This window comes from Eubalaena glacialis, chromosome 5, assembly GCF_028564815.1.
Source record: "Eubalaena glacialis isolate mEubGla1 chromosome 5, mEubGla1.1.hap2.+ XY, whole genome shotgun sequence".
In the NCBI taxonomy this organism is placed as follows: Eukaryota; Metazoa; Chordata; class Mammalia; order Artiodactyla; family Balaenidae; genus Eubalaena; species Eubalaena glacialis.
The window spans coordinates 74,267,438-74,405,276 of NC_083720.1; the positions used below are offsets into that span (position 1 = coordinate 74,267,438).

A 137,839-nucleotide genomic window follows, 5' to 3' on the forward strand; every position below is an offset into this window, starting at 1 on the left:
CAATTTCTAAGTAGTCCATGAGTCAAAGAAGAGATCAACATAAAAATTAGAAAATATTTTGAACTAAATATTAATGAAAATATGACATCAAGAGAAATAGAACCAATAGGAGATATGTATCTATATATAGATATATATGCACACACATATATGGATATATATACATCTATATATCTATAGGCTGTATATATAGAACCAATAGGGGATGGATATATATGTACATATATATCTCTATATCCATATATATCCACATGTGTATATATATATATATATATATCCATCTCCTATTGGTTCTGTTTCTCTGTAGAGACAGGCTTGATATGATATCAAAACTGAAAAGAATGTTAAATGGAAAATCATAGGCCAATCTTGATCATGTACATAGATATAAAATTCCTAAGCAAAATATTGGTAAATCAAATCCAGCATTGTATAGAAAGATAATATATTATGACAAGTTAGGTTTATTCCAGGAATTCAAGGTTAGTTTAACACTTGAAAATAAACCAATGTAATTCAGAATGTAAAACCAGAAGTACCACAACAATGTATAAATGTAAAGATATATACAAAAAAGCATTTGATAAACTTAAATACCCATTTATTATTAAAAAAAAAGTCTTAGCAAACTAGAAATAGAAGAAAAGTTTCTTGATCCAATGAAGTGTATGTACAAAATCTTACAGTGACCAGAACAACAGTGAATTATTGAATGCTGTCTTCTTGAGATGGGGCATGAGGCATGAATGCCTGCTATGATCACTGTTTTTGATACCAGAGGTCCTAGCCAGTGCAATAAGGCTAGAAAGACAAATAAAGGGTATAAGAATTTAAAAAGAAAAATAAAATTGTCATTATTTCAGACTACATGATTGTTTTTGTGAGAAAAACCCATCAGAATCTACAGGTAAACTTTTAGAATTACTGGAAGCATAAATCAAGTGGAAAACACACACATTAGGATGAACTGGAAAAAACTAGCATTGAAAAGAACTGCAAGCCTGCTTCAAATCATCTAAGTCCTGTTCCTTAAAGTGTGGCCCATGGGCCATTGGCACTGGATTAGTCCGGCTTCTCCAGAGAAACAGAACCAGTAGGATATATGTATATAGGAAGAGATGTATTATATGAAATTGACTCATGCAATTATGGAGGCTGAGAAGTCTTGCAATCTGCTGTCTGTAAGCTGGAGACCCAGCAAAGTTGGTGGTGTAATTCAGTCCAAGTCCCAAGGCCTGAACCAGGGAAGCCAATGGTATAGATTACAGACTGGGTCTGAAGGCCCGAGAACCAGGAGTGCTGAGGGCAGGAAAAGGTCAATGTCCCAGCTCAAGCAATCAGGCAGGAAAAAAAACGGTGAATTCCTCCTTCCTTCACCTTTTGTTCTATTTAGACCCTCAACAGATTGTATGATGACCACCCACACTGGGGAGGGCCGTCTACTTTACTGAGTCCACGGATTCAAATGCTAATCTCATCCAGAAAACCCTCACAGGCACGTCCAGAAATTATGTAATCTGGGTACCCTGTGGCCAGTCAACACTTAAAATTAACCATCACGCTGACATCACCTGGGTTTTCTTTTTAAATTGTGGAGTCTCAAGGCTTGCCCCAATTCTACTAAATCAGAATTTTCACTTTAATGAGATCCACAGGTGGTATGTGTGGACATTAAAGTTTGAGAAGCCCTGATTTTAGCTGTCCCCAAAATCTCAAGCCCTGAACTGAAATGAAGGTGATTCTGGATGGCTCGTGCCCCTAGACCCATGGCAAAATAAGTAAATAACATAAAATAAAATACAATTAGCAATCCTCTTATGAGGAAGGTAATAGATCTCAAATCATTTTTGTAAATAATTATTTCATATACAATGTCCAGTCCACAATCAAAGATGACAGAGCACACAAGGAGATAAGACACCCATAAACCACAATCAGCAGAAATAACAGACAAGGGAAACAGACTTACTGAGGCTTTAGGTATGGGATTTATCAGATATAGACTATAAAACAACTATGCTTGCTGTGTTCAAGGGCCTAAAAGCCAAACTTGAACATTCCAGCAGGAAAATTACACTTTTGTAAAACTATACAAAGTGACACAGCAGATTTGAAAAAAAAAGAAAAATTCTAGAACTCTCAAAAATACTATAATTGAAATTAAGAATTCAGTGAACTGCTTTAACATCAGAATAGACAAATAGCTGAAGAACTGGAGGATAGGTCAGAAGACACTCAGGTCCACAGGTGGAACAGGGCTAGGGAATAGGTCCCAAGGAATATGGGTAAGGGGAAAATTCAAAGGCATCTGTTTAATATTTGCAAAGACACTATCCTTGTTCTCCATATAAATAAACACATATTTAATAATCCCTTTATACCTTCATACAGTAGTGTGCTTTGTTCAAGTCAAAGTATACACCTTTCACTAGTTTTAACAGAAAGTTCACAGAGCCCTGGTATTATGTAATCCCCTTTAACCTGATGATGATTATTCCAATGCAAGTCCAGGAACTCAGAGTACCTCTAACCAGCCCAGCCTTGCAGATGCTTGCTGTTGCCGAATCCTGGGGTAAAATAAAGGCCCTGATGTTTTGGGTGGGGTGAGGGTGTGGCTGACCACAGTTTCTCTGATTGCTGGGCCCTTCTGAGAAGACTCGCCTTGGAGTAGGAGGCTGATATCAGCCTGCTGTAAATTGCTAGGAGGGAAGGTTGCCATCCTGGGAATCAAGGAGACTGCTTTGGAGACTTTGATAATGTGGCTGCACTTGAAGTGATTGGTAAACTGGTATAATCTGTCAACCCAGCAAAATACAGTATGTTCTTAGCTCTCCTTTTAAGGTTTCTGAGGAAATCTATAGACCTAATTCCTCTTCAATTCCAGCTTACTTTGTAGAGAAGTTAGGTATGCAGATTCCTTATGTTTGCACTGCTGCCTAGCAGAGTAAAACACTATATAAAAGTTTCTTTTTTTTTTTATTTGTTTTTTTGCAATAACAGAAACTCTCAAAGAGTATCTTTATAAACATTTTCTAACATTTCTGGCAGTTTTCCACTTAGATTTTTTTTTTTCTTTTAAAAACTGAGCTAGCAAGCAAGATATCAAATATGCTTTTTTTCCCCCCCCAGATTCCTTTTAAATTTAAGACGAGAATACACTTGTTTCTTGAATACACCCTTAGTGGGACAGGTATTATGGATTGAATGTTTTTGTCTCCCCCAAATTCATATGTTGAAACCCTAACCCCCGATGTAATGGTCTTAGGAGGTAGAGTCTTTCTTTTTTTTTTTTTAATAAATTTATGTATTTATTTATATTTCATTTTTGGCTGTGTTGGGTCTTTGTTTCTGTGCGAGGGCTTTCTCCAGTTGCGGCAAGTGGGGGTCACTCTTCATCGCGGTGCGCGGGCCTCTCACCGTCGCAGCCTCTCCCATTGCGGAGCACAGGCTCCAGACGTGCAGGCTCAGTAGTTGTGGCTCACGGGCTTAGTCGCTCAGCGGCATGTGGGATCTTCCCAGACCAGGGCTCGAACCCGTGTCCCCTGCATTGGCAGGCAGATTCTTAACCACTGTGCCACCAGGGAAGCCCAGGAGGTAGAGTCTTTAAGAGGTAATTAGGTCATGCAGGTGGAGCCCTCATGAATGGGATTAGTGCCCTTATAAGAAGAGACAAAAGAGCTTTCTCTCTCTCTGCCCTCCACCATGTGAGGATACAAGGAGAAAAAGGCCATCTGCAAATCAGGAAGAGGGCTCTCGCCAGACACTGGATCTGCTGGCACCTTCATCTTGTACTTCCCAGTCTCCAGAACTCTGATAAACGTTTGTTGTTTAAGCCACTCAGTCCATGGTAATTTGTTATAGCATGATGAACTGACCAAGAGAACAGATCTGATAATCCAGTGAGTCTCAATCTGGGGTGGGGGTGGTCTGTAGATTGAAGAAGGCAGAGTCCCATGGGGGAAATGGAAACATCCAAATCTCTCCCCCTACTTTATAGTGGACATATTCTTAACAGCCAATGTCTCCTCCATTCTGGAGACCAGGCTCTCCTTTCTTCCCTGCTTGCTCTCCAACCAATTTTCTACTTAGTGGAATCTGGCAATTCAGAGATGTGTCCTCTTGATGTCCATTCATTTCTCATTTGTTTTTTTGAATACTAGTACACTTTAAAAGTGATCAGATGGATTCTGGGGACAATGGAAAAGACAAGAAAAAAGGAGAGTGCTGATCTGCTGTATTGTGGAGTGGTGAATTTATCTTATTTTATACAGTTGGGTCAGTAGTTATTTTGATTTCAGTGTATTTGGGAAGCATCTGATTATTTTAGCCATAGCCTCTTATGAGCTAATAATACAATCTCTCTCCCTCTTTCTCTCTTAGTTAGATCACTTTAATCCGTACCAAGAAGCTCTGAGTTAATGCTGTGAGCTGCCTTCGTTATGTGAGCAGCTAATAGGAGCAGAAACATAGTCAAGTATTTTCAGAGTAAAGACATTAAAGAAGACTCTAGAATGGGAACCACCTAGTCAAGCATTGATTGATAATTGCAAATAACCAGACACCCTTAATAAACTATAGCTTTTCTCTGCACTCAATATGTAGGCATAAGAGGCAATTCCTCGGAGAATATGCCCTTTTCAGAATCCTGAAATTCATAATCACAGGGCTGGAAGGGAACCTAGAGATCATGTAAATTAGCTCTCTTGTTTTGCAGACGACAAAATGAATTCAGAAGCTAGGTGCCTACACAAGGACGTAGCTGAATAACAGAAAAGCTGAAACAAGAACACAGTTTTCTTGACTCCCTGGTCCAGAATTCTACATTCCCTACAGTATTGCCTCATAAAATTTGGCGGGGTGGGTGGGTGGGAAACATTTCCAGGGTATATCATGAGGATCTGATACAGTCATGCTTCTACACCATAAAAACTGATGCTCCAAATTGAGTTATGTCTGTCTGTCTTACACACGTCTCTAATCACAGATGGTGCCCCAGCCCTGGACTCACTCACCACCCTATAGGGACAGACGCTGACCCTCTACTTCTGCTTCTCCTTCCTTTCCCCCTTCCCCAGGGCACCAGTATAGGGCCCGTATCTCCGGTGGAGGAGATTGCTTTCCGAACCACCTTTTGGACCTCATTTCTTCCCTTCACTTTGTTCACCCTGCTGTCAGCAGCTCCGTGGAAACTCTGCTTCCTCCCATTTTGTGAGATGCTCGGACCAAAGGGACCCCAAGCCCACTTGCTGGCTAACTTTGTCACTGATGCTTTGCCTGGCTGGCTGGTTGGCTGTTAGAGTTCTTCCCTTCCTCTCTTCCTCTCCCTCCCTCTTCTACTCCTCCAAGGTCATTCCCTTCATAAGGAGGCAGGCCCTTGTCTTTGCTGGAGGCTGGAGGATAGAGACTCAAGATCTTTCTTGTCACCAAGGACATTCAGCTTCCTCTGCTCACAGCTGGGCTCCTTCTTTGAGGCAAATGTCCACCTCTGCCCCGCTTCAGATCCAGTGACTTATTTGAAGAATTAGGTCAATGCTCTCCAAATGTTTTGATGTACGCAGCCCTAACAGTAAAAAAAAAAAAAATGAGCATGCACTGTCAATATATTTACTTATAACTGACATACATGTACTACTATTAATCCATATGTTAAATATAAGTAAAGCTTAATTTATGTCCAATATTTTGGGGGTAAGAAGAAATATAAATTGTCACAAATTCTCTTTGTACATCCTCCTCCCCCCGTGCACACCCCAGAACTGCTGAATTGGGCAGTAGATGCTCTGGAATGCACATGGAATAAGATGCACATGGAATAAGATGCACATGGAATAAGATGCACATGGAATAAGTCTGGGTTCAGTAACAGTAATAACGATTGCTGCCACGTTTTGAGCCCTAACTGTGCGTCAGGCATGATACCATGTCTTTACATAAAATGTTCCACTGAATTTTTGCAGGAGCTCCATGTGGTAGGCACTCTTGATTCTCATTTTATTGTTGAAGAACTGAGGCTCAGAGATGCTGAGCTTTGCCCACCGTTGCCACTAGCAAGAAGCAGGGCAGAATCAAAGCCAGGTCTCTTCTGACTTGAAGCACGTCTTAGTCACTGTGTTGTGCTGCTTCGGGGATGACAGCAAGCAATTGAGGACTAAGAACTGTGCTGAGCCCTGGACACACACAGAGAACAGGGACGCAGCCTCTGCCCTTGTAAGACTGCCATCCTACTGGGCTCTGATGTCCTGGGGGGCTCCCTAGATCTGTCTGAAAAGGGTTTGATCAGGTTGAGTATATCTTCTGAGGCTTAAAAAAAAAAAGTTCACAGCATGGAATTGTTGTAGGAATTTTTTTAAACCTTAAAATGTATAATTATGCAGTATTGTAGCACATTTGGAATTCTGTTGGCTCTGAGTCTTGGAATCTTATCATTTATAGCATTCTAAGTTTCAAACACTCAACTTATAAACTAAATTTTTAATAAATTAACTTTTCACAATTTTTTCAAGAGTTTGGATTTCCCAAACAACATACTTAAACAAAGTTATTATAGCATTTTAGAAAGATCAACAAGAAGCACTGATGAAATTTTCAGGTAATTAGAGTACCATGTTCTTTGAATATTCTGGTTAACTGAGATTACTGCTTCAAAATACTCTCAGGTGAATAGAGTCATAGGAAAAGAAATCATTTCCCCAAATTCCTTAATGAAATAAATAACTTAAAGCCTGATGACATATTCTTTCCCAGCTGGAGATAACATTAATATCCCTTACTCACAAAGCCCTGGAGCCCATCACAGTAAAGAACTAGAAGTTGAATGTATTTCTGTTCATTTCTACCACAGATTCCCGATGGCACGTGACTTTGCATCCCTAAACAGTAATGGCAAATGTCACAAAAATTAATCATTGTAAACACCTGTGTTCAGAGACTATCTGTGCTTTAATATTGACAAAACATGTTGCTTTGTAGTCTGCAAGTCCTTTTGCATTTACAATTTCTTTTTGATCATCATGGTCATCTTTTTTAGCTGATGTCCTAATTATCTATTATTGTATAGTAAACATGTCTCATGATTTTGTGGTGTTGACCTAAAACAAATAGACTGCCAGATATTTCTCCAGCAAAGATGGGTTTATTCTGGATTAGCAGAGGATTGCAATTTGGTGTCTGTGACCATGACAAGCCATGTGCAAGTCCCAATAAGGCACGGGAAGGAGACCAGTTGTATAGAAGAGAAAAGGAACTTGGGAGGGCTACAGTAAACAAAGAGTCCAAGGCTGAGTCCTTGCCAGGAAAGAAGAGGAGTCTTTCTTCTTCCTGTGGGGCTCTGCTATCATCACGGGGTATGACAGGTCTCCCTTCTGGTCTCCTGACTTTATTTAATTGAGGTTTGTTTATTAATTTTTTACAGTGGGTTAGAAATTTGGGCAGCACTCGGCGGGGCAATCCTTCTGTTCCATGTGGCATTGCCTGAGTCACTTGCTGGCATGTGGATGGTGGCTGGGCTGGACCAGAGGGTCCTAGCTGGCTTTACCCATGTGACTGTGTCTTGATGAGGAAGGCTGGAGAGGAGGACTCATCTGAGTCCCTTAGCTGTCTTCTCTATGCTGTTGGGTAGTTAGACTTTATATATGGTGGCTCAGGGCTCCCAAGTGAGTATTCCAGGAGTTAGAATATGGAAGCTTCCAGAAGACTAAGATGTAGGCTCAGATGGAACAGTCACTTCTGCCATATCCTATCCATCAAAGTAATTGCTCAATTCAAGGACGGGACCAGGTCCCCACCTCTCAATAGGACAGGTATCGAAACGTATGTGACCATCTTTAATCTGCCACAGCTAGATTTCAGGAGGTGTTCTTTGCATTTTCTAGATGAGGAAACTAATACTCAGGCTAATTGAGTTGACTTGCCCAGAAGGGCATATCTAGTAGGTGGGGAAGGTAGGACACTGCCCAGGACTGCTGATTCCAAGGCCAGTATACTTATATTGCTGGAGACCTTGCTGGGCTCAAATAAATATTTTCTGAAGAACATAATATGCAACGGTGCTTCTTCTCCTCCTCCTCCTCCCCCCTTCCCCTTCCCCCTCCCCCACTCCTTCTTCTGGCTTCTTAGCTTTTAAAATTTATTGGGGGAATTCAGGGCATTTGAGGGCTCAGACAAGCCCTTAAGTGTCTGTGTTTCTGATGGTACATGTGCCCAGTGGCTCTTTTTTCCCATTTGACCTGTTTTCTTCCTGAGGCAGGAATGAGGTAAGGGCAAGAGGGAAAAGGTGGAAGTTTTTCTGTAAGAAATGGGAGTCGGGATAATTCTATTTAGTAGCTCCAGATGCTGCCCTTAGCATTGGCTGCTGGTTCCATTACCTTGAGTTCTCAGCAAGCAAGGGGCTTCACCCATGCAAGAAGCACCATTTATTTGAGATTAATGTGGGTGGGAAATTAGTCAGGAAACAAATAGCTGGGGGACAAGGAAATAAGTATGAGCTATTTCATTGACCATTAAGAATCAGTCCTCTGGAATCTGGCTTTAGATCGAGACATTGCTCAACAAAAGCCAGAGCATGCTTCACAGCAGTTTTCCTGTACAGTATAAATGGCTTTTTTGAAAAGCACCGCCCAGTACATGACATTTGCTCTATTGCTCAGATTTGGTCACAGGAAATCCTGGGGTTCTCTCTGGTAGAAGGCACTTTGTCTTTACTAATAAGCTATGCTTTCACTTTTCTTTATCTTAAAATGTCAAAAGATGCTTCTTTTCCTCTCTCAGTGAAGCAACGGCTATACTAACCCTCTCCTTTTTTTCTTATTATAGCAGAGCCTATTGTTATATTATCCAATATTATTTTATATTATTAATTATGTAATATTTTATTTATAATTATAATTATAATAATAGCCTATTGCTATGGCTACTATAGCCTACTGCTATAGTATCCTTTAGGTTTTTTTAAAAAATTTATTTATTCATTTTATTTAACTTTTTTTTTTTTTTTTTTTGGCTGCATTGTGTCTTTGCTTGCACCCAGGTTTTCTCTAGTTGCTGAGAGCAGGGGCTACTCTTTGTTGCAGTGCTCTGGCTTCTCACTGCGGTGGCTTCTCTTGTTGCAGAGCACAGGCTCTAGGCGCGCGGGCTTCAATAGTTGTGGCACACAGGCTTCCGTAGTTGGGGCTCGCAGGGTCTAGAGCTCAGGCTCAGTAGTTGTGGCGCACGGGCTTAGTTGCTCCGCGGCATGTGGGATCTTCCCGGACCAGGGCTCGAACCCGTGTCCCCTGCATTGGCAGGCGGACTCTTAACCACTGCGCCGCCAGGGAAGCCCTATCCTTTAGATTTAAATTTGTGCACCAAATCTTTGCAAATACCTCGTCTCTCCTCTTCCAAAGTGCTGGAATTTGTTTTATTTACTGAAAAGAAACCTGCCCTATTTTTTACCAGACAGCAAAAGCACTAAAGAAATCTACAAAAGCACTTTGGAAATCTACATCAGATCTAAGCAGGGAAAAATTCCCTTCCAAGTACTCCTGAATGTAACCATGCCAAACAGCATATTGCATACCCGTAGCCCAGGACTTCAAAGTAACAGCAAAATTAAAGTTCAATCAAAGCATCGTTCACTCGGAACATTTTTGCTTTGTGGATATCAAGTACCACATGTACTTGCAGTGGCTAGAATTTCCATAAAAGGAACAACAGGAGAGCTAGATTGCATTACCTAAAAGCACTGGTGGCTCTTATCACAAAGGGAAAAAATTAAAGCAGAGGAAAGATGATAGGAATAGAGTTAGCTGAAAATGAAAGGCAGAGTGCTTGAGCACTACCTGGGAATATTAGTGGGACCATGAGCTGTGCCCATCTGATGTGTGCCTTTATTATATCCTTTATCCACAATGTCTGAGGCTTGGGAAATTTCTGTGATTTATGAAGTGCCACCAAGCTTGCCTCTCTGGCAAGGAAAGCCACTGTGGCTCAGTTTAGCGCAGTGGTTTCCAAAATGGGATCTTTTGCTCCTGGGGTGCAGGAAAAATATTAATTAGAATTACTATTTTATTCCATAGTATTTTAGTGTTTTAAATCTTGATCTGGGGGTTATGTTTATAGCAATGCTATTGAAAGTGAGGTCCATCACAGGCAGCATCGCTATCACCTGGAAGCCTGTCAGAAATACAAATCCTTGGGTCCCATCTCAAACCTACTGAATCTCTGCTGCTCTGGGGTTGGGACCCCATGGGCTGTGCTTGAACAAGCGCTCTAGGTGGTTCTGATAACCACGAGACTTTGAAGAGCAAACTGGTTTTTAGTGTATATGTTTATAAATAAATACACATGGGAGATGCACTCAGACGTTTTTACTGATGGGATGCTCAAACAAAAATGCAGGAAGATGATGCAGTGATGGAAACCTGCTGACTCAAGGACATACTCTTCCCTTTTTTTCTATTTTGCTAATTAACCCTGGGATCGGGGCAGGGGGGGCGGGGAGGAGGTATCATTTAGCCTCTTATTGTACTTTCTAGGTGAATTTAAACAAGTTACTTAATCACTCTGGAAAATGAGAATGAAGTGAGATGTTTTATCTCACAGGACTGTTGAGGAGAGTTAAGTAAGCTCGTGTATACCAGAAGCATGTAGTGAACCTTGAGCACAAAACAGATGCTTGGTTCCTCTTTTCCCATATAGCTGTGGATGCCACAGCATCAGCAGTGGAAGTCCTTCTGCCTGCTCTGGTAGATCTATTAGTCCCCAAACACATCAGTATATGTATGGAAGCTAAAAAAAAATCTCTTACGGTCTACAGACTATAACCTTGTATATTACACTTTGTGACACCATGCCAGTACAGACAGATGGAGAGGGCAGCAAATGAGTTTATTCAACATAGTTACCCTTTCCAAGAGTTGTATGTAATTTTCCATTGACATTCCAAGCTGCAAAGAATAGCAGTGTCAGTGATGCTACAGACCGTAGCAGTTCAACATCATGCTGTTGTGAGGAACAGCTAGTAAAACCCATTACTGATTATCCTCTAGAGCAAGTAGCCTCTGACTCAAGCTGTGCATGCTTCAGCCTGGCAGCCAGACACAGCTGAGTTAGCTTGTGGGAGATGATGAAAAGTATTAGCCAAAGGTTTTCTCTACAAGACCCGGCAAATGTGCCGAACCTTTTGTGTTCATAAGAATCACCTGGAGAGCTTGTGCAATTGGCACATTTCTGGGCCTCATCCCCAGAGATTTTTATTCTATCGGTATGAGGCGGGCCTAAGAATCTGTATTGTTAACAAGCTTCCCACGTGATTCTATTGCAAGTGGTCCACGCACAGGAGAATTTATATGCCCTGAATCGCAGAGGTTTTAGAGCTGATAAGCACTTTAGAGCTCATTTGGTGTGATATTTCTTAACCTTTTTCCCTACATGAAAGCCAAGACGATTGCCATTAAGATAAATGCATGACACTTTCTCATTAATATATTCACATCTGACAAAACCACAAAGGTTGGGAAAGACTAAAACATGCCACAACTGTTAGCAGCAGTAATTCACAGCAGACCGAGGCACTGATAAGACTGTGTTTTACTCAGTTCCCTACTGTGGAATTTAACAGTACCTCTCAAGAAAACTTATCAAAATATGAGGGAGAGAGAAAAAGTGTTAATACAGAGATGACCTTGAATCTACTCCTGTTTTAGAAATAAGTCATTAGTAATCTTGAGTACTTTATCAGTAACAGATTTCCTGGTGATACAGATCACAATTGAGACACGCCCTTGTGGCAGGGTCTGCTAGTTGTCTCCTGATATTTCTTTTCCTCTGTGCTCTGTAAGAACCTCCAAATTTTAGCTGGGCACAAGGACACTGAGGAAAAAATGGCTACATTTCCCAACCTCTCTTGCAGCTACGAATAATCATGGGCCTAAGTTTCTGACAATAGGATATAAGAGGAATTAGTGAGACTTCCAGGCAGTGTCCTTAAAGGGAGGGCATGCCTCTTCTCCTTTCTGTGGCTGGAATGGGAGGTGAAAGTTAAAGCAGACGTCTTGGACTATGATGAGGAAAGTATGCGTTGAAGGTGGCAGAGGAAAGAACCAACTAGAGGGGAAGAAATAATCAAAGAAATAATAGAAAGAAAAATGTTCAAGGCTGAGAAAAGGTGGAATCTTCTGACTGTACATATCCTCCAAATCCTGAACAGGATGAAGGAGATGAAATCAATATCAAGAGACACACGGACACCATTTCAGAAATCACAGCCCTTGTTGCCACAGGATCCAGAGAGGTTTCAAATGGCTTAAGACTGTGGGATTGTGATTTGTTGCTTCAGCACCTTGAATCTTGAAATAACTGCCCCTATACTGTTTCCAAGGTATAGAGCAAGCAGTCGATGATTGTGTCTTAGTCGATGAGCCTCAAGAGGAAAGTGCTCAGATCAAGATGATGGAGTAGGAAGAGCCTGGGCTCACCTCCTCCCGCAGACACACCGAAACTCTCTCTTTCTGAGAATGACCTAAAGACTAGCAGGACAACTCTTCTACAATTAGGGATGTAAAGGAAAAACCACGTTGAAACAGGTAGGAGGGGCAGTGATCTAGCCAGAACCCACAGGCGACCCAAAAGCAGAAGAGGATATCCCAAACTCAGGGGTCCTTCCTGAGGAGTGAGGGGTTCAAGCCCCACACTGGGTACCCCAGCCCTAGGGACCAGGACGATGAACCCCCTTAAAGGTTTTGAAAGCTAATGGTGCTCTATGACTGGGGAGCCAGGGGCTGTAGGAATCTGCGACTCCACTCTGAAATGGTGCTCACACAAACTTACTTTCTCTGAGTCCCAGCCCAGAGGCAGCAGATTGAAAAATGCCTGGCATTCTATCTGGCCTGCCAAGACCACCCCAGCACACGCCCAGCCTGCACCAGATTCCCACTCTAGGCCCCCAGCCCTCTGCCAAGGCGGCAGCCCTCAGTGGGCCCCAGGAGAAGTCCCTGTCAGCATCAGGCTATGGCTACAGCCCCACCCACCAAGGTGGTGGCCCCCAACATGCCCCAGGAGAAGCCTTGTCCTGTGCCCACTTCAGGTCCAGCCCTCCCATCAAAGCCACTGGCACATGCAATCTGCATAGGGACGTTCCTACACAAGGACATGCCTTTAAGACTGGGAGAGGTAACTGTTTTGCCTAATTCATAGAGACAAACACAGAAAGTCAAACAAAATGAGAAGACAGAGGAATACGTTCCAAATGAAAGAACAAGATAAAACCACAGGAAAAAACCCTAATGAAATGGAAAATGAGTAATTTACCTGATAAAGAGTTCAAAGCAACAGTCATAAAAATGCCCAACAAACTCCAGAGACGAATGGAGGAACACAGTGATAACTTCAACAAAGAATTACAAAATATAAAAAAGAATCAGAGCTGAAGAATACAATAACTGAAATGAAAAATGCACTAGAGGGAATCAACAACAGACTAAGTGATACAGAAGAATGCATAACACAGAATAGTGGAAATCACCCAATCAGAAGAGAAAAAAGAATTTAAAAAAACAAGGATAGTTTAAGGGACCTCTAGGACAACATCAAGCATACTAACCTTCACATTATAGGGGTCCCAGAAGGAGAAGAAAGAAAGAGGGTGGCAGAAAATGTATTTGATTAAATAATGGCTAAAAAATTCCCAAACCTGTGGAAAGAAACAGATGTCCAGGTCCAGAAAGCACAGAGAGTCCCAAACAAATTGAGGCCAAAGAGGTCCACATCAGGACATATCATAATTAAAATGGCAAAAGTTAAAGAGAAAATTTTAAGGCAGCAAGAGAAAAGCAAAGAGTCACATACAAGGGAACTCCCATAAGGTTTTTTCAGCAGAAACTTTTGTAGGCCAGAAGGGAGTAGCATGATATATTTAAAGTGCTGAAAGGAAAAAATCTACAACCAAGGATACTCTACCCAACAAGGTTATCATTCAGAACTGAAGGAGAGATAAAGAGTTTCCCAGGCCAGCAAATAAGAAGAGAGTCCATCACCACTAAACTGACCTTATAAGAAATGTTAAAGGGCCATCTTTAAGTGAAAAAGGCCATAACAAGAAATAAGAAAATATATGAAGGAAGAAAAAATCTCACTGGTAAAGGCAAATTTATAGTAAAGGCAGTGGATCAACAACTTAAAAAGCTACTATCAAGGTTAAAAGTTGTAAAATCAACTATAGCTATGATAGTTAAGAGAGACACAAAAAGATGTAAAATATGACATCAAAAATGTAAAATGGGGTGGAGGGAGATGAAAAATATAGAGCTTTTAGAATGTCTTAAACAACTATCATCTTAAAACAAATTGACCTATCTACCTACCTATCTACCTATCTCTCTCTCTCTCTCTCTATCTATCTATCCATCTATCTATCTCATGGTAACAAAAAACCAAAAACCTACAATAGATACACAAAAAGCAAAAGAGGAGCCTAAACATAACACTAAAGAAAATCATCAAACTACAAGGGAAGAGACCAAAAGAAGAAAAGAACAGAAAAGAACCACAAAAACAAACAGAAAACAAGTAACAAAATGGCATTAAGTATGTACCTATCAATAATCACTTTAAATGTAAATGTACTGAATGCCCCAATCAAAAGACAGAGTGGCTGAATGCATTAAAAAAAACAAGACTCATCTATACATGGCCTACAAGAGACTCACTTCAGAGTGAAAGACACAGAGAGATTGAAAGTGAAGGGATGGAAAGATATTCCATGCAAACAGAAACTAAAAGAAAGCTGAGGTAGCAATACTCACATCAGACAAAATTGATTTTAAAACAAAGTCTATAACAAAAGACAAAGAAAGGCACTGCAATAACGATAAAGGGGTCAATCCAAGAAGAGGGTGTAACACTCATAAACATATACACACCTAACACAGAAGCACCTAAATATATAAAGCAAATATTAACAGGCATGAAGGGAGAAACTGACAGTAATACAATAATAGTAGGGGACTTTAATACCCCACTTACATCAATGGATAGATCATCCAGACAAAAAATCAATAAAGAAACACTGGCCTTAAATGACACATTAGATCAGATGGACTTAATACCTACAGAACTTTCCATCCCCAAAGAGTAGAATACACATTCTTTCCAAATGCACATGGAATATTCTCCAGGATAGATCACATGCTAGGCCACAAAACAAACCTCGATAAATTTTTAAAAAAGAAAAAGAGGAAAATGTCAGAAACATTATACACTTAGATTCTAGGAATAGTATCACATACAGCAGAATGCAAAATAACAGTAAGGTAGATAAACAATCATTCATAGAGCAAAATAACTTTTATATCTGTACCTGCTGTTGAAGTCCCACAGAAAGTGCACCAGGGAAACTTACTGCTTATACAAGCTGAGTCTACTGCAATTGCAGAGCAAGGAAAACATAACCTTTTCTGGAGTCTTGGTAGGGTCTCCAAAGGGGGAAGTTAGGGAAAGGTACTTATAGAGTTTGGAGGGCTGAAATTAGTCATAGGGTGGTTTAGGTCAGGGATTGACAAAATTTATAAATCTGGCAAGTTGCTAGAACTGTCCGTGGTCTTTGGAACACATAAATCCATGTGGAGTTATTGTTACTGTGGTCTTATATTGGGATATATGGGTCTGAATGAGCAGGTGTTAAAATAATTTGAATTTAGATAGTTTATGTTACACACTATATTCTGGCATAGTTAATCTATTTTGCAAACCACAATACAGGTTGTTTTTTGTTTTTTTGCAAACTGTGGTTTCCATTTCTTTTCTCACTGTAGTATCTCGCATAGTGCCCTCGTGGGCACTCAATAAATGTTTGGTTGAATGAATTAGTAAATTAATTATTAAAGGTAAATCGAGAACAAAACTAATGGTCCAAGTATCTACACACAAAAGCATCTGGCAGTGGTGCTTAATAAAAATGCAGATTCCTGGGGTCACCCCCCAGATAGTGTGATTAAGTAGGTCTGGATTTGGGGCTAGGTGATTCTGATGCACGTGGTCTACAGATTTCACTTTTTTTTTTTTAAATTGAAACTAGATTTTTTTTTTTTAAGAATATATCTTTTATTTATTTATTTATTTAAAAAAAAATTTTTGGCTGTGTTGGGTCTTCGTTTCTGAGCGAGGGCTTTCTCTAGTTGTGGCAAGTGGGGGCCACTCTTCATCGCGGTGCGCGGGCCTCTCACTATCGCGGCCTCTCTTGTTGTGGAGCACAGGCTCCAACACGCAGGCTCAGTAGTTGTGGCTCACGGGCCTAGTTGCTCTGCGGCATGTGGGATCTTCCCAGACCAGGACTCAAACCCGTGTCCCCTGCATTAGCAGGCAGATTCTCAACCACTGCGCCACCAGGGAAGCCCCCAGATTTCACTTTTGAGAAACACTAGCATAGTGGCATGGTGATAAATAAAGTGGGCTTGAGATGTTAACATGTGGAAGGAAATAACACCTTATAGGTATCTTTGGGACTTGGTTAAATAGGATTGATAATTGAACTAAAGAAATCAAGAGTTATGTCCCCTTCAAAATAAGCCAGCTGATAGAAAAGGAAGCACAATGAACTGTATGAGTACATACCTACCTAAAAATCTATGCATTTTTTAATGAATAACAATCCTTTGATTTATTTACTACACATTTTTGTTACCCAGAGCTAACCTCTTTCAACTCCTTTTTATTTTTTCTATTTTCTTTTTTTTTTTTTAACATCTTTATTGGAGTATAATTGCTTTACAAAGGTGTGTTAGTTTCTGCTTTATAACAAAGTGAATCAGCTATACATACATGTATATCCCCATATCTCTTCCCTCTTGCGTCTCCCTCCCTCCCACCAAAATCTATAGATTTTTATGTGATACACAGTGGTGAGCACTTAGTTGAGAAGTAAAGAAAAGAGAAATAGAAGCGATATTGTCATGGTAGAGCGTGTCAGATTCCAGTGTCTTGACAGCTGTGTTACTAGGTTATTTCTTATTAATAATAAAATGCCTAAATTAGAATGCTTTTATTATGCTTTTCATTGAGGTGAAATTAACATTAAATTAAACATTTTAGAGTGAACGATTCAGTGGCATTCAGTTCATTCACAGTGTTGTGCAACCACCACCTCTCTCTAGTTCTGAAACATTTTCATCACCCAACAGTAAAACCATGTACCCATTAAGCAGTCATTCCCCAATCCCTCCGCCCGCCCCCGCCCCACCCCTCCCCAGCTCCTGGGAAATGCAGATCTACTCTGTCTCTATAGATTTACCTATTCTGGATGTTTTGCATAAATGGAATCATGCAATATGTGGCCTTTTTGTGTCTGGCTTCTTTCACTTAGCATAATGTTTCCAAGATTCATCCATGTGGTAGCAGGCATCAGTACTTCATTCCTTTCAATGGCTAAGAATATTCCACTGTATGCATATACCCCAATTTGTTTATTCATTCATCTGTCCATGGACATCTGGGTTGTTGTTTCCACCTTTCTGCTACTGTGAATAGTGCTGCTGTTTGTGTACAAGTATACCTGCTTATTTTAGGTATATACCTAGGAATGGAATTGTTGGTTCATGTGATAATTCTATGTTTAGACTTTTGAGGAACTGCCAAACTATTTCCTGCAATGGCTGAACCATTTTACACCTCCACCAGAAAAAGATGAGGGTTCCAGTTTCCCCACATCATCACCCACAGTTTTTATTTATTTATTTTTTGCTACAGCCATCCTAGTGGATATAAAGTGATATATCATGGTGGCTTTGACTTGCATTTCCCTAATGACTAATGATGTGGAGCAGCTCTTCATTTGCTTGTTGGTCATTTGTATATCTTATTTGGAAAAAGTCTATTCAAATTCTTTGCCCATTTTACAATTTGGTTGATTGCCTTTTTGTTGTTGAGTTATAAGAGTTTTTAAAAATATATTCTGGATACCAAGCTCTTATCAGATGTGTGATTCAAAAATCTCTCTCCCATTCTGTAGGGTGTATTGTTTTTTAAAAAGATTAGTTGAATTGACTAACAGTTATCTTTATACTAACATTAGTTTCACTTCCTTGTGTTCTGATGTGCTTTCTTGAGTGGAAGACCTAGTTAGGGCCATGTGAATACATATAAATGTCTGGTATATATTGCCTCGCTCCTAATCTTAATAAGTTTGTGGGAACAAGTTGCTCATGGGAACATATTTTTCAGGAGGATCATGGCAAAAAAAAAAAAAAAGATTGAAAATTGCTTTTCTAGACCAAAGGTCCAGATTCAAGAATAGGATGATGTATTCCTGATTCCTGCATACCAAAAACTGGTTCAGAGGTGTGAAACAAAAGCAGGAGGGACACCAACTAACGTGACATATATGGAGTCTCCTCAGCCACACCGACCTTGCCATTCCTCAACCCTTGGATCTTGAGACAGAGTGACGAAAAGCAAGATAATTCCGTGATTCTTATTCCCAACGTTGGCTCATTCAGCAACCTCCAAAGAACAGAGTGCAGCTCAAGCCATTAGAATCTGGCTTATTAAAAGGGGACATGAGTCTCACAAAGCCTCAAATACCAGCTTTTTATTTTTTTTTTTAAAACAAAACTAATAGCGGCAGCAGCAGCATGAGATGTAGCATGAAGCTGAAATTGTTCAGATCCTGGAGTTGGAAGGATATGCACCAAAGAGTGATTGCCCTTAATTTAGGAATAATACAAAGACCAGTGGGAAAGCAGACTGTTCCTGGCTGATAAAACCTTGGAGGATTTCAAGTTTCCCGACACCTCTAGACAGGGCCCTAGCAAACGTTAAGCACAGAGTGAAAACCATCTTTAACGTTCGGCTATAGACTTTCAGATCTGGACTGTGCTTCGTCTTAAATGTGGCCCACTGGCATGTAGCACGCAGAGACGGAATAAAAGCCACTGATTCTTCCTTATGAAATCAATCCCGCTGGCTACCTACAGCCAAATTCTAGACAAATCAGAGCCATCTATTAACATAAGTATAAACTGGAGACTGTGTATGCTCAGGGTCAGCAGAAACCATGGATGAACTTGGCGGGTGTTGAGAAAAGTACAGAAATCTACTCTGCCCTCTAACACTTCGCCACTTCATCTAGTCCCAGTGGACACAACGATCACCAGCAGAGAGTTAATCAACTCTTGATGGATGAAATGTCTACTGAGTTTTTGTTACATGCTGGAGACAGCGCTAGATCATCAAAGACAAAGCTCCTGTTCTGAAGGTAAGGCGGCCATACAGAGTAGAGGTTTCTCACACAGGAGGATGGGGCCTGGCAGAGTGGGGAGGCCCACTGGACTTGGGAGGGAGGAGAGCTGGATCAGCTTTGCTCTGAGCCAGGACTCTGCTGGTTGCAAGTGATAGAAACCTAATTTGAATTACAAAGAGGGAATGTATTGTCATGAAACCAATCCCCTGGAAGGGAGGGGATCTGCCAGGCTTCAGAAGCAATTGGAACCAGGGACTAGATAGCCATCAAGACAAGGTCACTGCACGGGCTATGTCTGGAGAGCTCGTCCCTCCCACTTAGTTTATCGGCTACTCATTATTCATGTGTCCAGTCACTTCCTCAGGAAAGCCTCCCTTCCCCTGACTCAGCTCCCTGACTGAATCTCACCCAGAGACCTGGCTGGTCTATTCAAGCCTTTGGGGCAAATTAGAAAAAGGTGACCCTTTTGCATGGACAGCGCCAGGGTGTGAAGAATAGGGTCCCCCTTCCTCTGGGCACATACAGCTTCACACCAGGCCTCATGGCTTGGTGAGAAGACTCTAGATGGGATTTCAGCCCACTTGTCCCCTTGGCTGTGCTGCTTTGCGCAGTGTACACACTGGCTTATCAGCTGTGGACCCTGCAGTTTTCAGCTAGCCTGACTGGCTCTTGGAGACCCTAGTCTTTCTGTTGAGCCTCTCCTCAGAGCCTGTGCCCATCTTCAGTGAGGGACCACACAGTAGCAGGCGAGAGACTGAATTTGCATTGTCGAAGAGAAGTTGGAAAACCACAGAAATAAAGTGATGCGGTGCTCACCAAAAAACCCTGTAGTCTATTGTATATTCTCAGAAGACTACCTTTTCTCACTACTTGTCAAAATAGGAGTTTTACTTTGCTTGCCTGATTATTTAAGGAATGTCTCCCCTGCAAACTTGTAAGCCCCACAAGGACAGCAGTTGGGCCTGTTTTTGCCCAACATGTTATTCCTAGGGCCCAGCAGTGTCTGACACATGGAAAGCCCTTAATAAATACTGTTTGTTTCATGAATAAATGAATGAGCAAACAAATGAGTGTGTGTTTATTTCTCTGAGACTGGCTTTTTTAATGAGGGGGGAGCCATGGTTGAGGGCAGCTTATAAGCCCACAGACAGAGAAGGCTGCTTCTTCTTAATTCTGATTTTTAAAATTCCAGGGAAGGATGCTAACTGGCCCATTTGAGATCATATGTCCACTGGGAGTGGGAGGCACCCTGACTGGCAATTCCTATCAAAGCTCTTTTTTGGCGAATGGTAGGGTGAGCAGTACCCCAAAAGAAGAGGAGACTCTTCCTGGCAAAAGAGGAGAAGGCTGGGCAGAAACAGCTCTGATGGCCCCCATACTGCCATTGACTTGCCGTGGGCTGGTCACTTCTGTCTTTGTTTCCTTACCTGTGAAATGAGGGAATGAGCTGAGCTCATCTCGGAGATCATCCACCCCAATGTTCTGTTCGTTTTGTTCTGCTTCTGGTTTTGGTTCTGTTTCCTCCTGCCAAATTCTGTTCTAGTGCTGCACGTGTTAAGTGGAAAAAAACATGACTGTGGGCAGCCTCAGTCAAGGAAGGCTTAATGGAGGTGAGCTTTACGCTGAGTGGGAAGGGCAGGGGAGTTGTACATGGAGGGAGAAGGAGGAGGGGAGGCTTTTCAGGGTGAGAGGCTGGCTGGGAGAAATCTGTTAGGGATCGGTGTTGAGCCATTTGTTTGCTAGAAGTCTTTTTTTTTTTAAGAGTAAATATCTTTGTAAGGGGTACCGTGTTAACTCAGCTATATTTTCTCCTGAATTAGCTTATCCAAGAACAGCAAGCCAGTCATCCACAAGGATCTGAGGGAATGAGACATTGGACAGGTAAGTTTTGATCATCAAAATAGGTCCTGAGTACAAGCATTTCTCACGTGTATGAATTAGGCTGATCACCGTGGGGTCGATGTATACAGTTGACCCTTGAAGAACATGGTTTGAACTACACGGGTCCATTTTTATGTGGTTTTCAATAGATATACAAAAATATACATGTAGAATATTGTGTGCAAGACTTGTATTGAAGTGGACAGCCTATCCTTACATAGGCACGAGGTGAGTGATAGTATAAAATTCATAATGTGTTAGTTTCCTTACTGTTTTATAACTCTGCTCTCAAAGAATTACATTACTGTACAGTATGCTTCTCTCTCTCATAATTGGAGACACTACGTATCAGCCTATTATCACAGGTAAGTGGTTTTTAAAAAACATGTAACAATGTTTCCAGCACTGTGCTATGAATATGACACTATATGCCATAAAAATTTTATAATGATTCATTCATTAGTGTATAGGCTAGGCTACTGGGAAGCCATCGTATCAATTACACTATGCTCCCATAAAGCAATCATAACGCTGCTTCTTCATTATCAGTGCATGAATCATTATACCTGTGAATATATACAAACTTCTTTTTCACATTATCTCTTCATTTTTGATGCCTCGTGTTAGTAATACACATAACACCTACAGTGTTTTGTGTTATATGACAATATTGATGTAGGTGCTGACAGACTTGTAAACAGATGGTGTAAACTTATAGTATAGATAAATACAGTACTGTAAATGTATTTTCTCGTCCTTACGATTTTCTAAATAACATTTTCTTTTCTCTAGCTTACTTTATTGTAAGAATACAGTATATATTACATATAATGTGCAATATATGTTAGCCAACTGTTTTATCAGTAGGGCTTCCAGTCAACAGTAGGCTATTAGCAATTAAGTTTTGGGGGAGTCAAAAGTTATATGCAAATTTTTGGTGCCCCCAACCGACCCCACCCCCAGTAGTTCAAAGGATAACTGTACTTTGTATGTGTGCTGGTTGGGGGTGGAAGATAGCTTTGCTCCAATAGTGGGGGAGGGGACTCAGGGGGGCAGGAAGGAAAGAAGTGTCTCCCTTTCATGAAGCTGAAAATGCATGAGGCTCTTACATACACAACTAGCCCTAAACCCTTCCCATGATCATTAAGTACAATAACCTCTCCGTGCCTGTCTGTTCCCCTTCTAGTTTTTCAAGCAACCCCTCTGGTTTTCCTTAAGGATGCTGTTTAAGCTCACTTCAATCTTTGTCAATCTTGTTCCTACTGGGGAACAGTGAGGTTTGCCTTCACTCCCTAAGGATGGGCCTTGTTCTGAAAGTGGGAGCAGTCTGTCCAAGAGGGCCATCCACCAGGCACCACAATGGAAGCTCTGGGAACCTGGGAGCGGGGCTGCAAGAGGGAGAGAAGGCTTCCAAGGGGATATGGCAAGAGGGGGACAAGTGGCACAGTTTGGAGCTGGGTTCAGTGGCAATCCTGTAACAACACTCTGCTACTTTGGGCCCTGCTCTCACACACCCCAGCACATAGTCCTGTTGCTGCGCCCTTGGATCTGTTTCACAAGTAAGAGAATAAAATTCCATACCCTGGAACTGGGGAAACTGTGTTTCATGTTACCACTAATGATGGACAGAGAGAACACAGGACATTGCCTGGACCCCTAGAACTATGCAAGGTGTGACTGCCTACTGGTACTAGAAAAATCGGTCCAGCTTCCACATCAGAGGCCCTGGAGTGTGTGTTGGGGGAGGAGAATGGGTGGGTAGGCAGCCCTCTGTAAAATGCTCTACAAAGATGCAATATAGCAGCGACTGAAAATACAGATCCGAAGCTAGTCTGCGTGGGTTTAATTCTCCTGGTTCTGCCACTCACTAGCCGTAAGACGTTGGGCAAGTTACTTTACCTACCTGTGCCTCTGTCCCCTCATCTGTAAAATGAGTTTAACACAAGTTTCTACCTTGTGGCATTGTTGGGAGGGTTAAATGAGTTCATACAGGTGCTAGAACAGTACCTGGTGCCAAGTGAGTGGTACTTGAGTGTTTGCCAATATTTATAGTCCCCCAAAATTGTCTGTGGGTTTGAGATGTTTCCCAAAGCTGAAGTTATAAACTTTGAATGGAGGTTTAGAACAGGCTAAGGTTGTGGTGATGGAGCTTGGAAGCCAGAAAAAGTGATTGTGAGGATGGAGGGATGGAGAATAAAACGGAAGCCGTTGTAAGGGCTCGAGGCTGGACTTTCAGGGTAAACCAACCGGACCGTGCGGGGCGGGGTGGGGGGGGGGGGAGGGGGCAGGGTGTCTGGGAGGCCTAGAGCTCAGCAGGAGCTGATGAGGGCCTGGGGTCCGGGAGGAGGGGAAGAAACAATTAAAGGAGAGACAAGGCACTGGGCGATTGTGGGCAGGTAGGGCCCAGGGTCTGGGTGTGGCTGGCTGCAGAAAGAGCAGTTTTGACTGCAACCAGTTTGGAACTGGAGGTGAGCAAAATCTGGAAAGAAAGGAAGTTTATTTTTGGCATCTCCTCTCCAGAGAACACCGCTCCTCTTTTGCTCTATGTCTGATACCTCCACACTGCCTTGAAAGTGCTGCCCTCCAGAGCCAAGCCTCCCCCGTCCCCACCTGAAACTGCTCACCTCCCCCTCCACTCCCCTCACAAACCTCCCATTATTTGAGCGCAGGCGCCCAAGTCAGCCTGCCTCGAGGAAAGCTAACAGAGCTGAGCCCGTCTCTCACTAACAAAATTACTGATAGCCACGGACTAGTCCCTAAGGTGCCTTGATTTAAAAAAGTTCAAACTCGTAAACTAAAACGAATTTCTAATCTAGGAATTCTTAATTTAGGGGGTGATAGGGTGGGCGTTGGTAGGTTTCTGGCCTTTGACAGACAGTCATCGTTTTCAATGATTCTTAAAGGGAGTCTGTGATTCCCCAAATGTTAAGGGCATTTGCTTTGACCTATTTTGGCTGAGGCAGCACAACAAAGTAAAACGTAAGCATTCAGCTTAGTTGGAAGAAAACAGTTTTCAATTGTGTAATGTCTCCAAATTCTTTTCTGTTTCTGTTTTGGAACCATAGATGTTTTCCTTAAATGCTTGGATTCACTGCTTTCCTCCCACCAACGTGTCTCCTGTGGTAGCTTCAACTGGGGTTCAGGTGCGACTGCTGGGAGGTATGGGGTAGCTGAGGCAGATGTAACTAGGTTGTAGGGGCCTGGAATCGACTTAGTCACGGGTTTTCGACATCCTACATCATCTTCCCTTCTAAAACAGGAAGTTCATACTTCCACAGCATGCTGTCATCACCAAGGAAGTGGGCATATATTTCCACAGCGCGCGTGCTCCTCTTCCCTCCCCCATTTCCTATTGCTGTCTGTCACTCCACCCACTCTCCCAGAATGCTTCCCTTTGCCATAATGAGATGCTCGGCAGCCACGACGTCCGGAGATGGATGGGGCCTCCTGTACTGCCCTGAGACGGATGTTAAAGATACTGTATTCATGGAAGCAGGCTAGAAAAGGCGAGGAAAAATGAAGAGCCTCGTTTCAACAACACACAGGAGCCGATGCTAGAGTAAAATGGTTTTTCCTCTGTCTATGCCCTGCTAGCTGGGGTAACTGAAGCAATGCTGTACTTATGAAAGTCACTCTAAAGGTCATGGATTGTTTAGATTCTATTGGAAAATTATACCTTCTGAGATTGAATTTAATGCGACATCATTAGGACTTGATTAGCTCAATGCGGTTGAGGTGGAAACACCCAATTCAGAGAAGAACATGTGGTAATGAATGAATACATTTTAATTCAAATATTCTGTTAAATCCCTAGACAGGTGTGATTTCCATAAAATAAAAGGCCCTGGATAAAAAAGAAAGGTGTCGGTTTAGGCATCTTATAGTTGTGCTGGAGAAAAGATTAGTTAAAAAAGAAAAGGCTTATTAATGCTACCCTAATAGTCATGTGTCAAGAAATCTTGAAGGTTAGAAATAGTTTCAAAAATAAATGAAATTTTCTCTACATCTAGGAGAGGCAAAAAAAAAAAAAAAAAATTCATTGCTAAATGCAATTGAAATTGAAACACTGATGTCAAATCTCAGTGTAATTGAAAAATTCTTAGCTTTTCTGAGAGATCCCTAAGATGGCTGCCTCATAAAGGAAGAAACTAGGATCTTCTAGATATTTAAACATACAGACTCATTTTTACCCGAAATAGTCCCAAGCATAAAAATTAGCCTACTGCATCTCACAAGATTGCATTAGGTTCACACAGAAATATGTGATGCCATCACATAATTGGTGCTCAAGCAGTCATTCCTTCTCCCCTCCTACTTTTATAAATGCTTTTATATATTTTATCTTATTTATCCCTTGAAGGTATTACTCCCATTTTTTTATAGATGAAGGAACTGAGGCCCAGACAAGTTTAATGCCGGTTCAAGGGTTTAAGTGTAGGTAGGGCTTGAGTCTTAATTCAGGCTGGCCCAAGGGTAATACTTAAAGACATTTTGCCTTTGTCTCTAGTATAGCAGATTTAAAATCTTTTATACCAGTAACTGTGGCTTTCAGGGAAATGTAGTATTACATCAAAGTACAAGGAAGAGAAATTATTCATTATGGGAACACAGTATGTGTCTCTATTCAGGTAGAATCCCCTGTCATTTATTACGATCTGTTTACTCGTTTGGGGTACCATCTTTCTATAGTCGCAGGAATTTCCTATATCCATTTGAACTTCCAGTATCAATCAATTTTCATTAAGCAAGTTTTTAAAGAGTTTGAATGGCGGGCATTGATATTGGGTACTCATTTTTTTTCTTTACTGTATAAGGTCTCACATGTCGGTTCCAAACTAGACTAATTTCGCACTGGTGGCATGTCCTAGTGAAGGACGCTCTTGTATGCTAATTCAATGTTCACCGTAAACTCTAGAAGGGAGGAAAGAAGCCCAACTAATAGAACATAGTGACGGCGGAGTCAGGGACTAGCTCAGAGGAAAAGACAGATTTGGGATGACAAGCTGGCTGTGAGGGGGAAGAGTATATTCCAGAATGTGCTGAGTCCCGGAGAGTGTCACACCGACCACAGCAGCTATCATTTATTGAGCATTACTATGTGCCAGGTACTTTTAAGAGCTTTACTTGTATTTACTCATTCATTTAATCCTCACAACATTCCTATGAAGTAGGTCCTACTATTTTCACTATTTTGTTGATGAGGAACCAATACGATTTTAATCCAGGCCATCTGGCTCCAGAAAGCCTAAATTCTGCTTCAGAAAAAAATGGCATAAGTGCTCGAAGGCTAAAAAATGTCCAGTGTAGAGGTGGTTCCAGAAGGTTCCATCTGTTAAGGTTTTTTTAAAGGTTTTTTTAATACTGGGACACACGTTATAGCCCCAGTGGAGGCAGACGAAAAAAATGGAAGTCTCTTGAATGTGCATTATAAGCCCACATGACAGAAGCATATCAATTTTATGAAGTAACCAGTAGTGACTGTTACTTGTTTGTGTTTAATAGTCAGTGTTCTGACCTCTAGTGTAAGAGCAGAGATTGTCCTTTTTGGTAACAATGAGGAAAATGTCTACTTCTATGCTTTTTCCTTTAACCTGATAATTGGGACCTGACTATATGCAAGTGTTGAGAAATGAAACCAACATTTTTATTACCCTAGTAGCATCTGGCAAGTGGCTATTTGCAAAACTGTTCTATGTATATATGTGAAAAGCAACATATGTTATAGTGACATACGTAATTAAATTAAGAGCTGAAACTGGTTCCCAATAACACAGGCCTTAATGGTTAAAAGGTTAATTCCAGTAGGCTGAAGAGGCTGCCCCCTCTCACTGATATATATTTATTACATTTAGTAGGACCTCATTAGATACTCTGGATAAATAACCTCAATAATAATATACCATGAAGTAGACAGCTGCTTCTGAAATAAGATCAAAAGGATAAAATGGATAAGAAAGGTGTAGTAACCTGGAAATAATCTTTCTGACTCATATTTTTCATAATATATATCTACAAAGGCAGCTTGAGTGGCTAGATACTCAACTCCAGAAAAAGGCCAGGTTTCACACACTATCTTTTAAAAGCACATTCATATCCATATTATTATATCCTTATAAATAAATCTCTCACGTATGTAGGGCATATATTAACCTGATTACGAAGAGTGAGAACTGAAGCCCAGCATGAGAACACTATAACACAGGGAGTTTGGCTACTTAGGGGCACTATTACTTACTAGCTGAGTGGCAAGTTATTGAAGTTCTCTAAGCCTCAGTTAACTTATCTGTAATTTGAGGATAATATTAGTACTCCATTGGGGGTGTTGTGAAGTTAGGTGGAATAATTAACAAGCAAAGCACTGTAAGAGTAGAGCTTATCACACTGGAAACACTAAAAAAAGCCATCATCCTTTGGGTCAGCAAATTGTCAGTTGGTTATGAGTGTGGAAAAATAAACCATCCTGATCTCTATGGATATATTTACTCCTCCCCCCCACCCCCCATATCCTGGAAACCCACTTAGCTGGACTTTTTGTAACTAGTGGAGTTCTACACACTCTCTCACTGTAATCTGAGGCTGAATTAATTCCTTCCTGCAGTTTGTTTTCTCATTCTCTTCAAATCTCCACGGGGCACATTCATCTATTTGTCTGAGCAGGCCCAACTTTATTTCAGTCTTAAGGACTATGCCATTCTCCATTCTGTAACCCCAACCCTAATACATGCAGGAAAAGCAAGCTATAATGGAATTTGTGGAATTTGGGGAAAAGTTCTAAAATTTTATTAAAGAGCACTGCTATTCTTTCTCACTAGACTCTTCCATATCAAATTTCAATCTAGGCTTAAGGTATTTAAAAATATATGATTAAAATTAATGTTGGGCAACAAATAATATGGAAAGATTCCAATTAAATTAGGTATCAGTTGACACAGAGTAACTTGCTTTAATATTACCTTAAAGCAGCAACTGGGTGAAGCAAAATGGCATAGAGACTGCATTCCCAAATATCTCTACCCACCACAGTCCCAAGACAATTATTAACTTTTTTCTCCAAGGATATGAATATAAATGCACAGAAGCGTAACATTATTATCTCAGTAGACATCCCCACAGGGATCGAGTGATTTGGGAATGCTACCAATGAGAAAAAATAGAAATGTATTATATATTAAAAAAATTCCGTACTGAACTTCGTAAAAAAGAAGGCAATATTCCAGCTCTGAAGTACAGAATTTGAAGTAGATTGATATAATAACTTTCAAATGGAAAGGGAGAGTTGTTTACCCACCTCTGGAATTTGAAGCCTTGCTAATTGGACAGTGCGGTGCAGGGGAAAGACCTGGTCTAGGAGTTGGGATACTTGAGTTTAATTAATGCTTTGCTATTAACTAGCTGAGTGACTTCGACTACATGTTTAGCTCTTTTGGACCTCAAGTTTCATATTCCTAAAATGAGGAAGTTGGATTTGATAATCTCCAAAGTTCCTTCGAGATCTAAAATTACGCCTTAGAGTCAACATTCAGTTCACTTTGAGGAAGAGTTAACTAGTGCCTACTATTTGAAAGCACTGTACTAGGTGCTAGGGACATAAAGATAAATACAACAAGCTTCCTACCCTCAAAGGTTTATAATCTTATAGATTATTAAAATGACAGGGTAATATTTGCAGAATATTATGCAGTCATTTAATTATACCTGTTTTATTACTCATAACACATGTGGGGCAGGGAGGCTTAGCAGACTATGAGCTTTGCGTCTCAATCCTCAGGCTATAGCCGACTCACTAGAAAGATCTGAGTAAATTACTTTCTACATAGGTTTTTTTCTTTGAAAATAATCATACTGACCCTGAAAGTGATGCTGGAAAATAACAAAGGTTGTATATTCTATAAATTTTTATGGACCGCATGTGCCAGAGGAGTGTTGGGTGCTGGGGCAAAACAGCTGGCAGGTACCTCATGTAGATTAACCATTATATACATTATTATACAGTTTGCTGCAAATAAATCAATATAGCAAATGACTACCTAAAATTAATTGTGGCCTTATTTTAATTTAGAGGTCTCAAGAACCAAGTCCATTTCTGTGCAAAATAATGTGTCTCAGCCCTTGAAGTACCATGATAAGCAGTAAAATGCCATACAAATATTACATATACAAAATATTATAAACTTGTATAAACTATAAATGTTTCCTAGATGTAGAATAGGTTGAAAACACAAATGGGGTGAAGAATGCAGGAGTAGTTTTTCTGCTCAGACTAAGGACAGACATGCTGACAATTAGATCTGCCCCAAAAGATCTAATTTTTTTTTCAAAAGAAAGGGGTGGTGGGGGGAATCAATGGGCCTCTCTTTTATTTGGCGACAAGCAAGTGCAAGAAAGTTCATCTGTAATTTGTTCAGTTATCTATCTTTTGCACATCTGCGTTCTGGCCGGAAGGGACTTTGAGGTTTTTCTGCAGCACATGAGCATCAGCGGGCTCTATCCTCTTATAGTAGTTCTTCTTTGTCTCAATAATCTCAAAGCCAAACTTTCTGTAGAAGTCAATTGCAGACTCATTGCTGATCTGGACATGCAGATAGATGTTGTCAAAAGTGCCATCTTTTTCACAGATGTTTAAGACATGATTTAACATTTTAGTTCCTATTCCTAGCCTTAGGTATGGTGCCAGACATCCTAGTGTCATGATGTAAAGTCTCTTCTGATTCTGTGAATGATCCACCCTACAGCATACTGCACCTACTGCAGTATCATTGAAATAGGCAAGTATTTCAGAGTCCAGAGGTACCTACCCACCTCTGCAGGGCCCAGCTGATGCTCTGTCAGGTTAAAGGTCACCAATGATGAAATGAGATTTTTGTCTTGTCTGAACTGAACCTGAAGTGGATAAATCAGGTTCAATTCTGAGACTCTATGATTAGATGAAGTGATCCATAAGTGTTTGAATGACAGAAACATGATAGATATAAAATTATAAGGATGTAACTTATTAATGAGACATTAGGGATTAAGAGGGATGGAGTATATTACAAGGGGAGTGGTGTGGGACAGAGGAACTGGTTTCATCTTGTTCCTTCAAATATGTTGCTTTTAGCCGTAATATTTATGCCCTGATTTGAAACTTAAATTTCAGAACCCTGAAACTCAAAAGCCTTGGCTGTGTAAGTCTAAAACAAAAACGACTGTTTTGTTACCGGTCGTTCTTAGTGTCATCCATCCTCTGAGGCAGGAGGGTGGATTGGCTCCGCTGCAGGATGGCGCAGGGCTTCTGCATATAGAGAAGCAGTGTTTGTGTGTTGTGGCTGGGATAGGATGGGGGCAGTCCTCCGTTAATATCTCAAAATATCATTCCGCTACAATAATATAGTTGAGTGTGATGAGTTGGTTTGAAAGCCTTAAGAAAAACTGGTCGGAACTCATGAAAATGGTGCGAATTCTTGACTTAGGAAACTCAAATGGTCAGAAGTCACCTAAATTAACGCCTTCCTCTGCCAAATAACAGCCAGTTTTGTTTTCTGGACAGTTTCTTGGCGTTACTGACTTATGCGCTTACGCTAATTGTCCTTTGAGGGCTGGTAACTTGGCCCCTGGACTCGCCGACGTGCCAGACTGAGCCCGAAGCTCAGAGGGTGGCCCTGGGTTTCCTGCACGCGGTCTGGGGGGCGCACATTGTGTATCACCGACAATGCAGCATTCGAAGCCTTTAGAACAGCCCATTTGTCACGAAGGAGGAAGAAATGTGCTGTCTCTGGAAAAGAAGTGCATTTCGAAAACGAGGAGAAGACGGATTGTTGTACAAGAAAGAATTTGTTCCTCACCAGAGGGTTTGCTGGAAATGAAGACGCGGCGATGCTTTATCCAGTTTCTAGCTGTACGAAACGGCTAGCAAGATAAGTCCCAGTCCAAGTTCGGCGCGGACTGGGCTCCTGCAGAGAGCCACTCGGAGGCGTGGAGACAAGCAGGAGACTCCGACGCGTCGCGCCAGGCGCGAGGGAAGAGCTGATTCCCCTACTCTGTCCAGCAGGATGCAAGCCGCCCCAATTGCTCTTCCCCTTCTCGGTTCTTCGGGAAACACTTCGCGTGCTTTGTTTCAGACGCCGACCCGTCTTTCTCGGTTGGTCTACAGCTCCACCAATCCCGCCCGCCACAGGGCGGGGCTTCAGGGTCAAGGTGGACCAATTCCCCAGCCTCGCCCCTACACGCGCTTTCGGACCCCCGGGGCTGAGTGACAGTGCTCGGGGCCAACCTGCTCTCCCAGAACGTGGCCTCCGCCAGGGGCGTTAGGGAATGAGGCGTCGGGACCAATCGCATTAGACCTCGGGGGGCGGGGCCTCTTTGCCAGCTCCAGACCGGCGCTCTCCGCACTCCTTTTGTCAAATGAGAGATGAGGAGGGGCGGTCGCTCAGTCAAGGTTCAGCCAGTGGAGGAGGAGAGGTGGGCGGGCCGGGAGTGCCTGGCGGCGGGTCCTCAGCTCCCAGCCGAGGTGCGGCGAGCCGGTGGGGGGACCGCGAGGCGAGCGCGGGAGCCTGGGCGGCGATCGCGGTGTGAGCTACCCGAAAATGCACTCGGATGCCGCCGCTGTCAGTGAGTAACACAGAGCTAGCCGGCCGGGTCCGGGCGGCTGCCAACACTCTCCGCTCATCTCCCACAGTCCCCGCTCTGCGCCTCCTGTCCCAAAACGCACCGGGAGCCCCTGCCCGGGAGCCACTCCTTCCCCTCCCGGGGCCGGGGCGGGCGGTGACGCTGCGGGCGGCGCGGGGCGGGGGCGGGCGTGGGGGGAAGGGGCCGGCCTGTCGGGGGAGGGCGGAGGTGAGGGGGGTGGGGACTGGCTCCATTTCAGTGTTGGGGGAAGGGGGGGCGGGACGTGCGATGAAGGGCCGGGACCAGAGTGTCCCGGGTGAATGGAGGTGGAGGCGGCGGCGGGCGCTAGCGAGCAGGGCTGGGGGTTGGCACCGGCGGCGGGGGAGAGAGAGGGAGCGAGCGAGCGGGGCGCAGGGGTGAGGATTTCCTAGGGGCCGAGCGGTGCGGGCGGCTCCGTGAGAAAGGCGGGTGAGTGCTAGGGGAGCGCGGGGGCGGGGACAATGGGAAGAAGGGCTGGATGGCGGGGGTGGGGGGGGAAACAATGGGGTGGGGGATTGGGGGCAGCGGCCGTGCGGGGCAGGAGGGCGGGCGAGGAGATGAGGGCTGATGTAATGGGAAAGCGAATGGTGGGAGGGATTGAGGTGTGATGGGATAGTTGGGGAGTCCGGCGGGCGGGAGGGCCTTAGGAAGCGTGGAGGGGTAACTGGGAGTGGTGAGAGGAGGCAGATGTCGGGGTAATAGGATGGAGCAGGTGTTGGGAAGATAGGGTAATTGGAAGTGGAGAGGAAGAAGGTGGGGAGGGTTTGGGGTGACGGGATGGAGGTAGGGGTAGAGGAGGTGCAGTGGGGGTGAAGAGCTGGTTGGGAGGGAAGGGAGGTTGGGAGGGGCCTGGGCAGGGGTAAAACTGTCTTATCCAGATTCGGTCCGCGTGGGGCTGGGGGGGGAAGGTGTCAGACTACGCGTTTGGGGGACGTGTATCCTCCCCCGGATTAGGGCCGGGTTTCTTGAGGGGGAGCTCTGAGGTTTGGGGTGCTTGGAGAGGAGGGGGCGGGGCTGAGGTGGAGGGGGCGGGGGAGGTGCCCAGAGGTTGGCGCTGGCCGCGGTTTCCCCCGAGCGGCGGGAAGCGAGGTCAGCGCTGGCGCGGGCTCTGGCTGCGGGAGTGGGAGGCGGGGCAGGGGAGCGGGCTGCGGGTTTTCCGTGGCGGGAGCCGGAGGGGTCGGGCCCTGGAGGCCAGGAGCGTGGGGCGGAGGGTGGTCCCTGGCGGTCCGTGGATTTGGCAGTCTGTGACGCAGTTGTCTAATTTCTGGTCGTCAGGTGTGGAGGCTGGTGCCTCGGGACCCGCTTCCCTGCCGGGAGGGCCGGACCACAGGCCCCGCGCAGCGCCCGCGGGGTGCGACCTCGCCCAGCCTTGCGGAGAAGGCGCTTTAGGGGTTTCCTTTGGGGTCTGGCTCCAGTCGCCGGGTGTGAGGGGAAAGGCAGTCCCGCGGAAAGGGGAAAAGCAGTCCTGCGGAATTCTGGGACTTGTAGTCCGGGCCGCGGTTGGGTTGGATGCACGTGGGTAACTGTGGAAACGAGTCCCAGAATGCAGCGCGCCCCTCGGAGCTTCCCAGCTCTGCGAACTTGTGCTTTATTCCCCGCGGACTCGAGCGCAGTCTAGGGCGGTGCTCCTGTCCCCTGAGACCTTCTCCCTGTGTCAGCGGCTGGGGGAGAACCAAGCCAGACGCCGTCCTTTCGTACTTAGGTTCTTGATCCCCGAGTTGACTATTTCCCTCTGCGTTTGGTGGCCTTACTTGTAGAATAAATGCTTGGTTTTGAACCATCTAGTACATAGGTTGTGGAAAAACATTCAAGATGCAACACAATCTAAAGCAGCGTTTAGGATGGTGTATATTTGTGGCATCCAGTGTATATAAACACTAGGTTAAAATGTTCCATCTTAGACAAATCTGGGAATGCAGTAGAGACACATGTAAACCTTGTGAAGATAGTATAAATTATGTGTTTGTAGTTCTTGGGCTGTTTGGATTGCCAAAGGATAAGGGAACTTTTGGAAAAAAGATGGTCTTGAAATGAATTGACGGTTGGAGGCGGCTTAATGGAATTGAGGGTGGACATTGTCCCATTCATTTAAGCCAGCGTGAAAATGTGAAGATGAGCGAAGGGAATATTTGATGTCTTCAGTTTTCAAAGAAGCATGGGAAGCAAATGAGACTAGAGGAAGGTAAACTCAGTGCAGGACCTTAAGAGGTTTCCATGTTTTTTCGTTTCTGTTCTTTAATATCAGAAACCATCCATTTAGACTGGAGACTCTCCAAACATCACATCCTTTGCCAGTTTTCTTTACCATTTATATGCGATGACTCCAAAACCTGTAATGATTAACTCAGAGATGACAGAGTATTTTTATGTGTTGTATAGGGTATTTTGGAACTGTTGGTAGCATGGTCGCTAGAAGAGTATTATGATGACCCTAATGATAAAAATTTTACCAAGAAGTCCGAAGATTTGGAAACTGTCTGGTATGGTTACAAATAAACTGAACTTGAGTACTTGTGTGATTTTATCAGGAAAAGATTTATATCTATTTTATATTTTACTTAAGCTTATGGTGAAATACCCAGGAAATCCTTTGTAATATGTAACATGGTCATGTTTGTTTGTTTTAATGTGCATGTATCACTGGAATTTGCTCTTGTAAAGGGTGAAGTGTATGAGGTTGAAAACAAGAGCTGTACAAGATGGTGTTTTTAAAGAAAATATTAGGCTAGTCATTTTTTTCCCTTTTCTTTTTTTTCAATTTCATCCCAAAGGGCAGGTGCCCTATACACACACATGACACTCCCTCTCCCCCAGCTCCCAAACCCTGGGTTCCTGTACATAATCACCTTATACTTTCTGCTCTGGTTTTTAGGTTCCTCTTTGATTTTTGGCCTTTGGGTAGGTTCTGTGTTTTCTTACGAACAAAATTTTTTGACTGTTTTAAACAGATGGTTCCAACTTAACGATGGTTCGACTTTACAATGGTGCTAAAGCAATATGCATTTGATAAAAGCTGTACCTCGAATTTTGGATTTTGATCTTTTCCCAGACTGGTGATGTATGATACTCTCTTGATGCTGGGCAGCAAGCGGCATCCAGTCAGACACAGCAGCTCCCAGTCAGACACAATACGCTTATTACCATTTTGTACCCAGACAGCCCTCCTGTTTTTCACTTTCAATACAGTTTTCAATAAATTATCTGAGATATTCAACATTTTATTATAAAATAGGCTTTGAGTGAGATGATTTTACCCAAGTATATGCTAAGGTAATAAGAGTTCTGATCATGTTTAAGATAGGGTAGGCTAAGCGGATATCTGTAGGTTAGGCATATTAAATGCATTTTCGACCTAGGATATTTTCAGTTTGCAGTGGTCTTACTCAGGGTAAGTGGAGGAGGATCTGTACTGGTAAGGATTTTCAGGTTATCTTGTCAATAACGTTGCCAGGAAAGAAAGCCCCTCATTTTCTCCCCTTAAGAGGATTTCTGTACTTTTACTCTTTTCTTCCTCAGTTCTTGCCTCCAAGAATTACCCCTATTAACACTTGATCACATTTTTTTCAAATGTTATTTATCATTATATCCTTTTCTCTTTTCATCTTTAACTGCTCCCAGAAGCTCTTATTAGCTTATTGCTTGCTTCCTGACAATAATATATGCTTGCATTTTTCTCATCGCGATAATAACAGTCTTGCTTAGTCAGCAGTGTAAAAATCATGGTTTCAGAAACTGACCTCATGATGACTTTTGTTGTATCAGTTAGGATGCCTCTGGCAAATAACAATACTCAATCAAAAATGGCTTAAGTAGTAGAACTTATTATTGTTAGCAAGAAGTTTAGCGATAGATGGTTCTAAGGCTGGTGCAGTCCTAATGATGTCTTAAGAATCTAGGCTCTTTGTATACTTTTTTCCTTTCTTCTTAGTATTTGGTTTATCAAGAGCCTCAGGCTCATTGCCTCATGTTTGCAATATGGTTGCTGCAGCACCAGACATCATGCCTATGTAAGAAAAGGAGGGAAGGAACATACTTCCTTACAGTTCCCTCTTAACAGAGTGGAGTCTTTTTCTCACCTTGGCGACTTCCCCTTTAGTCTCACTGGGTAGAATTGACCTCCTGCCACTGCTAGTTGTGAGGGAGGTGGAGAAAGTGAAAGTCTGGCATTTTCAGCTTCTCTTGTGGGATGTGGACTTTGCTAGGGTGGAAGAAGGGTGAGGAGAGTGCTCTGGGTTGGTAGCCTGCAGTTATTTCCCTGAATCAGCTACTTTGTCCAATTGTCTCTGGCTTGGACTCAGTTTTTTTTATCTGTTGATTTATTTTCTGTTTCATTCTAAAATAGAGGTGACTTACTAAATATAGATTAAATTCTGTCGAGAGAAAGAAAATATAGATTTACAGGCTACACATAAATGCTTGCCATATGTTAGAAATGGGCCATATATTTGGCTCTGAGCTTCCTAGTAGCCAAAATAAAGAGGAAAACAAGACCAATTAATTTTATTCATTTGGTTAATGAAACTGCAGTTCATTTAATAACCCAAGCTGGAAGCTTAGACATTTCTCATCCTCCCTTTCCCTGGTCAGTAGCAAGAGAGAGGCTGTATCTCTTCCCATGCCTGTCCTTTCTTTTCCATACCTATTGCCATTGCCCTAGGTCTGATCCATTCTTTCTTATATTGTAATAACCAGTAATCCTTTTGCCAGGCTCAGCCTCCTTTTTATCCTCTCCATCACCAGTTGAATATCTTTGTCCTTATGATCCCCCTACCCCAAAACCTCAGAGGCTCCTAGTTGCTTACTGAAATAGACTCCTCGGAAGCTGGGGTTGAACCTGTTCTGTAGTTTAAGCTCAGTTTTGAATTCCCCCAGCACTGCTCCCTCCCCACTGCCTTCAGTGCTACTTCTGTGGAAGTTCTGTGTTCCTTGTTCCTCCTCTCGAAGGCTCTCTCCTTCCATTGAATCTCCAAAGACTGTTTACTTCTATTCTCAGTTTTATCTTATTTAACAGTAGCTGCTTGTTTACTTATTTGTCCCCCCCCCCAATTAGATGATAAGCCCCCTGAGATCTGGGACTGTGTCTTACTTAGTAACCACTTTATGGTCCAGCAGAATGCCTCGCTTAGGACCTCAAATATGTAATGAATTGAACTTAAATGGTCAACTCTTGAGCAGTTAGTGAATTATCTGGAAAATTTTAATGTTTCCTCCTGCTATCCTGCATGCTTCCGAGGTGTCTTTCATTGTCTTTAGATTTTTCTTCCAGGCATACGAACTTTCGCTTATTCATTCTATGCCCTCTTTTGACAAAGTTGTCCTATGCAAACCAATTTAAGTAATATATATGTTTAAATACATGCAGATACCAGTTTTGAAGAATGTCTGTGGCATGGAGCAGTTCTTGGAGGGAGCGGAGTGCTGGTGATATGCTGAGGGGCTGAGAGCGAGCGTGCGTGTGACAGTACACGCGTCTGCTTCTGACCTGGTGTGTAACAGGCTGCCCAGGTGGGGAAGGCTTGGGCAGGGCTTGGACGGCCTGGATGTGTCTGTTTTTCCCCTCTTCTTGTTTCATGACCAGATTCTGGTCCAAAGGGCTTATTTCTTAATGTTAACAATACATTGAGCTCACTAAAGGCTTGCTTTCTTTAGAAAGTGAACTATGTTAGTTGGAGGTGAAGTTTCTGAGCTTCTGACATTAATGCTAACATCTCTTCATAGGTGGTCAGCTTAAATTAGAGTTAATAGCTTTTCACAGCTTATTCTTTTTTCTTATTCTGAGATTCAAGTTAGGAGAAGTACCTCTTGAGAGTTATTCTTTTAAGCAGAATGTACATTTAAAAATATTTGTGGCTATAAAAGAGGCTATAATTTGTGGCTTATGTTTTAAATAGAAAAAGTATTGAAATACATTTTAAATAGAATCATATATTTTAGCAATCGTTGCATGACTGTTTCAGATCTAAGGATCTTTTTTCTATCATGTTCAGTATTCTAGCAGACAAAGTATCTGCTACTTTAGATTTTAATTGTTTTTCTTTTAATCAGGAGATACCGTTAATGAGTTATTTTCAATCTAGGAAGGTAGGCTTGTAGTTTTTGAAACTACTAATTAATATATTGAGTAAAACACTAAGTGATGCAGAAAAAGATCCCCACCCACCCCAAATAACATTACCTCTGGGTATGATTTTTTTTAGTTCCATCTTTGAGGATTTTTTCCTTGTGAATATTTTTTGAAAACCTTTCATTACTTGCTGGCTGTATCAGTAGTACTTGCAGAGATGGTGTGTCATCCGTCTGTGTCCGTGATGGCCTTTGCCAGTCTTCGGGGCCCAGGCTCTTCCTCTGATTGGGGAATTCTTACCGTCAAAGGCAGAGCTGCCCAGATACAGCCACACCAGGGTGTGAATCTGAAGCTGAAGGCAAGACATGGGAAGCAATTGGAAGTGCCTGGAGGCCATTTAGAGAGGATGGACAGTGGTGACGGCTGCTTCTAGAGGCCGTGGGAGCTACAGCTCAGGCAGGTCCCCGCTGTGTCGGTGGTGCACTCTGCAGCATGCCCTTAGGCATTGTTTTGGTTGTACAGCTGATGTGCTTGGTGCTCTGGTTTTCCTAGAGAGTCTGTGAACTACCCAATAACCTTTAGAAAAAAAAAATCGCTGTTCAAATAGCTAGTTGGTTTCTGATGCTCGCAACTAAGAATTCGGACAAATCCAACATCCAGACCCATCATGGGTTGGTACTTGGCTGAGGTCCTTGTGGAGAAGAGCAGTGATCTGCCTTTCCACCCTGGTTGGACTCTGTTCAGAGTCCAAGAGTCCTGGCTCGAGGTGACCCAAAAGGCTAAAGGGGGGACACAGGCAGTGTCAGTGGGAGCTGCCTTTGCCAGTGGTCAGGCAGGACTCTGAGGCACGCATCAGTCACCCCACCGATCTCACTATATGGAGCTCTTACTGCTGTCTTTGCCTGATTCCATCTTTGTCCCCCCGCCCCCTCCCCAAAATTCTTGAGAGTATTAGGTATGGAAATAATATTGGTAGAATATTTATTTTGTTTAGCCAAAATTATATCTAATAGTCCTAATTGCTTTTTAATTGACTTTATTGAGTATAATTTACATTCTGTAAAATTGTACCCATTTGATAAATACGAGTGTGTGTAACCACTACTATAATTAAGATATAGAATGGTTTCATTACCCCCTAAAGTTCCCTTGTATCCCCTTTCAGTCTGTACTTCTCTACCTCCCACCACAGTTTTTTTTTAAAGATTTTTTTGATGTGGACCATTTTTTTTAAAGTCTTTATGGAATTTGTTACAGTATTGCTTCTGTTTTATGTTTTGGATTTTTTGGCCACAGAGGCATGTGGGATCTTAGCTCCCCAACCAGGGATCGAACCCGCACGCCCTGCATTGGAAGGCGAAGTCTCAACCCCTGGACCGCCAGGGAAGTCCCCCACCACAATTTTTGGCTTTTAATATATATCATCTTAGGCCTCCTCTGTGTTAGTTGATGATTTGTCATTTTGCTGTTCATGGGGATAGTACAGTATAAAAAGGTGTAATAATCTCTCTCTGTCTTTTTACTGAACTGTTACATCCAAAGAAAAACTATCAGTGCTGTATAAATTATAAATCTGATAATTAATACTTTACCACATAGAATGGGCTTGAATTAGATGACTTGTTCCCTTGAAAAATTTTCTGGTGGATGGCTTTTCTTGCTTCTCTGTGGGCCAAAGGCATACAATGCTAGGATTTGCTCCTTGGATACCACGATTTCTTTTCATTGTTATCTGGGTCAGGTTGAGAGGCAGGAAAGCATAGTAGTTAAGTGTGGGCCCTGGTTCTGGGTTCTGCCTCTGTTAGCTGTGTGACCGTGGATAAATTACGCAGCTACTCTGTGTAAGCTTCAGATTCCTCATGCATAAAAAATACCTCCTGTGTGGTATGGAGTTGTTCAGTCAACAGTGTTTATTGAACACCTACTATGTACCAGGCCGTCTTCTTCATCTGTCGTGAAGTTCCCCTTGCAGGGAAGATGCAGATAATAAGCAGATGAGTCATGTAGTATGTCAGATGGTGAGCAGTTCGTTTGAGAAAACTCAAGCAGGGAAGGGCAGTGCACAGGTGCCCCTATGTGTGCAGGGGGGAGATGAGCAGAGCAGGGGACGTTGTAATTTTACAAGGCTCGGTCAGGGAGGGCCTCACTGAGAGGCTTGTCAGACAAGACCTGATGGAGGTGAGGGGGCATTCCAGGGAGAGGGAGCACAAACGCAGAGACTCTGAGGAGGGGAGCAAGGCTGTATTTGAGGGAACAGCAAAGAGGCTGGTGTGCTTGGAGTGGAGCTGGGGATTGGGCAGAGAGAAAGAAGTAGGAGGCAAGATCAAAAGTGATCCTGAGGATTAAATTAGATAAAACACAAAGTATTTAGAGAAACGCTTGGCACTTTTCTAATGATTACTGTGTAATGACAATTTCTTCATTAGGCTTTAAAAGGAGACCCTTGAGAGGAAAACAGGTTATAAGAAAGAAAAGAAGCAAGTGAAGCAGTCCCTCACTTAGTCACTCTCCAAACCTTTTTTCTTGCTGCTGGATGCTGCTGTAACAACATGACTGAGCCTGGTCCTCGTGTTTCAGGAGCTTCCTTCCAGCAGGCTTAGTGGTGGATGCAGAGAGGTCCTGGACAGTTGAAGTATGGGACAGGGCAAGGTTATTTGGATGCCCAGGGTGCTTTGGGAACAAATAGGGAGTCATTAAAATTAGACTTTAGGGAAGGGTTAGCTACTGTCATGTGGGTTTAGCTTTTGAAGTTTTATTACGTGAAGAAAAAGATGGGTGTGTGCCTGAGGGGTGAGGTGGGAGGGTGCTTTCCAAGCAGAGGGAACAGCCTGGCAATAGCATGGGCGTTGGATAGGCCAGAGCGAAGGGGGGCGAGGTGGAGGGATGGGCAGGAGCCACGTGGGAAGGGCTGAAAAGAGGCACCAGGGAGGGTTTATGAGTGGAAAGGAGGTGAGGGGAAAGAGAGAAGTTAGAGGAGGTGGGGCGTGGGGAGAGAAGAGGAACAAAGTGGGATGGGGAGGGGAGGGACTGACACGTTTATACACAGTGATTATTCTTGGGCTGCTCCAGCTGCCGTGCCTGCGTTAACTCATGTAATCCTCGCCACAGCGCTCTGAAGTAGGTTATGTAGGTACTGTTATCATCCCCATTTTACAGATGAGGAAGCTGAGGTACAGAGAGGTTAACTAACCTTCTCAAGGTCACACAGCTGATAGGTGGTGAACTGAGATTCTAACTCAGGCATTCTGACTCCGGGGTTTAGGTTCCCACCACTGCCTATGAAATAATACTGTTTTATCTGTGCTTTTCATTTAATCCTTATGGTAACCTGGCAGGTATATTGGAATTCCATATTTTGTCACTGTTATCTTTGTTTTGCAATTGGTTCTTTTCTTCTTGGAATGGGTCCCAACAGGATAAGGTCTAGGATGAATTCCTCCTTTCCCACTGCTCTTCTTCCCCTCATTTCTGCCATCTCACAATGACAGTGGGCATTTAAAAACGGATTCTCGCTGGGCAACTGATTGTGGCAAAGAAGAGTATTTCCATACTTTTTCTTTACTCACTAATGAAATAGTCATTTTTAGTCTTAGATTTTATTTTAAACAGACATTTGTATTAAGTACTTTTTAAACACATAATTTTTATATATAGGAGATACCTAATAACATTGCAGAAAAACCAGAAAGCTTACCTTTCAGTAGAGCTACTAATGCAGTTTTTGCGTAACATCTTTGAAATGAGTCTCTTTCCTTTTTCTGTAGTTGAGGGTGAGTTTAAGTCTTTTTCCCCTTTAAGATCTCTTTCTACAGATTCCATTCCCAAAATTATTAGACCGCAGATTACTTGTTCTTAATTAAACAGGAAGCTGAGAAAGGAGTGTTGTACATTCAAGTCCCGACAACTGGCTATTGAAATGAGAGTTTTAAAGACCTGTCCTCTTGTCATCCCTTCTGCCCCGTCTTTACTTTTTGATCTTCTGGGCTCAGTCTGTCTTAGTCTCTTCTATGTTGAATAATAACAGGGATTAAAATAATAAACCTTCATTAGTGCACAGTATGGGCCAGCGCTGGGCTGAGTGCTTGGCATGCACCGTCTCAGGAGTTCTCACAAGCCCTTGTGAGGGGGGGCCTGCTGTTGTGGTCTAGTGAGGTTGGGTTATAGGCAGGGCCCTCAGCTAGGACGCCACAGAGCAGGGGCTCTAACCCAGGGCTTTCCGAGGCCAGAGCTGCACTCTTTACCCTAAATCTGGCCTCTCCTGACATTAGTGAGATGAGAGGGTGATTTTTACTCTGAGCGATGGAGTGGACAGATCTGTGTTCCTCCGTGGGTAGGGTGGGGTGAAGAGAGTGAATCTAGGGCCCTGTGTACCTTGTCACAGTGGGAGAGCTGCCAGGCCGGCTGTCCTGATGTGGCCGACTCCGTTGAGATGGCACCACCAGCAGGCACAGGCTGCGCAGTGGATGACGGGTGCTAGGTGGCATGCCGCCTGTCTTGGGCGGGTGGCTTCTTTCCCAGCTGCTTCTACAGGTCCTGTGAGAGTTAGGAGGAAAAAGCCAGCAGCAGTGGTGTGCTTGGATGGTTTTAACGTCAGATCTTGTGTTCAGTGAAAGCGCCGAGTCACCTGTGATGACCTGCTCCCATTCCTTGTCAGTTTTCCCCTTTCCGTGCTCACCTTTTTGGCCCTGTGCCTTATAAATAGCAAATATTTATTGATGAGGAGAATGATATTAACACCTTCCTCACTGCTACTTTGCTTCATTTAGTTTTCACCTAGCTTTTCGACCTTGAAAAGCCTGGATCTTGATCTTTTCTTAATCTGCAGGGCCTGCAGTGAATGAGTTGAACTGCCCTCTGGCCCGTGCTGAGATTGTGACGTGGCTATGGATTGGCTGCGGCAGACTGGGGATCGAGGCGAGGGTGGGGACGGAACGCTCCTCTCCGGTTGCACTGTAGAGTCACCTGGACTGCTTGAGAAGCCTTTGACAACCCCACTTCTCTTTTTATTTAGTTGGTCTGGATTGGGGCCCGGGCCCTGGCAGTTATTCGCACTGCCCAGCTGACTCTGATGTGCAGCGGCTGGATTAATGCTCAGGCGCTTCCTGTGTGCTTGGGGTTTGGTTTGGGCTGGGGGGCAGAGGACTCCAAAGCTGCGACTGCCCCCCTCGGGCCCTGCCCTGGGCGGGGAGCACAGGCCACCCCGCTTGCCGCGCAAGTGACACGGAGCCGTGTGCCGGGCACCGTGCTGGGCACCTCGCAGCACGAGTTAGTTGGATCCTCACAGTGTCCTTAGGAGGCAAGCACTATTACCATCCATTTTATAGACCAAGAAATTCCTACTTCTGACAGGTTAGACAGGCGTGTGGTATGAAGCTGACCCACAACCTGGCTTTTGGTTTTTTCCCAGTTGTGGAAAACTCGTTTCGGATCTTTGTGTTTTAATAATTTGGCCTCAAATGTGAATATGTTTGTTTTAACAAATGAGACGTGTACTTGTGCCATCTCACATAGCTAAATGACGATCAGTTGGTGTGCAGAAGTGTAAATTGGTGTCTGTAATCCCAGTTGAAAATACTACTTTTTATTTTATTTTTATTTTTATTATTTATTTATTTATTTATGACTGTGTTGGGTCTTCGTTTCTGTGCGAGGGCTTTCTCTAGTTGTGGCAAGCGGGGGCCACTCTTCATCGCGGTGTGCGGGCCTCTCATTATCGCGGCCTCTCTTGTTGCGGAGCACAGGCTTCAGACGCGCAGGCTCAGTAGTTGTGGCTCACGGGCCTAGTTGCTCCGCAGCATGTGGGATCTTCCCAGACCAGCGCTCGAACCCGTGTCCCCTGCATTGGCAGGCAGATTCTCAACCACTGCGCCACCAGGGAAGCCCCCAATACTACTTTTTACAGTGTCAAAAGTAGACTTCATTTTATGGTAGATTTTGTCTGTCAAGTTATTTTGAGATAAAACTCATTTCTAATGACCTTTTTTACTTAAAATTGCATTTTGTACTTGTCTTTTAAAATGACTTATACTCTGTATGCTTGAGCTCATGTATAGATCCTCCCTGACTTGTAAGCTGACCCCCTCTTTACACTCTGGCTTCTGTAACCTTCCAGGGTACTAAGCAAATCGAATCTCAGCATTTTAAACGTGCTCCAGTCTCACCATCGTAAAGCCCAAACTCAGCAGTTCCTCAGTCCCCCACCCGCACCCCAAAAGCCATTTCTGATTTAGTTCTTCATTTTCATTGTCATCAGAATGCATTTATTAGTACATATCTGTGCATAGTTCTTATTAAAAATTTTTATACCTGAGAGCATTGCTCACTGATTGGCCACCTGGAGTTTAGCTCGTAATAAAATACTTTCGTGAATCTTTAGTGACAAGAGGAAAGAGGTGTACTTAATAGAAATAATATAGGCATTATGTATCTTTTCTGCACTATCTTTTCTCCAACAAAGAAAAAAAGAAGTTGGTAGGTGGTTTTAGATTTTACCAGTTTTAGTATCTTTTTATTTAATATTAAAGTTCTCTAATTTTGTGTGCTTGCTTATTAACAACCTTGGGTGGGAAATGCTGCTGCTTTTTACCCCTGATGGAGTGTGAAGATACATGGACACTTGCTCCCATCAGAAATAAGCTAGAATGGAGAAAGGAGCTTTGGATTGGGAATTAGAAGATGTGAATTATCCTCAGCTTGGCCGCAACTAGTTACCTGACCCTGCTTGGGCTAATTTTCATAGCTCAAGGAGAAATTTTGAGACTTGGACAAAAGGACATGAAATGTTGAGCTTCCCTCTCAGCACCTGAAAGCAATCTTGTTGGTTTTCCTCCCAGTACAATCACATTTGGTGTAGAGGTTAGTTCTAAAGTCCATATGTAAGGTGAAAATCACCTGTATTAAAAATATCACTGGAAATACTTTCAGAAGGTGCCCCTCATCAGAGGTTGTCTCCGGCACAGCAGTTCTTTCCTCTGGCATTAGGACAGGTCGCTGGCTCTTCAGCTGAGTACCAGTTGCAGCAGCTGGCTTATGTTTAGGGACTGTGTTTTATGAAGAATACATTTCTTTAAATACTTGACTCATACAAGGTTGTGAGATCCACGTGGAAACTGAGCCGACCCAGTGACTGGCAGATTCCTGTTGCCCAGCTCCCACTCATTAAGTAGAGACCTCGAGGGCAGTTACCGGGACAATTGACTTTTCTTCTCTCTCCCTCTTCATTTTGCCAAGCAATTGAGTTGAATTTGTGTGAGTTGAATGTGGATGTCCTGCAATCCCATTGTACTCAGGATGTCTTCCCTCCACTTTTGCTGCCACAGTCTACCTTAAGACCCTAATCATTTCCCACGTCAGTCACTTCCAGTAGTCTTCATGAAAGGCCGCTCTAAATCCAGGCCACACACTCGCCGTAGGGAAGTCTATCTAAAAAACTGATTAAAACACTTTCATGGCACCCAGGCTCACAGCAGTGCTTCTCAGACTTTTCCACCAGCGTTCTGCTATGGCAGAATTAAGTACCCTCTGGATTCTGGGAGCGTAACTTGGTCTGGTGAAATTTCTTTCAAATTTTGTGCCATAGTCATTTTTTTGTTTTCATGTGAAACAGTTGTACATGAATTACCTTTGAGTAGGACTGATGCTGCTTGAATGTGCCCTGTTTATCTGTTACATTTGCATACCCTCTGATGGTCCAATTGGAAATACAAGTCCTTAGGAGATTAAACTCTTAAGCAGGATTCAGAGCTGCCTTTTTCTGACCTTGCCTGCCTTTTGAGTGTCCTGATACCGTGCTGCTTCTCACATATGAAGATCTAATGGTGTGAATGCACTGAAATACCCTGAACATATTGAATTTAAGTCTTGATGCCTTTGTACCTGCACTCATTTATTCCTTGAGTATTTATTGAGCACCTGATGTTTCCCAGGTGTTGCTTTAGGTACGAGGGATACAGCAGTGGACAAGAGCAAGCAAGTTCTGGCCTTTGTGAAGCTTACGTTCTAATGCGAGAGGAAGATGACACACAAATATGACATATATCAGGAGGTACTAATGCCATAAAGAGAAGTAAAGCATGGTAAAGTGATAGTGAAGAAGGGGTCCTGTTTGTTGGGTCTGGCAAGGTTCTGTAAGAAGGTGATATTTCGGTGGCAACCTGATTAAGTGTGAGAGCAAGCCATGTTATTATTAGAGGAAAGAGTGCTCAACGCAACGAGAATAGCACGTGCAAAGGCCCTGAGGTAGGAGCATGCTTGGAATGTTCACAGAATAGCAGGAAGCTCACTGCAACTGAGAAGAGTGAGCAAGGGGAAGATGAGTAAGAGATGAGATTGGGTACATGGGTAGAGGCGGAATGTGCAGAGAGAGCCCTGAGTCCATGATACGGACTTTTCTTTTGCTTTGGATGCCTTCCCCTTCCATGCTTTGGGTGAGGTTGAAATTAATTTTAATTTGTTCCACATGGTAGTTGGTTGCCCCTCTGTTTGCTAAATAATTATCTCTTGCCCATTGATGTGAAAAAAAAAAAGGCAAAAGATTTATTCGATCTGAAGAGGAACCAGAGTATTTCATTGATTTGAAATGCCAGTTAATCATATTAATTATATGTGTTTATGCATACTTAAAAACATACAGACATGCTTGCAGGCATATATACAGACATATGTTTATTAGCTCTCTTCCGTTGATTTGTATTATAATTACTGTTATAATTACCTCTATACCAGGCATTGGCACACTACAGCCCATGGCCCCAGTCAGGCCCACCACCAAGTTTTTATAAATAAAGTTTTATTGGAACACAGCCACACTCATTTGCTTGTGTATTGTTTATGGCTGATTTTGAGCTACAATGACAAGGTAGTTGTAACAGAGGTCGGATGGCCCACAAAGCCTAAAATATTTAAGATCTGGCCCTCTGCAGAGAATTTACCAACCTCTGCTTTATATTATGTATTGTCTGATAGGGCAAGTTCTTCCTCATTCTTCTTTTTCAACAATTTCTTGGCAAGTCAAGCACATTTGTTCTTTTCAGATGAACTTTAGAATCAATCTGCCAAGCTTGCCTGACTCCCTTCCTTTTCCCCCACCTCTTTTTTGGGGTGGGGAAGTGGGAGGCAGGGAGAATAGGAATTTGACTGCATTTAATTTGTACTTTAGTGAAGGGCGAAGTGATTGCCTTACAATACTGGGTCTTTCCATTCCAAGAATATAATATCTCTGCATTTTTGTCTTTCAGGAAGCTTTCATTGTTTCCTCATTTGGTTGTTGCATGTTTAAGTTTATTCTTACATGTATTATTGCTTTTCATTGCTGTTATAATTAAGATCACCTCCCAGCTATATTTAACAAATGACTATTTATGTCATAAAAGAAAGGTTTGGATTTTTATGTATTTAAATTGTTTCTGACCCTCTTATGGAAGTAAACTCCTGTTAGGACTGTTAATTCTGAAATTTGATTCTTTTGGTTGATGGTCATTGTCTGAACTTACCAATAATTGTTTTATTCCTAATATTTATGTCTCTGCCTATATTGTGGGATTCTATACTGAGAGTAGTTTTGGGGAAGTGAATTTTGACTCTCATTGGCGTTCACTTTCTTCTATTATGTAGGTCACAGCAAATAGTAATTATAAAAAAAACCAAACAAACAAACCAAAAAAAACCCCGGAAAACTTTATGCCCAGTCAGCATTTGTTGATCATTTTTAAGAATGCCCAGAAGATAATTTAGGCAGACCATTTATCAAGCAGGCTGTGCCTTTCTGCAGAGCCTTTAGTCGCTTTTAATACAGAATGTAGGGTTCGCATGTCACACAGGAGAGTCAAACCCAGTGACTACTTGACTGTGGAGGGCCTTTTGATCATGGACTAAAGTTGACTTAACCAAGCATTTATACTTTGGAATTAAAATATGAGCAGAAGGAGATTTTATGAATAAGTTAGTACTTTCCTAAATATGTTCTCTGTAAAGCATTTGATCTTTATCCTTAACATCTATTCCTTAAGGATGTGAAATCTATTTTAAATTTCAAGGTCTGTTACTTGCCCTGAGCACTGAACAGATGAACCGTAAATTCAATATGTGTTAACCTTTGTGGATTTATCTTTTAATGCCATTTTGGTCTTTTTTTCCTGAATTTGTGTCTACTCCCCAGCTTCTTACCGTGGTGAAACTAAAGAAGAACTATTCTGTTCGTGCTGCTGTTCCTTTTCATTTTCCCTTTTTTTTTGGTGAAGCGATGATGAGGTGGTTATGGTAGTAGACGCTGGATATGGAAATAGAGAATTGCTGACATGTATTATGTGACTTGTGAAATGAACCTTGTTGCTTGTGTTGTCTGTAAAGTGAAGCTTCATGTATAGAACCTGCTCTTAAATGCTTTTGTATATTTTTTCCCACTGTTGAGATGATCTTCCACCATCATTATGAACGTCAGTTGGTGGTATATGAATATAGATAGAAATGCCATCACATACCGTAGAGATGTATCAGGCCGCATGCCTCAGTCACAGAGGGAGCTCCAACTTTGAGATCTTTGATGTGGGGCTTGACTTGGACCTACAGAAAGTAGAAACCATTGTAGGTAGCTGTGTGGTGTGGAAAATGGTATAATCAAATAGAGTGATAATTGATATCTTTTATTCGGCACTCACTGTGATCCAGGCATTGCATTGGCTGTCTGCCACATCTAGGCATTGTAATCTCACTTCAAAACTGAGGACGTTGAAATTTAGGTTAAATAACTGGTAGGCCTGAGATTCAAACTGACTGTTAGACTCCAGAGTCAGGTTGTAAAGCTCAGTGAGTGGTATTTTGGCAGAAACTGTGTGTGTGTGTGTGTGTGTGTGTGTGTGTGTGTGTGTGTGTGTGTGTATAGAAGGATTTAGCAGTTTTATTTTGTTTAGATTCTCCTGTGTGAATCTTGACAGTTGAATTCACATCAGGGTGGTATGGCATGAGTTCTGGAGACCTCATTGCTGCAATGATCTTTGGCAAACCGCTTCTGTGTGGCCTCAGTGAGAGAGAATCTAGACCCTTAAGTTTTCTGGTTTTGTTTTTTTGAGGGGCCCAGGAGCTTAATTAATATTTCAAGATGTTAATGTAGTATATCATTTGTCTTCCAAATTTTAAATTGAGAGAGTACAAAAAGGGGGTTTATGGCTTGGTCGTAGGTGCCAGGAGAGGGGGGCAGTGGAAGATTAAGCTCCCCAAAGCCTTTGCGGGTCAGGACGAGGCTGTTGCTCCTAGTTTTAGAGCCCCTACCCAGCTTTATGAAGTAGAAGCATAAGTAAATAAATACACACACGTATACACACTCGGATACCCCAAATGGTTTTTAATCCTTTTCTGTGCAATCGCACTAATTAAGATGGAAAATCAAGGTCTGTGCACATTATGTCATCATTTACCTTAAATATGGCTAAACCATTCAGATGCCAAATAATTAATAATGCAAAATAGTTAACACATGTCTATATTTGAGGCCCTGCTCTGGTTGCCTCTCAGCCAAGAACTCTGATTCTTTGGACCATTCTCGGTGGCTGTGCCTGTGGCGTGCATGTGCCAGAGCCGTGCATGTGTGCATGTCAGGGTCTCCGCTGCCTGCTGGCCCCTCTGTCCTCCAGGCCAGCCTAGACCTGGATTCCTGGCACAATTTAGAAAAGAAAGTGAAGCTTTCTAAACGCTGGCAAGTCAGCTTGCTTTCCAGATTCGGAGCAGCAGCCCAGAGAGTCCAGCCCCAGCAGAGACAATTTGTGTTGTAGTGTCTGCGCGTTGCATCTGATATGTGTCCCACATAAAAATTCCAGTGAAGGGAGATTTTTTTTATCCGAATGGCATAACTTGGAAAGTTACAGTATCTTTTCAAGGTTATTTTCAGACTAACCTTTACTAGTCTTTACGATAGTAAAGAAAAGGAACTACTGTAAATCTTGATATTTTATGAAAATACTTCTATTGCTTGTTCAAATATGAAATTATTCATAGACTTTTAACCCATATTCGCATAGCCTAATATGTAGGCAAGCATACTTAACTTTATAAAAAACATTTGAAACTGGAGATTCAAAAGCCTAACAGTTTAACTTAAAGTTTTATGTTGTGCAGGATTGTATGATGGAGCAACTTAATTCGTCTTGTGTGTATGATTCATTGTGCAATTATTAGAGATGGCATGTGGAGACAGTCTTTGATTTGGCCATGTTTCTCTGTGAGTGTGAGTTCTGCCTCTGTGTTTCTGGTTCTGTGGCACATTTTACTGTTGCCATGCAGGTAGCTATAGACTACATCCCAGAGCCCTGGCCTTTCAGACTGGGAGCTTGCAGGATAGTCCTTTGATCTGTCTGTGTTTGTTAAATTAGGAAGGGGAGGGGCTTAGATTCCGTTTCTGCTCTATGTTATATAAGAGCCAACAAAATAAGTATATTGTAAGAAATGCCGAATGGTTGAGATGCTTTCCTATTATTTTCTTGCCAGGAGCTTGATACTGTGCTAGTAATTCTGGGGAAGAGAAAGAGAAAGTGAACAAGTTTCGTTTGAGATCTGTCTTCTATTTGTGTGACTTGTTTAATTTGCTAGCATTATTGATATTTTTCTTTTAAGCTCAAGTTTATTGCTGATAGGCTATTATAACTACTGAAGTATTTTTATTTTACCTTACAATTCACATGAACATTTCATGAACTTTATTTTAACATGTGGTTGGGAATTTAATTTTATTGTCAGACTTTATTTCTAGCAGATAGGTTGGTAGTTGCATGTTGTATCTTATTTAATAAGTATCAAATTAATGGAGATAGAATTCAGTTGTATCAAAATATTTGTTTATCTTCACTTCTGAGCTTTCTTTTTTAATAGTCTTTTTGCAATATGAGAAGTAAATGACACTGAATTTTCCCCTTTTTCTTTTAAAGACTTTCAGCTGAACTCTCATCTCTCAACACTGGCAAATATTCATAAGATCTACCATACCCTTAATAAGCTAGTAAGTCAATCTTTTAAAGACAAAACTACCAGCTGTTTAAAGTAGTAGTTTTAAGTGTATTTGATAAAATTTAGATTATGGGTATTAAGATATCAGCTGTTTATGAAACTATTGAATTTTAAAGCTTGCTGTATGGTATGTGATTTCTTGGTAATGATGAACATATTTCTTGCAGAATCTAACAGAAGACGTTGGCCAAGACGATCACCAAACAGGTATCTATAAATGCTAACACTACTTAATTTTAAATAAACTTCCTAATATAAAGTTATAATGCATTCCATTAGCAAGTTGTTACTTGGTTGAGGATTGTTTTTCAGGGTGTATGGAGGTAGCCATCTCACAGCTCCTTCCCTGGAGGAAATCTGTTCTAGGGCTCTGGTTTATAACAGAGTACTTCAGTTCCTTTAAAGGGGCTGGGGAGTCTCCCCAGTGGTTTCAAAATAATCATTTCTCTACTGAAGTGTTTTAGTTTATACTAAAAAGTTGCTACAGTAGTGCAATGTGGAAGGTATTCCATAAATATTTGTTGACTTGAGATGTAAAATGAGTTGATAGGTCGGTAGGGGCATGTGTGTGTATGTGTTGTATAGGTCCTGAGGATTTATGAATGGGAATACTGAAAGTTGACAATTGTAAACAATTCTCTAGCCCTGTGGTTCTCAAACTGTAGCTGGCATTATAATCACAGGGGGGGGTGTAGTTCCAATGGATTGCTGGGCTCCACCCCCAGAGTTTTTGATTCTGTAGGTTCGGGGTGGGGCCCTAGAGTTTGCATTTCTAACCAGCTTCCAGATGATGCTGATGCAGCTGGTCTGGAGACCACACCTTGAGAACCACTTCTCTAAACTGTAATGATCATAAAGTTCAGAAACTTGCACTTGATCTGTAGTTATGAAAACTTCTAGCAAAAATGATTAAAATATATTTTAAAGTTTTTGAAAATTACCACAGTAATACACGAATACATGCTTGTTAGAGAATTGTGAATAGCACAGAAGCAAATGAAGTAAAAAGCCAGAATTCTCCTTCACGTCTCCCAGCCCAGCCTTCCCCCAGTTTGCCGCTTAATGTTTGTTCTTTCAGACATTTTTGTACCTGCATATATTTTTATAGTAGTGGGTTTTTAAAAAAATTTATCATTGATGAGCTCATACTGTACATACTGTATAGCATCATTCTTTTTTCATTTAATTTTTTAACTTAATGGTGTATCTTGGAGGTTGTTGGGATTTATAACTCTCCCCACCCTTCCCCTCCAGATTGGTTCAGGATCAATTGAAAATTAGGCACAAGATGGAGATTGAAGTAACAGTTGTGTTGGAAAACACAGCTTAGAAGAGCAGCAGAAATGCAGAGGCTTTTCAGTATTTCAACTTAAGTAGATAGCCTTACACGCAATCACTGCCACAGCTAGTTAAGCACAGCACACCTCCCGGCCCCTCTCTAACCCACCACTTATGGTGGAACGGTATCAGCTTCTGCTGGCAGGTTGATCTGAAAGGGAGTTCAGAAGGGGCTGGGCCCCTCTGCTCAGTTCCTCCCCACCCCAATCACCAGTTAGATCAGACATTCCTTCTTCCAGAGGAAGGAATGAGAGAAGGGGGAATGTATTCTAGAAGGCCAGGCCACAGAGGGTCCCTTCACCTGGTCTTTCTGTTTTAGTAAATATAGGTCAACTCAAGGCAGTCAAAAACAGTTTCCTTAATAATTTTATTTATTGATTGATTATAGCTCCTTAATTTTAGAAGCAGTGTATGCACATGGTTTTAAAAGAGATGTCAAAAAGGTGTAAAGAAGCGAAGGTTGCTGGCCCATTTTATGAGCCCTAGCTCCCATCCCCACTAGTACTACACCCTTGACTCTCCAGAGATAACTCTTATATTCTTGTATTTGTTTCCCAAATGATGATGATATATGTTTTTCCCCAAATACAAGTATACCTTTGTATGTGCCTCTTGTTTTTGTCACTCAGTATATCTTGGAGATCTTTTCATTGCAGCACATTTATAAAACTTTATTTTTCAATGACTGCATGATTTTCTGTTCCGTGGATATATCATAATATGTTTCTATTGATGCACATTTAAGTGTGTTTAACTTTTAGCTAATTTTCAGGGCCAGTTTTAAAAGTTAAAAAAAAAAAACCACATTTCTCTCTACTATTCTGGAACAATATATTGGTAGACATCAGAGATTTTTTAAACTTAAGAGTTAGTGTAGTTTTGATTTTTTAAAACTGAATTTTGTGTTTGTAAAGCCTTTAGGTTGTCTTTCCCTTGGCTAAGGTAATAAAACATCTAAGTGCTGAGTCTTGTACATTCTGTAGTTAACGTTGAACTTTGGATTTAAGTGAGTATTGTTACCGTGGTAATTTCACATTTAAATATTTAACCTGAATGTGGCAATTTAATAACTATAAGCTATAATTAAGGAAAACGAAAGTGGAGAGTGTGTTTGGCCTCATGCCCCCTCTTTCGCCCTTGGGGACAGTGGATGTGCCTGATGTTTGGTATATGACTTGCTGGTGCAGTGCCTGGTACCTCGTACGTGCCAGTCAATGTCAATTAACATTAGTAATTTCTCGGAGTGGTCCATTTCATTAACATTTCCCCATCTGGTTATAGCATCACTTGTGATTACCATACCTGACAGAGTATACTTTAAAAATTAAGTAACATAAAATCCGTAGTGTTTGGAAATCTGAGAAAGTTAATCACTGTAGTGCCTCTTTGAATTTCTTGGCCCATCAGTAGTCTGAGTCATTTCTATAACAACTGTATATGGAAGAGCCAAACTAAGTGCAAAAGAGGCCTGTTATCTTCCTGCTCTGTTTCCTTTAACACTTTTCTTTGGTGCTTTCAGTCTTCCACCAAAAAAAGAAGAAAGAAAAAAAAAAGGAGAGAGAGAGTGTATGTTAAAATTGGAGAAATAGCGCAAAATACTGGGAGTAAATTTAAAAAGCCAGAGAGGACCAAAAAAAAATGATGAAGGAGGATGATAGATGTCAGAAGTCAGTATTGTTTAGAGAGAAAGGAAAGGAAATATTTTGGTCTTAAATAGTAGGATAAAAATTGCGCATTTGGACACTACTAGTTTTACTGAAGCAAGCAAGTAGTTCAATGCTCTGTTCAAGAAAATGAAATAAAATATTTAGGTACTGGTAAGATGTCTTAAAATGCATCCTATTTACCAACTTAAATTACTATACCTTTGTGACATTATTCAGTGAAAAGTGAGGTGAAATGGCTATATAAAAAGTATTGAAATGGCAGAATGAACATGTAAAATGTTATTGAGTCAAGGCTATAAGATACAACAAACCCATTATAATGAAAATTAGACAGTGAGATTTTTGTATTGGAACATGCATTTATACTAAGTTTGGAAAAGTCAGAAAAATTCTCTAATTGTATAAACCTCTTTGGAGATGACTAGAAACTGGGCACACAATTTAATATGTCTTACAAAAAATGAATCCTGAACGGGACCTTTTTTTACTTGAGGCCCACAGCAGGAAGATTAAATTAAAAAAAAAAAAAAAAAGCAGTGGAGCAGTGACTTAGATACCATTTATTAAGAATAACATGCTTAGTTAAATTATTATCAAAACAGCTAGCTGCATAGGCATTAAAAGGCCTTTGGTTCGATCCAGGTGAACTTAAATTGCTCTTTAAAATTGATTTTTCTGGGACCAAATATTGGAATAGATATGTTAAAAATGTTCGTAGTATTTCTAATTGTTTAACGTAAGAAGAATAGCTATATTCATTGACTACCTGATTTATTTGAAAATATGGTTAGTTAATAGAATAATTTATTTGTTCTTTTTTTTTTTAATTTTATTTTATTTATTTATGGCTGTGTTGGGTCTTCGTTTCTGTGCGAGGGCTTTCTCTAGTTGTGGCAAGTGGGGGCCACTCTTCATCGCGGTGCGCGGGCCTCTCATTATCGCGGCCTCTCTTGTTGCGGAGCACAGGCTCCAGACGCGCAGGCTCAGTAGTTGTGGCTCACGGGCCTAGTTGCTCCGTGGCACGTGGGATCTTCCCAGACCAGGGCTCGAACCCGTGTCCCCTGCATTGGCAGGCAGATTCTCAACCACTGTGCCACCATGGAAGCCCTATTTGTTCTTCTTCAAAACTGAACCAAAAAGAAATGAACCTGAACTCAAATCATAGCCTTTGGTTAAAAAATAGAAACAATTTTTATTGCCTTCCTAAGGATCATTTAAACACTTCAGCATCAAGAAAGAGCTTCTAACGATGGAAAGGTGATTTCAGAGTCACTGTCACAATGTAAAAATATTATAGTCTGAACACCAGAATATCTATCACGATAATGTGAAGGAGCCTGAATCATAGTTTGGGATTACTAGTTGAGATTATTCATCTCTTCCTCTTCCTACTTCTTTATTATTATGATAAAAAGGCATTTTCTCTTTCATAAGTACCTGCCAGATGTTTCTAATGAGATTTAAGATGGATCCTTAAAATCTTTTTCATCACTGTTTTTTCTTGGGTGATTGGCAAATATTGAAAACTTGCAGCTCTGATCATTTTAAATCAATTTATGGGTTAAGTCGCTTTAATTTGTCAAGTATTTATTGAATAGGAACTTTCAGGTGCTCAACTTATTGGCCCGTTGTCTTATCTGTAGAATTGGGGTGGTAATAATACCTCTCAGATTTGTGAAGATAAATTTGAAAGTGCTTTGTAGTTACTAATTTAAAACGTCAGCCTTAATATTTTGCCTCTACCTGTAATGTCAGATTGTTTATACCTAAGTAGATACTTGTAGCAGGTTAAAATAGCTAAAGTTTCTTTGAAACATAAGCATCCCATAACATTCTTGTTTATAGTATTTGCTTACTGAATTTTCTTTTTACTCTAAAAATAAAGTTTAATTAAGGTAGATAGTGATATAAGTTCTAAAGCAGTAAAGTCTAAATTTAATGATACGAATAAATACAAATTTGTAAAACATTCATTTAGATTTAAGTGTTTTTATTATAAAAAGACATCACAGAGTTATTTTAAGAAGCAAACATTCTGGAATATTTGTGTTTAAAAAAAATCCGACCTGCCAGGAAACTTAGAATCAAGTGCTTGTCTTAACTGACAAATGGGAAAGAAAATCTGAAATGGTGGTGTATTATCTATTCATAGATGTTTCAAATTTCTGGAAACATACTGATCTTTAAGCAGAATTTGATTTACGCTTGTTTTAGGAACACATTTATTCAACAAATATTTGAGAGTCTACTGTGGGACTCTCAGTACTGTATATACTGTATTACTACTGTGCTGAGATGATATATTAGCTGCTGGGTCTGCACAGGTGAACAAAGCAGAACCCTGCAAACCAAGGTGTACTTTTGTGCATGAACCTAAAAACCTGAGTTGTTGCTGTCGCTCAGGTAGGATCCCTGGAGCCATGCGGGGTTGGGGGAGCAGCTTTGGGGCCACCGAGCTGTGAGTTGTGTGCTCTTTGTGTATTTTTGTTGACTTGGTTCATGTTGGCAAATTATTTTAGGTAAACTTGTTTTCCTCAGCATTAAAAAATTGCTTTTGAGAGAGCCTGGAACTTTTCACTGTCATCATGGGTTCCAGGGTTCTACCTGTGGAGCTGTGCTGCGTCGCGCAAGTTGGACTCTTCCTTCCTGTGAGGTGGGGGGTGGCGAGAGGCTCAGTGAGCCAGTGGGTGCCTGGGCTGTAATGGGAACCGGGGACGAACAGACGCCGTTTCCTTGTGAAGGGTGGCCCCTAACAGTCACTTGCTTATGCCGATGATTAGAGCAGAGAGGTCTGAACGAACGCCACGGGAATAAGTGAAAGAACAAAATGCCAAATTTGGGATGCTTTGGGGCTAGAACACGAGTAAGTTTTACACCAGGAAAAGCGATTTGTGGAACTTCAACAGTAAGAAAAAAAAGTTGAAAAAGTTAGTTACTTTATGATGTTTGTATGTTTACCAGAAACTTGATACTCTTGTCAAGTAGGAATCCGTGAAAGCAAGACATTATGCCAGTGTTTATATGAAGAGGCAAATAGTAGAGGAGCTGGTGGATTGATCTTTATTGGTGAATATTGGTGAAGACATTATTTTAAATGGTGTTCATCTTCCCATGCGCTGAGGAGATGAGTGCATTTCCTCTGTGTTCTGCAAACGCTGGTGGGAGGGAGAGGTTCCTCCCGGAACAGATGCTCAGAACCCGACCGTGACCAGTACCAGGAGACGGTGTCTTTTCTTCAGACGTGCACATCCAAGGCGGGAGAAGCAAGCCTCGAGGTTGAAGGCAGACTCATTTCTGAGCAGCGTGGCAGGCTTTCCGGAAAGGCGGGACCTACTTTTTCATTCTGCAAGCCCCACCCCGAGGCATTAACGGACAAGAATAAATCTTGACCGTTGGCAGTCTGCAAAAGCTTGGGTCTCCGTGCACCTCTTCAGACCTTTCTGCGCGCTTCAGTGTAAACAGGACTGCCGTTTCACCGGGAGGATGAGCGGGGCGTGTGTGGTGGGCAGCACGTTCTCTGGCTCTCTCTCTTCTTGATTTGCGGCTGTTGTGGGGAGAGAGATATGGGCGTGCCTTGTGTCTCTGAAGAACCTCCTACTCGCTCCGTTGTTGGGCCCCGGGGGGTGGCTGAGGATCGTCGTCTTTTCAGCCTGGTGGGCGCTGCCTCTGGCCGAAGGAGCAGGCAGGGTCCAGTACCCGGTGCTGGGCCCACGCCTCGTTCGCGCTGTCGTCCTGGTTCGTGGCAGAAGAGGTGCTGTCGGCTGGTCTGTTCCTGAAGCGCATCGCCCGGGAACTTAGCGTGGTGGTGGAAGCCTGAGTATGTCCTGAGATTTAGGGTCCAGTCCCGACCATTGCGCTTACCAGGTTGGGACTGTCAGCTACTGACAACTCTCTCCCTGCCTTCTGAACCGCTTTCTAGAGAGAACTGTCCACATTCACTGGGATCACACCCTCCGCTCACATCCTTCCCCAGCCTCTTGCTTCTGCATCCGACTGCTGCCACCGCCCTGTGCACTCCTCCTCCTTTGGCCTCCGGGAGTGTTACATTCGCCCAGGTTTTCTCCCCACCCAGCTCTTCACCCTCTTTTCCCAGCCCCCGAATATCCACACTCCCTGGGCTCTGGCCTTAGTCCCCTGCTTCTCAGTCTCTGCTGCTGAGGCTGCGTGGAGGCGGCAGTGAGTGGTGGTGGGGAGCTTGGCCTCGCCGCCGAGCTGCTTGGGCTCCATCCTCGACTTCACCTGCTGCCTTCCGGCTGCCGCTTCATCTGTCTGCCTGAGTTTCCTCATTCGTAAGAATGGGGTGGTTGTGAGGATTGGGTCAATGTGGAGGTCCAGCCTGAGCACACACCTCCCTGGTGGCACTCAGATCCCAACATCTGTCTACTCGCAACACTTGGCCACGTGAGCACGTGTTGAATGGATATTTTTCCCTCATAAAACTCCGGAGAGGTAGATCTCATGTTCTCATTCTTCAGATGATGAACCAGAGACCCAGAATAGGTCACTGACTGACTGAGCCACATGGCTAGGTGAGGAGCTGGCGCTCATCCATTGAATGCAGAGCACTCAGACCCTATCGCCCGGTGCTGCCTTGTCCCAACGGCTCACTGAGGGCCCTGGGCCCTCCCACCAAGGCACCAGTGGAAGGAGGAGGGCGTGCAGTCCAGATTTCCCCACTTAGCACTTCCGAGACCTTGGAAAGTCTCTTGAATGCCTAAGCCTTAGTTTTTACCATCGGTCAGTAGAGATAATGAACTCTGCCCTGCCTGTCATTCAGGGTTATTGTGGGAACCAAGTGACATAATATCTCTGATAGTACTTGTGCCAAGATGGGTATTTTAATTATGTTATAATTGTCTTGTAATTTATAATGGTTTAAGACAGTCTGAAGTGAGACTGTCCGGGTTTGAATTCCAGTTTTGCCCCTTACCTGACCCCTCTCTGCCTCTGTTTTCTTATCTGCATAAGCAGTAACGATTATTCTTTTTTCGTAAGCTTGTTGTGAGGTTAAGCGAGGTGTCATACATGTAAGTGTTAAGGGCAGGGCCTGGCTTACCGTAAGGTTTCCATAGGTGTTCCATGTTGTTGTTACGTTTTAATATCTTTTACCAAATGAAAGTTAATGCTTCTGAAAACCCTGACTGAAAGTGGCAGAAACAAATTAAAAATTTTTATGGAAGTTTTGCTCAAGATCATGTCAGGCTTTTGCCCCAAAAATCCAAATTCTGGTTTTTTTTTAAAAATCAGATATTCCTTGAAGCTTAAGAGTGTTGGGACTGATGTACTTGTATGTATTTTAGACCCAAGGTCACCAGTCGAGCTGGCCTTGCCTAATGAAGTACAGAAATGAGATAGCAGTGCACTTCCTTCTGAAGGAATGTTGATGTGTAAAGGAAGCCGGAAGCTTAGATGATTTATATTAGTATTTTTGGAGAGTAAACTGAAGTTACTATAACTTCATTTCTGGTGTGTTTTTTGGGGGCACTATTAACTTATTTGTGTCATTGCTAGGTTTATTTCTTGACTCTAACATTTTCTCAAAGAAGAACTGAAAACCAGTTTTTCACTTTTCATTTTTTCGTGTTTACAGATAACATCTAAACCCTTTGCAATGTAAGTTGTGAAAGCTCTTCATTTAGCGCCGATATTCTTTGGAAGGGTTTCGACGTGGCATCCCTTACTTTTGTGCTCTTCACTCTGTTTTGTAGGAAGTCTGCGGTCTTGCAGTTCTTCGGACTGCTTTAGTAAAGTGATGCCGCCGAGGAAAAAGAGAAGACCTGCTTCTGGAGATGATTTATCTGCCAAGAAAAGTAGACACGATAGGTACGTCGCAGAGACAGTGGAACCACATTGATGGCATATGTGTCGAAGAGGCACCTTTCTACCCAAGCCCAGTGTGGGTCTTCTAAGCGTACAAATGCCAACTGGAATATTGTTTTGGTTCTGCCAGGAAAACTTTCAAAGTGTAATTTTTCGTGATACTTACTTAACGTGTGGGCTTATGAAACAAAAACAAGTTAGGTAACCTGAGTTCTTAGAAATTCAAGTTTTATCTCAGTCCATTGATCCATCAAAACTGGTGTAGAGTTTCTTTCTTTGCTTTTAAGAGCTTGCCCTCTGTGCCTGTTGAGGACCTCAGGATTGGTACGTATCTCTTCTTTAAGAGCGTCTCACTCACTGCCTACAACCGCAGGAATCCTGTAGCTGCCTTTGCCAGGACCTGGGCTGCGTGGCTGGAGAGAGCTGCCTGCACCAAATGCTCTAAGCCTGCCTGGAATATTAGCTGAGCTGACATTTCTTCTCAGAAGAGTGAGCATTTGTTAGAAACCATGAAAAACAAGACTGTTGAAACCACTTCTCTTTCAGACAAGTGAACTGTTAATTTTGGTAACTCCCAAGGTCCATTAGACTTGCTTATTTTAGGCATCTTTACTGTTTCACCCAGATTTTAATCTTTTCTGCCTTTTCCCATCTTCCTCCATTCTGGCTCTGTAGGTCACTTCACTTCACTTATGTGGCCTGAATTGCCACATCGATAAATCGAGGGAATTAGATGAGATTTTTCTGCTTCTTTCTTTTTTTTTTTTTAATAAATTTATTTATTTATTTTTGGCTGTGTTTGGTCTTCGTTGCTGCACGCGGGCTTTCTCTAGCTGCAGCGAGTGGGGGCTACTCTTCGTTGTGGTGCGCGGGCTTCTCATTGCGGTGGCTTCTCTTGTTGCGGAGCACAAGCTGTAGGCGGGCGGGCTTCAGTAGCTGTGGCACGCGGGCTCTAGAGCGCAGGCTCAGTAGCTGTGGCATACGGGCTTAGTTGCTCCGCGGCACGTGGGATCTTCCCGGACCAGGGCTCGAACCCGTGGCGGATTCTTAACCACTGCGCCACCAGGGAAGCCCTGAAGCCAGTTTAAAAACTGGTAATTGAGTTGCAGAAGGGTGCGAGGTACTCTCATTGATAGCATTTCATCAGTCACCTAGGGGATGGGGAGCTGTAGCGTTATCCGGGTTTCATTCTTGGTCTTTTTTGAAAAACAACTTTATCTACATACCATGATGTATACAATTTTAAGTGTACAGTCCAGTGATCTTTACAGAGTTGTTGGAGTTGTGCAGCCATCACTGCAAACCAATCTTAGAAGGTTCCCATCACCCCAGTTGGAGCCTTGACGCCCATTCACAGTCCATCCCTGTGCCTATTCCCAGCCCCAGGAAACCACGAATTCACTTTCTGTCCCTACGATTTGCCTTTGCTGAACAGTTCACGTCAATGGTCTTTTTGTGCCTCGCTTCTTTCACTTAGCATAATTTTTTTGAGGTTCATCCATGTAATAGCATGTATTGGTATCTTTTTCTTTTTTCTGAATGTTATTCCATTGTCCTTTTCTATGTAGAGTATTTTTAAGTGATTCAGTCGTTACAGTGTCATATAGAGATCTCCAGGATATTGACTAGTTAACAGACTTTGAGCTGAGATAGGATGTCCAGGCCCAGCTGAGATAGGATGTCCAGGCAAATCTGTTTGAACCCCTGGGCAGTATCCACCTTTGTTTCCAGGTGGGATGGCTACTTTTTATAGAAGAAATACAAAACTGGTGGTTTGCGGTTTCAGTATCTTAATACTTTATAACCATGTTTTGGGGGTTTTCTGGGTATTAAAACCCAGAATCTCTGATCAGCGGTATATACAGATATTCTGGTGAAAGTCTTGATCATGAATGAATGCTCTTTTAAAAAGAATTATACATGATTTTATATTATATGCTATGTAAATAAAAACTGTATTCACAAATGTTTATATAACTATTTAGACAGTTTATATATAAATACTCATAATTTTTCTATCAGAATCACTATTTTAAAAGTACTGCTGCTTCTCCCCTCCCCAAGTAGGGCCTGTCTTGGTTCTCAGCCCCGTGTCATCATGAAGTAAGGAATCCCTGCCGAGGGTCACAGTGTTGGCAGGCGGAGGCTGCTGTGCTTGCTGACTCAGTTCTCCAGCTTATGTGTCATTTCCACAATGCGAGGGCGTGATAGGAGAAGGGCAGAAGCCAAGGGTTCTCTGTACTTCATTTTACTGAGGTTTTTTTCCTGGAGACTTGGACATAATTTGATGTTTCTTTTTATTTGCTTGACAAGTTCCTTGGAGGTGTCTAATACTGCCAGGTTCTTCCTTAGTCCATGCTCTGCCCAGCCTGACTCGTATGGCACTGGAGTCAGGAGAACTTGTTGCAGAGACATGAGTGAGTCCTAGGGTCACCAGTTGAAGAAACACCATCCACATTTCTTGCTGTTATCACTAGTGTTCTGTAGTTAGTTCTTGCTAGAGAGGTAGAGAGGAGTGTATTAAATACTTGTTCTCTTCAGTTTTTACTGATTGTTTGTTCACCAGAGAAAAACCTGTATTAAGTACTTACCATTTAATTTTATACTGGGTATGACTGTGTTTAAAACTATAGCTATAAAAGCTGAAGCTTCCAAATGCAAGAAGTGAAATATTTTAAATATACATGAAATACTGACTGAATAGATGTCTGGTTGGGTAAAAGAATAAAAACTATTTGCTACTTAAAAAAACTCAGTATCTTTACTTTAAATAACTTAAAACCCCTTTCTTGATTTCTAGCATGTATAGAAAATATGATACAACTAGAATAAAGACTGAAGAAGAAGCCTTTTCAAGTAAGAGGTGCTTAGAATGGTTCTATGAATATGCAGGTAGGTAATCATTTATATCATCTAAGACTGAGCCTCATAAAAATAAGGAGTGCCTTAGAGGAGATTAAAGAATTAAAAAGGAGTACTTTTCGAATTTGGGGTGTGTGTGTGTGTGTGTGTGTGTGTGTCTCCCTGTTTTCGGGAGGGAACACAGTTGAAACAAATCACCAAATGTCCTATTTATAGCCAGCAGCTAAGCCAAAGAATTCAGAACACTAGAAGGGAACTGAAAAGATGAAATGTACTTGGGAGAAATACTTTGGATTGCTAGGAAACCTCTTGAGAATGCTGGTAATGGGTGACTATTTGGTTTATGCATCCAAGTTAAAATAAGCTTTGCTGCTTTGAACCTTTATGTAGCGCAATGGAATTTCTTATATTGTGTCTCTATTTTGAAAGATCATTTGGCAGACAGTGTTTGTTTTGTCATTTAAAATGTCTTCAATCCAATCCCATTTTTACAACTTATTATAATTGGTTGGATAATGTAATACTGAAATAAAGGGTTTGTTTGTTTTTGTGGCTGTGTATGTGTAAAAAAGGGGGAAAGAAGAATTTTCAGGCGAGTTTGAACTGAAGGCTCTTTTACCTTTCCTCTTCCCCACCATATTTCTGGCCCTATCATAACTTATCAACTTGACAGTTCCAGTGACCTTCAAACCAGTTTTCTTGACATCAGTCTCTACTCCCAGTCGGGTTCTATGTGTTTCCTGTTGTATTATTTGAAAAAAAAAATAATAAACTGAACATAAAAAGAAATGAAATGGAGGTATTTGTAATGAGGTGGATGGAGTTAGAGTCTGTCATACAGAGTGAAGTAAGTCAGAAAGAGAAAAAGAAATACAGTATGCTAACACATATATATGGAATCTAAGGAAAAAAAAAAAAAAAGGTCATGAAGAACCTAGTGGCAAGATGGGAATAAAGACACAGACCTACTAGAGAATGGACTTGAGGATATGGGGAGGGGGAGGGGTGAGATGTGACAGGGTGAGAGAGTGTCATGGACATATATACACAACCAAATGTAAAATAGATAGCTAGTGGGAAGCAGCCGCATAGCACAGGGAGATCAGCTCGGTGCTTTGTGACCACCTAGAGGGGTGGGATAGGGAGGGTGGGAGGGAGGGAGATGCAAGAGGGAAGAGATATGGGAACATATGTATATGTATAACTGATTCGCTTTGTTATAAAGCAGAAACTAACACACCATTGTAAAGCAATTATACTTCAATAAAGATGTTTAAAAATAAATAAATAAAAAAAATAAAATAAAATAAACTGAACAGATCATACATGTCATTCCCTAACAATCTGCTGCACCCTTGCCCCCCACTTAAAAATCCCTGCTACCTACAGGATAAAAGACAACTAACTCAGTGCCATCCCTTTGCCTGGAGTGTTTTTCTCCACTTTTCCATATGGCAAGCTGCTATGCATCTCTTAGCTTACTTAGCTTAATAGCCTTCTTTGTACTCTTACAGGAAGGACATTGTTCATAACTGGTTTTGATACCCTTTTTTTTTTTTTTAAATTAATTAATTAATTAATTTATTTTTGGCTGTGTTGGGTCTTCGTTTCTGTGCGAGGGCTTTCTCTAGTTGTGGCAAGTGGGGGCCACTCTTCATCGCGGTGCGCGGGCCTCTCATTATCGCGGCCTCTCTTGTTGCGGAGCACAGGCTCCAGACGCGCAGGCTCAGTAGTTGTGGCTCACGGGCCTATTCGCTCCGCGGCATGTGGGATCTTCCCAGACCAGGGCTGGAACCCGTGTCCCCTGCATTGGCAGGCAGATTCTCAACCACTGCGCCACCAGGGAAGCCCTTGATACCCTTTTATTGGGTATCAAAATGAGGATTCCTCCTGGGGCCAGTGTTTTCCTCCTACCCCTACTCTACCCTTTTTCTGATAAAAGTCTTGCACCTTTGGCCACAGAGATTGTTCCAGGGGCTGCCAGGTAACCCAGGTCAGGACAATCAGATAAAATTTCCTAGGGTTTTCAGATTGAAGCTGGGAGAAGAGCATCTTTCTCTTCTGGTGGTAGACTTGAAAGGATGCGATCCTGATTCCTGTAGTTTTTTGGATTTTTGTGAGCTACCCCAATATCCTTCTAGTGAATTCTCTTTCATTACTTGAACTAGTTTGAGCTGGATTTTGTTTGCAGGGCACAGACACATGGTACAGACACTTATATAGTATTAGAATTTATCTGTTTTCATGTCTAGGTCTTGAGAACATGAATCTCTTGAAGACGTTTTGTGAAAGTGGTTAGCACATTTCCAGGTGTTCAGTACTTGGGTCTGATGGAACGTTTTCTCCTGTTCATATCAGTTTGATTATGAAGATCTCTTGCTTTCTCATATTGGTTCACATTTATTGTTATGAAATATATTATAAAAAAGAAAGTTTAAACAGAAAAAGTATACTTAATCCCACCACCATAGCACAGCTCTTTTGATATTTTTGTGTCTTCCTTTATAAGCAAATATGAATTTTTCCATAGTAAAAACCACACTTCTGTTTTCTTTTAAAAGGAAGCAAGGTACAGTTTTCCTTCTTGTTTGCTTTTCTCTGGCTCTGAAAGATGACATTTGGGATAAAGATTAAGCCACATTCTTTAGGTTCCTTGAGGCCCCTGCCAGGTGGTTCCTTGGGATTTCATCACTGAGAGAAGTTTATGTGGGTGTGGCTATCCCTATTTTTATTAATGCCCCCCCCTTTTTTTGCTTTCTTTGTATTTTATCAGGGAAAATAGCTTGAAATTGAGAACAACTGGCACCTGCTTTCTTTTTTTAAAAAATTAATTAATTTATTTATTTATTTTTGACTGCGTTGGGTCTTCGTTGCTGGGCGTGGGCTTTTCTCTAGTTGTGGTGAGCGGGGGCTACTCTTCAGTGCGGTGCTCAGGCTTCTCATTGTGGTGGCTTCTCTTTGTTGTGGAGCACGGGCTGTAGGCGTGCAGGCTTCAGTAGTTGTGGCACGTGGGATCAGTAGTTGTGGCACACGGGCTCTAGAGCTCAGGCTCAGTAGTTGTGGTGAACAGGCTTAGTTGCTCCACGGCATGTGGGATCTTCCCGGACCAGGGCTTGAACCTGTGTCCCTTGCATTGGCAGGCGGATTCTTAACCACTGCGCCACCAGGGAAGTCCTCATTTTTTAATATCCCAACTACATGAATAAAAACTGAAGATAAGTATTATTCAAGAAAAATGCACAGCAAGAAGTCCCTGGAAGGTTGTGCTCTGGGCAAGTCTGTGGGAGCAGACAGTGAGGCCATGGGCCCCCTGTGCTAGGGTGAGGGCCTGCCCCCTCGCTGTGCTCGTGTTCCCTCGCAGAGAGCCACCTGCTTTTGGTTGACTCCCTGCACTGAATCCGGAGTGGAGTGGAGGGTGGTAGGGGCCTTGGTGGTGCAGTTGTGCTACACAGATGGACCTTAGTTCTTTCCAGAGTTCTCAGTTCCACCCTTGCCCTGTCCTCTGCCCTCTGCCCTCTGCGCTCCTTTAGCCTGAGCCCAGCTCCCCCCAGCTCCTGCGTGGCCAGTTAGTCCCAGCCCTCTTTTGCACATCCTGTGATGCAGCCTCTCACCTTTTTAAATCCCTGTCAACTCAGTTTCTGATTCTCAGAGATTTAATAAATGAAACGCTCTCCACTGGGACTCTTGTCCTGTTCTCTGTGGTTATAGGCTTACTCCCTTTTGTACTTTGGTACTTGAGTCCTCTGTGACTTTAGAAAGGATTGCTGGGGGCAAGATTGGGGGAGTGTCTTACTTAGACCTCCGTCTGAAACTGGAATCCCATTTCTTTTCATTATAATAACCAGTTTTACATAAATGATTTATCTAATAACTTCCACTTTCTGAAATATATCTAAGAGTAAGAGATGAGACCAGATACACAAGTGCCAACATTTCAGAGTCACACTAAAGCTCACACATGTAGGTCATAAAAGTTCTACAAGTCCTGACTGTAGGCCCTTCATCTCTACTTTGGATTAGGTTCTATAGCAGAATTGTTTCTTGGTTTACCAAAGTGAGATTTGGGACCAGAAACAGGTGCTAAGAGACAAAGGAGACAAAGGTTTTGCTGACAAAGGTTTCTTGGCAAAGGAGACAGCGTGGCCCCGTTTGCCCCAGTGATGCAGCATGGTGTGATTATGGAAACTCTGCCATGAGCGTCTTGGGCTCTCATGAAAGGGTTAAGTATATTTAGTTAGGGGCCCCTGCTTAAAATGGCAGTGAAAGTGGGAGGACCACTTTTTTCTAGATTATTGTCAGTATATCTGCCTTCTAAATGTACCTCTAGTATCTTTCACCAGGGCATTCTATAGCTTTTAAACCATCTCCCTCAAACCCACTTTTAATCCACTTTGTGTTAACCAGTAGCCTATTTATTAGATTAAGATTGTTCAATTCTACAGGTAAAATGATAAATCTAGTGTAAATACACCCATAATCCCAATGAACAATGTGATCACAAATAGATCTAAATGTGTACATGGGAATGATAATGAGAAAAAAGGAAAAGTTGTTGTAGATAGCAGGATTATGGGTAGCCTTTAAGTAATGTTGACTGATAAGCTATATTTAATATTTTTAGGATAAAATATTAAAATCATATGAGTCATGCCGTTGCAGATCATATTGTTAAAACCTTGCTCTTTTCAAATACACAAGTGCACGTGTATATAAGTAATATGACAATGGCATTGCATAAAATGTGGAAAAAAGAAAAAAGCATGGCTAACTTAATGTTTACCACTGCCCAGTGTACCTCAGCCAACCTTTGAGGGCCTGCTACGTGCCAGGCTCTGGTGTGTGGATGACAGAAGTGCTGTACTCAGAGCTTATTTTCTGGTGTGGCAAACAGACAAACAAATGAGAAGCATCGTCATTGTAATGAGCATTGACAGGGAGAGGAGGCCAGGTTGGAGGGGGTGTGAGTGGGACAGCCAGCTGGGAGACCCCAGGACCCTGTGCACAGGCAGGGGAAGGGCAGGTGGCTTGCCAGGCTCAAGAATAGGTTGCAGTAAAAGAGCTTTTTTAAATCACGAAGAATAGAAGCCAAAGACAAAAATTTTTTTAAGATTATAAAGTACCTTTTTTTTTCTCTGCTCTGTGCAACCACCTGCCAATGAGTCCTGTCAGTAGATACCAAAGAGTCATCTGTTCCTACAACCAAAGCTCTTAGCAAAATAGTAATAGATGGATACTTCCATATGAGAATAATTACTCTTTAATGTCACAGCCTAAATACTTTACAGTAGTGGAATGAGGAAAAGAACTATGAAACATGGGATACACACACACACAGTCACCTACAGGGGGGTAATGTAAAGTGTGTCAGCTAGGTGTTCTCACAGGAAGATTATCAGACACAGTCGGTGAAAAAAGCAAGGTGTAGAATTTATAGGTACAGTATGAACCCATGTGTATAGATAAACAAATTCAGGGCTGCATTTCACCATATATTTGCACATACATAAATACACAGCAAAAAGGTCTGGGAGGATACATACCTGTCTCGTAAGGAAAGGAAGAAGGCAGGCTTTCTCTTTTTACTCTATTTTACTTGGACTTCTTTATTTGAACATTTCACCGTGTGACTGGCTTCATATATCGTTTGTGTAATATACACATGAGCGCCCACATGCGGGGCTATGCACACTCAAACCCAAGTGATAAAATGCTAACTGTATTTTCATTTGAGTCAAGAATGAGATAAAGATGCCCACTCTCACTCTTCTTATTTGCCATTGTTTTGGGAGTTATTAGCTAATGCTAAGGTAAGAGAAAGAAAGAAGGGGCATGAATACAGGAAAGGAGGAGGCAAAAATGATCATTCGTTGAAGGTGAAATGATTGAATTGTTGTGTACCTGGAAAGCCAAAGAGAATTGCCTGAAAAACTTAGAAACTAAATAAATATGTATATACATTCTGCAGGTAGAATTTATAGAATGGCTTATTTGGGGAAGGGTTCTTAAAGAAACTCTTTTATTTATTTATGGGCTCTGTAGTTTGCGGCACGTGGGCTCTCTGGTTGAGGCGCATGGGCTCGGTAGTTGCGGCCCGCTGGCTTAGTTGCTCCGCGGCATGTGGGATCTTAGTTCCCTGACCAGGGATCGAACCCGTGTCCCCTGCATTGGCAGGCGGATTCTTTACCACTGGACCACCAGGGAAGTCCCAGAAATTCTTTAATAAGTGGTCATCTCTGGGGAGTAGAGAGAAGTTAGGGGGAAACTTTTGCTTTTTTAACATTTTTATTTTCAGTTTTACTTTTAAATGAAATTTTATATCATGTTCATGTATTAATGTTGCCCACAAAACGAAGTTAAAAATTAAGTAAACTTTTATTTGATTTTCCCTCCATAATCAAGATAAAAAAATTAAGAATTCATAGAAAAACATGTAAAATAAAAGGAGAAAAAAGAAAGTCCCAGAAAAAGGTAACAGATTTGAATATGTGAAATAAAACTCTTTGTAACAAAGTAGCACATTTGTGATTAAAAGGAAAGTAACACATGCAGAAAAAGTATTTGCTCTGGCTAGATTATGTGAAAGAGCCTGAGTTTGGACTACAGGGGGAGCCAAGGATTAGAAGCAGAAAAGTGACACAAGACTGTCCAAGGTGATTTTAATAGTCATCCTTTGTTGAGAACAACCACCTTACACATTTATTGTGATCTAGTTATTACTGTATTGAAATTACTCTTATGCTTTGTCTCCCTTCCTGGAGGGCAAGGACCATGTATTACTCCTCTTTAGCCACTTCTACAGTGCATCGCTCCAGGGTGTGCCCGGTAGATAATATCTGAATGAAACTGAGACATTTTCAGATGGTGGATCCTGCTGGTCTTGGCAGCTTGCTAGATCTGAAGGCTATGGAAGATTGTAGAGTGATTCTTGTGTGGTCCAGTGGCTAAGACTCTGTGCTCCCAATGCAGGGGGCCCAGGTTCGATCCCTGGTCAGGTAACTAGATCCCACATGCCGCAACTAAAGATCCTGCATGCCGCAAGTAAAAGATCCCGTGTGCCACAACTAAGACCCAACGCAGCCAAATAAATAAAATTTTTTCTTTTTTTAAAAAAAAGAATAAATAGCTCTTACACTTGAGGAACTTAGAAGGAAAGGTAGATGAGTTGGGACTTAATGCAAATGTGAGAAAATCATTCCTAGCATTGCACGGGGTCACAGAGGACTGCCTGACCCAGCCTCCGCTGCTGGGGGTGGGGAGATTGGGAGGACTGCCTGTATGGTTCCTGTCTTAAAGATTGAAGAAGCTGGCATGGGAAGATGGGGAGAGGGAGATGGGCTGAGGCCACAAAGAGTTAGTACTGCGTTGGGTATGTGTCAGGATGTGTGTGCATAGCAAACAATGGGTCGGTATTTCTGGATCTTAATTTTTATTCAGCAATATCTATTTGATTCTTTTATTTCCAAGAAACTTGATACGAAGGTGGAAAGCTATGAGGCTGAAGAGGAAGGGACGCGGTAGATCATAGAGAACCTTATTTGATATGCCAGAGACTTTGGACTTTATCCGTAGGTAGTAGGGAACTTAAAATCGAAAGAGTTTGTGTTTGAGGTGGCCCCTCCAGGTGGCTTTGTAAGGGATGGGTCCGAGGGGGGTGAGGCTCTGGAATTAGGGAGATCCTGAGGAGACTGCTGTGGTCATCTAAGTGAGAGAATGACATCTGAACAGGTCAGTGCAGTTAAGAAATATTTGGAAAGTAAAATTGGCAGCACACTTGGTAACTGATTGGCCCTGGAGAATGTAGGAGAAGGGGGGACTCCAGGATGATGCCTCAGTTTCTATTTCTGGTGGTGCCCCCATTGAGACGCTACAGGAGGATAATCTCAGCTACCACAGAGAAGCCACATAAAATAAAGATGGACTGTGTCTACTGGATGTGGCGATTAGGAGTTTATTGGTGACCTTGGCAAGAAGAGTTGCAGTGGAGGGAGATGAGCAAAAACCAGATTGCAGTGGTTGAAGAACGAATGGGGGCTACAGTAGAGCTGGGACATGGGGACAGTTCTTTCAGGAAGAAACAGAGATAATGTGGAATGTGAAGAAAGGGGTTATTGCCTTGTCTAGAACAAAAAGACTGCTTGGTTTTTTTTCTGTGTAAAAGAAACAATTATGTTATCTCCCAATTAGTTTTATAAAGAATATTAGGTGGTGGTTTGCTGTGTTTTCAAAAATTACTGTATGTGTTGAAATTATTACCAAAATAAGAATAGAGATTTAAGCTACTTTAAAGAACAGGAATTGAATGCCTGTAGCCTTATCTTTAGACATAAATTATGTGTACATCTGTCCACAGGTTGAAGGACTTGGCCATAAACTGACTTAAATGTGCAGAACAGAATCCTTCAAAGATAGAACTGAAATTCTAGAATATTTTTCAATATATTCTTGGTGATTTCTTCCTTCAGAAAGGATTTATGGTCTTTAAGTGTTATTTGATCTAAGTTTACTTTAATAATAAGTATTTTAACAGTATAATACTACTATAGTAGTAATAGTATATGTACATGGTTAGATTTAATTTCTATAAATTGCATTTCATCACAGGTACTGATGATGTTGTAGGTCCCGAAGGCATGGAGAAATTTTGTGAAGACATTGGTGTCGAACCAGAAAATGTAAGTCTAACTTACTAATTTGGGTAGATCAGTTGATCTGATTTTGTCTCTTGGCAAATAAAGCAACAATGAAGATGTAAGGGTACATTAGTTTTTATGAGGCAATCTAAGAAATAAGTTCCAATTCTAAGTTGGTTTGTAAGCAAAAGTTTTTTTGCAATTGGTATGGTGTAACTACAGTCAGTCATTTTTTTCTCTCATTTAATTTCTTGTCTCTAAAAGGTACAGTAATAAAGTAATTAAACTAGATGTTTAAAAAGTGGCGTGGGCATGTGTGCCTACCATGACGGATAACTGGGGGACTGAGGGCTTTGTGTATCTTTGTCCCCCTCCGTAGTTGTTCCAGCCTAATGTAGAGTTTGTCCAGGACTTTGAATAATTAATTATTCATAAGGGTTTTGAATAGGTTATAATTAAAAAGGTTTTTTCACAGCTCCTTCATTTCCAGTTGAATTTAGCTCAGAAAGTGATTGCTTTTTAGTGTAAAGCCCCTAAGTATTTCCTTTAAAACATTTAATTAGAAGTTTTTTTATATGCTTCATTATTTTTGCATAATTCTTATCATCATGTTATTTTTGAATATTTTTTCCTATTCCCACATTTGTCTTACTGCAAAATGAAACATTATACAAATGCTCTGACTCATTAACTATGCAGTTTAATATTACATCAGCCTCCAATTTAACAAATACCTCTTATATCCTGAATGAATTTATGCTCTGGAAGAGCTCTCAAGGGATCATCCCTTTCATTCAGACTGTTGGTGAGATATCTGGTACCCATGCATATCATGCTCTTCGAGACTTCACACTTTTTTCTTTAAAAAAATTTTGTTGGGCTTCCCTGGTGACGCAGTGGTTAAGAATCCACCTGCCAATGCAAGGGACACAGGTTCGACCCCTGGCCCGGGAAGATCCCACATGCCACGGAGCAACTAAGCCCACAACTACTGAGCCTGCGCTCTAGAGCCTGCGAGCCACAACTACTGAGCCCGTGAGCCACAACTACTGAAGCCCGTGTGCCTAGAGCCCGTGCTCCGCAACAAGAGAAGCCCGCGCACCGCAACAAAGAGTAGCCCCCGCTCACCGCAACTAGAGAAAGCCCATGCGCAGTAATGAAGACCCAACGCAGCCAAAAATAAAAACAAGCAAACAAACAAATAAACTAATTAAAAAAAAAATTTTTGTTACCATTTCTATGCCTCCATCCTTCCCACTTCCCCCCCAAGTAACACTGTGAATTTTCTAAAGAGCCTTTGGACTGTCTTTAACTTACTACATGGATTTTAGTTTTGTATTTTTATTTTAATGTAATCTAGTTCAGGTGTCTTGATAAATTATTGAGTTTGGTACAGAGGTTTGGGGACAGCTGGGTCAGTAGTATTTTGCCTGATCTAGTCCATAGCCTAGTCATAGACAGACAAAAACATTTCACTGACCTTAAGAAGGAAGTTTTCTGACAGGGGCTAGGCCAAGGTTGGCAGTGTTTTCTGGACAGTAGTGTAAAAGGGGCGAGAGTGAGCTCGGCCTGAGAGGAGATCCAGAGTTTCCACCCAGGGGACAGTAATAAGCATGTGATCAGAGGGGTGGGTAGCAGGGCCCGATGGTGGGGAGGCTGGGAGGCATCAGGCCGCCAGTGTGAGAGGGATCAGGTGGGCATCTCCTCTCAGGGCCAGGAAGGCCTGTCGGGTGGGAGGAGTGCTGACACTGATTCTAACCGAGAAAACAGGGAGGCCCAGCTCTTTAAAGTTCCTCAGCCCCAAATACCAGTACTCAATAAAAAATAGCTACTGTTATTATCGTTTTTTGGCAATTATGAGTCTTTGGTTCTCTATTTCTGTAGCAGTAGAAATAGTCTTGAAATGTTGAATCACATAGAAGACTGAACGACTGAATTCAGATTATTATTCCAAAGCATTGATTCCTGTACTTCAATTCTAAGATGCCACTAATAGAATTTTTTAATTCTATTCATCACTAAAAAGGAAAAATGTTAAGTAAATTCTGATAAGCCATCAATTGTGGATACATCCCAATTTCAGAAATTGTTTGAAAAACCAGCACAAAAATAGTTTTTTAGAGGCTTGTCTGCATTGATGAGTGAGCACTTTAAAGTATTTAAAACCCTCACCTTGCCTGATATTTGTAGCTTATAAAATTTAAGCAGGCTTGTAAAATTCAGTTCAACTTCCATTTACTAAGGTAACAGCAAAATCCTTTAAGTATCTAGCTTCCTTATTAGCTGTACTAGGGAAAGGTCTATTTGTGTAAAGAAGTACCCATTGTGAATATCTGCTTTGGCTGTTTGGCCACATTACATGCATGCTTGTATGTGTGTTCCTTTACCATAACCTTTTTTTTTTTTTTTAACTTAACAAGTATTTATGTGGAAATTTTAATCCTTCTAATAGAGGATTGAGTATAGATAATGTTTGAGAACATATGAAGTTTGAATTAGAAAATATGTAAATAGATACATAGGAGTCAGAATTCCAAGAAAAGCTGAGGGATGAGGAGAAAATCCACTAATGTGTGAATAGTTTGAAGAACACGTAACGCCTTCTTTCTGGGAAATCCTTCCTAGTAGGCCCCTGATCTCTTAAGTCACCATTTTCTAACCAATTTAACAATCATATTTTGTGGTGATGTGCATAATATGTAGAAAAATTGGTTCACTTATCAGTTCTAGTTATCTAGAATCTAGATTAGTAATCTAGATTTTTAATGTAGATTTTTAAAATCTAAAAAACCTAGTGACTTAAAAAAAATGGGTAAGTACTGATTGAATTGATATTTGATTGATAGGTCCTAGAGATTTACTGGGTTCTCACTGATACTAATCTCCAAAGTAGAAAACCATAAAGTCAGCACCAAGAGAAAGCTTTGCATTAATCTTCCAGTTATAAATTAAACAAAGCTGGAGATTTTTAGTCTACAAACGAGCTCATTGGCAGTTGAAAGGACAGACCTTCTGAACCTCCTGAATGCTGTTGTTCTGGAGTCCTTCATGTGCCTTTTGGCTCTCAGGGCCTAATTAAATCATCTAAAGTGATTTCTGAGTGGCTGCTTGCCTCATTATGGTGGAGAGTGTTATGCTTTTATTTTGCATTTTGTTGTTGTTTGGGATTTTAAAAACTTTGGTTCTATTACGAAAAATAATATAAGGCAGGTGCAAAATTGTATTTTTTGATTCATTTTCAGGGATAACAGCCTAAAAATATGTTGATGCTCTTTTTTTTTTTAATTTTTATTTTATATTGGAGTATAGTTGATTTACAACATTGTGTTAGTTTCAGGTGTGCAGTAGAGTGATTCAGTTGTACACATACATGTATCTATTCTTTTCAGATTCTTTTCCCATGTAGGTTATTACAGAATATTGAGTAGAGTTCCCTGTGCTATACAGTAGGTCCTTGTTGATGGTCTATTTTATATATAGTAGTGTGTATATGTTAATCCCAAACTCCTAATTTATCCCTCCCCACCCCCGCCTTTCCCCTTTGGTAGCCGTAAGTCTGTTCTCTGTGTCTGTGAATCTATTTCTGCTTCATAGATAGGTTCATTGGTGTCATACTTTAGATTCCATATATAAGTGATATCATATAGTATTTGTCTTTCTCTGTCTGACTTACTTCACTTAGTATGATGATCTCCAGGTCCATCCATGTTGCTGCAAATGGCATTATTTCATTCTTTTTTATGGCTGAGTAGTATTCCATTATCTATATGTACCACATCTTCTTTCTCCATCTGTTGATGGACATTTAGGTTGCTTTCCATTTCTTGGCTTGCCTCATTTTTTATGTTATGTCACCCCGATTCCTTTCACCGTCACCACCATCTGACCCATTTGGGCACATGGATTGTAGTTTAATGGTTTGGGGCAGTTCTTCTGTTAGTTGAAATGAAGCATTTAGGTCCTGGGTAAAGAAATCAGATTAACTGCCAAATGCAGAGTATGCTAGTCCCCGGCCAACTGTATACAGAAACATTTATTTTCTTCCCATTGCCTTCTTTTTTTTTATTACAACAAATGGACATATAGCCATTCAGCAGTGTATGTGTGAGCTCCACTTTTGTACTCGGGTTCTCTTTTGTGTGAATGACTGTCCAGAGATAGCCAGCCTTGCAGAGTGGCAAAGCTTCCTAGGACGGTCTTAGGAAGGCCCTGTCCCTCTTCTTTACCTCTCTAGGAGTGGCATACTTTCTTTTTTAGTTACCCCTCACCTTGTCTTGGGTCTTGGAGGTAGACAGGATGGGAGAGCTTCGTCCTCATCCCCCAATCCAGGCGGCCTCAGCTCTGTCCCTGTGTAAGAGCCCTGGAGAGCTTCCAGTTGGAGGCATCTTGGAAATGTAATTTTGTCTTTTATACCTTTACATATTTATTAAACTCACCATCACTGTCTCGGTGCCACCTTTTCTCTCAAGCAGCTGAGTGAAAAAGTGACGAGCGGTGCCAAAAGCCCGAGTTGTCACAGTTCCTCATGTCTGCACAGTTTCAGAAGATGCACTGAAAGCAAGGATGGCGCCCCACTGAGAAGTGATTGAGTGATTGTCCGCTCATCCTGCGCTCATTGCAGGCACAGTGCCATCGAAGTGGAGTGTTGGGCTACTTTAAAATCATTTCCCCAGTGTATGTAGTTGAACTCACAAACATCGAGTCCACTGTCCGTGTCCCACCACCTACCGTTTGAGTTTTTAACACTCTGTTCTGCACCTCACTCTTTTCATTTTCACTTAATAAATCTTGGAAACTGTTCCATATTTGTACTGATGGCTCCGCTTCATTTGTCTCACTGGTGACATAGTATTCTTTTGTATGGAATGTGTTTAGCAAGGAAGTATTTAAGTAGTCCCTTATTAGTAGATGTTTGGTTGTTTTCAGTCTTTTGCTACTACAAATAGTACTGTAGTCAGTCTTGTTGACTATACAGCTTTGTGTATATGTGCAGGTGTATCTGTGAGATAACTTTCCTTAGGTGGAACTGCTGGTTTCAGTTTTGATACATACTGCAGAACTGCCCTCGGGAGAGGTTAATGGCTTTACACTTCCACCCTCAGGCATCATAAGAAGTCATGTTTCTCCAAACCCTTGTCAGCAGACTGAATTATCAAACTTTTAGATGATTGCCAAACTAGAACTCATTTTTGAAGTTACCTTGTTCATATTTCAGTGACTAAACTACTGTGGACCGAAGCATTTGGCTGATGTTAATGTATTTAATTGCTGAGGTCTGTCCTCCTTATTTGATTGGTCTTTCTGCTTTGTTTTGTTTTAAACAGGTAGTTATGCTCGTTCTAGCTTGGAAATTGGATGCACAAAACATGGGTTATTTTACTCTACAGGAATGGTTAAAAGGAATGACGTCTCTACAGTAAGTCCTGAGGCTACCCTGGGGCAAGGGTGGGGGGTGGGTGTCCTTGCCCTCCCCTCGCTGCCTGCCTGCCTCCCCCCTGGGGTCTCATCGAGCCTGGCTTGGGTGACTGAAGGAACGCCAGGGGATGTGGGCAGGCTTCACCTGTGGCCATAGATGTGAAGACCAAGCCCCATTTTCCTATGATGAGGAGGGCTATAATGGATGAATTTTAGAAATTAAAGTTTTTATGTAACGTATATCGTTTATTTTAGTATTCTTCTAGAGCAGCTCAATAGAAATAGGCCATCCTTTTCTCATATATGTGAGCCACGTGTATAACTTAAAATTTTCTAATAGCCACATTTAAAAAAGTAAAAAGAAACAGGTAAAATTTATTTTAATATATTGTACTTAATCCAGAATATCCAAAATATTATCATTCCAACATGTAACCAATATTTTAAAAAGCTGTTTTACCTTCTTTTTCATATTGAATCTTGAAAATCTGGTGTATATTTTACATTTATGGTACATCTCAGTCTTCATTAGCTGCATTTCAGGTGCCCAGTAGCCACATGTGTCTAGTGGCGACCGTATTGGACAGCGCAGGTTTAAAATCAAAGTATTAGCATCTGGTTTATAATTAGTGAGAAAAGTTGAGTAAAGTATAACTTATAAGTAAAGATGTTCAATATCTTTTATTTGATATAGTCTCATATTAGCTTTGGGCAAAGTTAGAACTTCATTACTCTAGTGATTAAAAAAATAATAATAATAAAGATTCTGTTTATGTTACCTGGGCCAGAATTGAGGGAAAAAAATCAGTGGTTTTATGTGTTCACTTCATGCTTACATGCATGTGTGTCTGTGCGTGTGTGTTTACGTGTGTGTGCTTGCTAAGAGTTTCACTCAAGAAAACAAATTGTCATTCTCTTTTATTCATTGAAAGATACACTTGAGGTGGATGATGAAACCTTTCAAATGATATTTGAAGGGGAAGTGCTAATTCTTAATACAGTAACTGATTTAAAGTACTTGAATGGCTTCTCTTTTTCTTTTTACTTTAACTAGGAATAATAGACCAGTTTTTACTGGGTTAAAATTGGAATTGAAATGGTTTTATGGTTTTATTTAGATAATTTTGTAATTTGTCAACTTTCAATATCATTGTCCCTTTGTCATTGGTAACAGTGCTTCCTTTTCGTTGTGTTTTAGTAGTTATATGAGGCCTGTTCACTGTTCTTTCATTTGAGCCTCACAGCTACCTAGGCAGATCAGGCTTTACCCTGCACATTTTACAGATGGGCAAACTGAGGCTTAGAAGGGGTATTTGATTTGTGAAAGAAAGTGGTAGGATGGGAGGAAAACCTAAGACTTCTGATTCTTCAGTCACATTCTTCCTCTGACAGCTATTGTCTGATGACAAGTGCGTTTTAGGTAAAAGCCAAATCACCCTTTTACAGATACGCTTTCCTCTCAGCATGCTCTAGAATTTTAGGGTTAAGTCTCTGGAATCTCTTAAAATTGTGTATGTCGTGTTGGGGAACACCTCCTTACAATTTCCAGCCTACTAACTCCTGCATTGTTTTCCGTGCTGCCTCCCTTTGTTGCTTTCCGGATAGAGCACGTGATGGCTGCTCCTTTTTAAGTATCCTTGTAAGGATGAATGCACAGCCAAATCAAGATTTTATTCATGGCTTTAGAGAAGGCACCATCAGCATTTCTTCAGGCACAGTTTCATGTGTCTTAAGCGGGTGTAGTATCCATTTTTGTACAGTTCTAGATTCGTTTTTACATTTGCCTTTACAAAAGAATATCACCCCGTGCCAGGCCTTGCCCATGTTTTGAGGATTGCGTCGCCTGGGAATTGAAATACACAGTTTCCTGGAAGAGGCCTACGCGTGTGTTCATGGGGTGGGGGGGCGCCCCACAAGCTCTTTGTGGGGAACTCTGCTCGCCACTTTGTGTGACACGGGTAGTGGCAGGTGGATTCCCATAGAATGCTGCCACTTGGCCCTCGCAGTTTACAGTGTAGTAACAAACCTGATCCACTGTAAAGGAATTGAGGAATCTGCTTTCTTTTGTGAGATGAAACTCTGAGATTAGTTTCCTCATCAGTGAGGTGAAGGTGATTACTCACAATAACCTTTAAGGTTCTTTGTAGTTCAAAAATAGCACAATTTCAAGTTTTAAGAACTTCCTCCCCCTTTCCCTCCTGCCTCCCTAGGCTCGTCATTTGTTCAGCAAATATTTGAGTGGCAGAGGTGTGCCAAGCACAGAATTCTAGGTCCTGGGGAAACAAAAGCCATGAACAAGACAAAGTCCATTTGGGGCAGGAGCTTGGAAGCAGTGTTCAGGCAGAATATCCAGAAGTAATAAGGTCACTTCTCTTTATGCTACTTGCATTTATAAGGTATTTGCACCCAATAAATAAGAAAACTCAGAGGCTAATCCTTTATATGCTCTAAAGATGGAAAGTAGTCCATCTTTTGAATGATCTATTTTGTCTTCTATTTGGATTTTTTCTTTTTTTCTCATTTTTGGCTTTATTAAACCTGTCCAGTGAAGTTTTACGGACTCAAGCTGGAATTAAAGTGTATATAACAAAACCTTTTCTAAAAAAATTGTAACTGTACAGTGAGCGCATGCTATAAATAGGAAGCCCATGGGTTTTGGAACCAGCGAGTTTTGAATCGGTTCTGCCACTTCCTGGGTGTCCCTGGTAATGTCCCTAAAACCAGGAACGTTGAAGTGATGAAATGTGGCTTTCCCCAGGGCACCCAGAAATCAGTCTCCTGGATGCCAGCTGGAGTTGTGTGCTTGGCCTCTCCAGGGCCATGTTTTGTGACTCTTGGAAGCAGTGACAGCAGCTGGTAGGGAACATCTATCCCCAAGTTCCCGCAGTCGTTCTCAGAGAAGGCACAGCTCTTGATTGATTGATTTATGTATTTATTTACTGGCCACATGGCTTGCACTTGGCAGTGAAAGCGCCGAGTCCTAACCACTGGACTGCCAGGGAGTTCCCAGCTCTTGTTTTAATTGACTGTTTTATTTATTGCCTTGTTCCAACGTGTGGTTTAAAGTTACCTCTGATGAATTAAGCTTATAGAGTGTTTAAGCTAAACAAAACAAAACCCCAAAAAAGTGTGTAGAGTTGTAGCTAACTTTGCAGAGAACTGGTGATGGGCTGGAAAAATACCTTTGGGCTGACCAAGTGAAGGGGCAAAGGCTGTCCCGGGGTAATGGGAGAGAACTACCTTTGATTTTATAACCTTTGAGGATTATTATCCTGATTCCTGTTGCTTCTGACTGTGTTACAGCAGCAGAGTTCAAATAAGCAGTGATTTCATTCCGCAGTATATGCATATTTTCTTACGGGGAAAGATGCCCCTTAGCGATGTGGCACTGTCCCTGTATGACTACCGCAAGTTTCCTTATACGTGGTACACAGAAAAGCGGGGAAATGTATTGAATGATGTGGCTGCTTTCTGAAAAGTCTCAGGCCGAGCCTGTTTCTTCACAGGCCCTTTGTTTGAACTGAGCCCCTCTGCAGATGGCCTTGTTGAGTGGCCACTAGATGGCAACCTGCGGTTCAGACAGGGTGACTCAGCGGCCTGTCTCCCTGATGGGGGTTAGTCCACAGTCTCCACAGGACAAGACCCTTTTAAAGCAGATTAAACCCCTTATTGACAGTATTGTCTCTAACCCATCCTTAATAGATGCATGAAGTGAAAATTTTACTTGGGGCATTTTATGCTTGACACTCCAGATGAGCTCTCTGAGCGTCTTGCAGATGTAGGGACGTCTTTGCCAGTGTGGCTGGACTTGCTTCCAGGCACGCTGCAGAACGTCATATTCACCTTGCAGCGACTTTATTTTCTTTTAGCTATGCAATGGTCATCTAAATGAGAGGTTCCTGCTCTAGAATCTGTTGAAACAAACAACTGCTCTTCTTCCTTTCATTGGGCAGGACTAACTAAACTAAACCACTGGCCCAAATCTGGCCAGTTTCCTGTGGTTTTCGTCCTTAACCTTTTTTCCAAATGAAGAGGGGAACCTTGGCCTTAGATGTTTTGGGGTTAGCTGGTTTCCCTCCTCTTTGATCCTCCCCCATATTATTACTAATAAAATATTATTCATTATTTATATACATGATAAGAAAATCGAGCCATACAGTAGAGTGCCCAATGCAAGGTAAGCCCTGCTCCCACTCCTACCTCACAGGCTCTACTTACTGCTTTCTTGTGCATCCTTTTAGCCTCCAGCAACCCTCATTTGGGTTCTGGCAGTAAATCTCTGTAACTAGGCTATCAATCAGTGTCTCTTTTTTTCCTTCCCTAACCTTTCTCCACAGAGATCCAGAGTGAGCTTTTCAAGATGGAAGCCTGATCACGGTCTCTCCCATGATAGGAGGTGGCTTCCATTGTTTCTAGGATTCAAAAAAACCTCCCAAAACAAACAAAAAAACCCACTGTGGACCACAAAAACCCTTTGTGGTCTGGCCCTACCTCCCTTTCAGCTTCATCTTGGACCACTTCCCCTCTTACTCTACCCAGTCCAGTCACAGTGGTTTTCTTTTAGTCTTTGGACTTGGCATGCTCCCTTCTGCCACTGGGCCTTTGCACATACCGTTCCTTTAATGTGGAAAGCCCTCCCCTCCAAAAACATCTAGTTTCCACCTATCTTTCAGCTCTCAGCTTACATGTCAGTCCCTTAAAGAAGGCTTTTCTGACTTCCAGAAGTCTAATTTTAATCTTTTTTAGTTTTCAAAAACATCAGGAAGAAACAAAGCACATTCTAAATTGTTGTAGACTCATAGAAATGAAATATTTACTGTAACTTTTGACTTTTAGATATTTTATCATCTCAATAGATCCTGGGGAGTTTTTTGTAGATAGCTACAAAAAAAAAAAAAAAGCTTTCACAAATTTATTGCTAAAAATACATTATTACACTCTATTATGAACCATATTTTAGTTTATAAAGTATGTAAAATATTTACATTGATAATACTTGTAATATGTATTGTCTATACTTAGTAGGAGGTAAAAGCTCTACAGAGAAACGCAAGGATACACATGCAGCATTGAAAAGCTTTAATATTGTCAGTGAAAATGATGACTCTTTGTTCTCATTTTTAAGGGCTAGATATATGAACAGAAAATTAGTTTGTAAAAATAACCAATCAGTCTACTTAAGAAAAATAAACAGTGTATCACTTACCTGTGAAAATAGATTGTCATCACTAGGGGCTCCCTGGAGAAATAGCTGATTTCAAGTTTAGGGTAGAGAGAGTACAAGGTGAGCTAGAATATCTTGTGCCAGAAAGTGAGGACGTGCTCAGAGACTGACGGGGCCATGTCAGAAGGACACTGGAGCCAGCTTGAAGGGGCCACTGCCCAAACAAGGACAATTTATGCATCAAAAAGAATGAAGACAGTAGCAGATTATAACACTGAGTAAAAGGCAAAAATCCTTAAGTCCAGAAAGTAAGAAAGATGGTGAGTAGAACTCTTTATAGAACAATTCCAGCCTGTAAGTGTAAAAGCATGATAGAATTAGAAAAATCACCATTTTGTACCTTCAGATGTAAAACTGATTCAGGCAGGGATCATCAACAGATGCTAAAATGTTTCACTTGGTGAAATGTTGTTGAGGAACAGGATCGTCAGTCTCAAGGTATCATCCCCCAGATTACACACCATTTCAGAAGGGCGAAGAGTACCGTTAAGTGGAGAATCTGGTGGATGCTACCTTCACCAAATGAATCAACTTAATATCACCAGTAATGGGACAGACTGACTTTATGAGCCTCCTCACGGGGAATACTGAGAAGGACATCACGTGGAGAGTTCTTATCATGAGCACTTAATCTAAATATAATCATAGGGAAATTATCTGACAGACTGAGATTCTGCAAAACAACTAGTCTGGTCTTTTAAAAAATGACGTTGTCAAGAAAGACAGAAACAAGGCTGGACACCTTCTAGATACTAAGGAGATGGATACCTGAAAGCAGTGCATGAGCCTTGACTGGATCCCGGATGAAAAGAAGCAGCTGGGGGAAAATTGGGAAATTTGTGCATGGGTCATATATTAGCTCAGAAAGTTAACATTTCTAGGATATTAAGAGTGATGATGGCATTGAAGTGTTTAGGAGTAAAGTGGCATTATGTTGGCAACTTACTTTCAAATGGTACAGAAAACAGTGCACGTATGTGAGAGAGCAAGCACAAATGTGACAGTGCTCGTGGTGAACCCAGGGGATGGGTATATGGGTGTGTATTTACTAGGCCTTCAACTTTTCTGTACATTTGAAATTTCTTAAAAAGTGTAGGAGAAAAATAGCTCATCGTGGACATGTTCCAACTCCAGGGTTTTTATTGTCTTTTGGTATTGTGTTTTATATTACTGCCCCACGTTAAAAAAAAAACTCGGGTTATAATTTGCCTTTATTCTGTTTTTCTAGATGTGATACAACAGAAAAACTCAGAAATACTTTGGATTACTTAAGATCATTATTAAATGATTCTACAAACTTTAAACTTATTTACAGATATGCGTTTGACTTTGCACGGGTGAGTTCTCTGGAGCCTATCCAGATGTTTCTCTCTCTCTCCCTCCCCTTTTGAGGTTTGTTTTATGTACTACAGCAAGGAAGTTGAATAAGCTACTCCCAGGACGCTAGTTAGAATTTCTCTCTATGTGTACACTTTCTACACTAACTGATTCTGGGCAAGAATGTAGTATGTCAGCAAAAAGCTCTAGTGACAGACTATTAATAGCTCTTGAGATTGGCTTAGAAGTAATTTGTAAATGGGCATGTAACAGACACTGTTCTAAATGTCTCTTAGGTAAGCTTGACAAATCTTTTCCTTCTCACGAAACAGCAAAGCTTCACCCATTGAGTTTACTGGAATAAGTTAGATCAAAGCCAGTTTCATTTTGGGTGCTATATCGTATCTGAAAATCGTTTGAATTTCAAACGTAAGCTAATTTCAGTGGACGTTATTCAAACATAGTTTCTAGTCATCATTTTGAGAAATGATCATCTTGTTTGTCACGTAGTGAGCCAGTCCAAGTAGGTGAATAGGTGGTTCTACTGGAGTGACATAAAGCTGTATTTTTCAGCCTGGTCACCGTAGGTAGCGAATTCTGAGGTATAAGTTGGCATTGTGTTCATTCACTGTCCATGGCCCATATGTACGATTACACTTTATTGCAGAATGGTGGTTTCTGTTATGTTTGTGTGTTTGGTGGGTTCAGGTGACTAGGCTTTCTTGATTGATGATTTCTTTTTAATCTTTTTTTTTTTTTTTAAGCAGAGAACTCAGTGACAAATAATTCTTTTTTCTTACCACCTTGTTGATCTTTTCACTTTTTCTTCGCTTTGGCTCTGTTAGCTCAGCCAAAGGTTTATTTGCTGATGAGTTCCGGTGCATCTATAATAACACATTAGTAGTTCACTGTGATGTCCTCACTCGTGAATTTTTGCAACCTTCAAGTAAAATCAGGACATGCATGAAAATTTATAGATGTTAGAAGCAATATGGTGAAATTCAGTTGCAGTGTTTTACTAAACAGCGTTTGTGTAAATGTATATAGAATTTGTTTGCCAGATGCTTTTAGAATAGATGCATAGTTTTTAGGATTAAATGTTTTGTTTCATGAGATTTTTTTCCTTCCAAAGTCAGCAGTGTCCTACTGTATGGGCAAAAGTTTGTTTAGAAGCATCATGCCTTCTCACGAAAATATTTTCTAACTTCCTTGTTTGAGAGTCAATTTTTCCCACATATCCACTGCTTTAGAACTGGCTTCCGTTTTGCTCCTCCCTGGCTTTCCATCCCCTTCTCGGCTGGTCACCGAGGCCCCTTCTGTTGCCTCTTTCTTGGTGCTTCCACCACAGCCTTGGGGTTGAGGCCGTGCTCCTCGCCTGTACTGCTGCCGTGGCCTTGTGTGCACGTTCTGTCCCTTCTCACCCACACTCACACCAGTGGGGTGTCGTCCATCTTCCTTCATCCTGGGGCCGCTCGGGCACCTTCAGCTCACCGAGCCATCGCACCCATCGCCTCCTGTGAGTGTAGTGCTTCACCACCGTGTGGATGGTACAGTTGCTCCCCCCGCAGCTGAGTGGCGGATGGGATGGTTTTGTCCTCCTTCACAGAGGAGTGGGGAACTTGGGGCAGGGCCGCCTCGTTGCTCAGCAGTAGGTTCAGGACTCAAACTCAGGTTCTGGCTCCAGGTCGCGTCTGCGGCTCCCTCTAGGCCCTCGTAGTCCAGTCCCAGGCTTCCTCTCCCACAAGACGCCTGTGTTGTGCTGACATCGAACCAGCAGTGCGCTGAACCTGCCGCCTGCCCCCGCCTCTCTGCTCCCTGCCTTTTGTCCCGCCAGGCTCTGCTTGGAGCCAGGTCTCTCCCCCGACTGCTCTCTTCAGCGTAGGGCTTCTGGGCCCAAGCCACGTGCCTCCACTGTCACACAGAATCCTCCTGCCCCGGAGAGAACACGTGCCCTCACTTACATGGCCCTCGTGTCCCTCTAGCTTGGCCTTGGAGTTTGGGTACAGGCCTGCATATTTTCTGACAGGTTAAGGGAGTGTGTGTTTTCTTTCCTCATATCCCTGGGAGCAGCCCACAGAGATCTTTGCCTTTTAAGGAGAGTATCAGTAAATGTCAACAAATTAAGCCCCTTTATGTAATGATGAATAACAACCACCCGTATTTAATCATTACCAAATAGATTTCAGTTTAGCTAAAATATGCTCTAAGATGAGTTTGTTATTGAATCCTTTGTTTTGTTTGGTTTAGCTGTATCCCACAAGTGTCGAGGTGTTGTGTCTTCATTTGCATTCAGTTCAGAATATTTTCCAGTTTCCCTTGTGGTTGTTTTGGACTCATTGGTTACCTAGAAGTGTGTTGGCTTGTGTTATTTGCCAACTGTTAGGACTTTCCAAGTACTCTTTCTATCGTTAATTCTGCTGTGGTCAGAGAACATACTCTGGACAGTTTCAGTCCACTAAAATGCAGGGAGGCTTGATGTGTGGTCCAGAATATGGTCTGCTGTGATGAATGTTTTATGTGTACCTGAAAAGAATGAATATTCTGCTGCTGTTTGGTGAAATGTTTTATAAATGTCAGTTAGGTCAAGTTGGTTGATAGTGTTGTTGAGGTCTTCTGTATCCTTATTGATTTCTGCCTACTGTTCTATCATTTACTGAGGGAGGAATGTTGGACTCTCCGACTGTAATTACTCCTGTCATTTGTATCATTTCTTGTTTCATGTATTTTGAAGCTCAGGCATTAGGTTTAGATAGACTTAGTATTATTATGTCCTCTTGAAGAATTGACCCTCTAGCATTATGAAATGTTTTTCTTTATCTCTGATAATATTCCTTGTTCTGAAGTCTACTTTGATACAAATATAGCCATTTCTGCTTTTTTTTTTTTATTAAAGTCTGTATGATATATCTTCTTCCATCCTCTTTAAAAACCTATTTGTGCCTTTATATTTAAAGTGGGTTTCTTATATATAGCATATGCATAGTTGGGTCTGACAATATATGTCTTGAGATGCTTAAAGCATTTACATTTAATGTATTTATTGATATGGTTAAGTTTACATCTCCTAAATTGCTATTCATTTCTCTTTTTGTCCCATCTGTTTTTGTTCCTTTTTTCCTCTTTTCATGACTTCTTTTGGATTGAGGGGTTTTTTTAGATTCCATTTTAATCATTCTTTTCCACTGTTGTCTTATTAGCTGTGTCTCTGTTTGATTTTTTTGCGATTGCTCTAGGCTTTACGGTATACATGTTTAAATTTTCACAGTCCATCTTCTGATAATATTATACCACTTCATGTATAATGCAGGAGCCTTTACAATAGTGCACTTTCATTTTGCCCTTCCGTACTTTTTGCTGCTGTGTCATACATTTTACTTATACATGTATTATACATCTCACAATCTATTGTTTTAGTCTGTTCAGGCTGCTGTAACAAAATACGAGAGACTCAGTAGCTTATAAATAATGGAAATTTATTTCTCATAATTCAGGAGGCTGGAAAGTCCACGATCACAGTGCCAGCAGGGTAGGTGTCTTTCTGCCATAAGCTCACATGGTGGAAGGGAGGAGGGAGCTCTCTGCAGCTGAGGACCCCACCTCCTATTACCATCATCTTGGCGATCAGGGTTTCAACATATGAATTGGGGGGGGGGGCAGATACAAACATTCAGATCATATTATATATATTAATATCATTTTTGCTTTAAATAGGCAAAAATATCTTTTATATTTACCCAAATATACACCACTTGTGTGCTCTTTCTTCCTTTTGTGTGGATCCAGGTTTCTATCTGGTATCATTTACCTTCTGCCTAAAAAATTTCCTACAGCATTTCTCATAGTACAGATTTTCTGGTGATGAATCTCTAAGCTTTTATTTTGCCTTCAATTTAGAAGGTACTTCTCTGGATAAAAGATTCTAGATTGACCATTTATTCTTGTAGTACCTTAATGATAGTTCTCCATTGTCTTCTGTCTTGTGGAGTTTCTCATGATAAGTCTGGTGTCATTCATTATTCCTTTGAACATACTGTCTTGTTTTTGTTTTCTGACTGCTTTTATTCTCTTTTCACTGCTTTTCAGCAAGTTGACTATGGTGTGCCTTGGCATAATTTTCCTTATGTTTATTCTGGTTAAGGTTTGTTGAGTTTTTTAGGTCTTTGGTCTTACAGTTTGTATTAAATCAGGAAATTTCTCAGCTGTTATTTCTTCAAATATTTCTTCTGTTCTCCCTCTCTCTTCCTTCTGGGACTACAGTTATACCTATGTTAGATGCTTGATATTGTCCCGCAAGCTACTGATACTGTGTTCAATTTTTTTGTTTTTGTTTTCCCTTTGGATAATATTTATTACTATATCTTCTAATACTGATCTTTTCTTCTGCTAATCCTAGCCCCAGTATATTTTTCATTTCAGATACTATATTTTTCATCTCTAGAAATTCCATTTGTGTCTTTTTATATCCATTTCTCTCATCGTGATAGTATTTTCTTCTACCTTCTTGAACATCTAGAATGTGTTTATAACAGGTGTTTTAACAGCGTTGTCTTCTGGTTCCATCATATCTGTCATTTCTGTATCTCTTTCTCTTGGTTAAAATTTTTATCTTGGCTGTGGGCAATATGTTACCGCTTCTTTGCATTCCTAGTAGTTTTTATTCTCTTTGTTGGATGCTGGGTATTGTGAGTTTTATGTTGTTGGTTGCTGGGGTTTGTTGTATTCCTTTAAATAATGTTGGATTTAAATTTTTTTTCTGGTATATAGTTAAGTTACTTGGAATCAGATTGATCCTTTGAAAGGACTGGTCCAGAGCAGCCTCAGTCTAGGGATGACTTAACCCCACTAGTAAGACAATAATACCCTTCTGAGGATTCTGTCCAAGGCCCTATGTATTATGAGATTTTTTCCACTGTGGCTGGTGGAAATAGAAACTATTCCCAGCCCCACGTGAGCTCTGGGAATTTCTGCGTACTCTTCTGCAGTGATTCTTTCCCAGACTCAGGTGGTTTCCTCTCACATGTGCACAGACAAGTCCTCAGCCAGCGGCTGGGGAGACATTCTGCGGGTTTCCAGGTCTCTCTGTGCAGCTCCCCCCTTGCTGGTATTTTGCCCCACCCATCATATGCCTCCTTGGACTCCACAAACTCTGTCCTTTCCAACTCAGTCGCTTGGGGTTCCACTGGGCTGGGGCTGGGTCCCCCTCCTGTGCTGTGGCCTCGAAACCACCCCCGCACAGTATGCTGCTGTCACTGGCGGCTTATCCTTTTTCTCAGGGGTCATGCTCCTGTGCTGCACACTGACCAGTGCGTGAGAGCCATTGTCTCATGGATTTTGTTCAGTTTTCTGGTTGTTTGACGTGCACGGGGCGTGGGAATCTGGTTTCTCTAACTCTGTCTTGGTTGGAAGCAGAATTCAACCCCCCCCTTCTTCCCTCCAATCCTTTTCTTTTCCTACTAGAAAAATGACTCGTAGAGGTAATAACGCATAATTACACAGCAGACCTTTTAAAATTGAACTTTTAGTAAGAACTGAACTTTGTTATAGTTTTAATATCCTAAATATTCTCTATTGGAAATAACCATGACATATGTTAAATATTCTGAATTACCCTTTAATATACCAGGAAAGAAACTGTAGTACCAGAAAGTGATAAAATGCCCCCTTTAACATCTCTCCACCAAAATTATAATCCTAAGAGTGCGATTGTTTTCCCCTCACCTTAGAATCTTGTAGCCAATTAAAAATAGTACTTGGTTGTAAAGTTATATTATTTTTCTCCTGATTTTACTTTGACCTGAACTTATTTGTAGTCTTAGGGATGGCAGAGAATCGTGAAACTTGAGAGTTGAAAGAAACCACAAGAGGACACTTGGTCCAGTCTTGTCACAATGCAGACGACAAGGCTGAGGGCCAGAGAGGAGGGGACAACACGAGGGCCCGGGCTCTGCCCCTGAGTGCAGACCGTGTCCTCTCCACGGAGCCACACCACCTTCCTGACTCAAACTGTCCACCGTCCTGTGGTGTCCTGTTCCAGGAAGATGGTGGAGTAGAGACTCAAGAGCTGAAATGGCCAGTTCCTTCTACAAGTGGAATTTTGTCTGAGTACTTTTATGCTTAGCGTTTTCCCCCTAATGTAGATTTTATTTATTGTATAAACAAATATGGTTGTATGGATTCCTTAAGTAAAACAGCCGTTTTTGCCTTGATTCCTTTAAAAGGACCTAGTGAGAATAAGATTGGACAAATAGAATGAGATAAAAAGACTAAATATAGTGATTTTTTTGGTTGATCTGGACTAGTTATTAAATATGAGTTAAATTTGTTTTTTCTACATTCTCTGGGGCAGAGACAGGGTACTGTGCTGAAAGCCACAGAGAGTTGCCTCTTGGGGTTCTGAGAAGGATGAATGTTGGGCTGAGTGAGGTGCTGATAGCAGCAGCATCTTGGCATCTGGCTGAGAGTGGACACCATGAATTGACGGTGATGCCTCTATCGGAGGTCTTCCAGCAGTGCTGCATCCGACAGCCTTGGTGTAGGGAGGCGAGAATGATGGGGAGGGCTGAGGCAAGTCCTCAGTGGGCTCGGAGGTGGGGTGGGGGAGATGGGAGCTGAGTGGAGCCCTCCCACATGACTGAGGTGGAAAAGCACTGGATGGAGAGAAGGGAGGCCTTCAGCGTGAAGGAGAGGAAGGGCAGTGAGCAAGAGAAGAATGGGAGATTCCTCTAGGGGCAAGTTCTTGTTTTTCATTCCTTGCAGTAAAGCTTGAAGAAGTTGTAACGGAGGGTTTTGGGGAGGCCGAAGGTACCAGTGGGAATCCCCCTTCCTGAGAGGTGATCCTGTGACAGTTAATCTGTTGTTACAAGTCAGTCCTCACAGCCTGTCCCTTGATGCACCCACTTTTCCAGCTACCAGTGCTTTTAGTTAGTTTCTGCGGAGGTGTTTCAAGAAAAGTGTAAGAGGTCACAGGTGAAAGCTAACGTCTGTGTCGCTTCCATTTAATGGAATGGTTGTGGATGTTAGAATTCGCGAAGGAAAATTTTGCTGGGTCTTGTGTTCAACACCCCCTGTTATCAGAGAACTCTGCCTGGCTCTAATCTGACATCTGCTCTGACCATTTGATTCATTTTCTCTTCTAACTTGAGTCAGTTTCTTACTTCTTAACTGATGTGTTTGTCTACTTTCCCTTTCCACACAACCCCCAACGCACCAGACACACACACATAGGTACTCCTCTCTACTTCTACCTTGTACTTTCATTGTAAATTATGAGGAAAACAGAAGGTGGGCCTGGGTGAGGACAGAAGTAGGAAGAATATGCGGTCGTCTCATCTGAGGTCTGTTACCCTGGACATCTTGTCAGCTTTACCTTTAAGATTACTGTTTGGTTATTGCCCAGATTTGCCCAGCAGTTGTTTGTAAAGCGAATTGGACTGCGTGTCTCTTAACATTGAGAGCTGTCTTCCCCCCTTCCTTCTCGGGGAGGTGGATTGGTACACGATGAAATGCTCAGGCTTGGAATCAGACTCCTGGTTCAAGCCCCAGCTCTTATCGATTGTCATTTCATTCCTGTGCCTCAGTTTCCTTATTTATAAATTGGGGATTATAACAATGCCTATCCTAATAAGGTTGTTGTATTAAATGAGTTTGAAGTATGAGGCACTTAAAACAGTTTCTGGCTCAGTTTAAGTTCTCAGTAAAAGTTAACCGTAGAATTAGAAATAGTTGTTGAATTATTCTTCGCTGGCATTACTTAGGTTTCAAATAATAATTTACCTTCCAAGAGTAGTGCATACAGTAATAGAATCTATGCCAAACAAAACGACTGTGGAGAGGCTATGCCTGTTGGCAGATCTTTCTTTTTCTTTTGTTTTAAAGGAATTGTCAGTAGTTGAGCTTAATCAAGTAATTGCCTTGCAAACATTGTTATGTGAAAACTGTGCTGGGGTAAGTTCTAAGAGCATCATGGTTTAGTTTCACTTTTCCCACTGGGAGGGCACTCATGGGTTTTATGACCTTTTTGCTTGTTTTTAATGTGTATTAAAAAAAAAAACTCTCATTCAAAAAACTGATTTGCTGTATTTTCAGCTTTGTAAACAACCACTTTAAGATTTGAGTTCTTTAGCGCTCTCTATTTTTGCCTTATGTTTGTTGAACTGTGGTAAGGAAGACTGCATTTTCTCTTTATATTTTGTAATCCTGTGGTCTCAAATGAGAGTTCCGTGACCTATATTACAGGTCTTCAATGAAGGCCTTTTGATTTCATGTACTGATTTCTGACTTGGTTGTCACCATTTAAAATGTTTGTGATCATGGGCATTTATATACTGTTTCTCAAGTTCATCTTGTCTCTCTCGAAAATCTTAAGGATTTCTTTTTTAATGTTGAAGATTTTTTCTTTATAATTTTAGTAATTCAACATTCCCTTTTCAAGTACAAGTCTTTAAGCTATTAAAACTTTGTGAAAATTGGAAGTAGATCATTTGACACAGGGGTTGGTGATACAGCGTATCTGGATACCTAGATGTTTGAAGATTAACTTTTGTTATATATTTATATTTGCATGTTGACAATTAACTGTTTAATTACTTTGTTTCAGTTTGTGTCATTGGTGCCATTTAAGAAAAAAATGCTTAGTTTTCACATCTTACAGGAAGACCTGTGTTGGAACAGTCTTATATAAACAAAGGCAATATTTGTTTTCATTTTTGAACGTCAAATCAGAACTTGGTAAAACTTCATTATTCTCTACTCTACATTAGGTGTTAGTAGTCTTTAGCTTGAGTAGTGCATTTATTCCATATATGAAACATAACTTCATAGAATATTCAGAGAAGGATCCTTTGGTCTTGCAGCTGCAAATAAGAGAGAGGACTGATCTCATCTGTAACTGAATTTTAAAATCTGTGTTTAAGGAAGACCACAAGGCAGAATCTAGTTGTGTATTGTAGGGGGTTAGTACATCTTTGGTGTGTGTATAGAACCTGTTCATTTCCTATTATTATTTGAAAAATAAAATTGCTTTTTATTTTGTTATCTTAGAAAATGAAAGTTGGGTTAAGAGGTGGGCAGGGAGAAAAGTTTCACTTCTTCTCCCTTAACCTCAGTGGGCCTTCTGGGGATGCTTATTGACTCTGGACAGCCTGTCTCAAGGTACTTTCTGCTTAAATTCTGACCTTGAGATGCAGAAATCTGCCGCTCGCTCCCTGGTGCTCCACGAGCAGAGTCACAGCGTTGGTGTTGACAGTGTACTATTTGAATTTCCTGCGAGGGGTTTCTAGATGTCTTTGCTGTATTCCTTGAATTTGTTAAGGTGATTTTTTTTTTTTTTTTTTTTTTTACATACTTGCAATGTTGATGGCTGCTTCATAGCATTCTGGGAGATTCATTTCACTCTTAATTGGGAAGTCCTTTGAGAATGCCATTAGGATCATTGTCAGAGAACCCCCGGGCATGTCTCCATTTTGCTGTTTAGTAGCTGTTTGCTCTGGGATCTCTCAGCTGTGCTGTCCCCAGGAATTCGGAGTGCTCCCCGTCATGGGCATTTGCACGTAGCCTCACATCCACCCACAGGCAATGTTGGTTATCAGCGAGATGCCACTGTTCAGATCGCGAGTGCATCCATAATATCTCTCTCTTATTTGCTAGGCAGAAGATGGTGTTAGTGATTGCGAGCTGCTGGCTGGCACCCTTGCAGAGCAGGAGTAAGTGAGTGCTGTTCAGCTTTCCGGTCCTGTGAGTCTGATGCCTTTCATCCATGTTTTGGCATCGCTGCCAAACACATGCATTGAAATCCTTCATGATCATCAGTTTGTCAGATGATTGCACTGTTTCAAAGAGTCTGTCCAGGTCCTTTGTATCTTTTTTTTTGTCACCTTAGTGTATGTCCATTGTCACGGGGACATGGATGATGTTGGAAGAAGGCACAGTATGTATCAGGGCAAGACTAGCGACTTTAGGTTGAGTGAAGGATTACAAACTCCTCAAAGGGAGAGCATTTCCAGAGCGCCCGTGCCGTCAGCCCGGTGCTGCCTGAGCTGTTGTTCAGCAGGTGACCTGGGGCCCGGTCCTGTGGTGCCGCGTGTGTTTTCAACAGTTCCCTCGTTTTCCTTGTGGATGCTCCATAGCGGGGTGTGCCGTTGCTGCCACACCCGTGTGACACGGTGAGAGGAAGCTTTCCGTTTCCTTGCACAGTGCACCGCAGAAGCAAGAGCCCGTGCAGCGCAACAGACCTGTGAGGCTTGGTGGCAGAAGGTGGGCCCCCTCGAGGGCACCTTTCCTGCCGTCGTCCTCTCCACGGAGTGAGTACTGCAGCCCTGAGCAGGATGATATGCGTGGCCGGGGACAGCCGAGCAGGCTGTAGAGAGGAGGCCCCTATTTGCACTGAACTGTGGAGTTGGGGGTCCCCCGCCATCCTCAGACTTCAGGTGTGTGGCCAGAACAGGGAAGGGTGACTCGGAGCCATCCGACCTGGTCTGTTGGTGAACGGTCGTTGTGCTGTACAACCAGGACCAAAAGACAGACCCATCACACATCTTCCCGAATCTTCATCTACTTTGCTGGCTGTTGAGTTAGGCCCTGCCTTACATTTGCTGTATTGTTTCAGTCCGTCACTTTAAAATTCAGTGTCACGGCCAGAAATTCTCTGTATACTAAAGAGCACTTCACTGTTAGAATCCTTGCGGTAACAGTTTTTTTGGGAGGTGTGTGTAGCTGCATATGTGGCTGACAGTGGTGGTCACGGCATCACCCCGTAATTTGGTGAACATCTAGATTCCGCCCCACGTGGGATAGCCAGGCACTTTTCCTTTTCCCTTTGTAGAAAAGCACTTTTGCAAACTTTCTTTGAAGTTGAGATACCACGAGGAGGCTAGCTCTGGATATATAAAGTTACCACTTAGGGTCCCACGTCCTCTGTCCTTTTGCATAGAAACTGCCCACCTGTAGTTCCCGAATGGAAATTTGTAAGAAAGATCAGTGAGAAATTAGGATTCTTAATTGCAAGTCTAAGTAAAATGAGCTTAATCTGCCCATATTCAGGTTTATGTAAATGTCTTTTCTGGATTCCTTACGCAATGTTGTCTTTCACTTGGCTGTTAGTTAGGGGTGTTCTGCTAGGAGATTTCACATCCAGCGACTCCAAGGTAAGAAGGACCGTAACAGGTAGACAGACTGCTTTCCCCCAGAGTCGGGGAGTGAATGCATCCTCTGATTTGGGAAGACCCTCCAGAGCCCCAGCATTCATTATGAGCTCAATTTAACAACAACATTTTTAGGTTACAAGAAAAACATTTACCAAAGAAATAACAATTGGTGGAAAAATGATTTTTATCAAGGAAACCTGATTCCTAAGCATGAAATTAGAAACCTTTTAAACTCCATTTAGTTAAGTTATGGGCTTTGGAATCAGTAATTATGATGTTGATAATAATCATAAATGTCAAACAGCAAGTTACAGATTTTTATTTATCACATGAAATAATCATAGAGATTGTTACCATGTAACTAATGTATTTTGCATTAGGGTGATCATTCAGTTGACATGAATCTTTCTCACAGTAAAATTATATAGTACCAAACCGTTTAATCTTCCCACTGTGTCCTGACTACCTCCCCTCCCCCACCTTAGTCTGGATTCAGGGTTTTTATAGTGTATGATAAATGAGCTGTTTACTAATTTTTTGTTGAAGTAAAACAGAAATTTGGATTATTGGGATTTATTATTTGGGGGCACCTGGCTCATCCTTGTTTTTGTTTGTTAAACAGGAAAAGGACCAGCGCAGCCTAGACATAAACACTGCCAAGTGCATGTTGGGACTGTTATTAGGAAAAATCTGGCCCCTTTTTCCAGTTTTTCACCAGTTCTTAGAGGTACTAAATTGTTATTTTATGGAATGTATGTTTGCTTGCTTAGAACAACCAAGTATGCTTTATTTAACTCTTTTATGTAATTTTCTGTTTGTTGTACTTTTCTGCCTGTAGGAACTGTGGTGATGTAATTGCTGTCAGTGAGCACTTCCCTGCGTTCTGAGTGTGCCTGTGTGTGCATTGCATGTGCCGCATCGCTCCCCAGTACAAACGCATCCGAGACAGCGCGGCTCTGTCTTTTCCTCTCTTGTCCCCATTTTAAAAGCTTGTTTTTGTTTAGATTTCCTGCTCTTTATAACAAGAGTAAAACAAGATTTACTTTCTTTTGTGGCTTTAGGTGAAGTTCACCTGCCTTCTCACTAAATTAAGTTTGTAATGTATTCTTATCTACGCTTATCTCCAAGTAACTTGGGGATCTAGATCAATCTAAGTGGCAAACTCCTTCAGACAGCATCTCCTGCAGTTTAAATTTTCTTCACATTAGTATTAGAAGTAATCCAGCACTTTCGTCTATCATTGTCGTTCGTTTGCTTTAAGTATTAGCGATAGAAATTTTGAGCTGTTGGTTATTAAGAACTGGCTTTGATGCAGTGTAGTAATTCTGCAGGACCTGAAAGAATCTGAGATGTAAGTGTGAGTTACATGGGTTGTCATATCACATAGAGCATCCTTCCTGCCGTCCAGTCCCAGGCCCCTTTAAAAAATGCTTTCTGCTTGAACGGATGGGGGTGTTGCATCTTTGAGAAAATCCTGGGCCTTCCCCTGACTCCAGCTTCACTCTTGAAGTGATCTTCCTTACAACTTACTTGGTGTAATGGTCCAGAAAAACTTCCAACTGATAGGATTCTTTGAGAACTATTATTAAAAATTGCTTTTAACATTACTAACTGGGACTCCTGAAGAAAGGTATAAAAACTAGTTTTTAATATAAGAAGTACATGTTTACTTGTACTTGTGACAACCCATATTTACCGGTGATCTGTTCCAGTTTCTCTGACAACCTTAAGAAGTGTTAGCTTTGTTTGGAAAATGAGTAGAAACAGGTTCCTATTCTCAGAGAGTTGGGCAGAATTTGAGCCCGGGTGTGAAGGGTTCTGTAGCTGAAGACCTTGCCGCCAGCAAATTTGACTTTGCACAGTTCCAGGAGCACCGTCAACTGTTTCGATGACTGGGTTTTGCTTTTAGTTGCTTAGAAAGTTAAACTTGTGGTCTGTGCTTTGTTCTCCCTCTTATATTAGTTTGCATTTTTCTTTGAAAAGGGCACAATAATCCTTTCATTTGAGCTTTTCTTGTGTTTGCATCCTCCAAACCGTTGGTGCAGCTCTCTTTGCTTTTAAGTACTTGTTTTGTTTTCCAGTGTTCCTGATTTTAGTGGCGAGGATTTTTAAACATTGTCGGACTGGGTTTTATTTTTAAATCTTTATACAGGAATACTGTATTTTAAAATATGCACGTGGCATATTTCTTGTCTGGGAGGAAGAGAAAAACTAGTTCATCGCTATTCTGAGTTCTTTTATGATCAGACTCAAGTTCTGAATTATTAGAGCAGTAACTCTTCAGTGGCTAGACCGCCTGGTCCTGAGACCGCTTGCAGCACTTGGCAAGGTCTCGTTGAGTCAACCCGCCACTGCGTGTGCTGTAAGCTAACAGCTTGACAATGAGCATGCCGTTCATGTCAGGGGCTATTAATGGGAGCAACTCTTTATTTAGCACTTACTGTGTGCCAAGCACGAAATAAAGTACTTGACGTGAATTACAGAAGTTTTCTCTTTAAATCCTTGCCACATCTCTGTGGGATAGGAATTATCGCTCTTTTACGTAAAAGGGTTTCTGCCGTTTAGAAATTTCACTTCTGGGGATGTAAAATTGTGTTTCTTTGATGTATTTGTTGTTTTGTGTTGAGCCCCCATAATATTTTTGTAATGAAAATTGTCATCCGAAGCTCCCCTCTTGCTCTCTCTCACCCTTCTCCTAGATTGGTGCTTAACGTACCTCAAATGGAAAGAGTTAACCTTCGTGAACTTTATTAAGTTGATTGTTACAGCAGTTGAAACCATCTCATTGGTTAATTGTGTGTGTCAGTAATTCATACTACTTTTCCCTCCACCAGCAATCAAAATATAAAGTTATTAACAAAGACCAGTGGTGCAATGTGCTAGAGTTTAGCAGAACAATTAACCTTGACCTCAGCAACTACGATGAAGATGGAGCATGTAAGTACCGGGCAGGTGTTCCCCCGCTCTCCCCCCGCCCCTGCACATTTGCTCATCTGCCTCATTGTGAGAAGCCTCATAGCCGTGTTGTTCTCTCTCTCTCTTCAGGGCCAGTTTTGTTGGACGAGTTTGTGGAATGGTATAAAGACAAACAGATGTCCTAGGACTTTATGCATAGCAGCGAGAGAGTCACTGTTACCACAGTTATGTCAACCATTAGCCATAAATTGCTGTTTGTATCCAAGCGCATGCTGCTTTTCTTGCACTGTCTCCCTTTGGCAGGGACGTGTTGGTGTTTGCTATTGAATGGGCCAGCTCTGCTTGCTGTGTAGCATTGTTCTCTTGGAAGGCTGCTTTGCAGTTTGTATTTACACTACAGATTGGTGAATTTGCCAACGTCCTCACTGTGATTATGTGTATATTGCTGTTTAAATTTTGTATATGTGTATAAAAAGAAGAAGCTTCACCTAGAGATTATTTCTGCAAAAATGTATTGTAAAATAATTTTTGTGGCATATTTCTAGTCCCTTTTTTCAGATGAACCAATTATACATTTATTTGGTCTCAAATGTAGCATTTCAGAAAACGAGACAGAACAACTGTTACCATATGCAAATGTTGCCAGAATTAACCTTATTGTTTAAGAGGCCAACTTTGGAAGGAGGTGGGAGTCATAACTTTTCAGAGGCATATGCCAAATATAATTTGGTTTACTTAAATATTAGCATTTTTAAATGATGGAAGTTAGAATAATTGAACATACAGACACATACTATGCCACAAATCATTTCCACCATGCAGGGTATAGGTTTTGATTTTCTAATGTGAAAGCTAGCATGGTTTGACTATAGGTACAGATGAACAAATTAAAATTGCATCTTTTTTTTTTTTTCCATTGGTTTTAAACTTTTGTAAACTTTTTTAGTGGTTTTTTTTTTTTTTTTTCCTTTTGCATTCTTCTAGTCAGCGTTTGGTCTGCTGATGCTTTCTATGCCATTCTAAGTAAAATTTATTTTGCCGCCTTCATGAAAACCTAATGGTTTGCTGGCAATTTATAACTGCAGAGCACTTTTAGTTGTGGCTTGAATTTTTAGTTAAGCTTTCATGGTGTTTAATTCTCTAGTTTTGAGGGGGAAAGAACTATACAATAAGTGAGAGGTGTTTTGTTTTGTTTTCCATTTTTGTTTCTTTCACGCTAGGCTTTTACTGGCAGAATGTCCATTGCAGGCAGTGGACACGACACCACCAGCATTGAGCTAAAATCTCTATTACACGGTAGGACCTTTCCTGGAGGGGCCGCTCATCATTACCTGAGTAATGTGTACAGAGAGGTGATAGCCATTATTTATGTGGATGAGGAAACAAGAGTAAACAGGATGGTAGTTTTAGGTTTGTATTTTATGTCTTTTTTTTTTTTCCCCCCTTGTCTTACCCTTCTCAAGGAAATGTATAAATAACATGTTTCTCCTTCAACTATCTGGTGCTATTGAATGACTAATTTAGTCCCTAAAGTGTTGTGAAAACACAAAAGTCTAACGACTTAAACCAAGTGAAAGCTAATGGTGCATTTAGACAAGTGAATGCCTAGTTGTGAGCAGAATCCGTGATTGAACATGCAGCGGTTGGAAGAGGTTCCGATTATTTCAGAATCTGGCCCCAAAACCTTTTGGGTCAAATGTGAACCTCTAAATGGCATTAAATGAGTAAAGCACACAGACAATGCTACTCTTGACCATGATTTCACAGTTTCTTTGCCAACAGTGTTCAGATTTTCATGTATTATTTTTTTCCCTAACTGAACCACCAAAGACAGGAATTTTGTATGTATATACAGTGTGTGTGCATATACAAAATCATGATATGGTAGAGTGAAATTACTTCCTTTTTCTACCGAATAGAAAGGTTTGGTTTGCTGTGAAATAAACCAGAAGTTGGAAAAACTCTGTAGTGATTAAGCATACTTGACCATTCCTTGTTGAGAAGTTGTAGACTCCCTTCTACCTTACACATTCATACCAGTTTGCACAAATTCCTATCTGCAAAGGATAGAAGATGTTGAGCAAGCACTGCTCCTGAGACCAACGCGTTGAAAGGGCTTCCGTTCTGACGGGCGCGTGCTACTCCAGTGGCGATTGGCCATAGGCAGGTTCCAATCTGTTGAAAACTTGAGTCATTTTCAAAAGGATCCCATAAAGTTGACAAATTACACTTTAAAGGCAGCAGTTCTTAAGTTTGATCAACTCTGGTTTTGTTTAAAGCAAATATAAATCATAGATGAAATTGGTTTAAAAGGTATCCTTAGAAACTGGAGAATTTTTTAAACACTAAAGCACAGTTAATCCTAAAATAAAAGGATTGTTACAGGGAAGATGTTACATTTTAACCACAATGGACATTTTGATGATAGGGGTTTTGGAAAAGCCAAGTAAAAACTATTTCATGATGTACCTAATATGGAAATAAGTATTCCAAAGGGATAATCTTGCATATTTAGAGAAGTCCAAGTAATCTTTGAACTCCCTTGAAAAATAAATCTTTGTGACTGCAGAGTGCTTGCCCTTGGTTTTCTTGATTCTGTGCAGTTATTTTTAAGGGGAAGAAGAGGGGCCAGGGTAATAAGATACTTTTTCTTAAAAATGTCCCTCAGTTACATAAGCACTTGTTTATGGGTGAATGCCAAGTGAATGAGGGTGCCTTTTTCTGGTTTTTCTTTCTCACCTACGTCTCCACCCTTTCTCTTTCCATCATGTTTTGAACTCCACGTTGCAATACTCTGTCATAATAGAATGCAACTTTTAGATGTTTACTGCTGCAGTAGGTCGGAAATTTCCTTATTTGATTTGCCATAAACACCCTCTGTAACATTACATGCAGCTTATTTGAAGCATGACCTCTGAATTAAGTTTTTATAAATCTGACTAGACAGACCTCTAGATTGTGGATTAACAACAAACTTCTGTTGCCTCTCAGTCTCCATCTTAACAGTGCTTTTGAAGTTTATACAGAAAGCTTTAAAAGTTAGTTTGTGCCCTTGGTTTTTATTCTTACAACTGCTAAAATACCTCTGTACGCCTTATCTTTTATTCTTTCATACGTTGTATAATAAATGTATAGAATTCATTGACCAACTGAAAGGTTGGGTGTCTGTAAATGAGACCAAAACGTGGGTTGCCTTTTTTCATGAAGTCATTTCTCTTGGGGGTTACTGTTAGTGAACAGCAGCTAACCTGTAACTGTGAATGCTTCGTGTCGTCAGTATTTGCATTACCTTCATAAACGTGTGCAAGTCCTGTGACTCCCAGCTTAACTGAAATACTGTTATGCCATCTAACTTGAGTACAGCAAACTGGTTTTAGGTTTTAATGGAATTGATGTAAAACGATACCCCATAAATAAAAAGTATTTGTGTTTGGTTTCAGAACTGATTTGTCAACTCTTCTCTTCTCTGACTTTTTCTTTAAAAATCACTTAAGGTAGTTTCAAAGTATTTTGTTTCTTAACCTTTTTTGCTTTTCCCCAACTTTTTATATGGAAAAATTTCAAAGCTACGGAAGAAACACAAGAATAACATAATGAACACCCATGTATACCTATCACCTACGTTTTCCGTTGTTCACATTTTGCCACATTCTCTGTGCCATTCTGAGTGTGTGTGTGTGTGTGTGTGTGTGTGTGTGTGTACCTCTCCCTATAGATACAGAGATGGAATTTTTTCTGAACCATCCTAAAGTAAGTTACATTATGACACTTCATATTTTGAAACAAGGACATTCTTATAACCACAGTACACTGCTCACACTCAAGACATATAACATTGATACAATACTATTACCTAATATACAGTCCAGATTAAAATCTCCCCCTTGGTACCAAGAATGGCCTTGAGAATTATTTTTAATCCAGGGATAAGCAATGCATTTAATCGTCATGCATCTTCAGTTTCCTTTAACCTAGAATAGTTCCAGATACAGTATTTTAGTAAGACAGTACAAACGGTCCTCAGCCAAAGAGGAAAAAAAATTAAAAATTTACTACTGTATGTTGAGTATTTCTAAACATCGAGCTAATAACCTAGTGCTTACCATGTGCCAGGAGCCAGGTAGAAATGACCATTTTTACTATCTCCAAGGCTACCACCCACTTAGTTTGTAAGTGTGTGTCAGCCTTGGTCCCCACTTTCTAAAATTGTCCTATGCTAGAATCTTACCTCCCTGATGGTGGGACCTCCAGCTCAGAGTGGATGCCCAGAAAATGGATGAGGAATGAAGCAAGCCACATGGCCAAGAATTGTCAGGACCTAAGAAACCTCGTGTAGAGATCAGAGAATCCAGGAAGGACTGATACAGATGTTAAGATTTTTAGAAGCTTGAAAGCAAGAGAGGAGGTAGAGAACAAGATTCCTAAAAAACAGGATCCAGGTACACACTGTTTTATTTATTTATTTTTTCCTTGGGGGCCATTTTATTTTCTTTAACATCTTTATTGGAGTATAGTTGCTTTACAATGTTGTGTTAGTTTCTGCTGTATAACAAGCTGAATCAGCTATACATACACTTATATCCCCATATCTCCTCCCTCTTGCGTCTCCCTCCCACCCTCCCTATCCCACCCCTCTAGGTGGTCACAGAGCACCGAGCTGATCTCCCTGTGCTATGCGGCTGCTTCCCACTAGCTATTTTACATTTGGTAGTGTATATATGTCCATAGATTTTTTGATGAGGACCATTCTGACCAGTGTGAGGTGATACCTCATTGTAGTTTTGATTTGCATTTCTCTAATGATTAGTGATGTTGAGCATCCTTCATGTGTTTGTTGACAATCTGTATATCTTCTTTGGAGAAATGTCCATTTAGATCTTCTGCCCATTTTTGGATTGGGTTTATGTTTTTTTGATATTGAGCTGCATGAGCTGCTTGTATATTTTGGAGATTAATCCTTTGTCAGTTGCTTCATTTGCAGATATTTTCTCCCATTCTGAGGGTTGTCTTTTTGTCTTGTTTATGGTTTCCTTTGCTGTGCAAAAGCTTTTAAGTTTCATTAGGTCCTATTTGTTTATTTTTGTTTTTATTTCTATTTCTCTTGGAGGTGGGTCAAAAAGGATCTTGCTGTGATTTATGTCATAGAGTGTTCTGCCTATGTTTTCCTCTAAGAGTTTGATAGTGTCTGGCCTTACATGTAGGTCTTTAATCCATTTTGAGTTTATTTCTGTATATGGTGTTAGGGAGTGTTCTAGTTTCATTCTTTTACATGTAGCTGTCCAGTTTTCCCAGCACCACTTATTGAGGAGGCTGTCTTGTCTCCATCGTATACTCTTGCCTCCTTTATCAAAGGTAAGGTGACCTTATGTACATGGTTTTATCTCTGGGCTTTCTATCCTGTTCCATTGATCTATATTTCTGTTTTTGTGCCAGTACCATACTGTCTTGATTACTGTAGCTTTGTAGTATAGTCTGAAGTCAGGGAGCCTGGTTCCTCCAGCTCTGTTTTTTCTTTCTCAAGATTGCTTTGGCTATTCGGGGTCTTTTGTGTTTGCATACAAATTATGCAATTTTTTGTTCTAGTTCTGTGAAAAGTGCCACTGGTAGTTTGATAGGGATTGCACTGAATCTGTAGATTGCTTTGGGTGGTATAGTCATTTTCACAATGTTGATTCTTCCAATCCAAGAACATGGTATATCTCTCCATCTGTTTGTATCATCTTTAATTTCTTTCATCAGTGTCTTATAGTTTTCTGCATACAGGTCTTTTGTCTCCATAGGTAGGTTTATTCCTAGGTATTTGATTCTTTTTGTTGCAATGGTAAATGGGAGTGTTTCCCTAATTTCTCTTTCAGATTTTCATCACTAGTGTATAGGAATGCAAGAGATTTCTGTGCATTAATTTTGTATCCTGCTACTCTACCAGATTCATTGATTAGCTCTAGTAGTTTTCTGGTAGCATCTTTAGGATTCTATATGTATATTATCATGTCATCTGCAAACAGTGACAGTTTTACTTCTTCTTTTCCAATTTGGATTCCTTTTATTTCTTTTTCTTCTCTGATTGCTGTGGCTAAAACTTCCAAAACTATGTTGAAGAATAGTGGTGAGAGTGGGTAACCTTGTCTCGTTCCTGATCTTAGTGGAAATGGTTTCAGTTTTTCACCATTGAGAACGATGTTGGCTGTGGGTTTGTCATATATGGCCTTTATTATGTTGAGGTAAGTTTCCTCTATGCCTACTTTCTGGAGTGTTTTTATCATAAATGGGTGTTGAATTTTGTTGAAAGCTTTTTCTGCATCTATTGAGATTACCATATGGTTTTTATACTTCAGTTTGTTAATATGGTGTATCACATTGATTGATTTGTGTATATTGAAGAATCCTTGCATTCCTGGGATAAACCCCACTTGATCATGGTGTATGATCCTTTTAATGTGCTGCTGGATTCTGTTTGCTAGTATTTTGTTGAGGATTTTTGCATCTATGTTCATCAGTGATATTGGCCTGTAGTTTTCTTTCTTTGTGACGTCTTTGTGTGGTTTTGGTATCAGGGTGGTGGTGGCCTCGTAGAATGAGTTTGGGAGTGTTCCTCCCTCTGCTGTATTTTGGAAGAGTTGGAGAAGGATAGGTGTTAGCTCTTCTCTAAATGTTAGATAGAATTCGCCTGTGAATCCATCTGGTCCTGGGCTTTTGTTTGTTGGGAGATTTTTAATCACAGTTTCAATTACAGTGCTTGTGATTGGTCTGTTTATATTTTCTATTTCTTCCTGGTTCAGTCTCAGAAGGTTGTGCTTTTCTAAGAATGTGTCCATTTCTTCCAGGTTGTCCATTTTATTGCCATATAGTTGCTTGTAGTAACCTCTCATGATCCTTTGTATTTCTGCAGTGTCAGTTGTTACTTCTCCTTTTTCATTTCTAATTCTATTGATTTGAGTCTTATTCCTTTTTTTCTTTGATGAGTCTGGCTAATGGTTTATCAATTGTATTTATCTTCTCAAAGAACCAGCTTTTAGTTTTACTGATCTTTGCTATCATTTCCTTCATTTCTTTTTCATTTATTTCTGATCTGATGTTTATTATTTCTTTTCTTCTGCTAACTTTGGGGTTTTTTTGTTCTTCTTTCTCTAATTGCTTTAGGTGTAAGGTTAGGTTGTTTATTTGAGATATTTCTTGTTTCTTAAGGTAGGATTGTATTGCTATAAACTTCCCTCTTAGAGCTGCTTTTGCTGCATCCCATAGGTTTTGGGTCATCGTGTTTTCATTGTCATTTGTTTCTAGGTATTTTTTGATTTCCTCTTTGATTTCTTCAGTGATCTCTTGGTTATTTAGTAGTGTATTGTTCAGCCTCCATGTGTTTGTATTTTTTACAGTTTTTTTCCTGTAATTGATATCTAGTCTCATAGTGTTGTGGTTGGAAAAGATACTTGATATGATTTCAGTTTTCTTAAATATACCAAGGCTTGATTTGTGACCCAAGATATGATCTATCCTGGAGAATATTCCATGAGCACTTGAGAAGAAAGTGTATTCTGTTGTGTTTGGATGGAATGTCCTATAAATATCAATTAAGTCCATCTTTTTTAATGTGTCATTTAAAGCTTTTGTTTCCTTATTTATTTTCATTTTGGTTGATCTGTCCATTGGTGAAAGTGGGGTGTTAAAGTCCCCTGCTATTATTGTGTTACTGTCGATTTCCCCTTTTATGGCTGTTAGCATCTGTCTTATGTATTGAGGTGCTCCTATGTTGGGTGTATAAATATTTACAATTGTTATATCTTCTTCTTGGATTGATCCCTTGATCATTATGTAGTGTCCTTCTTCGTCTCTTGTAATAGTCTTTGTTTTAAAGTCTATTTTGTCTGATATGAGAATGCTACTCCAGCTTTCTTTTGACTTCCATTTGCATGGAATATCTTTTTCCATCCCCTCACTTTCAGTCTGTATGTGTCCCTAGGTCTGAAGTGGGTGTCTTGTAGACAGCATATATATGGGTCTTGTTTTTGTATCCACTCAGCCAGTCTATGTCTTTTGGTTGGAGCATTTAATCCATTTACATTTAAGGTAATTATCGATATGTGTGTTCCTTTTACCATTTTCTTAATTGTTTTGGGTTTTTTATTGTAGGTCTTTTCCTTCTCTTGTGTTTCCTGCCTAGAGAAGTTCCTTTAACGTTTGTTGTAAAGCTGGTTTGATGGTGCTGAATTCTCTTAGCTTTTGCTTGTCTGTAAAGGCTTTAATTTATCTGTCAAATCTGAATGAGATCCTTGCTGGGCAGAGTAATCTTGGTTGTAGGTTTTTCCCTTTCATCCCTTTAAATATGTCCTGCCACTCCCTTCTGGCTTGCAGAGTTTCTGCTGAAAGATCAGCTGTTAACCTTATGGGGATTCCCTTGTATGTTATTTGTTGCTTTTCCCTTGCTGCTTTTAATATTTTTTCTTTGTGTTTAATTTTTGATCGCTTGATTAGTATGTGTCTTGGCATGTTTCTCCTTGGATTTATCCTGTATGGGACTCTCTGTGCTTCCTGGACTTGATTGACTATTTCCTTTCCCATATTAGGGAAGTTTTCAACTATAATCTCTTCAAATATTTTCTCAGTCCCTTTCTTTTTCTCTTCTTCTTCTGGGACCTGTATAATTCGAATGTTGGTGTGTTTAATGTTGTCCCAGAGGTCTCTGAGACTGTCCTCAATTCTTTCCATTCTTTTTTCTTTATTCTGCTCTGTGGTAATTATTTCCACTAGTTTATCTTCCAGGTCACTTATCCTTTCTTCTGCTTTAGTTATTCTGCTATTGATTCCTTCTAGAGAATTTTTAATTTCATTTATTGTGTTGTTCATCTTTTGTTTGTTTTCTCTTTAGTTCTTCTAGGTCATTGTTAAACGTTTCTTTTTTTTTTTTTTCCTACGTTTCTTGTTTTTTTCTCCATTCTGTTTCCAAGATTTTGGATAATCTTTACTATCATTATTCTGAATTCTTTTTCAGGTAGAATACCTATTTCCTCTTCATTTGTTTGGTCTGGTGGGTTTTTATCTTGCTCCTTCATCTGCTGCATATTTCTCTGTCTTCTCATTTTGTTTAACTTACTGCGTTTGAGGTCTCCTTTTCACAGGCTGCAGGTTTGTAGTTCCTGTTGTTTTTGGTGTCTGCCCCCAGTGGGTAAGCTTGGTTCAGTGGGTTGTGTAGGCTTCCTGGTGGAGGGGACTAGTGCCTGTGTTCTGGTGGATGAGGCTGGATCTTGTCTTTCTGGTGGGCAGGACCATGTCCGGTGGTGTGTTTTGGGGTGTCTGTGAACTTGTGATTTCAGGCAGCCTCTCTGCTAATGGGTGGGGTTGTGTTACTGTCTTGGTAGTTGTTTGGCATGGGGTATCCAGCACTGGAGCTTGCTGGTCGTTGAGTGGAGCTGGGTCTTAGCGTTGAGATGGAGATCTCTGGGAGAGCTCTTGCTGATTGATATTACGTGGGGCCAGGAGGTCTCTGGTGGTCCAGTGTCCTGAACTCGGCTCTCCCACCTCAGAGCCTCAGGCCTGACACCCGGCCAGAGCACCAAGTCCCTGTCAGCCACACGGCTTGATGAAGAAACGCCATGATGCAGTGATGGCGTGACCGGAAGTCCACACTGTTTTAATTGGTGATGTAGCTGGTTCGTTCAACTATAGTTTGGGCCAAAAGCTATGGGTCAGACCAGGAAAATCTCTGTTCTTCCAGACATCCACAAAGATTGGGGATGGGTGGTAGATGGCGATAAAGGAAAATTCTGACCCTAAATTGATGGAAAGCAGTGGGAGGTGACAAATCTTAGGACAGGGAATTCTTAACCTGGGCCTCAGCAAACAGTAGGAAGTCATGAGGCAATTATCCACTAATAGAAAATAGGAACACGAGATGTATTCTTCAGGCAATACTAGTGGTCCACCTAAAAATTAACAGGAATTGAAACAAAGTTCTCCAGCAAGGTGATTGGAACAAGGTAGACTGGAGAGAGATTAAGTCACTAATGCCTGCTCCAGATGAAAAACCCAGCTGAAGTGCATTGCAGACAGACCTATAAGGGAAAAATTTACAGGAAGATCACTCTAAAGGAAGGGTGTTTTTAAAGATAGCTTTTTGAAATGATGGAACAAAGAGGAAAGTGAACCAAAAGATGAACCACATAACCCCCCGTCCCCCCCCCCAAAAAAGGGCAGATCATTGAGTCGGCTCCAGGGCTATAAAACTGAGGAGGAAAATAGCTACTTCTGGACTTTCTTCATATGTCTGAACCTACAGGAAGGCAGGACCTGTTTTCCATGATGCTGTAAGGTGGGTTACATCATACTGAAATGACTCATTTGAATGTTATCCCCAAATTCTGATGTGAAAAATAGCTTTTAGGCAGAAGCTTAGAGAAAAGCTTTTGTGATTCCTTTAGAAAAGAATTGCCTGTGGAACTTTGCTGTAGCTAGAAGGGGAAAAAAACTATCACGTGAGGAAATAATACATCAAGCTTTCTGGCCCTGTCTACTTAGCTAAGCTTGTAGGGCAGAAGATTATCCAAAATAAGGCACGTTCGCCACTTTTGGCACATTCAGCAGAAAATAGTTTGGTTTTTTTCCCCCTGAATTTGTTCCTAACATTTATCTTCGATTGCCTTAACGAAAAATCATCCCAAGTATAGAAGTACTTGCTTAGAAATTATGGTGAGTGAGTAAGTAGGCTGTGCTGAGAATAATAATTGGAAACTGAAAAAAAATGGCTATAGTAATTAAATGGAAATTTTTTTAAAACACCATTTAAAATGTAAATCTCTTCTCCCAAAGAAATGTATTCAATCCTTTGAAGGAAATTCTTTTGTAATCACTCTGAAGAATGTGGATTGTGAAGAACCCTGGCCATGAGAAGGTAAGCTGAGGAGGTTTGGTTTTTCCTCTGACACTTTCCAGCAGAGACATCTCAGAATTGCCTAAATTTGAATATCTGAAATTTAAACTAGTGTTCTCTAGAAGTCTTAGGATAAATGTATGGTGATTAAAGAGAGCTGCAGCTGTACTCGTTACCAATGAACTAACTCACCAAAGATTTTTGGACCAACTTTTAATAGTATATTGAAAGCCGCTGCATTTTGTCTCTAATTGCTTATTACTTATTTTGGCTTCATTACCTGTCATGGCTCCTACATGTTCCGTCTCAAGAGTAGGACTTGGACAAGTGTTATCCTATCGCATCTACTCCCAGAGTCACTGCATAAAATAATAGGTACCTTTTAACAACCTATTCTGCATGGCTTAAAGTGCTTGTAAATCCTTCCAACCTTATTCCTCCTCCATCAAGGTTGATTTTCAGATTCTCAATGTAATCATCTTTATTAACTTTAATTGTATGTTTAGGCAGAATTCCTATGTGAAATTGGGAACATAAGCATTAAAATTTATAAGCGTGCAGAGAGAGGACCAGGGTAAATAGAAAATCAACAGACTGAAGAATTAGGAAGGACCTCTGGATGGGTGGTCTTCTGCTCATTGGGCGTAAGTGGCATCAACCACTTATAAATGGTAGACCAGAAAGACACTGACTCAGTTGGAGCTGAGAGTTCCTTTTGGAGAGTCGAGCATTATAGGGACAGATGGGGACTCATCCGAGGACTGTCCCTAGGGAGGTGCAGCAGTGCACACAGAGATAGCGATGGAGGTGGCAGAGAGGTTGATTGAAGAGTTTGTGGTTGTCACCAAGAGATAGCAATATAATTGATGAAAAGATGCCAACAGAAGAAATCTCCTTTAATGGTAAAGGATATGGAATGTACTGAGGCAGCCGCATAAAGCAAGAGATGATAAAGCATGTTCCCTGGTGGTCCCTGGTGGAGGAACTGCTTCCCAGATCCCCAGAGTTCACCATGGGGATGTCCAGCTCTAGTTAAGTGCAAGGATTCCACCAGGCACGAGATGCTCTCTTTGCCCTCTCACGGGAGGCAGGGGGTGCATAACCGTCTGCTGTCCTCTGGAGCCTTTGGCCATAAGCCTGCCCACCCACCTGATGGGAGGAGCTGATGCAGGACACCCCAGCACGTTCCTTGCAGGAGGGGGTGGAAGGCCAGTGGTCCAGGAGCACCCTCCCCAGGCCCAGCTGCTAGGCATTTCATAGAGGGGAAGACACACATGAGAGGAAGACCCCAAAGGTTCTGGAAGGGGATTGGGGAGCCGAGGTGCTGGGAGGTGAGAAGGGTCAGACAGCACAGCTTAGTGGAGGGCACCTCCGTGGGGAGAGGTGGGGAGCAATGGGGGGGCCAGTGCTGGGCGAGCAGCAAGTTCACCTGAGACCCAGAGCTTGTATTGTGTTTGGGTCAAACCTCCCACAGAGGCATTGACTGCCCATATTCAGTTACAGAGAGGGCGTGCAGGCTAGCGGAGATCCTGTGCTCTTCCCTCTTCCTACAAAGGGCATAATTTTCATGCAGCATATGTTTTTCTGTGCAGTGAGTGTCAAAATCTTTGCAGCTAGGCAGCTGCATTGCTGAGAACTCCCCGTGCCCCCAGCCCCACCCTCCCTGCTATTATAAAAGAATAGGTTGCTGAAGGCACCTGTAACCATCTCTTGCTCCAGAGGTGGAGATTTGGAGATAAGGGAGCAGACTTCCATGCGTCTTTTTAGGCAGAGTATTTTTAAAATTCTGACCACCATGAGATGACATTGCAGGATCCTGAACAAGAGAAAATGAGACTTTTCATCTTTCTGGTTCATCGCAGTCATCGTCGTGACTTTAGCACACTGATACCAAGTGCATACATGTGGATTTTGTTTTGAGAGTTGGTTGGTTGCCAGCAGACTGTAATGGATTCGAGGGGTGCAGTAAAGAAGGCCAGTTGTTGGCTTAATAACATCGTGGAGCTCCTTTCAGAAGATAAGGCGGCCAGCCAGGCAATGTGCTCTACACTGATCTCCTGGAACACCTGTCAACAATCATGGGGAGTATACGGAGGAAACTGAGGTTCAGAGTCTCTGAGTAGCTTGTCCTAAGTGACATAGAGGGAAGGTGGGGGAGCTGAGCTTTGAGCCCAGGTGGATGTCTCCACCCAGCAATTTGCTGGGGTGCCCACGTGGTGTGGAGAAAGTTGGCCAGGAGGCGGATGGAAGCGTGTAAGCCCTACGTGTGCTGCTTGGTTCTCTGATGGACTTACTGTTGCCCCTCTCCTGCTAATTTTATAGAGAGTTTTGGCCAATTTTTCAGGAGTGGGGATGTTTAGGGATTGGTTGAGCATCAGCCACAGAATTGAAGTCACTGGAGCGAGGCTGTTGCTGATTGACCGGTTTCAGAAGTTTGGGGCTGGCTTCCAAAGGCATGGTCTGATGTGTGGCTGTTTGCCAAGAGCACCAAGCAATTAATTCTGACACTGTCTACCCAGAGACAGCATCCGATCCTACAGGTTAAGGGCTCAGTCCCACAGGACTGCACCCGCACTTCAGATGCTAATCCCAAGTCCAGGTTATCACCTGTGCTTCTAGCCAACTGGCTATAAATTTGCTAAATTTCCCACACCGCTTCCTTAGGTTCGATTAATTTGCTAGAGTGGTTCATAGAACTTAGAGAAACATTTACTTACATTACCAGTTTATTATAAAAGAATATAACTCAGGAACAGCCAAATGGAAGAGATGCTTAGGGCAAGGTATGTGGGGCACGGAGCTTCCGTGCTTCCTGAGCACCACCGTCCCCAAATCTTCACGTGTTCATCAACCTGAAAGCTCTCTGAACTCTGTCCTTTTGGGTTTTTAAGGAGGCTTCATAATAATAGGCCTGATAGGTTAAATCATTGGCTATTGGTGATTGAACTCAATCTCCAGCCCCTCTCTGAAGATGAGGGGGTAAGTCTGAAAGTTCCAACCCTCTAATCACAGGGCCGGTTCCCTTGGCAACCAGCCCCTCCTTAAGTTACCTAGGGGCTTTCTAAAACCCATCTCATTAACATAGCAAAAGACACCATAATTTCTAGTTACCTAGAGAAATTCGAAGGATTTTAGGAGCTCTGTGTCAGGAACTGGGATGAAGACCAAATATATATTTCTTGTAAATCCCAATATCACATGTGGATCCTGATACAAGGCTGTCACTGATCAATAGAGACAAGTTTAAAATGAGTTCTAGCAGTTACATGTTCCTATGGCCAATGAACAATCCACTTTTCCCTCCTGTTTTGAATTCGGAGTATTTTCAAGATAAAGAGGAGAAAAGAGATGGTGATGGAGTGAAGGACTGAGGGAAGAAGGAGGAAGGACCCCAAAGCACAGGTGGAGGTTTAGGAGAGGGACCCGTTTTCCCGAGACAGCAGATGTTTGTAAATGGGTAGGACGTAGTAAAGAGTTCTCGCCTTACGGCCTTGATTTTCTCAGGGACTGACTCAAAGATTTCCACTGAGAGGGAGAAGGAAGAGGTAGGAGTTTCAAGGAAAGAGATGAATGTTTGGAAGAGCCTCTGGGGAGAATGAGAACAGATGATTAAGGAATAGGTCTCATTGCCCTGAGAGAAATAAAAAGTAAAAATAAGACTAGGCTCTGTAACTGTGGCACAGGAAGAAGTGAAGGATCCAGGACATTAGGTCCAGGTGGCATGGCCAGCAGGCTCCAGCCCCCAGCTGGAATTGATATAAAAGGCAGCAGGATTTGGACATTGGGCTCCTGTGACCTGGGAAACTCCTGTCTCTTTGCAGACTGCTGAGACTACCCACCTCTGGACATGCCTTTTGAGAAATAAGGGAGACCCAGTGAAGCCATGTCCCCTGACATCCTTGAAGGCTTGCATATACTTTGCATTGTTTTCTAGGTGAAGGGACGGCGAAACAAAGTGGAAGTTTCCATAGCTGAGTTGCCATTCCTACCAGTCTTCAAATCCAGACCAGCCCTGTGGTCAGCCCTGTTCCTGTGGAATGGCCAAAAGACTGGGGCAGAATGACCTCAAGTGTAAGAAGTTAGCAGGGAAAGACTGAGGCAGGCATGAGAAACTTCCTAAGTTCCTGGAGTGGTGTAATGCAGCCAGGGCTTTCTGTGGCTTTTGAGCTGCAGGCACAATGGAAGATGGCATCTGTGTGATTATCTGGGGGCACTGGAGGGGATCAGCTGGTGGATTAAAAAGGAAAAGTGGGACAAGGGGCATGCTGTGCCTCAGAATTACAATTCCAGGAATACCAGACTACTCCTTACTAATTTGGAACAAACATCAGAGGAGGTCAAATTTTTCCAAGGCAGAGAGTGAGATACTAAGGTAGTAGGACAATTAATGACCACTTAGGTAAAGAGGACTCATCCAGTGGTGCTCCAGTGGGCCATCTCTAGGGCTAGATTCCTGCCTGGCATCTAGGAGATCTTGAAGGATGTTCTGAAGGAAGGAAGTGTAGGAGACCAAGACTCTAACTAGGTAGGAGACAATCACCCTGGTGGGGAGCAATCTGGAAATGGAACTGACGGTCAGTGGGAGGAAACGGAAGAATGGGTCTGGTGGCCTGACCCCAGGACTATGACATCGTCATAAACATGACAACACATTTAAGAAATAGAAAGAAGAAGCAAAGCTTGACCTTCTCCATCATTATCCCATCCTGTACTCCCCAAATCCAAGCTGGATGAGACTAGCTGGATGAGCTCCATGGACCCAGGTGGTCCTAATATCAGGCCCATCGGAAGATGGGAGACTGTACCTCTTTCAAGGTGTTAGTAAAGTGGAGGGGTTGGAAAACATATTCTGGGGGGTTTTTCAATATGAGAAGTCAAATGATAGCCCTGTCATTTTCAAAATGTGTCTCCTATTTGATGAGAAGCTGAAAGGACACATTGCATAACAGCCAGATTGTCTAGAACCCATTATCTGGTGGTTGTGATTGTGGGAGACCAGCCAGCATGCGTTGTGGACCCTATTAGGGAACGAGCGGGGGAGTGACAGTTTCTTCTCTTACATGAAGATCCATGTCACAATCGTGGATCAGGTCCACTCAAAACTTCTCACCTTACTTCAACTGTCCCATTAGTTTAACACTTTGTCATTAACCATACAGCAGGCAGAGTGGAGGAAATCACAGCCCTCATCAAAAACAAAAGTGGTGGTTGGGTAGCGGAGGACGTATATATCACACTAGATAACAATTCCATATTCATTCATTCATATTCATATTCCATATTCCATATTCCACATTCATTCAAGTGTTCACACTAGATAACACTTCCTGTACTTGGGGTCTCTCTTTGAGACAATGCGACAAGAGCAGAGAATGTGCCATATTGGCCTATGTTTTCAGAAAGCTCTTGAGAAAAACCATCAGGTGCAACAATTAATGTAAAAGTTAGCTATAAGACCTTTCATAATATGGAGAGACCAAAGACCCTGGGAAATAAGACCAATTCTTATTCTAAAATGATGACACTCTTGGGAAGTATGTGGATATCATATGAAGTTTGGCTTCCTGCAGTGGCTAAGTTGTCTTGGACAACCTCCTGCTAAGAATAACTAGAAAAGTTAGGCAAAATATTAAAAATCTGTTTGAAGGGATTGAAAAGCTACTAAGGAAGTGAACATTTGTTAGGTAAGATCTAGAGGAAGAAAGAAGCCAAGAGAAATGAGCCTAGTATCCGAAGCTCATCTTTTTCCTTTCAGACAATTGTCAATTCTGAAAGCAAAAGCAGAGCCTGAGGGGCTCAGAAGACCTTTTTGGGGTTTCACAGGGACAAGGGTGACTAAATTAGAGTTTGGAGTGTCCCAGGGAGGATGGGCTCTGGTAACCAGACTTATGGTTAGGACCCTGAGAAGCTGGGGGCATGGTGAGGTCTACGAGCAAGGATGAGCTAGAAATAGACCAGTACTCACAGGACTAGAGCTCAGTTCCAAATCAATTCAGTCCCTCATGGGATTAGGTTAATTGCCTCAGTCTAACCGCCTGACAGAACCAGAAGTAAATTTTCTCCGGAAAAAATACGTCATCCACAGTGATACATATATGAAGTAAAATCCTATTCACTCATGAAAAGAGAATTAAAACGGAAAGCAAAGAGATGTAATTTATCTTCAGAAAAGCTAACAGATGAAGAAAATAACACAAAATCTAGTGATGCTGACATTAGTGTTTTCATACTAGATATAAGTATCTTTGGTTTCTGCTGAGACTTACTTCTAAGCTTGATCTTGCTGCCTTTTTGGAACATGTGAGTTCACACCTCTCCAGCTACGGTGACTGGACCTTGGGTACAAACCTGTCCCCACAGGTACCAATCCACCGCCTTGGCTGAGTCTTTCATATTCTTTTCCTCAGGAATTTGAACTAAGATATACTGAATCAGTCAGGAGGAAATAGGTGAGTATGAGATCTATAATATCATGAAGATTTGGGGTAGCTTGACATTTTACACTGTTTACATGTCAGTAAGTCAGAAGTAAAAGCCGTTTAGCAAAGAGCAACAGTAAGAAGCAGGTATGGGATATACAGTTGCCTGAGAGATGGATGGGGCAGCTTTGTGCCCACAGTTCCAGGTCCACAACCCATTTTCCCAGCTCTTTGTTCTGCTTTTCAATGTCTTTTTATATCCATAAGACTACCGAAGACTTGAAATAAACTTTCTTTTATTAGTTAAAAAAATATCATACAGAACCTCATGCTATGTCTACAATTTCTTGTACACAATGTTAGCAATCACTAAAAAATAACCAGGCCTACAAAAAGGACAAGATTTTTTTAAGGGGGAAAAATCCATAGAAAAAAGATCCATAAGAGATTCAGATATTAGGGTTATCTGACATGGAATTTAAATAACTATAAATGAATATTTTTAAGACAGAATTTCAGCAGAGAACTGGAAACTATAAAAAAGAATCAAATGAACATTCTAAAACTAGAAAACTTAATTCGATGAAACTAACAACTCAGTGGATCGGATTTAACAGAAGATTAAACGTGACAGACAGAATTAGTGACTAGAAGATGATGTCAGAAAAAATCTAGATGAAAGCACAGAGAAACTTTAAAAAATGTAGAAAATATAGAGACAAGAGATTTACGGCACAGTGAAAAGCTCTAAAATACACATAATTTGAGTCCTAGGAAAAGAGGAGAGAGAAAGCAGAAGAAGAAATATTTAAAGAAATAATGTTCAATAATTTCCCAAAACTAATGAAAGATGACAAGCCCCAGTTAAAGAGTCCTACAAACACCCAAGCAGGACAAATATAAAGGAACCAGACTTAAGTACATACAAGGAAAACTTCTGAAAAAACAAAGACAGAAAATCTTAAAAAGTAGCCACACCTGTAGGTAGCAACTATAAAATACTATAGACAAATTAAAAACAAACAACAACCAGAAGGCACTGGAGAGTAAGCAAAAGCATAATCTGAAGGGAAGTTGATGCCATTTTTTATAGCGTTTAGTCTAGGGCATGCCAAAGTCTGTACCACGCGGGGTGAGTAAAACTTTGTTGGAAATCCTGCAATCTTTCAAATAACCAGAGGACAGATTTCAGGGCAACCATAGCCCCTAGAAAGTAAAAGGGGAATCCCAGAAACAGAGCCAAAAGGAGAAAGCCCAAATTCTGAGTATAAACTCTGCCCAAGTCTTCACCTAATCCCTGAACCATGCATGTGCAGGGCAGTTTGCAAGGAGCCCAGCTCAAGATAAAACTGCTGAAATGAATTTTGAATTGCCACACAATAGACAGAGTTTGCCATTTGAATGGGAGCAAGTTAACACTCTTTGGAGGAACTTAACAGAACCCAGAGTTTCCACAACAAAACAGTCACAATATCCAGGATACAGTCTAAAATTACTTATGAAGAACCCAGAAAATATAACTGAATCTCAAAAGATGACTATCAGCAGAGACTGGTCCTGAGATGATCCAGATATTAGAATTAGTAGACAAGAATTTTAAAGTGGATATTATAACTAGCTCAACATAAAAGAAAATGTGGTCATAATAAGGGAAAGGATAGGAAATTGCAACAGAGAAATTAGAATATCTTGTAAATACAACAAAATGAGAATTCCAGGATTAAAAAAATTCAAAACTGAAATAAAAAATTCACAGGAAAAAGATTCAATATAAATGAAGATAGATCAGTGGAAATTAATCCAACATGAAGAACAGGGGGAAAAAAAAGATTGAAAAATAAATAGAAGCTCAGGTATCTATGGGACAATACAGCAAAGATTTAACTTACATGTAATTGGAGTTTCAGAAGGAAAGAAGAGGAAGAATGAGGGAAAAAATTAGAACTCAAGGCTAGAATTTCCCCAAATTTGGTGAAACACATAGATTTACAGATTTGAGAAGCTCAGGAAACCCAAAACAGGATAAATATGAATAAAACCATACCTAGGCACATCATAGTCAAACTGCTGAAAACCAAAAATAAAGAACAAATGTCATATGATATCATATACATGGAATCTAAAATTTGATACAAATGAACTTATTTACAAAGCAGAAACAGACTCACAGACACAGATAATAAACTTATGGTTACCACAGGGGGAAGGGGGCAGGGGAGAATAAATTAGGACTAGCAAACTACTATATGTATAATAGAGAAATAACAAGGTCCTACTGTATAACACAGGGAACTATATTCAATATCTTTCAATAAACCATAATGGAAAAGAATATGAAAAAGAAATCACTTTGCTGTACACCAGAAACTAACACAACATTGTAAATCAACTATACTTCAATTAAAGAAAAAAAAAAAAAACAAAGATAAAGAAAAAATTACAAAAGCAGTAGTCAGGGTAAAAAAACAATACATTTGTGGGACTTCCCTGGTGGTCCAGTGGTAAAGAATCCACCTTCCAATGCAGGAGACGCGGGTTTGATCCCTGGTAAGGAAAATAAGATCCCACATGCCGCAGGGCAACTAAGCCCGCACGCCACAACTACTGAGCCTGCGCGCCACAACTAGAGAGAAGCCCGCGCACCACAACGAAAGATCCCGCATGTCACAACTAAGACACAGCGCAGCCAAAAATAAAATACATACATACATACATACATACATAAAACCAATACATTTGTATGCAGGGGAACTACCATTTCAAAAACCACCACTTCTCATCAAACACAATGAAGTTGAGAAGACACTGAACCAATACCTTCAATGTAATAAAATTTAAAATAAGCTTGTTAACACAGAATTTTTACATCCAGTGGAAATATCCTTCAAGAATAAAGGCAAAATAAAGACAATTTCAGGTAACTGAAAATCAAGAGAATATGTTCCTAGCAATTTTGCAGTACAAGAAATGTAAAGGAAATTGTTCATGCTAAATTGATGGACTGAATATTTTACTGTTATGAAATATCCCTCCTTCTCTTCAGTAACATCAGTTGCCTTGAAATCTACTTTGTTTGATGTGGCTGAGGTAAGGAGGGATATTTCATAACAGTAACATATTCAATCCATCAAGAAAATATAATAAAAAGGGACAGAACCAAAAGGAGAAATAGGCAAATCCACATAGTTGAAGAGTTTATCACATCTCTCTCACTGATAGAACAAGCAGACAAATGGACATTAAGGATATTCAACATTTGAACAACACAACGATCATACTTGACTTAATTGACTTACATAGTGCACTGCTTTCAACAATTTCAGAATAGGCAATTTTTTCAAGTGTACATAAAACAACACCAAAACTAATGATAAACTGGTTCAAAAAGCAAGTCTCAACAGATTTCCAATAAAGTACCAAACAGCAAAACTAAATAATGGTCTCAGAAGTCAGGATAGGGATTACCCTTGGGAAGGGGGATAATAGCAGAAGGAGGACAAGAATGGGCATCTGGGTTGCTGATTACGTTCTGTTTCTCTGTTTCTGGATGCTGGTCACATGGCTATATTCAGTTGTGAAAATGTACTGTATCCTTTTGTGCACTTTCCTGTATGTTCTTCTTAATAAGAAGTCAACGACAGAAAAACCTTCCTACGAAAAAAATGAAGCAAACCTTCAAGCTTGGATAACCCCACCAATGAATTCTTTCCAACATTTGAGGAAGAGATTACACTAACATTTTGAATCTTGTTTTATAATCAGTGTAATCTAAGAACTTTACAAGAAAGAATACTATAGGTCAACTTCTTTTGTGGCATATGTGCAAAATCTTAAAATATTAAATCAAATTTGATAAAGAGTATAAAGTTGGGTTTATTCCAAGAGTGAGAAGTTAAACTTTTGAAAATCAATCAATGCAATCTACTATATTTACAACATGAAGGGGAAAATCATATAATAATCTCAATAGTTAAAAAAAAAGATTTCACTCAAGCATCTGAGGTTCATTAATTATGTATCTGATGATTCATACAGCTAATCATCTGAGAAATACAAATTAGAACCCAGTGAGATGCTTTTACTCAAACCCTGGAGTGGCTACGATGAAAAATAAAATGACTGACAATCTCCAGGTTAGTGAGGAGGTGGAGCAACTGAAACCCTTATCCATGGCTGGTGTGAGTAAACTTTGGTACAAATACCATGGAGAATCATTTGTCATCATCAATTAAACTTGAACATACACAATCCCTGTGATTCATCATTTCCCCTCCTAGGTATAACTCACCAGAAATGCTCACGCACCTGTACCAAATGATACTGAAATGCAAGTTCAGAGCAAACCACCCCTACGTGCAACAGCATTGGTGATTATTACAATTCTACTACCAAGTGAAAGAAACAAGATGCACTTCACTCTCTGTAATTCCCTTCAAAACCAGGAAAACTAATTTGTAGTGTTAGAATTCAGGACAGTCGTTACCTCTGAGGAAGAGGGAAGGACTCGCCATTTGGAGAGAGAATAGGTGGTGGGCGGGGATGAAGTTCTAAGGTTCTGGTAGTGACTTGTTTGTCTTAGGATGATGGTTGTACAGGTTTTTTCACTTGGAATAACTCGTGGAGATGTACACAGTATTTGTGCCCTTTTTAGGTATATATGTTCTGCTTCAATTAAAGAATTTATATTAACATAATAGCATAGGAAATTGTCCATTTTACTGAAGTTCTAAAATCTTTGCATTGCCATACAAATACTATCTTGGTTTCTTTTTTTTCTTTTAATTAATTAATTTATTTTTGGCTGTGTTGGGTCTTCTTGCTGAGCACAGGCTTTCTCTAGTTGCGGAGAGCGGGGGCTACTCTTCGTTGCAGTGCGCGGGCTTCTCATTGCGGTGGCTTCTCTTGTTGCGGAGCATGGGCTCTAGACGCGGGGGGCTTCAGTAGTTGTGGCACATGGGCTAAATAGTTGTGGCTCACGGGCTTAGTTGCTCCGTGGCATGTGGGATCTTCCCAGACCAGGGATTGAACCATGTCTCCTGCATTGGAAGGCGGATTCTTAACCACTGCACCACGAGGGAAGTCCCTATCCTGGTTTCTTTTTCTGAAAGGCAGCAACAATTCATCCTGTGAGTGTATAAACCCTAACATAGCCCAAGAATCAAGCCAGTGGGCGCAATGTATGTGGAATGTGAAGCATCCAGATAGATCCCTAGGCTGTCACAACAGAGCCACAGGGCTACCAGGAACCTCAAGGACCAGAAGATTATTTAAGAAAATCCTTTATGGGCCAAGGGCTTCGAAGAAATCTCAGTTAACAAATATCCTATGGGTGCTCTCCTCCTCTGCTGACCGGTCGTCATGGATCACAGGCAATCGAGGCATGAAAAGTTTGCTGCCACAATTACGGCGCATAATATCTGCTGAGCTCTTTTTATGATCCAGGCCCACTTTGCAGGCAATAACTTCCTTAGTCCTCACTATAACCTTATTATTCTCATGACATGGATGAAAATATCAGAGGCACAGACTGGTGTAGCTCTTCCCACAGAGTGAAGAGGCAAGGTTTGAACCCAGGCAATCTGGCCACAGGGTCCCTATGCCTAACTTCTATCCATGTAGCTGCTCCAGGCTAATTAGCAGCTTTACAAACTACTCTTGCACACATCTCAGTAATGGGATGGAAGGAATACAATTTTTTTAATGCACTGGTAGAATGTTTTTCCCTCCCAAAGAAAATATTATATATTTTTTCCTCTGTTGGCTGTGGTTAGAAACTCATCTGCGTGGAAAGCCCTTGCTTTAGCAGCTTTACAAGAGAAAACTCTTCCTCCTGCCTAGTCGAGGGGGAGGCTTGGGATTAGGGGAGGCTGCTGACCCACCAGAAGCTTCTGACCTCAGGAGAGCTTGGCTGTGACAGTGAGTAACTCCACCCGTTTCTGGAAGCAATAGAAACCCTCTCTTTACAAAGCCCTGTTCTGCTCAGCAGCCTATCCAGTTCAAACCCTAATTCTTCAGGAAGAAAAGAGATTATAGACTGTGTATCGTTTTGTAACATCAGACTTTCCTCAGTGGAATACCGTTTAAGTGTTTTTTGTTTTTTTGGTCCGGGCTTTTTTGGTTTTTATTTATCTCTTTATCTGAAGATCCATGAAATTCTGTGAATCTGTTTTTTGTTTCTCTGATGAGCAACTGGGCCAATGTAGGAACCAGAAATCCAGATTTTGACACTTTCCCTCCTCCTTTAAGCTGTTAAAAACATTCTGCATTTCTAAAGTTTCACATTTTGGCTTGATCTGACTTTATCTTATAGTAACTGAAAGCTAGTTACTTCAAATTAAGTTCCAAGCAAGTAAGTGTCCAAGGATACACTAACAGCTAAAATATGATGCATCGTGTCCTTATGACTCATTTCTTTCTGTAAATGTGTTTCTGGAAATGGTTGATTAAAGAAAGTGACTTAAGAGAAGATAAGTCAACCCTGACACAGCTCAGATTGTTTAGGGGTGCCGGGCTGTCTGGGAAGTCTGATTCCAGCCCAGGTAACTGTTGGGTGTCAGCAGATGGCAAAGTGTTTGCCGGGATGAAGTCTGACTGAAGCCAATGTGAATTGTAACTGCTGTGGTGTTTCTGCTTGTCTGGGCAGCGATCTCAATATGTGAGACCTGCTAGCCTGGCTCACTTCATGCAACTTAATTATATGAATACTAATTGTATGGATTCTCTTAGATGCCTACTTGGTGCCACAAACAACTCAAATGTTGTTAGTCATCAAATCGGTTAAGAAGAGGCATAGAGGACTTCCCTGGTGGTGCAGTGGTTAAGAATCCACCTGCCAATGCAGGGGGCGTGGGTTCGATCCCTGGTCCAGGAAGATCCCACATGCCGCGGAGCAACTAAGCCTGTGCACCACAACTACTGAAGCTCGGGCGCCTAGAGCCCGTGCTCCGCAACAAGAGAAGCCACCGCAATGAGAAGCGCTCACCGCAACAGAGTAGCCCCCCTTCGCCGCAACGAGAGAAAGCCTGTGTGCAGCAACGAAGACCCAACGCAGCCAAAAATAAATAAATAAGTAAATAAATTTATTGAAAAAAAAAAAGAAGAGGCATAGAATGACAAGTTTACTCTGAGCCAGCCCTTCCCGGATTCTAGTTTCTGTTTCTTGGCGAGGAGCTGATTCCAGTGTTCTCAGTGGAACAGAATTTGGATTCTGTTGTTTTCATGTTGCGTCCTCAGATTGCAACAGCAACCAAGAACATACGACTGGGATGCTTTGCTTATGCTTATGACTTAGTGATAAAATGTTGTGTCCCTTCCCTAAATTTAAAAATTTTTTTAAATAATAAATGAGCATGGTTATGAATTATATAATTCAGAGAGGATCCTAATGAAAACCAACAGTCACCTGCATCACTCATTCATTCCCAGCTCAGTTCAAGCCAAACTGTGAAACTTTGCAAATGCAAGAATGTTCTTAACAGCTTAATATACAAGAGTTAATATGCAAGAGTTTTCTCTTGCTGTTTGATAGTTTGTTCTCCAATTTCTCTGTTGACTACTGAGTCATGTTATTCAGTTGGTTTATCATATCTTTCTCTTTAATGTTTTGGGCCTTAATCAAATACGTGATGACCTGGCAGAAAATCTGCAAATTCCCTTTTCTTGAACCTGTCAGAGAGCTGAGGTTGCAGGTCAACCAACTAACTTGAAATCTAGGGAATTCCTTGGTGGTCCAGTGGTTAGGACTCCGTGCTTGCACTGACATCACCTGGGTTCAATCCCTGGTCGGAGAACTAAGATCCTGCAAGCTGCGCAGCGCGGCCAAAAAAGAAAAAAAGAAATCTAAGGAAAGACAGGCACCTCCAAGGAGGAATGGGCTGTGAGCACTTGCTTGGCCAGGGCAGATGCTTCTAGATACAGTACAAGTCGGTAAGAAGAATTCAACTAAGATTTTTAATGAATTGCTAAGGGCTGAATGCGACTAGCATAAAAATATGAAGCTCCTTGGAGCTACAGAATTTGCACCGATTTGCAGATTCTTCACTGGAGCTCACCAGGTGCTCACAGAAAGGCTGGGGACAGGACGGTGATGGTGGTTTGGGTCACGGCCAGGAGCACTGAGTTTAGGGAGTCACCTCCTTCAGAGCAAGCCTGCACTTTGTCTTCGAGGAAGCGTCGCCTCATTCCTTAGGCTGCTCCCTGCAGACACAACCCTGAGAAGTGCCCTGGGAAAGGGGCTGAGAGCTTGCATGCTTGGTACACCCAGTAGGAACTTGCAGGCACCCACATGGCCGAGCACCTCTCCCGACAAGGTCGAGAACCAGTCTCAGAGGACCCGGCCCAGAGAGTTCTTCCGTTGAATAGGGAAGATCCCTTTCCTGCCCACCAGGCCTGGGCCACGGGCTTACTGTTTGAGCAGGACAATGTGAAATAGTGGAAATGAAAGGTCAGAACCTGCCCCTCTGGCCTTGAAGGATTGTAGGAGGTGATAAGAGACGAAGAAGGAGGAGAAAAGAGAGGTGAGGAGGGAGGGACTTGGGTTACATGAGACCAGGGGATGCTGAGGGCATCGGGTAGGATTCTGGGAGTGGGTTGCCTCAGACACTACCCCCTCCCACCGACCTGGGGCCACCAGAGCCAAACTGCCTCAGCCAGGCCAGGAGGAGGGAGCTGGAAGTTAGCTTTCCAGAGCTGCTCTCTGTACCACTGTGCTGTGGCTCAGACCAGGCAATCCCGCAACGAGCCAGAAGGGGGTGCACTGGACCTAACTTACGTGCCTCCCCGGATTGCTTTGGCCACGGGCTCCTGGGCCCAGTCATGGGGCTGCTGCCAGCCGTGCTGGATCCTTTCCACCCTCTGCTGCTCTTTTCTCATGGGAGGCAGCCTGGGCCAGTAAAGCACAGCTCCAGCAAGCCTGTTATTGTTAGTGACCTGTTACTGACCTCACCCATAACTGTTGAAATGTGGGCCCCATGGGAGCCATTGTGGCTGAAGCCAGAGCCCCACCATTTTCAAGTTCAGATGCAGCATGATTTGACAGGGATTTGGCTTCTGTGAGTGCTGAACGGAGGGGCCGGGAACACAACGCAGAAGCGCAGGGGAGTCTTGGCTTGTGAGGTAGAGTTTGAACAGGGAGGGGCAGGAAGTGGAAAGAGCCAGCGGATGCATTCCTTGCCCCTCCCCCTTTCCCCTCCACCCACCCCCCTCCCCACCCCACCTCTTGACTAGTTCGTGACTCCAAGATCCAAGCAGCCACTCTAGAGATGTCCATGTGCCTGGGCAACCAACTGTGTTTCCTTGAGCATTGTCTTGTATTTGCATTCCCTGTCCCTTGCTTCAGTGACCTTTTCCTCTCACTCTGGTATCCCGGGGATTGTTCTCCAACCCCGTGCCTCCCTGCCAATAATACACTGGCCTTTAAGTTTTCCTGCATACTCTTTTTTTTCTAGGGACCCCAGGCTCAGGCAGCAAGTGTGGAGGTTGCTTAAGGTTTTTCCTGGGGATCTTGCCCCAAAGCAGATCATAGACGTGGGGCTGGGTAGCCCTCGGTGGAGGGCTTTAGGGCTAGAAGTGCAGGCAAGTCAGGCCGACCTCAGTGTTTGTGAGAGCCTGGGTGAGGATCGGCCTGTGAGGGACAGACCTTGACAAAGCCAAGAAAGGGACAACCAGAGAATGACAATAAGATGTGCAGCCACTGGGCAGTCAAGGGACACCTTCTGCAAAGCCTAATTTGAGAACCCTTTCTCCCAAAAGCCCCAAAGACAGAGCGTGTCCCTCATATACCCAGACACTGACAGGAGGAAAAGAACAGAGAGGAGACAAAAATCAGAGAGATGAAGTCATTCTAACGAGGCTGCTCAAACCAGTCCTGACAGAGAGTTCAATTACTTTTCAACAGACTCAAATTTTATTCAGAAAGAAGACAACTTAGATTGGAAGAGATATAAATATTTTTTTATTGGCAAATCTAAGTTGTTCCTGCTAGCCCAGGAAGACTATCAGTTACAGATGAAAGAAAGAAATCGCATTTACTCTCCAAGTGTGCGTGGCTTTTGAGTGATTTTGTGGCCCTGCTATAATTCACTGGAGTACTAGGTGAGAGGCAAGATTGTAGGTCTAAGGAGCACCAGAAGTGGCCCTGGATGGGCAGACAACTGGCCAGCACTGCTGTTCACTAACTTCGTGATTGGGAGGTCATTCTTTCTTATCTTGAAATGTGGCTGTTCGGCCAGATCCGTGGTTCTAAGGCAGAGGTTGCAGACTGCAGCTGCCCACAGGGGCCAGGCAGGCAATGAAATGGGTGAAGAGGACCCGAGGGGAACTGTGTGAAATGGAGTATGTTTGGCCCGTATGAACAGGCAGCCACTTCTTGACTCCCGCAGAAAAGAGGGTGTGGTGTTCCCAGGTAGTAGCTTACATTTACTGAGGCAAATAGACGATCTCATTTTAAGCTCACAGTAACCCTGTGTGGGAGCTACTATTACTATCCCTGTTTTTCAGATGGGGATGATAACTTGAGTTGCTTTGAGTCCTGAGGCAGAGAGAGGTTAAGTAATCTGAAGGCCAAACAAGTAGGAAAGTGGCCGAGCTGGGCTTCAGACTCAAGCAGTCGGGCTCCAGAACATGCCCGGTAATGATAGCACAATTCTGCTGATTTTCCATGATTATGTGGAAATGGAGATTTTAAAAAATTTCCAAAAACGATACAAATATTTTAAAATGAACTTATTTACAGAATAGAAGCAGACTCACACACTTAGAAAATAAACTTATGGTTACCAAAGGGGAAAGGGGAGGGAGGGATAAATTAGGAGTTTAGGATTAACAGATACACACCACTATATATAAAATAGATAATCAACGAGGACCTACTGTATAGCACAGGGAACTCCACTCAATATTCTGTAATAACCTACATGGGAAAAGAATCTGAAAAAGAATAGATACATGTATGTGAATAACTGAATCACTCTGCTGTACACCTGAAACTAACACAACATTGTAAATCAACTATACTCCAATATAAAATAAAAATTTTTTTAAATTAAAAATAAAACATTTTAAATCTCCCAATTTAAATATTCAGAGTTAAAAAAAAAAAAAACTCTGCAAGCCAAAGGAGACCAAAGTGTGGGCCAAGATATGGCCTGTGGGTCGCCAGCATGTGTTTGGCCTTCCATGAAAGTAAGTTAGGCAGCATCCTTGGAAAGCAAAGTTTTTGGTTTTTTTCCTCAGATATTCATAGCAGTGTTTAAACTTGTGTGTTTCGCTTCAGAGCAGTCAAGTTGGGCACCTACACACTTTTACCAACAATGCTTTCATTGCTCAACACATTTCCGGAATTCTTCTTTTGGAATTGCCTTCAGAAAGGTTTACAAACCAGCGATATTATTTTGTAACCATATCTCCTTTTTTGATGAAACTAGCACTTCCCTGCATGAGTCCAATCATCTTCACCAGATGTGGCTCTGAATCACTTTTAGTTATTTCCGGAAATCACATCCATTCCTAGTGCATGGCAACTTACTGCCAGGGGACTCATTCAAAAGAATGTGTTTCAAAAATCATTAAAATAAGTTTATAGCCTTCAAGATAACGACATTTAAAAGGACACACCAATTCATCCTTACATGTTCTTATTGGTTAAAAAACCAGCCACTGATATCAGGCTTCATCTCATTTATATTAGCTGGGTCAGACATTTGGAAAGATGATATGATATTATCCCTTGTAAATTCTGCCATATGCAATCAATCATCTCTCTTTCTTTCTCTCTCTCTTTGGTGCTAAGAATTATGACAAGGTACAGATTTAAATGGTTTAGGTCTACAATAGAATAATATCTGAGATCTTGAAAAGCTGAACAGTGTGCATTAGATTACTTTTTCTAGGCTTTTTGCTATGTACGAGGTGGCTCTGTGTAGCACAGCATTTCTAAATGCACCTGTTATGTGCAGTTTTCCTTTAGTTCGTGTGATCTGAAACAAATTCCAGTGTAGTTACTAGCCACAGAGAGTGCAGTTTTCCATAAGTTATTTAAATGGGAAAAAAACTACAGAGGAATATGAAATAAAGAGGGACAGCAGTGGTGGCCGGTTGGACAGATCATCCTGTTTCTGTTGCATCCATTCTCAACTCACAGCCTCCCCGGAAGTGGGGTAGGGGAGGCAGGGCGTACTCCGATACGATCTGCTACCCCTTCTGGATTAGAGTGAGTAAGACTGGTTTCCAGCTAGGAGATGTTATTTTGTCTCTATTGCATCTATGCTAGAATCCATTTATTTTCTTTTTGTATTTTAAACCCATCCTCTTCTTACCCTAAGCAAGTATTAGTGCATTTATTGCTGTTTCCTGCCCAATAGTTTCTAGACTTGGATTTTATGACCTGAAATTTTTCTTTTAATGGCAGGGATTGACATAGCAATGTCAACTTTTAATTTTTCCATGTAAGGATATTAAAAAAAATACCATCTATGATTGCCACCATTTGATGAAAGAAAGGTGATTTTAACCTTTAAAAAAGTAAAAGAAGACACAATCCTAAAATAAAGGATGATGAAAGAAATTTATCTCTTCACACCCTACATGATCACACCCATCCTTGAAAAGAAAATAACAAGTGTTGGTGGGAATGTGGAGATATTGTAACCCATGTTCCCTGTTGGTGGGAATGTAAAATGGTGCAGCTGCTATAGAAAACAATACAGTGGTTCCTCAAAAAATTAAAATTTTCATATGATCCAACTATTCTACTTCTGGGTAAATACCCATAAGAATTGAAAGCAAGGTTTTGAAGAGATTTGTACACCCATGTTCATAGCAGCACTATTTACAATAGCCAAAAGGTGGAAGCAACCAAATTGTCCATTGACAGGTAAGCAGATGAACAAAATGTGGTATATAGATACCAAATAATATATTAAAAGAGAATGAAATTCTGACACATGCTACAACATAAATGAGACAATATTATGCTAAGTAAAATAAGCCAATCACAAAAAGACAAATACTGTATGATTCCACTTATATTAGGGACCTAGAGTAGTCAAACTCAGAGACAGAAAATAGAATGGTGGTTGCCAGGGGCTTGGGAGAGGAGGATATGGGAGTTATTGTTTAATAGGAGCAGAGTTTCAGTTTTGCACGAGGAAAAATTCTGGAGATGTGTTGCACAATAATGTGAATATCTTTAACACTACTGAACTTCACACTTAAAAATGTTAAGATGGAAAATTTTATGTTTTATGTATTTCATCACAATTAAAAATAAAAAGTAAAATAAAATAAATGAAACCATCATTCTCCTCTTCAAAACAGAACAAAACTCACCCTATATGAGTGTATCTCTTGCATCACTCATATCTCAGCAGGCTGGTAAAACTTCATCACAGTTGGGCACTGATCCTCCGTGGCTGTTTGGGAATCATTGGGCCAAGAGGCCTCATGCTTCTAGGAGAGAGTCGAGGTTCTATGCCAGAAAAAGAGAAGGAGCAGTGAAATGTCCCTTGCCTCAACCAACAAGAGAGTTTACCTGGGACAGGGCAGCTCTGTGGGAGGAGCCTGGCTATGTCCCCCAGGCAGTGGAAGTCTGCCAGTCTCTGGCCACTCAATTTCAGATGAGGAATCTGACTCTGGAATGTGTAATCTTATTTATTTCCCTTAGCATGGGGTAACAGTCAACTATTTTAAGGACAACCATTCATCAGTGGAATGGATGCTGGCTGAGTGTTGGGGCAGGGATCTGGAGCGCCCCCTGCTGCTTTACCGGGTGCTCTGCCTTTGCTGAAGGGTTTCAGGAGGCTTGGGGAAACTGCTGAATGAATACCAGTGTTTCAATATCTTACACGCGCCTCCCCCCCAGCTTTATTAAGGTAAAATTGACAAATAAAAATTATAAGTATTTACAGTATACAGTGTGATGTTTTGATATATGGATACATTGTGAAATGATAACCATGATCAACTCAACATATCCATCACTTCACATAGTTACCATTTGTGTGTGTGTGTGTGTGGTGTGTGTGTGTGATGAGAACATTTTGCCTGACCAAATTTCAAGTATATGATATTGTTACCTATAGTCACCATGCTATACATTAGATCTCCACAATTTACTTATCCTGCGTAACTGGTACCATTTTACCAACATCACCTCATTTTTCCTTCCCCACCCCACTCCCTGGCAACCACCATACTCAGTACTCTCTGCTACTGAGTATGACTTTTTTAGATTCCACATATAGGTGAGATCATGCAGCATTTGTCTTTCTGTGCCTTGTGTATTTCCCTTAGCATAATGTCCTCTAGGTTCATCCATGTTATCACAAATGACAGGATTTCCTTCTTTTTTTTTTAAGGCTGAATAATATTCCATTGTATATATACACTACATTTGCTTTATTTATTCATCCATAATGGACACTTGGTTGATGCCATATCTTGGCTATTGTGAATAATGCTGCCATGAACATGGGAATGCAGATATCTCTTCAAGATCCTGATTTCATTTCCTTTGGATATGTACCCAGAAGTGGGATTTCTGGATCATAGTGCCAACTAAAAATAGGCACTTGCCATCTGCTTCTACAAGGATTAAGTCACAAACTGCTGTACAGCTGACCTTCAATGCACTCTGAAAGGAGTTCAGGGTGGAGATCAGGAATGAGGCACTCTGCTCTGGGAAAAACCGGCAGAACAGGCCTTCAGATAGTTAGATATTTTCAGGAGACGATTTTATGAGCCCAATTCTTGCATCTCCTCATATCTGGAAAAGCACTAAAATCATTAATGGTGACCTCTGCTCCTCGTGACTACTAGCAAGCCGCTGCCAACATGTGTGCTTGATTGCATACAACCCCCTTCACTAAAATCGTATATAATACTGACCTCTCCCCTACCTCTTTGGAGCAGTTTCTCAGAGCTATCTGAAATGCTGTCTACTGGGCTATAGTCCTCATTTTGCCCCAAATAAACTTAACTCATAACTCTTATGTCGTGCATTTTTTTTCTGTCGACAACAGATAGTTAAATTTTTAACTTTTTGAGGAACCTCCATACTGTTTTCCATAATGGCTGTACCAATTTACTTTCCTATCAACAGTGTGTAAGTGTTCCTTATCTCTACACCCAAAACTTGTCTTTTGTCTTTTGATAATAGCCATTCTAACACATGGAGGTGATACCTTACTGTGGTTTTGGTTTGTATTTTTCTAATGATAAGTGATGTTGTATTTTTTTCATATATGTCTTCTTTATGTCTTTTTAGGTCCTTTGCCTATTTTTTAATAGAGTTATTTGTTTTCTTGCTATTGAGTTGTTTGGATTCCTTGTATATTTTGAATATTAGCTCCTTACCTGAGGTACAGTGTGCAAATATTTTTTCCTGTGCCATAGATTGTCTATTTACTCTGTTGATTTCTTTGTTATGCAAAAGCTTTTTAGCTTGATGCAATCCCATTTGTCTATTTTTGTTTTTGTTGCCTGTGACTTTTGGGGTCATATCCAAAAATTAATTGTCCAGACCAAGGTCAAGAAGCTTCTCCCCTATGTTTTCTTCTAATAGTTTTACAGTTTCAGGTCTTATATTTATGTCTTTAATCCATTTTAAGTTAATTTTTTTATATGGTATGGGACAAGGGTCTAGTTTCATTCTTCTGTATGTGGATATCCAGTTTTCTCAACACCATGTATTGAAGAGATTATTCTTTTCCTATTGTGTGTTCTTGGACCTTTGCCAAAGATCAATTGCCTGAAAATGCGTGGATTTATTTATAGAGTCTCTATTCTGTTCCACTGGTCTATTTATCTGTTTTTATGCCGTTACCATACTGTTTTGATTACTATAGCTTTGTAGAATATTTTGAAATCAGAAAATGTGGTGCCTCCAGTTTTGAGCTTTTTGTTTAAGATTTATTTGACTATTTGGGGTCTTTCATGGTTCCATATAAATTTTAGGATTGTCTTTTCTATTTCGGTGAAAAATGCCTTTGGAATTTTTTTTAAATTTAATTTTATTTATTTTTTTATACAGCAGGTTCTTATTAGTTATCCACTTTATACATATTAGTGTATACATGTCAACCCCAATCTCCCAATTCATCCCACCACCACATCCCACGCCACTTTCCCCCCTTGGTGTCCATACGTTTGCTCTCTACATCTGTGTCTCAATTACTGCCCTGAAAACCAGTTCATCTGTACCTTTGTTCTAGGTTCCACATATATGCATTAATATACAATATTTGTTTTTCTCTTCCTGACTTACTTCACTCTGTATGACAGTCTCTAGATCCATCCACGTCTCTACAAATGTCCCAATTTCGTTCCTTTTTATGGCTGAGTAAAATTCCATTGTATATATGTACCACATCTTCTTTATCCATTTGTCTGTTGATGGGCATTTAGGTTGCTTCCATGTCCTGGCTATTGTAAATAGTGCTGCGATGAACACTGGGGTGCATGTGTCTTTTTGAATTATGGTTTTCTCAGGGTATATGCCCAGTAGTGGGATTGCTGGGTCATATGGTAGTTCTATTTTTAGTTTTTTAAGGAACCTCCATACCGTTTTCCATAGTGGCTGTATCCATTTACATTCCCACCAACAGTGCAAGAGGGTTCCCTTTTCTCCACACTCCCTCCAGCATTTGTTGTTTGTAGATTTTCTGATGATGCCCATTCTAACTGGTGTGAGGTGATACCTCATTGTAGTTTTGATTTGCATTTCTCTAATAATTAGTGATGTTGAGCAGCTTTTCATGTGCTTCTTGGCCATCTGCATGTCTTCTTTGGAGAAATGTCTACTTAGGTCTTCTGCCCATTTTTTGATTGGGTTGTATGTTTTTATGATACTGAGCTGCATGAGCTGTTTATATATTTTGGCGATTAATCCTTTGTCCGTTGATTCATTTGCAAATATTTTCTCCCATTCTGAGGGTTGTCTTTTCATCTTGTTTGTAGTTTCCTTTGCTGTGCAAAAGCTTTTAAGTTTCATTAGGTCCCATTTGTTTATTTTTGTTTTTATTTCCATTACTCTAGGAGGTGGATCAAAAAAGATCTTGCTGTGATTTATGTCAAACAGTGTTCTTCCTATGTTTTCCTCTAAGAGTTTTATAGTGTCCGGTCTTACATTTAGGTCTCTAATCCATTTTGAGCTTATTTTTGTGTATAGTGTTAGGGAATGTTCTAATTTCATTCTTTTACATGTAGCTGTCCAGTTTTCCCAGCACCGCTTATTGAAGAGACTGTCTTTTCTCCATTGTATATCCTTGCCTCCTTTGTAATAGATTAGTTGACCATAGGTGTGTGGGTTTATCTCTGGGCTTTCTGTCCTGTTCCATTGATCTGTATTTCTGTTTTTGTGCCAGTACCATATTGTCTTGGTTACTGTAGCTTTGTAGTATAGTCTGAAGTCAGGGAGTCTGATTCCTCCAGCTCCGTTTTGTTCCCACAAAACCACTTTGAGTATTCGGAGTCTTTTGTGTCTCCATACAAATTTTAAGATTTTTTGTTCTAGTTCTGTAAAAAATGCCATTGGTAATTTGATAGGGATTGCATTGAATCTGTAGATTGCTTTGGGTAGTATAGTCATTTTCACAATATTGATTCTTCCAATCCAAGAACATGGTATATCTCTCCATCTGTTGGTATCATCTTTAATTTCTTTCATCAGTGTCTTATAGTTTTCTGCATACAGGTCTTTTGTCTCCCTAGGTAGGTTTATTCCTAGGTATTTTATTCTTTCTGTTGCAATGGTAAATGGGAGTGTTTCCTTAATTTCTCTTTCAGATTTTTCATCATTAGTATATAGGAATGCAAGAGATTTCTGTGCATTAATTTTGTATCCTACAACTTTACCAAATTCATTGATTAGCTCTAGTAGTTTTCTGGTGGCATCTCTATGCATAGTATCATGTCATCTGCAAACAGTGACAGTTTTACTTCTTCTTTTCCAATCTGTATTCCTTTTATTTCTTTTTCTCCTCTGATTGCTGTGGCTAGGACTTCCAAAACTATGTTGAATAATAGTGGTGAGAGTGGATATCCTTGTCTCATTCCTGATCTCAGAGGAAATGCTTTCAGTTTTTCACCATTGAGAATGATGTTTGCTGTGGGTTTGTCGTATATGGCCTTTATTATGTTGAGGTAGGTTCCCTCCATGCCCACTTTCTGGAGAGTTTTTATCATAAATGGGTGTTGAATTTTGTCAGAAGCTTTTTCTGCATCTATTGAGATGATCATATGGTTTTTCTTCTTCAATTAGTTAATATGGTGTATCACATTGATTGATTTGCATATATTGAAGAATCCTTGCATCCCTGGGATAAACCCCACTTGATCATGGTGTATGATCCTTTTAATGTGTTGTTGAATTCTGTTTGCTAGTATTTTGTTGAGGATTCTTGCATTTATATTCATCAGTGATATTGGTCTGTAATTTTCTTTTTTTGTAGTATCTTTGTCTGGTTTTGGTATCAGGGTGATGGTGGCCTCGTAAAATGAGTTTGGGAGTGTTCCTTCCTCTGCAATTTTTTGGAAGAGTTGGAGAAGGATGGGTGTTAGCTCTTCTCTAAATGTTTGATAGAATTCACCTGTGAAGCCATCTGGTCCTGGACTTTTGTTTGTTGGAAGATTTTTAATCACAGTTTCAATTTCATTACTTGTGATTGGTCTGTTCCTATTTTCTATTTCTTCATGGTTCAGTCTTGGAAGGCTATACTTTTCTAAGAATTTGTCCATTTCTTCCAGGTTGTCCATTTTATTGGCATAGAGTTACTTGTAGTAGTCGCTTAGGATGCTTTGTAATTTTGCGGTGTCTGTTGTAACTTCTCCTTTTTCATTTCTAATTTTATTGATTTGAGTCCTCTCCTTCTTTTTCTTGATGAGTCTGGCTAATGGTTTATCAATTTTGTTTATCTTCTCAAAGAACCAGCTTTTAGTTTTATTGATCTTTGCTATTGTTTTCTTTGTTTCTATTTCATTTATTTCTGCTCTGATCTTTATGATTTCTTTCCTTCTACTAACTTTGGGTTTTGTTTGTCCTTCATTCTCTAGTTCCTTTAGGTGTAAGGTTAGATTGTTTATTTGAGATTTTTCTTGTTTCTTGAGGTAGGATTGTATTGCTATAAACTTCTCTCTTAGAACTGCTTTTGCTGCATCCCATAGGTTTTTGGATCATCGTGCTTTCATTGTCATTTGTCTCTAGGTATTTTTTGATTTCCTCTTTGATTTCTTCAGTGATCTCTTGGTTATTTAGTAATGTATTGTTTAGCCTCCATGTGTTTGTGTTTTTTACGTTTTTTTCCCTGTAATTGATTTCTAATCTCATAGTGTTGTGGTCAGAAAAGATGCTTGATATGATTTCAATTTTCTTAAATTTACTGAGGCTTGATTTGTGACCCAAGTTGTGATCTATCCTGGGGAATGTTCCATGTGCACTTGAGAAGAAAGTGTAATCTGCTGTTTTTGGATGGAATATCCTGTAAATATCAATTAAATCTATCTGGTCTATTTTGTCATTTAAAGGTTGTGTTTCCTTATTAATTTTCTGTTTGAATGATCTGTCCATTGGTGTAAATGAGGTGTTAAAGTCCCCCACTATTATTATGTTACTGTCGAGTTCCTCTTTTATAGCTGTTAGCAGTTGCCTTGTGTATTGAGGTGCTCCTATGTTGGGTGCATATATATTTACAATTGTTATATCTTCTTCTTGGATTGATCCCTTGATCATTATGTAGTGTCCTTCCTTGTTTCTTGTAACATACTTTATTTTAAAGTCTATTTTATCTGATATGAGTATTGCTACTCCAGCTTTCTTTTGATTTCCATTTGCATGGAATATCTTTTTCCATCCCCTCACTTTCAGTCTGTATGTGTCCCTAGGTCTGAAATGTGTCTCTTGTAGACAGCATATAGATGGGTCTTGTTTTTGTATCCATTCAGTGAGCCTGTGTCTTTTGGTTGGAGCATTTAATCCTTTCACGTTTAAGGTAATTATCAATATGTATATTCCTATTACCATTTTCTTAATTGTTTTGGGTTTTTTTTTTTTTTAAATTTATTTATTTATTTTTAGCTGTGTTGGGTCTTCGCCTCTGCGCGAGGGCCCTCTCCAGCCGCGGCGAGCGGGGGCCACTCCTCACTGCAGTGCGCGGGCCTCTCACTATCGCGGCCCCCCCCCCCCCCCGCTGCAGAGCACAGGCTCCAGACGCGCGGGCTCAGCAGTTGTGGCTCACGGGCCCAGCCGCTCCGCGGCATGCGGGATCCTCCCAGACCAGGGCTCGAACCCGTGTCCCCCACACTGGCAGGCAGACCCTCAACCACTGTGCCACCAGGGAAGCCCTTGGGTTTGTTTTTGTAGGTGTTTTCTTCTCTTTTGTTTCCCACTTAGAGAAGTTCCTTTAACATTTGTTGTAGAGCTGGTTTGGTGGTGCTGAATTCTCTTAGTTTTTGCTTATCTGTAAAGCTTTTGATTTCTCCATCGAATCTGAATGAGATTCTTGCTGGGTAGAGTAATCTTGGTTGTAGTTTCTTCCCTTTACTCACTTTAAGTACGTCATGCCACTCCTTTCTGTCTTGTAGAGTTTCTGCTGAGAAATCAGCTGTTAAACTTATGGGAGTTCCCTTGTATGTTATTTGTCGTTTTTCCCTTGCTGCTTTCAATAATTTTTCTTTGTCTTTAATTTTTTGCCAGTTTGATTACTATGTGTCTCAGCATGTTTCTCCTTGGGTTTATCCTGTATGGGACTCTCTGCACTTCCTGGACTTGGGTGGCTATTTCCTTTCCCATGTTAGGGAATTTTTTGACTATAATCTCTTCAAATATTTTCTCAGGTCCTTTCTCTCTCTCTTCTCCTTCTGGGACCCCTATAATGCGAATGTTGTTGCGTTTAATGTTGTCCCAGAGGTCTCTTAGGCTGTCTTCATTTCTTTTCATTCTTTTTTCTTTATTCTGTTCCACAGCAGTGAATTTCACCATTCTGTCTTCCAGGTCACTTATCCGTTCTTCTGCCTCAGTTATTCTGCTATTGATTCCTTGTAGTGTATTTTTCATTTCAGTTATTGTATTGTTCATCTCTGTTTGTTTGTTCTTTAATTCTTCTAGGTCTTTGTTAAACATTTCTTGCATCTTCTCGATCTTTGCCTCCATTCGTTTTCCGAGGTCCTGGATCATCCTCACTATCATTATTCTGAATTCTTTTTCTGGGAGGTTGCCTATCTCCACTTCATTTAGTTGTTTTTCTGGGGTTTTATCTTGTTCCTTCATCTGGTACATAGCCCTCTGCCTTTTCATCTTGTCTATCTTTCTGTGAATGTGGTTTTTGTTCCACAGGCTGCAGGATTGTAGTTCTTCTTGCTTCTGCTGTCTGCCCTCTGCTGGATGAGGCTATCTATGCCATTGGAATTTTGATAGGGATTGCATCGAGTCTGTAGATTTCTTTGGATAGTATGGACATTTTAATAATATTAATTCTTCCAGTCCATGAACATGGGATATATCTCCATTTACTTGTGTCTTCTTCAATTTATTTCATCAATGTTTTACAGTTTTCAGTATACAGATATTTCACCTCCTTGGTTAAATTTATTCCTAAATATTTTTTGGTTTTGATACTATTGTAAATGGGATTTTTTAAAATGTTATTTCTCAGATAGTTTGTTGTTAGTGTATACAAATGCTACTGCTCTTTGTATGTTGATTTTGAATCCTGCAATTTTACTGAATTTGTTTATCACTTCTAATAGTTTTTTAGTGGAGTCTTTAGGGTTTTCTATATATAAGATCATGTCATTTGCAATATTTCAATGTCTTTATAACCAGTAGGATCACACTGGTGAATACCAGCTCAATACTAGCTTGTCCATTAGGTTCTTAATAAATGTCTTTCAAAAAATTAGCAAACTCTGCTGCACTGAACTGAGGAGGGAGGAGATTTGTTTGTATCTGGAACAAGTTAGCTAAGGAAAACAAAGTGGCTTAGATTAGGTGTATGGGCTTAGTGGGGAGTCAGGGAGGAGGGATGGTGAGCAGCTGGCCAACTGGAAATCATGGAAGAGCTAGGTAAGCGGTGGTAAGGATGTGGGCAGAAAGGATAAGTTGGAAAGAATAAGTGGAAAAACACCTCTCCCTTCCCTCTTTTCAAGGGAGTGTGCAGAGCCTTGGCATACATGATTAACCTTGCAAACTCTAATCAAAGTAAGGACAGTTAATGGTTTATCTTCCTTCCACCACTCTGTTAGAGCTCAGAGCAAACCACAAAGCAGATTTTCTGAAGCCAGCAAACTAGATAAATGGCTGGTTAATTCAGGGAAAAGTTAGCTTTCGTATACAATCAGGCTCAATAGCTTTTTGACATCTCATGGGCACATCTCAATGTAACCTACTTTCTCTTCTTCCATCTGGAGGTGATGATATTGACAGACGAGGAAAGCTGAAAGCCAAACAGGAAATAGAAATAGCAGCAAAAGGGCTGGAGAGCATCCATGAAGACTGAGTGGCAGGCAGCACCTTCCATCGGAGAAGCTTGACCATCACAGTTTAAACCTGAGAATCCTCCCACACTAGGGGTGGTGGTGAGCCCCCAGTTGGGAAGAGAGGCATAAAATTTGCTCCCCTTCGCCACTGGAGCCAGCACTAGCACGTCTGCTTAGAGGAGTTAGGCCACTTCCCCCAAAGCACTTCCCTGGGCACTAACAGCAGAGCCAGGGCTCAAACCGAGATCTCACCCCAGAGCTGTCCTCCTCACCAGTGCACTGGAGCACATTGTGATATATCACCCAGAGTGTTAAAAGTGTCCACCTGGAATGGGGGGTTGGGACAAAGGAGAGGAAAGGATGGGTGAGAGAGATTTTTGCAGAAAGCACTCCAAAAGACAAATGTTATTCATTTTTCTCAGCCCAGCAGTCTGAAAAAGCATAGTTCAAAGATCAATGACCAATTAATATCCAGCTGCTGAAAGAAAACAGTGCTTTGACCTTAGCAGAAAGTTACATAAACTCTCCTCAGGGCAAGAGACTTCTTAGGGAGAATTAAGAGGTAGCATAAACACAGCTCATTTGGGAAGAACCGGAAGAACTTTCCTGTTTAATCCCTAGAATTCCACTGAAAGCTGCGGTGGGTGGGGCAGCCCAGAGGGGGACTCAGCAATAGCTCGGGAGGTTCTGGGATTAGGGGATCAGGTTTCTTGAGGTATCTCAAGTCAAAGACAGTGGGATGGTGGTGGTGTTGGGGGTGATTTCCAAATTCTTCCTCTATGCTTCTGTGTTGCTTTTTGGACCCAAGCTTGATTGTTGCAGTAAAGGCTCTGGCTTGCTCAGGGTCCCTGGCACATGGTGCTTTGTTTGATAAGCACGGATGCGGTGTGGCATGTTGGAGAGAACTCTGAACTTCTGAACTTCATTCTGGTCCCAGCCCTGAGTTATGGGCTGGCTGACCTTGGCTGTGCTACTCTGAGCTGACTTTTGTCAT

The 137,839-nt window shown here is 41.3% G+C and overlaps 1 protein-coding gene across 4 annotated transcripts; it reads left to right on the forward strand.

Moving 5' to 3' along the window:
- The first annotated feature begins 31,544 nt into the window (after window positions 1–31,544).
- On the forward strand, window positions 31,545–98,133 carry DCUN1D4 (defective in cullin neddylation 1 domain containing 4). 4 transcript variants are annotated; one of them, XM_061191381.1, is made up of 11 exons: window positions 31,545–31,675; window positions 50,690–50,760; window positions 50,936–50,975; window positions 59,482–59,596; window positions 62,394–62,485; window positions 71,057–71,127; window positions 76,410–76,501; window positions 82,953–83,061; window positions 94,805–94,909; window positions 97,017–97,119; window positions 97,228–98,133. In XM_061191381.1, the coding sequence occupies exons 1-11, from the start codon at window positions 31,651–31,653 to the stop codon at window positions 97,281–97,283; spliced, it is 879 nt and encodes a 292-aa protein (XP_061047364.1). In that variant the 5' UTR covers window positions 31,545–31,650; the 3' UTR covers window positions 97,284–98,133. The 4 variants fall into 4 exon arrangements, with proteins under 4 accessions (XP_061047364.1, XP_061047365.1, XP_061047366.1 ...); XM_061191382.1 differs by lacking the exon at window positions 50,690–50,760; XM_061191383.1 differs by lacking the exons at window positions 50,690–50,760; window positions 50,936–50,975.
- Window positions 98,134–137,839: the final 39,706 nt, after the last annotated feature.

Bases quoted from the DNA above. Each gene is read 5' to 3' on its own strand.
- DCUN1D4 (XM_061191381.1), top strand. From the start codon at position 31,651: ATGCACTCGGATGCCGCCGCTGTCA. The intron at 94,910-97,016 runs GTACTAAATTGT...TCCCTCCACCAG, and splicing joins TTTTTCACCAGTTCTTAGAG to CAATCAAAATATAAAGTTAT. The intron at 97,120-97,227 runs GTAAGTACCGGG...CTCTCTCTTCAG, and splicing joins CTACGATGAAGATGGAGCAT to GGCCAGTTTTGTTGGACGAG.